We start from the raw sequence: 140,721 nt of genomic DNA on the forward strand, positions 1-140,721 counted from the left end.
CTAATATACAAAACTGGAAACTACCTGAATGTACATCAGTCATTTATGGCTAATTGAGTGTGGTATATTTTTATTATTAAAATAATTTACAAAATATAAGAAGATGAAATTATGGCATTTGGTGGGAAAGGGATGGAACTGTAGACTATTATACTAAGTGAAATAATCCAGACTCAGAAAGCCAAAGTTTGAATGTTTTCTCTTATATGTGGAAGCTAATCCAAAAGAAGGGGGTCGGGGGATGAGAGGGAAACAGCGAGAGAAAGGGGAAAAAGGGATGTTTCCATCAAAATAGAAGAAAGAAGGAGACCACTGAAGGGAAGGGAGAAGGGATGGGATAACTGAAGAATAACAAAATGAGTCTGACCTAAGGTTTCTATGGACCTATGTGAATATACCACACAGTGAATCTTACCATCACATACATCCAAAAGATACTAACAACAATAACAGTAAATAAAACTAAAAGTAAAACAAGATAAACAGCAGAGAGAACAGTAGAGCAGAGAGAAGGGAACAGCATCAAGCAGGTAGGAGAGGGAAAAGGGGAATACTGAGTGTGCTGAATTAGAGCAAATTTTATCTCATGATTTTATAATTATGTCAAAATGAATCCTAATTCGATGTATAACTATAAAGTACTAATTAAAAAAAAAGAAACCAATTGAATGGATCATCACGTAGTGAGTTGAAAAGATGATAAAACTATATTGAAAGAAAAAGCATGATGCTTATGTTACAGGGCTAGGTCTTCCAGGAAACTGAGGCAGTGTGAAGACCATCCTTCTTCAAACTGATGCTTGTGGTGAGGTAAGAATGATTTTAGAGATGTGGCTCAGAATGACAGGCATGAGTTTATTGAAAGAATAGGAGAAGGGAAAGGGGACACTCTCAAGGGAGAGAGTGGGTTCTCTCAAAGAGGAGAGGCACTCCGTGCCTTTCCTGCAATCCAGTTTTATTGGGGATCCAAAAGAAGTTTCCAGAGAGTCCTGCCCAAGTCCACCTCTTCACTTGGGACTGCTGGCAGAATGACATCAGACTTTCAAGTACCTACTGTCATGACAACCCTAGATCACTTTGGCCCATCCTGACCAGTTCTAATTGGATTCTTAATCACAAATTCTTACAGATTTAAAAGAAAATCATACAATAAACTGTTTTTATAGTGTTAATAAATATATAGCAATGAGCTGGGAATGTGCCTTAGTGGGAAAGTATTTGCCTAGCATATAAAAGGCCATAGGTTCAATCCCTAGTACCATAAAAAACAAACAAACAAAAAAGAAAAACCCACATACCAGCATTCTAACTTATTATTTTAAAGAGAGAAAGAGAGAATTTTTTAATATATATTTTTTTTATTTTTCGGTGGACACAACATCTTTATTTTATTTTTATATGGTGCTGAGGATCGAACCCGGTACCTCACACATGCCAGGCAAGCGCGCTACCCCTTGAGCCACATCCCCAGCCCATCATTCTAACTTATAAATGATTCAGCTAGTATTTTACATATTTTTTATTGGTTGTTCAAAACATTACAATGATTTGATTCAAATGGGGTATGAATTCTTATTTTTACCATGTGTACAGATTGCAGGATCACATTGTTTATACATCCACGTTTATACATACTGCCATACTAGTGATAGGAAAGGCAGCAGAATACAACAGTATTGTAAATATTAAACAAATAATGAAGTTTAACATACAGGAATTTAGACTGTTGGAATGCTCAAGAAACGTGAAGCTATACTCAGCAATTTTACAATTAAAGAAATAATTCTCAGCAAATATTGTGTTATCTCCTAAAAATAATCCTAAGAATATTCAGCATTAGAATACCTATATTTTACTGATGATGAAACTTAGGCACAGAGAAATTAAATAACTTTCTCCAAGATTAGGATCCAAAATAGCAAAATATTATAATGATTGAATCACTAGACGGCCTTATATTCATTTAGAAAGAAGCATTAGTCAAGGAACTTGGTAGAGTGTACATACTTTAGTGTTCTTCATGGATTTAGGACACAATCGGTACTTAGCGTCACTTATGTTCCCCAACTGTCCTTTTTCAATTCCCATGCTACAAATTAATCTATAAGATGAGAAGCTTACATCATTTAATTTGTAAGAGTTCTGAGAAGATTCTAGAACAATGAGTTAAAATCTCCAAAGGTTTTCTTTACTTTATTGAAGTTATTTTGTGTATATTGGATTGCAAAATTGAGAGCATATTTCAAGTTCTGAGAAGACAAAGAATCCATTTGAACTCATCTCTTTTCAGTGTCCTGATTTCTGGCATTTCAGTCTATTCCCTAGTTATTCATTTGGTGCTGATATTTCTCAGCTATGAGTTTTTCAGTAGAGGTCAGTTAGAATATTCTGTGAAAACACTCATTAATAAGGTCCTATTCACTTGTGCATGTATATGTTTTTTAAGAGCATTATGACCTTGGTTTATTTTATTTTTCTATGGTGCTGAGGATCGAACCCAGTGCCTCACACATGCTAGACAAGCACACTATTACTAAGTCACAAGTGCAGCCCCTGTGTGTAGATTTTTGAAAACTTACATATAATATTTGAAGACAGAAAGGGAATTTAAAATAAATGATTTTCTAGCAATAAAATTTTGTGAGCATGAGATGTTTTGGAATAGACAGTTTTCTGAGTACTCCATAAAATCTGCCACACAAGCAAACCTTGGTCATACTTTTAGAGGAATCTCATTAAAGCTATTTTTTTTTTAACTCATGGCAGTGTTACAACAGGCATTGCATACCTGTCCAAAAAAAAAAAAAGAAGAATGAAATGAAATGAAAAGGAAAAGAAGAGAGAAGAGGAAGGAGAAAATAAGTCTTATAATACTGAGGAAAAACTTCATAATTTTTATTCAGATTTGATTACATTAAAATAAAGTTATAAGACTTCAATCATGTCTAATTCTTTCTTTGTCTGCTGCACCTCTACTTAATGCCTCTTCCCTTTTTCCCATGGTTGGCAACACACACACACATTTCATTAGTTGAGTTTAAGGCCAAATCTACTTGATTTGGAGTCCACATCCTTCTCATATTAGCTGTGTAGCCTTTGGCAAATTCTTTAACTTCTCTGTGCCTCAGTTCCTGATCATATAAAAAGAAAACAATAGTGGTATCCATGTCAAAGGATGCTTATGAGGATTGAGTAATTTAATACACACAAAGTTCTTAGAAGAGTCTCTGGTATATAAAAGAGCTATATAGTGGTTAGTTATTACTGTTTTACAAAGATTAAACCAGGCATGCTATAGTTTCATGTAGTTCTATAGAACACTTATTTTTAATTACATATTTTTATTATAAAACCAATACATGCTCATTACTGCAAACATCAAAAAAATACATACAAACCAAAGGAATATAAAATTCCCCTGTGTTGTAACCCATAGACAGGTAGTGGCAATACTTTAATCTTATTTTTATATGCACTTATGACATATATTATACACAAACATAAAGTGCTTTTTTCCTGATTATAAATAAGTATAGCTCTATGGAATCTCAGGTCAAGATGCTAGGCTGAGAACACTTATTTTCCAACCTTCCATGTTCTCCTATCTTCAACTGTCTGAAAATAATCCAAAATGTTGGTTTTTAAAATGTTTTAATGATCTAAGAAAACAAGTGGTAAGTCACGAACCCTTACAGATCTAGGATAAGCTTCTAAAGACAAATAAAAGGAGTCAGAAAGAATAGAGAAAAATTAAACTACAACCCTCTAAATAGTACATATAGGAAAACTGTTGAGAAGAGAATATATCCAGAAAAACTAAACCTGAGAAATCAATAAATATACAGAAAAAAAAATGGGCCCCGAGATAGAAGAATCACCTTGAGTTTGGCTTCCGAATAGCAGCTAAGCTTCTCTGGTTTCAGTCCTGGCATTCACACAAGGAGCAACAGGCCCAGGAGGCACTGGACTCTGAGAACCAGGGAGGGGCGTGCATCCTTTGTCCCAGGTGGTCACCAAGGTGAGGGAGGGAGAAACCGAGGTAACTACAGATTTTAAAGCAGGACTACCAAGAAAACCAGTTGTTAAGGAGAGAAACAACTGAGGTCCCCCAATGGCCAACCCAAACAATCCTCCCTTTAGAATCTGGAGGACATAAATTGCTAGCTATCGCAATATCAAGGTCCTCCCTAACAAAGCCTTTATCTTGTGATCTTCAGTCCCCTTACAAGGAGCCAGCAGGCTTCCAGCCCATTACAGGATAGTCTATTTTGGAAACATTTCAGTAAATTGCTGAGGGAACCAACACCACTACCCACCATAACTGAGTTCATCATTTCATAACTGAGGATGAAGGACACAAACTTATGGACAGAGAAGGACCATGAGCATTTAGAAGAGCAGACCCGTAAAACAGGAAGCCTGAAGTGACAAAGAGCCAAACAATAGTTGACATCTTTAGAATAGATGACAGGCCATTTCTTTGAGAACAAGAACAGTCTGCTACGGAAAGGGAACATTCAGAAAGCCAGGAAGTTACTAGAAGATAAAACTGATAAGAAGATCTCAATAATAGAATGGGCTTACTTGACATAATAAATCTTGGCATTGAAAATGTTCCTGGAGTGGTGAATGGGCTAAATTTAAAAATTCATGATTAGACCTATGACATTTCTAAAATTACTAAGAAGTTTTCTGATAGTAAAAAAAAAAATAAAAATAAGAGTCAGATTTATAATTAAGTAGAAGTTAGGCCAGAATGTCTTGTTATAAGGCAAGTTCTTTATGTAATAATGACTTTATATTAAGGACCCCAGGACTAGTTAGAGTATAAATACAAAAAAAAAAAAACAGCAAAATAAAAGGAATCTACATCAGGAAAATAACAAGATCATTTCCTTTTGAAATTCTCTCTCTGAAAGAATCAGAATGGACTGCAACAAAGTGAAAGAAAAAATGTACACACAGAAGAGAAATTGTGAACCAGAAAACAGCAGTTGTATAGAGAAAGCACTAAGTGGTTTTAGTTAAAACGTCCAATAAAACCCACATGAATGATTTTCTTCTTCTTAGACAGATTTGGCAAACATTTGCCACAAATGGAAGATTGATAGCATTTTAAAATAGAGTTTCTTGAAAACAAGGAAACATAGCCCAATAGGTTTATTTTTAAATAGTTTGCAGTTTACTTGATAAAACACATGTGGCCGTAAACAAATGAATGTGTTAAATTCATAAGAAACTTTTAAGACAATACATATGAAAACACCATATTCTTCCATACATTGGAAAGAAATACATGTATGTGATAATATCCAATGGAAGGAAGATGCTCAATAAGATGGAAGAATAAGTTAAGATTCTCCAAAATGCCTACCAAAATTCAGATTACACATCCTTTATCCAAGAAACTATTCTTCTATGTATGTACCTTTAGAAGTGCAAATGTATAAGTAAGGATATTAATTCCCATATTGATATCAATAATCAAATATGGGATGCCACCATAGCATCTTTTAACAAATGAAAATAATGATCTCTTAATAATGTAATATAATAATCTATATTAAGTAATATCTGTGTGCATTAGGATAAAAGTATCTTGAAAGTATCACTGAGCAAAAGCAATTTTTTTTGGCATTGCTAAATTGTGGAGGCTGGTCTGGCTCCTGAGATCCTCTTGTCTCAGCCTCCAAAGTCACTGAAATTACTAATGTGCGTCATCACACCCAGTCTGAGTAAAAAAGCAATTTGGAACCTAATAACTACTTTGATGATGGTATATAAAATAAGAAGCAGCTATAGTTTTAAGTGTATGTACTCTACTAATTACAAGGACTTCAGATCTACCTCTTGAAGCTGGAAACATAAATAGCAGCTGTTTAAGCAAATTGGGGGCTTTTGCTTTGTATGTAGAAAGAAATGTAGAGATAAACCATGCAGTATTAAAACATTGTCAGGAATCCAGCATCCAGACTTTTCTCTCTTGGCCGATTTCAAAGTATGGCCCTTGTCATTATGTTTACAAGACAGGCTGCTGACTCAGTGCCCTCTTCTCTGCACCCAGAAGTCTTGACAGAGCTTTAGCAAGGACAGTAAAAGACAAGAGGTAAAGTGGAGTGTGACCACAGAATGTTCCTACCTTTAAAAGTTTCTCCAAAACTTGACTTCTGCTGATGTTCTTCTGGCCAGATGGACCTTATACCCCTTTCCCCAGGGAAGCAATGAGAGAAGGTAATTATTTCCCTTCTCTAAGGCATTAAATAACAAGTCACTGTTTCCTATAAGAAGAAAAGTAGAAAACTAAGTGTGGAGAGTTCCCTGGGAAAACACTGGGTTATTGATTTTAGACAACTGGAGACAGAGGAGAAGAGTCAAGGCCTGAAGTATTTTGATGTTTTATACTACGTTTCTGTAGTATGAAAGATCACCTCTTCCTTTTCATCCCTCCTACCCTTTTTTCCTTTTAAGACAATCTGTTGAAGATTTATTTCCAAAGGTTTCTCTCTCTCTTAAAGCTAGTCCTGTATCCTTTTAATGTCATCTGAATGTAAGATATCAAAGCAGGACAAGAGAGTTGGAGAGATCACTAAAACTCAGCCACATTCCCATGCTTCTGCTGCTGCTTCCTGATCACCCAGCGTGTTATGACAGCATGGAGCACACTGACTGGGCACAAGAATTGTCTTCAGGCTACTCACCGAAGAGAAAAGGAGGGATTTAAATTCAGGGAAATTTGGAGAGAGATTGAATCTGGGCAGTTTGGGTCTAGTCTCATGTAGAGAACTGAGTCTTCCAGGATAAGGTGGATAAAAGATAGGTGTGAATAATAATCAATTTTTGGCAAAGTTGCACAGATTAGGCAGTTGTTGCATCTTTAACTGATGTATCATTTAACCTTATGTTAATTATGTATTTTTAGGATCTTGTTTCTTCACACAGTAGGTATGTGTGCCAATGTGTCTGGGTCATTGAGAGTTTTTTTTTTTTTTTCCTGGAGATACACAGGAACCTAGACCATTTTCTTCCCTGTAATCACATTTTAAAAATATCCATCAGTGTCACAGACCCGGAAAATAATTTCTTCATATTTACATGCACAAAGTTTTCATGTTTGTGTACAATTCATCTGAATAAAAGAACAAACTTTTTTTCACTTATATACATTAATTGGTACTAATATGCACACAAGAAAATAGCCTTATGCTCTTATCTGTCATTATTGTTTCTATTCTAAATTTTAATAATTAGATTATTATTGTTCTTTGGCATGTAATTTTCCTGTATGGATGCTTGCAAGTGTCTTTATTAAAGAAATTATAACTGCTTTAAAAGCCAAAAGCATAAAATTCTTGATACAAAATAAGAATGTAATTTAATAAAGTATTGAGGAAACATACAATTTTACCAATGTTCAATAGTTTGAAGGGAACATGGAGGAACTATTTATCTTTCTCTGATTATTGTCTCATTCATGATTTTTTAAAGATGCTTAAGAGTTTCATGATTAAGAGAAACATTATCAAACTGTATTCATTTTTTATTTAAACTTAGTGTCTTCAAGATCTTTGGCAAAGATTCAGTTAATGCTTTTTATCTCATAGGTGAGAAAATGATATACTTGGCCAATACTATATCTTTGACATGAGTGCAGCTCTATCAATATTATTATAATTAATGATTACATCATGCTTTAGCATAGTACAGAGATAGTTGTATTAACATGCACCACACACCATTGTGATATCAATACTCATTTTACTGTTCAGATTTTTTTAAAAGCTAATAGCTGTCAAAAATACCCATTATAGGCTAGTCTATAATTTGTAGAAGTCAAGTAATACATTTTTTCTGAAGGTATAATGGATGCTCCATGGAGCAATTATTTTAGAAAGACAACTTCATCTCAGCTGTCTCATGCCAGCAGAACTATTTAAGAGCCCGAGATGCATAATTCAACATGGAAGGGCTGTCAGAGTTGAGAATACCTTTAAATTATAAAAACTTAGCACGACGAGTCAGTTATAATTATAATGGAAATGTAGTTTTCTGTCATTTTATCATGGCAAACATCTCTCAAGAAGCAACTTTGTGTGTTAAAATATTTTGGCAAAGTGACTTTTGATTCCAAAGGGATACAGATTATCTGGTTTTATACCTGAATATTATTCTTACAAATTGAGTTTAACAGCCTGCACTGCTTATAATGGCAAACATAAGAGTGTCATTAAAATCCCATTGGAAAATCTTTCAGGGAGACCACAGGCTATAGTAACTCACTAAGGCAGGTCAGGTTATACATAAAAATATATTATTTTAATAGCAAAATATGACAGGCAGTTCTTCATCTGACATCCAATTATTTTACATGGCAAAAATATGAATATAAAAATGTCTGTCATTTCAGACAATCTTTTTTTTTCTTAGCAAATGTTTACATGATTGAAAATTAAAGTTCTAATAGTTCAAGATTCTCCAGGATACGTGGCCTTTGCCTTTGATGATTTTACCCCCAATTTTGTAGACACCAGGTGGTGGTCTTGCCTGCCTTCTGTTTTTACTTTCACAATGCTTTTATTTTTGTAATAAGATTTAAAAAGTAATAATAAAGTTGTTTTTAAGAAATTTAAGCTACTATGTAAGAGCATGGAATCATATTCTCCTTTAAATTCTAATAGATGGAATATTAAAATGAGCTCAGTTTCCATAGTAGTATTCTACTTAGTATGAATAACGTGGATTACACAGATCACTGAATTTTGTAAATTGACATGAGAACCATTCTCTAGCATAATGAGTATACATTTTAAATTTATTTAAGACTTTTTTATATTTATCATGAAAATAAAATATTTTTTTTCCAAATAATTTGAGTAAACTTTGGACACTTATTTCCAAAAATGAGTCAGCTGAGTCAGAAGTCTTCATTTCCTCAGTACATTTATTGAGTTTTTACTATATATATGTATCACTCTTTCCAATTTGTACTTGAAACCGAAATATGAATAATTTCTCAATATTACTCAAAATATTAAATTTTTCTTAGTAAAATGCTAAGAAAAAACTATAATGAATCCATATATACTGAGCAAAAATTGTAACAACTCAAATACAGATTGTATTTTCAAATCTGTAAATGTTTGTTGAGCAAAAGTATATCTGAGATATTTTTCTAGCCACTGGAGATGTATCAATAAGAAAGGATTAAAATGTTTCTACCATATGATTGTGTTATTTATCTAATGAAAAAGTAGGAAGTTTGGTGAGCTAAACACAAGCTTCAGAGATAATAAATATATTTAACTCAGATTTTTTATCATAAGGCTTTCATATTTTCTTGAAGACATTATTCAATAGAAAAAGAGAGCTTGATTAATACACTTATTTTTAAAGATACAAGAAATGAAAAATCACTACCCTTACCTTAAGAAATTTCTGAATGTAATTAAGAAATTAAAGTGTTTTTGTTGTTGTTGTTTTTTTTTCTTAGTTTATGCTAGATGCTTTGGTTTTTGTTATATCCCTTTGCTTACACAATAATATTAGGGATTTCATTCATTCTGCAGGTTAAAAATTAAGAATTAAATACATAAGTAGCTTTTCTAACAATTTGTAAGTTTTTTCTTTCTTTTTAAAGTAATGAAATGCAAGTATTTCTAATACTCTAACTTCTCTGAATTATTTTTAGAAAATTTTCACAAATTAAACAACCTGAAATTATATTTTCAGACACATTATTTAATTTCTCTCTAGAGAGTATCATGAGTTTTCCAAGAAGATATTTTATAAAATGATTTAAGTTATATTTTTCCTTTTGTTCTGCATTGACTTTCTACTTAAAAAAAAATATATATATATATATATATATATATATACACACACACACACACACACACATATGTACATTCAGAGTTTTTTAAAAACATCTCATCAAGGATTTTGGATAATTATAAAATGCCAAACTAATACCCTGTCCCCTATTTGCCTACTATAAACAGGATTATATAATACTTGCAATCAGTAACTGATTTTTTCTATATCGAGATATAGATATAGCTATAAATGCTTTGCTGTTCATGTCCAAAATGGTACAATGTTATAGACATTGTAACGCACTGATTTCTTTATCATTACCAGAATTAAGTGTACTTTGCTGAGAAATTGAATGTAGTTACAGCATTATTTTTATTGTATCATGGAGGTAATCATTATCTAGAAAATAAGGAATAATGCATTACAGTAATGCACCACACATATGATTACTTTTAGTATAATGCAGTATAATGCTTAAATTAATTCCAAGCTACTTCCTAATTTTATTTCAGTACCACTAGATCTCAAGTCATTGGAAAGGAGAATATAAAATGTAACCAATATTATATTTGATTCATTTTGACTACATCATGAACTGCTATAACACAAGAAGGTTCTGAAAATGTTAATTGCTTCAGAAGAAAATCTAATCATTTCTTTGGTCATCATTCTGAGTAAATGAATGGAATTCAGAGCTGACAGTAATATGCAAAGTTCTGTTTGTTTGGTTTGGGTGAAAGAAAATTTTAAGAAAGGAATGAGTAGAGCAGAAGAAAAGAGATAGTGGGAAACAGATACAAAATAGTAGTGTGATTTCACAGGGTACATAAGAGGCAAGAAGAAAAGAGCTTATGTGTGTGTTCAGCAAATTGGGAAACTAAATAGGCAAAGCTCTCAGTTTAACTTTTAGATTTACCTTTTTTGTATTCTTCTCTAATATAACAGTTCAAATGGGGACTTAAAATTAATGCTATAAATACAGCCTTTTAATACAGTGCTGCAATGTGCAGAATATCACATTAGGTCTTTCTAATGAGTCAACAAAATTTTTAAATTGCCCTCTAATACTCTAAAATTAAGAAATTCAATAATAATTAATAATAAATATATGCATTTTAATAGAGGAAGAGTTAGTTGCACAACTTTTACCGTGCCAAGCTTACTATTTAGCTCCAACTGTGAGGCAGAGTGTTTGTGGTGTGGAATCCTGTCAGTACATTTCTCCAGTTTGAAGACAAGGATGTGGTTTATTCATAATTTCATCAACTAAAGGGACAGTGTGTCAGTATTTTCATCTAGGTATAGAATTTTACCAAATATTGCTAACATAATTTTCTTTCTCTTATTCATCTGTTTCTTTACTTTTGCTGTATATCTCTCTGTTGATCTCTTCCTTCTTTGTTTGACCCTCACAACACTAAAGTAAAACCCAACTATTAATTCAATGGAATTACATACTCATATTCCTAAGTCCAAAACTGTTAAGTATAGAAGTAATGTTTTTATTCTGCTTTACTTGTGAAATTTGCTTGTATATTATTAACTGTGTAGTTAAATTGATCTTAAAATATGTTTGATCCCAGTTTATTTAGCATTAGGAATGTCATAGAGTGTAGATTATAAAATATCAAATGATTAAAAATGTACTTTTGATGAGAGAGTGATATTTACATCACAGAAATTTCAAAGATGTTAAGGTGATTGAAACTATCTGAGTGTGTCACATTTTGGATGACTGTCAACTAACACTGCCCTCAGAAGACCTAATCATTATACTCCACCGCACTTTCTTCTTAAGTAATGTAGTCCTCTAAAACATTTTTTTAATAATTGTAAATGTCCAGAATAATATACATTCAAGCAGAAAACTTAGAAAATACCTAAAGGCTCAAACACCACCAAATCACCTGACACCTTACTTTACCCCCAAAATGATTTATATTGTTCTGTGTGGAGCTTCCCATTCATACATAAGGCATGAGTGTGGGTTTATGCATAGTTTACATCTCTGAGAGTTTTTTAGCTTGGACTTTTCAATGTGTAGAGAAAAATAATGAAAATGCTTTGTTCCTAATCAGTGTTCAAATGAATGGAAAGAGACAAAAATAACATTTATAGTTGAGTGTCAAACAATGAGGGAAATTATTTCCCAAGCCATCTTCATAGTAGAGAGGATGAATAGTTTGAACATAATGTGGTTCAGAAAGGGAAGAGAAGTTTGGGAGAAGAGATGGCAGCAGCAGATTAAAACCTTGGATTCTAAGTTCACTGTTTATTTTGATGGCTGTCTGATTTGGAGACATCTTTTTGTGGGTGAAGTGAATGTAGCAAGTATTCTTTGTTGTACCCAGCTTTCTTTATATCCCCCAAAGTTTCAGGCTCCGTGTGTTGTTTAGATTTTCTCTCTCCCCCGATTCCACTTTCTTTGCTTCCCTCTACCGATGTACACTTCATAAGCTCACATAACTTTTTAATAAGAACTGTTACAAAAATTCACAAGTACCTAAAAAAACACTTGTGGCTTGAGGGCTGGTAAAACAGTTATGTGGGCTGAGCTGAGGGAGCAGACCGATCTACAGGGAACCTAATGCCAGTCTAACGTTCTAAAATCAGTAGTTTTAACCCGAATTTCATTTTATAAGACTATGTTAAAGCCAGACCCTGGAATCTCCTCATAACCAGGCCCAGCCTTTCCCTTTCTTCCCTTTTCACAAAGACTTTATGATCTAAAAAATGTCTTGGTCCAATATTCGTAAATTCTATTAGCAGAGGCATTCTTGCACTTACGTCAAGTTATACTGCATATAAATGGAGGATAAAAAGATTACCAGATTATAAATCAAACAAGAGTTTCTGGCAATATAAATCTCAGCTATGTCAGGCTCTCGTGTTAATGGGATTGCAGAATTCCATTGGCCAGTAAGAATTTAAATTCTGTGTTAGAGACCTCTTTAATTTTTCACAGAACTCCTTTGGTAAAATACTGAAACATAAAGTGGAAGGTTTGCTCACAAATTTGTATTAAGTCTTAATGTTGTTTTCTAACACAGTTCCAGAAAATATCACTGTCATTTGAAAATACATGATAATATCCACATTTCACAATAAAAAGATAGTCTCAAAACTCATGTAGCTCTCTTATCACTTAAACGAATGCAGCTAAATTGTGTTACATACAAACTAGATAGTATATGCAACATTGAGATGAATAGTGTGATGTCGTCAATGGATTAGAATCCAATAAGGCAAAGTCAACCTAACCCATATGTTCAGGCTATTCAATCAATTCACACAATTATGTAAAATTTTTGTGTTTGAGATTATGTATCTTATATATACATAAATGCAGAATTAATGGTTTTTGGAATTAACATGGGTTAAGCAGTTGTGTTTGGATGATAAGGATTTTCTTTATTTCTAAATATGTACCTAATATTGACACACATGGTGGTGTTAAATTGATTTATTAAAATTATATTTAGTACATAGTGGTTATATATTGTGGATTTGGGGATGATAAAAATAATTTTTAATGGAAATTTTGAAAACAATATTTTTCTTTAAAATAATATAGATATTAACTAATATATTGAATATTAATTCATTCATAATATTATATTTCATGAGCAGCAAAAAATTATAAAATGTGTTTATGCTAAAAAGGAAGCACAGATTTCTACTTCAGTAAGAACTGAAGCAATTATTCTTTCCCTGCAACCATTAGTGATCAAAAAACACTACTGCTGAATCTTTTACCACATTCTCTATATAAAGTAGCACGTGACTGGATACTGTCCATCCACACAAGGTCATACTGAGGTAATCTTTCATTTTATTCTCAGATATCCGACCACCACAGACAATACAGCCCAGATCTCTCAGTGCTTAAGAACAATGACCCTGACGTCAAAAATTCATTATAAGAGGAAATGGATCTCAGAAAGCAAACTTTTCTGACTCCTTGGCTCCCAGTATTCCCTTTTATCTTTTAAAACTGTTTTAAAACTACACTTTAAATCAGGGCAGAAAACATTCATTACTTTAGGTAGGATCTATGTTGAGTCTTGGGTGTAAAATGCTTTTAAAGAACTGATTTCCCTCAACTTGGTGTTCTCCTACATTATTGTAGGCCCCAAGAGACCATTCTCCAAAAGTGGAGTCTGGCACCCATATCTTACTAGCAAATATTGAGTATAATATAACATAATCATGAATGGAAACAGTTTCTGTGGTTTATGTATTTACAGTGTATTTAGAAACAGAGACCATATTTTAGCAGACTTTTTTAATGGAACTTTTTGACATGGCCACCAGGAATAATAAGGAGTATGTCAGACATTGAAAATGAGGAAATGTACAGAAAACCAAGGAGAAATAATAGGTAATAGCATCAGGTAGGTGCCAAATTATGGTGGCTGCAATAGCACTGAAGGAGCTATCATGTGGATAGAGCAGAAAGAGACATGAGGAAATTTATGTTTCATGGTGATGTCTCTGGGAATAATGTGTAAAGTAGAATGAGGAACTGAACTCAGAAACAGTCATTGGGCAATTATTACAAGAAATCATAAAAAAGATAATAAGAGCCCGATAGTTAGAATGAGAACTCAGAGGAGTTAGATTCAAAAATCAGTTCTGCAGAGAACATGGGGGTGATGATCTCACCATTACTCTGTCCTGTCATCTGTTGATGTGGGAATGCATACTGCCCAGAGCTTAACTAAAGTCAATATATTAATGGTACAGCTTATTAGATATGTAACCGTGGACAAGTTATTTCATATTTCTCTTTTTTTCCTGTGTTAAAAGCATTCACACCTGATAGTGGTTGCAAATAAAAGTTGTTTTAAAGCTAGTGTGGATATTTTGACTTTATTAAATTTGCAGAAAAAAATCATATTCATACAGCCCATTTAGGTAAATTTGATTATAATCTATAAACTATGGAGGAAGCACACAGCATATGCCATAATGTTATTCAGGCTCCAAGTTGGTGGTTCTCCAGAAACTTGAAAATGGTATTCCTGGGATAAAGGAATTTTGAGGAATCAGGATATTGGAATAGAACACAAAAGTCATTTTTAAAGAAGATTCCAGGTGATTCTAATGCACACCTTAAACTGATTATCACTGCTGGAAGGGTTTCAGTTCAATAAATCTCAAAATTGAACATGCATAAAAATCACATGGGAAACCTGTTGAAATTCACATTGTGATTCAGTAGACCTGGGGTGGAGTCTGAGATTCTACATTTCCCACGAGATTGCAGTGATTGGCTCATAGCGGGTAAGTGGACTGTTTTAGTCAGCTTTTTCACTACTGGCATGAGAAAAACAATTTTAGAGGAAGAAAAGTTTATTTGGTGCTCACGGTTTCAGTGGTCTCAGCCCACAAATAGCTGGCTTCATAGCTCTGGACCCAGGAGAGGCAGAACATCACGGTGCATAGATGTGGCAGAAGAAAACAATCCAGAATGTGGAACAAGGAAGCAGACATAGAGAGACACTTTTCTTTCCAGACACAAAATATAAACCCAAAGCTTTGCCCTCTGGGACCCACCTCCTCCATGCATACCCTACCTGCCTACAGTTACTACCCAGTTAATCCCTAGCAGGGGACTAATGCTCTGATTGAGTAAAGGCTCTCATAACCTAACCATTTTACCTCTGAACTTTCTTGCATTGTCTCACACATGAGATTTTAGAGGACACCTCACATATAAACCATACCATGGAACAAATTTTAAGTAGAATCTATATGATTGAGAGTGAAGTGATTGCTAAAGACTAGGAAATCTGACAGTTGAATGGGCTAGATGTCAATGGTTGGGGATTTCATTTCAGATGAAAAGAAGGGGATGAACAAGGAGTATAAATGGATGATGCATGCAGAACAACAAGATTTAATGCACAATTAGATTTTGAGGGAGCAGTAGAAGATAAAACTGAAGCATGGGGGATATAAGAGACCAGAAATCTTTGGAGAGATTTTACTTCTGATTTAGAAAGAAACTGGTAAGCAGTGTGGATCTGAGGCACACTGAACTATGGGGAAGAGAACTGGATTTTAGAAAGATGCCTCCATGGGAAGTCTAAATACACAGAATCAGAAATGAGAGTTGAAGTAAGGAAGGGGTGAATGGCAGTCTTTCCCTAATAATAAAGGGCCTGTGGCAAGAGAATAAATGGAAGTGTAATTTTTATAAATAGTTGCAATAATTATAATAATAAATAACATTAATTGATTTTATATATGCCAAGTGCTCTGATAAACACTTCTGGCTGATTGTATAATTTCATTCTCATAATGAATCTGTGAGACAGGTAATATTATTCTAGTGCATTGTTTGTGAAACTAAAATAATTGGAAAATTAGTATCCTGCCCAAAGTTACAGAACTGAGTAAATTCAGAGCTGACTGATCCATTATTTCACTCATTGCCAATTTTTCAGAGACATCACACTACCAATTCAACTTTAAAAAAAATTCAAATTACCAGGTTTATAATTTTTTACTGATACACTATTAAAATATGAGTTTTAGTGCAAACTGAGTAAGCTACTACAAATTTGTTCAATCTCAGCTGAAGATACAGAAATACTGTGCATGCATCAGTTTGTGAAATCATACAAGTCTCAATATTTGTAAAGGTTTATATATAATCATTTAGAAACATATCTTCCAAAATAATATTGATTTATTGGTATTAGGATTATACTATCAATTTAAACTGGAGCACATAATTCCACAGAGAATTTGTTCTTACACTTTAATCATAAATGTATAGTAGTATTATAGTATTAATGTATTATTATAATATACAGTAATACATTCATGCTTAAAGTGTAGGAACAAATTCTTACACAAAATTTTTAAAAAGTTCTGATATAAACTGATTAAACTGAGCTGTTACAAGGCCCAGGAATCAAAAATGTTCACAAGAAACTTATGTAAATAAAATATTATCCAAGAAAACCTGTTTGAGAAATACTACCTTAGATCAACAAATTCTACAAATGGTGATCATTTTAAGACACCTTTGGCAACAGTTTTCTGAAAACCATGATCAACCTAATAGCAATGTAGATACCTTTACCCTAAGAACCAAGATGATTTTTCTGTATGTCATGTATATAGTAAAAGATAGCTTAAATAGTCAAACTCTTCTAACTAGGTAAAGTAGCTACATAAATTGTATCCTGCATGCCCCTGAATAATGCTGCCATGAGGATACAGGGAGAGAGTTACCACTGTCATTTTCCTATATAACAACAGCTCTCAGACAGTTTTATTTCTACATGAAGAAGAAAATAGTTTGGGACAGAAATGTTCTCAGATTTCTGCATAACTTGCCTGTCCAAGGCAAATATTTTCTCGAAAAATTTCTTCTGGTCATCCGAGTTCTGCAGTTTCTTCATTAAACTCGAGTCTCTGGGCCACAGATTTCTACTGGGTATGAGAATGAAAGCAATTCACAGAACAATCTCCAAAATAAAATGGTGACACCTTAAGTGTGAAATCAGGATAAAATTTCATTAATTCAAACACAAATAACAGTAGACAGGACAGACTCTTGTCTGAGCATTGAGCAGTTGTGAGTCCATTGTACATTTTGCCAATGATAGAATAACACAATTGTATAAATTCTACTTCATTGTGATGCTTTTTAGGCAGAAATTGAGTAGAATTTCGCTTCTGAGGTTTAGCTATTATACATAACAAAAAATGGGAAGAAAGAGATGAGACTGAAAACTTTTTATTTGTCTGACAGCAATGGTGTTTAAAGCATTTAATGATTAGAAACTTGAAAAAGACAGAGTACAGGAAATTGTCATTGAACTATAAGCTATATCTTTTCCTACAACTCACAAGGCCAAATAATGTCAGATATTAGAAACACAAAAATAAAGGTAAAAGGAAAATCAGTGCCTGAAGATGCTTCTCAAGATGATAAATTTAAGATACCTCTAAAAGTCACATGGTAGGGCTTTAGGAAAATTCCTGACAGCTCAGAGAATACTTGAAAGAGAAACAAAATGAAAAATATCCCCAGGAATCAGAGAAAGATAAATATAAAGTAGTGATTCAAGGACAACAAGAACTTATTGCCTTCTGATTTTCCTCACAATAATACTTTTTTTTTTTTGCTGATTATTATAAGAAATAAATGTCAATGAGACCATCTGGCAGAAGTTGATTCTGCTGGGTTGGTAAAAATTTGAAGGATATTTTTTTACTTGAAAGGTTGGCTGAGAGTTTATAAATATGGTTTCTGGACAGATTGAAAACAAATGAGCTTCAGTGTAAGACATTTCAAGGCATGTTTTATGTTTTCTTGATCTATGAACAATCAGATATTTAATGTTTAACTAGGCATGGGATTATTTATTGGGAAGGAGGGAAAAAAATCAACTCTGTTTTATAAGAAAAAGTGCAATGGGAAAGTCCTTTGAGTACTGTGTTATGTTACAAAGTATTTCCAACAAAAAGGTTTCACTAGGTGCTTACAAATGTGTGCTCTACATCAGGACATACCACTAGAATAATTAGAACACACTGAGAAGACATGACCCTCGACAATTCAGGGGGCTGAAGAGGAGGGAGGCAAGAAGATATTAAATCATGTTTCCTTCTGTCGTTAACAATTATATATTCAGGCTCCAATTCAATGTTTAATATATCATCAGGCGGTGGTGGTGGGGACGCAGGGGCGGTGGCGGAGGACGCTTGGGTGGCGGTGGGGACATGGGGTGGGCTGGCTGGGAAAGAGCCTTTTCCTGTTTTTGGGTTTGTACTCCTGACTTCTGAGCGAATGTGTTAAAGTTTGAGGGTTAAGTTGCTTAGGAAAAAAAGGATGAGACATTAGGAGAGGTGAATTGTCGCCCGCCAGGGACTGTGGGTGGCAGTGAGGGGGAAGCTGGCCCGTGTCATTCTCTTGGGTCTCTTCAGGCCCCCACTGGAGGGTGCAGCTGGTGCAGGGTGGGGGGGCGTCCCTGGCTCGGGTGTCAGCAGAGTCAGTTTCCCTGTCCCTGGACCATTGCCTCGTGGGCCCTGGGGGGTCAGCCCGTCCCTCCCGGGCGCTGACTGTTGTTGTCTCCACAGGCCTTCCTGCACCGCATCCGGCAGAACGCGGCGGACTCCGTGGAGAAGGGGCTCACGGACGAGAACGTCAAGGTGGGACGCAGAGCTGCTCCCCCCCCCCCGTGGAGGGTCTGCTGCTGGCCATTCTGGGAGGGCAGGTCACCTGCTGGCCCTGGCTTGGTGCTCCCCACCCTTCTCCCATGTCCCTGGAGGACTCCCGGGGCTGTGAGCGGCTGGCTCGGTCCTGCTCCAGTGCGGGACCCTCCCTGGCCCCGCGGCCCCCGTCTCCCAGCTGCCTGGGTCTGGCGCCGGCTCCGACCAGCAGAAAGTCCTTTCCCAAGGGCCCTGGGAGCCCGGCTCCTGCAGCTGCCTCCCGCCCGGGCTGGGCAGCGGGGTCAGGGGCCGGGGAGTGGTCAGGCAGCTCTGTCTTGGCAGAGGCTCAGGAGGCCGAGGAGGAGATCAATGGCCTTCTGTGTGGCACCGGGCCTCCCGCGGGCCTGGCTCTGATGTGACCTTGCTCTCTGGGAAGCCGCTACGCAGTCCCTGGAACGGTAAGGCCCTGGTCTGAGGGGACCGTGGGCATCTGAGGTCCCAGCCACGTGGCCAAGGAAGATGCCCGCCCCCTCCAGGTGTCCCTGCTCGACTGGACGGGGACCTCGATGTCTCTGAGATCACATTGTGCCTAGGAGAGCTGAGGCTCACGGTGGCCCGGGGACGGCTGGGGGGAGTGTTGGGGTCCCTCTCCAGGTCCCCTCCTTAACCTGCTCCCTGGGCACACTGCTGAGCACGGCGGGGGTTGGGTCTGTCTGTGGCATGCTGTGGTGACTTCACGTCCCGTCTCCGAGTGTTAAGACCCTGCTCTCCGTGAGGGCGAACCGCCCTGCAGTGAAGGCCCAGGGACGTGTGCCACCGGCCCAGGTGAAGGCAGGAGCATCCTTGTCCCTCTACACAGTCCTCCCTCTCAGAGTGCACACTGGCTCCTGACGCCATCGGTTGGCGTCGCCTGTCCTTTCGGGTCCGGGTCTTGCCTTCACGTCGCCTGGGAGCTGCCCTTGGTCTGTGTGGGGCCCGTGATTTTTCATGGCTCTGTAATACTTCACACAGCCCTCCTCCAGGTTGGGTGTGCGCACTGTTGCAGTTGCTGGCTGTCGTGACTGTGCAGGCGGCTTTCGGGTGGACGTTTCTCATTTCCTTTGGGTTCACACTCCAGCCCTTCCTTACAGTCACCGAGGGCCTTAGGAGTGGGTTCAGCCCGTGAGCGGACGTGCTGGAGGGACCCGGCACTGCGGGCTGGGGCTGCCACAGCCACTTCCCGTGACGGGCGCCCCGGGCACCCCCACCATGGGGGTGGGACTCCTCTGCTCCCTGCAGTATCCTCTGGGTCTCTGAGCCCGGCACACAGTAGGTGCTCAGAAAATGCCGGAGGGAGCAAGACTGCTGCCTGTGCTCATTTCCACGCTGGGGTTTGAGCGGAGGGAGCACCTTGCTTGCTCAGCACTTAGACTGACAAAGACACTTGTGCAATAAACAGAAGGAAAATGGAATTTGTGAAGTTTAGATCAGAAAGATCTTTCCTGGTCCTTTCCGGAGACCTCTACAGTTGCCAGTTTATATCACCACCTAAAAAGTCTCTGTTCCCACCAGCATAGATAGGAGGGGCCATTTTTGGTGCTGTTTTACACAAACAGGACCCTAATGGACCCTGTTCGGCACCTGGATTCCCCTCCCTGCCACACACTTAAAATCTATATGAGGATACGATGGGATTCTGTGTGTATATGTATCCACAGGTTCTTTTTTCAGGTGCATAGTATTCCTGCCTGTGGAATGTATCTTACTATAATGTGATTAACTGGTTCCTACAGGTGGACATTTGTTCCCAATTTTTTTGTTAATGCCAGTGAGGCTGCAGCACAGTCACTTGGCTGAGCCCCCAGACTCCCATCTGGGCACTGTGGACACTGGTGCCTGAACGTCTGTGTTCTGTGCCCCACAGTGGCATGCCTGGTCTGTGACTGCAAACACCAGTAGCACTCTCCTCTTTGTCCCACAGTTTGTGACAGCCCAAAACGTCCCCAGACGTGCCAGATGTCTGTCTCTGGGTGGCAAAAGTCCTCTAGCTGGAAATGACTGAGAGGCTACAGTTTACAGTGTGGAATTACTGTGTCAGGTTGCATTTCACCCTCTGGGTGGAGGTGAGGGAGCAGGTGGCCCCATGTGGGGTGTCTGCATGGCAGGTTCCAGACCCCCAGACCGCGTTTCCTCCCTGTGTTGGTGTGGACACGTGCCGCTCAGTCCTGGGGCTGGCGCGCACTGGCATGTGAGTGTGACGGGCCAGGGTGGCACCCTTGCCCCTGGGGCTTGCTGGCCCATGGCACTGGGGTGCTGGTCCCTCACCCGCAGGCTGGGGGTGAGCTGGCTGACATGACGTGACCGTGACGTGACCGTGATGACCATAACGACCTTAGCTCTGGGCCGGTCTCTGCCCATGCACACAGGCTGCCTGCTCGCGCCCACCTTCTCGGGGCGGCCGGGCAAGCGGGAGAGCTCCCGTCTCCCTGCAGGCTCTGGTGCCCGGAGCGCTGTCTCCTCGGGCGCGTGGCTTTCCCTGGGCCCTGCTGACGCGGGGGCCTCTGCTTGCTCGCAGATCCTCTTCTCCAACATCGAGGACATCCTGGAGGTGCACAAGGACTTCCTGGCCGCCCTGGAGTGCTGCCTGCACCCGGAGCCGCAGTCTCAGCATGAGCTGGGCAACGTGTTCCTCAGATTCGTGAGTACCTGCCCAGTGCGGACCCTGCCCAGCACCCTGGCCGGTGCCCCTGCAGGCCCATCTGGGAGGCGGGCCCTGGTGGGCTGCTCCTCCCAGGCACAGTGGGCAGTGGGTGGCCCCTCTCCACTTCCTGAGGGATGTGGCCTCTTGCTGAGTGGCTGTGCCCTGAGGTCCCATAGCCAGCTGGCTGAGAGCCCCTCTGCCACAGAGTGGCCAACAGAGGCAGCCAGCGGCCGAGAGCACAGATTGGCCCAGACACACTGGGTTTGAACCAGGCTTGGCCACCCACTGGCCAGAAGGGCACCAGGTGCCTAGTGCTGCTTGGGCCGCAGGTCAGAGAGGCTGGGCTGTCCTCCTGGGCACTGTGGGGCTGGGCAGCCGCAGGCTCAGCTCTCCGTACCTCCTGTTCTGTGTGCTGTGGGGCGTGGCGTGCAGGGCTGGGTCACCTTCTGGGGAAAGCATGAGGGTTCGTCCCTCTGGGGCCAGCAGCCGAGGCTCACGTCCCTTCAGTGCTGACCAGCCAGGGACCGCGGTGTCACCGCACCCTGAGGCCTTTGTCTCCCACTGTCCAGCACAGGGAGCGAGGGTCCTGCTGCCCAGGCTGGGGGGGCAGGGAGGAGTCACTTGAGGTGAAGCCCTGGGAGCTGGCCAGCCCTGAGCCCATGTCCCGTGAGTGGCAGCTGGGGGAGGGCATTGGAGGAGGTGGCATTGGGCTTGGCCGTGACATGGTGGCCCGGCTGAGAGCGGAGTAGCTGACTTTAGCAGGAATGGGGGCGGCTCCGCAGGTGCGTGCGGGGCTCGTCTCCTGCCCGGTCTCCTGCCCACACTGAGGGCTCACAGGGACCCTCGGGTCCCTGCTGGGGCGCTCAGCTGTCCTCCCCGTCACTCCCTGGGATTCCTGGGGAGGAGGAAGGGGTGCACGTGGCACCCTGCCCGCCCTGCCCAGACCCCTGTGGAGACGTGTGAGACCGGTGCTGCCAGGGCCTGCTCGCCAGCCGTGGTGGTGTGCGCACCCTCCCGGCACCCAGCACGCAGTGCGCGGGGCTGTGGCGTCCAGCTGAGTCCCGCCGCCTGGCCGCAGCCCGGCCCTGCTGCTCCCTGCTCTGTGGCCCTCGAGACTTCCCCTCTCACTGCCTGTGTCCCCCTCTGTCCCTCGGGACGGTGACACCGCCGTGCAGGTGGTCGAGAGAGGTGGCCCAGGCAGTGTGTCCTCACCCATGTCAGGCTCTGGGCGTCACCGTGTCCCTGTGATCCTGGGCTCTCTGCTCCCTGGAGCCTCTCCTGAGCTTCTCTGGGCTCAGCTGCAGAGTCCCCGGGCCGCGGGCTGCTGGGCCACACCCGGGTGCTCGGGGATTTCACAGGAGTCCCCAACCTCAGTGGCCTGTCCTTCCGCCTGACAAAGCTGCTGTGAGCCCCAGACAGGAGGACAGGTGCCCGGGGCTGGGACAGACACCCTGAGATAGGACGGATGCCCCGGGCTGGGATGGACGCTCAGGGCCAAGACGGGGTCCCTCGGCGCCCCCGGCCTCCTTGCCCCTCTCCTAGATGGAGTCCCCTCACCGCTCAGGGCCCTCCCTGACCGGCCACACTGGCTCCTCCTCGCTGTTCTGGAACACTCCAGCCCCTTCCCACGGGTCTCAGGGTGTGAGTGCCCTCGGGACCCTTCTCTGCCAGCCCTTCCCGCTGCCCTTACGGTGGGACTCCCACCCGAGGAAGCAGGAGCCTCAGGTCCCAGTGACGTGGCCGTGTCTGCCCTCCCCGAGCCCCGGGGTGTTCTTTGGGGATGAGGCAGGTAAGACTTAAAGGGGAGGTGAGCACCGTCCCTGGGAACGGGAAGTGGGTGGCTCTTGCTGTGACACCTGCGGGATCGGAGCCCAGCACCACATCTGCGGGGCCTGCCCACGCCCTCAGCCGGAGGCCTGCGCCCTGCGTCCTCAGGTGGAGGCCCCGGGGACGGTGGGAACCTGCCCGTGCCCACCCAGGGCCTCCTTGACTAATTGGATCCTGGGAGGGAGCCGGCCTTCTCGGCCTGAGTCAGTGTTTTCAGTTCTAAATCATTTTCAATTTAAAACGAGGAGCCCTCGCCCCCTCTTCCCGTGCCGGGGCGGCTGGGTTGAGTCACCGTCTCAGGGTTTTGAAAGCAGCTTGTGGGCTGTTCTGGAAGCTGGAGAGTCACGTGCAGGTGGCCGGGACAGTGGCCCGGGGTGAGGCTGCTCCGGCTCCCACGGCCTCAGCGGATCCGGAGGCCCTGGGACGAGGCCTCAGGTTGTGCCCAGGTGCATCAAGGTTGCGGGCTCCCCACGTGACCGGGCGAGGGACAGGTGTCAGCCTCATGCCCATGGCTGTCTGTGGCCTGGAGGGGACTTGGCTGCCACCACCCCACTCTGGGGGGGGACGTGCCTCTGCCCTCAAGGGTGAGGGCTGCCTGGAACAGCACAGCAGCCTCCACAGGGGGGCTGTGCCCCAGGCCCCCGGCCCCCTCTGCAAGGCCAGCCTCGGGGTGGGGAGGGCACGGCTCGGGGGCTGGAACAGAGCTCCAGACGGGCTGTCCAGAGAAGAGGGGGCCGGCTCCCAGACCCGCCCGGTGCCAGCCCTGGCCAGGGGGTGGGGAGATGCCCTCACCTCCTTACCCGCCAGCCTGGCCACTAACTCCTGAGTCCATCACGGATGAGCACTGAGCAGCCCTTTCTTTGTGCTGGGTGCTGTGCTGAGTAGTTGGTACATTAGCTCATTAAAACTTCCCAACAGCCCTTAAGGGCAGGTGCTGTAACGACCTGTTTCTAGGTGAAGAAACCAAGGCCCAGGGGGAGAGGGCACAGGCCAGGTTCCAGAGCCGCGGAGCCTCAGGGCTGGGTTAGGGCTGAGGCATCCTCGCTCTGCAGTCGGTTTTCCACATCTCCTGAGACGCACAGCAGGCACCTGCCGGCCACGGGGCACCGTGCCCACTCTGGGTGTCTGACCTGGATGAGACGGACTTGTTCTTGGCTGCAGGAGGCTCACGGGCCGAGAGCTGAGGGCACATTACCAGGTCATTCAGGTGGCCATGCAGATGTGGCCAGGAGAGGCTGACCCCACCTTGAATCCGGAGGCTGGGGTCGGGCTTGCTAGACTTTGCAAACACAAACGCAGTTCCCCGAGGCCACGGGGACGTTCAGGGCACCACGGAACACGCCTCCACGCGTCCACGCGTCGGCTGGTCAGTGCGCGGTGCACCTCAGTCAGTGAGCCCCTGCAGTCAGGTGCGGCTGCGCGTCCTGCGCTCTGGCTGGAGGGAGGGCCTTCCTGAGGGGGGCATGTTCCAGACTGAGAGGAGCGAGGGAGGGCAGAGGCCTGAGTGGGGGCGGGGAGGGAGGGCCTGCAGCTGGGAGCCTGAGGGCTGGAGTGGGGTGTCCTGGGGTCAGGTCCCCAGGGCTTTGTGGCCGAGGCAGGGAGCCCGGGTCTTGTCCCCATGGCAGGACTCCACTGGGCGTCTCAAGCTCAGGAGGAAGCGGCCTCCCCCTGGATGGGGTGTGGCAGGCCAAGGAGACCTGCAGAGTGACCCCGCCCCCGTGACCCTGCCCCATGACCCTGCCTCTCCTCCTGTGGGGGTCCACAGCCTGCTCCTCCCTCCTCGAGCCTCAGACTTGAGTGGCTTGGAGCAGATGGTCACCCCCTGAACACTGTGGGCAGCAGCAACCACAGCTGCCATCCTCGTGCCCTCCCTGGGGGACAGCTCCCCTCCCCTGGCTGTCCCCAGCTGGAGGTGGTCCATGTCGCCTTTACACCCCAGACCCACCACCACACCTGGGCACGGAACTGTGTGTCACCTGGAGCCCACTGGGGCCCTGGGAGAGAGCAGAACAGAGTCCCAAGCAGCACTTCCAGATCTGCAGGGGCCCGGGCTCGGGGGCACCTGGTCAGGCTCCGTGGAAGGACACGGGGTGCTGGACCGGCAGGCTTTCAAGGGGCTGTCGTGGTCAGCTGCAGCCAGCTTTCCAGCTGGGGCCTGCCCTGCCCTCTCCGCGGGCTGAGGGATGGTGCCAGGCGCTCGCGGCTCTCGGAGCAGCTGTGGCAGCCGTCACGATCGGGTGCTGCACACGGTTCCTCGGCTCCCTGGGCTCCAGAGTCCACCAGCAACGTTCCAGCCAGCACTGCCCACTGGGGGACATGTGAGAATAAACAGACTTGTCCCTGCTTGCTGGCCTGGCCCCATTGTGGTCAGTGGAGGTAGACGGGCAGACTGTCACTTTACTGAACTTGGATCTCGGGTCTGTGTGTTTCACTTCTCCTCTCTTTGAAAATGTACCCAAATCAGGACTGTCTTCATTTAAACCAAGTACACCAACTCGGATAGCTCTAGACAGGAACTTCTTTTGGCAAACATCAATAGAGTGTTCAAGGAGGTGTTCTCGCTTCAGGCATAGCTGCATCCAGAAGCCCACATGACATTTTCAGGACCTGCTTTCTCTCCATCCATGTGTTGGTTCCGTTCTTGGAGGAGGGCAGTGGTGATGGGCAGGTGCATGCCTCCCGTGGTGTCCAAGGTGGTCCTTGGTGGCTCTGGGCTGCCGCTTGTCACCTTAGTGGCAACAGTTCAGTCAGAGCTTCTCTTTCCAGTAGTTGCACCAGGGGCCCTGGTTCTGGCCAGGGTGTCCACTGGCCCAGCCTAGCCACATGGCCGCTGTTGCCAGGACAGGCAGCTCTGACCGGCTAGGCCTGGTCACATGCTCACCTCTCATGCCTGGAGGAGGTGGGCCAGTCTGGGCAGAAGGTGGAGCTGGTTTGGGAGCCACAGGCCTCTCTCAGTTCCTCCTTCTTTCCTGTTTTCACTCATCAAACACCGTGATGCCTGCTCTCTGCCCGGCTCATGGGTCTCCACTGCTGCTCAGCAGGGGCCACAGCAGGTGTAGGCCTGCCCCTGGGGGGCTCGTGGCCTCCAGGCCTGGGGGAGATGGACGGTGCACGGCTGAGATATCAGCCTGTGGTCCAGGCCCGCAGCCTCCATCTGCCCGCTTCTTCCCCGGCCTCCCCAGGCCTCGCGTCTGCCCAGCCACTTCCTCCGGACTCTGCCTCTCAGAAAGTGCCAAGTTAGCCATCAGAATCTGCCCGCCCACTGCCCTGCCCACTGCCCCGCCCTGCCCCGCATCGGTTCACTGGGAGATGATGAATTTCCTGAAGTAACACTGGTGGCGCTGACACGCAGGATGACGCACCCCAGCCCTTTTTGCTTTTTTTTTTTTTGGTACCAGGGATTGAAATTGGTGGCACTCGGCCACTGAGCCACGTCCCCAGCCCTGTTTTGTGTTTTATTAGAGACAGGGTCTCACTGAGTTGCTCAGGGCCTCGCTAAATTGCTGAGGCTGGCTTTGAACTCGTGATCCTCCTGCCCCAGCCTCCTGAGCTGCTGGGATGACAGGCGCAGGCCACTGCCCCCGGCCCATTTTTTGCTTTTTTGAGTCTTGCTGAGTGGCCAAGGCTGACCTTCAACTCGGGATTCTCCTGCCTTGAGGCTCATTTGAGGCCAATGGAAGGACACAGGGATGGTCAGCTTGGGCACTGCAGGTGCCGGCCCTCTTCCTGCCCGTGTTATTGCAGGGCTTGGGGGCTGTGCAGACTGGGCGAGGCGGTGGAGGCCAGGCGAGGTGGTGGCTCTGTGGCTCGGTGGGTCTCTGTACCGCTGTGAGGGTGTGACAGAGCCTTTGGCCTCAGGTCATCGACAGTCCCTGGGTGTGCGCTGCGTGCCCGTGTCTGTGCCTGTGCATGACGGTGGTGTTGTCTGTGTGGTGTCTCACTGACGACCTGTTTGTCCATTTGTGGCTGTGCTTGTGGAGTGTTCAGGGGGTCACAGGCGCTCCCTGTGGCCGGGGACCCCCTGCTCATTTTACGTGTGTTGTGCAGTCCTGCAGCGGCCGAGGGCCGGGCTCTGCTTTGTCCTCTTATGGGACACCGTGCCATGGAGGGGGAGCTGCTTTTCCTAGGGGGTGTGCGGGGGGTTCACAGTGCCCTGCCACAGTGCCCAGTCTGGGTTTGTGGCCTGCCCACGTCCCCTGGGTGTTGGCCTCGGCTCCCGTCCCTACCTCACGCTGGGGGCTGGAGCTGGAGCTGGCATGGGGGTCAGGGCAGCTGCGTCCTGGTTCTGCTGTGTCCGGAGCTTGGAGACCCCAGGGCCAGAGGCCTGCCCTTGGCTTTCCCGTATGTCCCCGGGTCCACGTGAGGCTATCGTGGAGGGAGGGAGAGCAGCATGGTCGACCTGAGAGCCTGGGGGTGCCCGTGGCCATGTCACCCAGGATGCCTCTGTGCGGGTGCTGTGCGGGGCTCTGCGTGTCGGTTTCGAAGCCCACCCTCCTGCTTGGTGTCCTGGTGCCCGGTCCTCCCCGGGGAGGATGCCTGGGGCCTGTCTGGAACCTGGACGGGCTGTAGACGCCTCCTCCTCCCTGAGCGTCTTGAGGTCTCTCACCCACCCCAGCCCCGGGCTCTGCCTCAGGACATCCTGCTTTGGGGCCTGGCAGGTCCCAGAGCCTTGGGGACTGGAGAGTTCAGTGGAGGGCTTCCTGCTTACAGAGGCCTCTGCCCCTCCCAGTTCTGGAAACCAGACGCAGGGGCACAGACCTGGTGACCAGGGGCCCTCTGTGCTGGACAGAATCCAGGGGGGCCCGGGGGCGTCTGGAGATCACCGAGCTCCCCCAGAGTGATGCCTCCCTGCCCTGGTCAGTGCCCCTTCCTGTTGGGGAGACTGAGGCGCAGGGCCAGGTGGCCTGCCCGAGTTCACCCCCAGGGCCAGGCCCGCGCTCTGTCTGTTCCCGACCCCGGGGCTGAGCCTTCCGGAGGGACTGCTGGGTGCAGGACTGGGGCCGGTGGGAGCCGCATCCCCTGGGGTCCCGCGTGGCTCTCGTCCCCGCAGTGCTGACCTGTAGGCTCCTGGCCAACCCGGGCGCCTCCCTCCTGGCCTGTGCCCTCAGGCCATGTCCTTGCCTTGCAGAAGGACAAGTTCTGCGTCTATGAGGAGTACTGCAGCAACCACGAGAAGGCCCTGCAGCTGCTGGTGGAGCTCAACAAGGCCCCCGCCGCCTGCGCCTTCCTCCTGGTGAGTGTGCCCCGTGCTGTCCCCGGCGCCGTCCCCGGTCCCCGGAGGGGCTCCTGGGTGGGGCGGGCATGGGAGGCTCTTCTCATGGCCAGTGGGAGGCCTTGTCCATCCCAGAGGTTGCATCGAGACCTGGCTCATGCCCAGTGGCCATGAATACTGAGGTGCCGTAAACAGCATGGAAGGGGAGAGCCTGACCACGTTCCAATAAAACTTCATTTGCAAAATCAGGCCGCAGGCGGTCAGCTCTGCCAGTTCCCAATAAAAACGGCGGCAGTCATAGTTAATAATGGTAATGATGTCGTAGAATAATATTACTAGTATCTTTGGTATCATTAGGGTTATTTGCTTATAATTGAAAGAAAATTTAAATAAAATTGGCTAAGCAAAGTGACAAGAAAAATAACGAGTTCACCTGTGCGGTTTTCTAAGAAGGTCAAGACCTGAGGGGCTTCAGGTACAGCTGAGCCCAGGTGCTCAGATCTCATCGCCAGGATGTGCTCAAGACACAAACTCCACTCTTCTCTGCGTTGTCTTCATGGGGACTTCTGTGACCCCACAATACTAAGGGACTTTCTAAAGTTCATACTTGAAAGGTGACTTAGCTCATCAGAGGTCCAGTCCAGGTCTTTCGCCTCTAAGTCCTCTCTCCCTTCAGTGATGCCCTCCTGTGCTGTTTATTTCATTTTATTTTTCAGTTGTCAATGGACCTTTATTTTATTCATATTTTTTGGTGCTGAGAATCGAACCCAGGGCCTCACACCTGCCAGGCAAGCGCTCTGCCCCTGAGCCCCACCCAGCCCCCGAGCTGGTTTTGATCAGCTGCAGCGAGTTCAGACCTGGAGCGTTGTGGGGACTGTGCACCGGGCCCCCAGGGAGCGGGCCGCGTCATCACAGAGTCCCCGGGTGCAGCCTCCCTAGAGCATCTCCAGGATTCTGGTTCAGAACATTCGCCCCTGGGGTGAGAGGTCTGGCCTGGCCTGGGCCCGGACAGTGTCTGGGGGGCAGGGTGGTGGCTGTTTCCTTCTGTCCCAGGCACGTGGCCTGCGCGAGCTGACGTGTCCCCCTCCTGCCCTGTGCCTGCCACAGCCCATGTGTGCACTTGGGTTCATAAAACACTCGGTGCTGACTGCAGAGCTGGGCCCTCCCTGCAGCACAGGACGCAGGGGCCACCTTTCTGCCCCACCTGTCCACTTGGGGCAGCACCGCCTTGCCCCGCCCCACTGCCCAGGCCAGGAGCTCCCGGCTCAGCCTCCTGCCCCCGAGCACTCCCCCGGCCACTTGGGGCCTGCGAGGCAGGAGGGTGCCAGGAGGCCAGGCTGAGGAAGGAGCCCCCCTCGGTCCCTGCTGTCCCTTGGTCCCTGCTCTCTCTCGGTCCCTGGTGGGCCAGATGCTCTTTCCAACGGCAGCTGGGCCAGGCCTGCGGGCAGGGGAGGACGCGTGGTGCCAGCGCCGTGCCATCTGTCTCTTCCTCGCCCGTCTCCAGCTCTTGGCCACCTGCAGAAGAGCTGTCATGTGCCTGTCGTCAGGTGTCAAAGCCTCAGGGACGACAGAATCTGGCTCTCTGCTCAGGATGTGCGGGCACCCACTGAGTGGCAGGCAGGGACGTCAGTGTCCTCTGCATTAGTTTTCTTGTCCATTAACTGGTGACAGTTTGTTCATTCATCAGCTTCTTACTGGGCACCTGTGATATGCCAGGGGTCATTCTAAGTCCTGTGACTGCCACAGTGAACAGGGCCAGGCAAGGGCCACCTACCCGGGGGTGCAGGTGATAGGTCACGGGGTACAAAGTTCTCTGGAGGGCGTGAAGCAGGCGGGGGTGGCGGGGTGTCTTGAGGGAGTTGGGACGTGCTGCTGTCTAGGTCGCTCTTTGGAGAAACTGTCTCAGCTCATGTTTAAGCAGAGATGTGGGTTAAGGAGGCGGGCAGGGTGACCTGGAGGCAGGCATTCCAGGTGGACCAGCTGCAGGTGCCAAGGACCTGAGGTGGGCGTGTGCTCGAGGAACAGCAGCAAGGCCCGGGCAGTGGAGCCAAGAGCAGGAGGAGACAGAGAGGAAAAACCAGCAACGGCAGCCACGTGGTCCTTGGAGAGCCTGAGAGTTTTGAAAACTTCGTCTTCTCTGTGTGTGTGTGTGTGTGCGCGCGCGCGTGTGTGTGTGTGTGTGTGTGTGTGTGTGTGTGTGTGTGTGTAGATGCTGATGGGCCTTTATTTTATTCACTTATCTATATTCTGGGTTAAGAGTCGAACCCAGGGCCTCACATGTTAGACAGTGCCCTGTCCCTAGCCCCAGCCCAGCCCCGAGAAACCTTTTTACTGAGCTGCTTCCAGCACGTGAGTGTCCTTGCAGGGGTGGACACCACACCTGTCTGCCACCACGGGCCACCACGGAGCCCACGGTCGGGACATTCCTTCAGCAGAAGTTCCTCAGGCTCCTCTCAGTCTGCCCTCTGGGCCCCAGGGTGACCTGGCTGTCCCTCTCAGCCAAGGTCGGTTTTTCCCTGAGGACTCTCCCGAATCGGCTTGGGCTCTGGCTGTTTCGTCAACTCCCGCCCGTGAGCTGCGGCCGCGGGATAGCATGGGGCCTTCTCGGGGCTTTTTCTCTGTGCCCTCCTCCTCCCTATAAGGACAGAGTCATGGATTCAGGGTCCCCTCAGTCCCTGTGATAGTAATCACATCTGTCAAGATCCTATTTACCAAATCAGGCCCCATCCTAAGGTTCTGGGGGGACATGGCATTTTGGGGATCACCACTCAAAACCACTGAGGGCTGCTGGAGCCGGAGGCAGTGGCTGAGAACAGGGCCGTGGGGACAGCAGTTGGGTCCCCACAGTGTGAAGGCCTGTGCTGGCTCTGGGGCCTGGAGGAGGTGGCTAGGTGGGCTGCGGGGCGGGGCCGGCCCTGCCCAGGGGGTGCACACTCCACTGTGGGTGGGTCAGGTTCAGGTGCTGTGACAGGCCAGGTGAGGCGGCCATGCCTCTGACCCCAGCAACTTAGGCGGAGGCAGGAGGGAGAGTTTGAGGCCAGCCTCAGCAACTTAGCGAGACCCTGTCTCAAAGTGCAAAAGGGGGCCGGGGGGTAGCCCAGTGACAAAGCGCCCCTGGGTCCAGTGCCAGTGCCAAAAAAAGGAAAAGAAAAGGGCTGTGGCTGTCCTGTGGCTGTCCCGTGGCTGTCCAGGCAGGGCGTCGGGCCGGCGGCCAGAGCCAGAGGTGGAGTGGAAGCCAGTCCGAGTGTGCGGTGTGCAGTGGCATTCGAGGCCGGGTCGGGTGGTGTGTGGAGGGGAGGGAGGGTTCGGGGTGGCCTCGAAGTGGCCCCCTCACCTGGACCTCTCTGGGACCTCAGGGGAGCCAGGTCATTCTGGAGAGTGGGGGTGGCACTGTGTGTGCCAGGCTCCTCTCCCTTTTAAATGAAGGGGGGCGTGCAGCTGTGGCCGGATGGTCCTGTGAGGACGCCTTGGTCCTGGACGGAGACCGGCCTTCTGCAGCCAGCCCTGGTCTGTTGGAAAGAGCCCCTGCCGGGCTCCCTGCCCCCTGCCTGGAACTGACGTCACCAGGGCAGCTGGTGGCCAGCGCTGGCTCAGAGGACAAAGGCCTGAGTGTGGACAGCGTGGGCCTGGCACCTCCCCGCCGCGGCCCGGGTCCCCGTCTGTGCTGGGGCAGACACGGTGGCGGGAGCAGAGCGGCTCAGCCACCAGGGACCTGGGTGGCAGAGCCGCCCCTCCAAGGAGGAGACACCGCGGGTGCTGCAGGGAGGTGGGGCAGCGCGGGTGCCTGGGCCCCGTGTCTGTGCCAGGCTTCCCCAGGATGATGGGGGACCCCATCCCAGGATCTGTCCTCTGCCAGTCTGTGGGGAGGTGTGGAAGACGAGGGCTGAGCCGCTCAGGGAGGAGTGCTGGCAGCCTGTCCACGTGTGTCCACTGTGCATGGCGTGAGCCTTGGGGACCCAAGACCGTCCACTGTAGACATTAATAACTCAGGCTCCCATCACCCAAAAAATGGCCTTAGGTTGGAGCCCCCTCCCCACCAGGAGAGAACAGTCCCTAGAGGGTGATGATGGCCGGGTGGAATGGTGGCCTACAGGGGGACCCAGGAGGAGGGGGTCCTGGCCTGGGAGTCCAGGTGGGGGCTGGGAAGCAGCATCGAGGTTCCAAGCCCAGGGCCCTCGTCGGCTGCCTGCTCGGTGCCACCTCTGTGGCCCGCTGGTTCTGGGGTGACTGATGGGGTGACCTGTATGACAGGCTGAACCTCCCAAACTCCAGAGCTCCGAGCTGCGACATGGGAAGAGCAAGTCTCAGTGTGCAGGGGCTCAGTGGGCAGGGCCGGAGCCCTGGGCTCCCGGGAGGCCCCGCCCTGGCCAGCAGTGCCCACGTCCCTAGCTGTGGGGAGGGGATCCTGGCGCACGCAGCCTCTGCTCTTCCTCTGCTGCCCAGGGTGCGCTTCTGGGGCTCCCCGCGTGGCCCTGTGGGGTGCACTCCTGGGGTCACCACGTGGCCCTGTGGGGTGCGCTTCTGGGGTCACCACGTGGCTGTGTGGGGTGTGCTTCTGGACCGTGTGAATCCCTGGCGGCCCAACGTCCACAGAGAGGCAAGTGTCCCTACCTTCCAGCTGGGGGCCAGCCAGGGCGCCTCTCAGTTCTTGCTCTTTGGAACGAGGCCATTTGGCCGGTCTGGGCCCCTGTCCCCTGTCCGCTGTCCCCTGCTACGTGTGTGGTGAAGTCTCCCTTCACCAGGACTCAGCTGGCTTCTCTGCAGAGGGCCAGTAGTGACGTCTCAGGTCTCCCAATGGTTTGGTCTCTTCTGCAGCCGCTGGCCTCTGCCTCCACGTTTGCAAGCGGCCAGAGGAGGCGTCAGTGGATGTGTCTACGAGACTTCCAGCCAGGGGCAGCAGGACGGGGCCCACGGTCCACCACCCGCATGTGGCCTCACCTCTCCTGGGGTCATGAATTTTCTTTCTCGGCGCTGCTTTGCGATTCCTTGGGGACGTGAGGGCACCCGGTCCTGTGCTGCCCTTGGTGAGTTAACGAGGGTCTCTGTTCCTTTGCAGAGCTGTATGCTGCTGGGAGGCCGGAAGACCACAGACATCCCCCTGGAGGGCTACCTGCTGTCTCCCATCCAGCGGATCTGCAAGTACCCGCTGCTGCTCAAGGTGAGCCGCGCCCTTCCAGCCACGGCTTCCCAGAGGGAGGAGAGGTGGCGCCCAGCCCAGGACTGGGCACAAGGGCCCTTCACCACACTCTGTTCCTGGGAAGCAGGGAATGAGGAGGCACAGGGGCTGGGTTGGCAGCCAACCACCATCCACGGCCTGCATGTCCTGCCCTGCCCAGCAACTGGTCCAGCCTGGGTCTTGCAGGCAGTGACCTGCCGTGGCTCAGAAGCTCCGGTGGCACCTGGGTATTGGTGGCGCGGGGACCAGCACGGCCCGCAGCGCTGCTTCTCCAGACACACTTGGTGGCTATGCTGCGGGGCGCGATGGGCAGCCTGCGGCCCCCAGAGCCAGCCGCTGGGCCTGGGTCGCTGGCCATGAGCGAAGCGTGGCGTCACAGTTTTAAAGGGTCATAAACAGGACAAAGAACAGAAGCCATCTGTGGCCAGCGGAGCCTGAGGGTCGACACCCGGTCCTCACAGAGACACTGGGCTGCCCTTGGGCCAGAGCCGGGCTTCGCAGGCAGAGGCCTCTGGGTGTGGTTCCAGCCCTGCCATGACCCTGTGACCTGGAGAGGCCACACCGTGGCCTGTGCCTCAGTGTCTCGTGGTCACCCAGGGTTCCGTCAACAGGGCTTCCAGGTTGTTGTGATGGTCCAGGTGGGCGCAGCCCGCGAGGTGGACCCTGCGGCGAGCCCCGTTTTGGGGATGAGGTGGGTGGGAGCGAGCCGCTGTCGCGGCCTCATGGCAGGAGCCGGGGAGGCCATGGACGGGCTCCTTTAGACCCCGCCCACCTCAGGCACAGGCCTGTTGGGGCCATTGGTGGCCAGGGTCCTGGGTGTCGGGGTGCAGAGCTCAGTTCCCTATCAGGGCCTGGGGGACAGGTGGCCCTGTGTTTCATGGCTCTGTGGCTCGTCTGCTGCTTTCCTGGCATCAAATCCTGGAACGGATGGCCTGTGGCCACCAGCTGCCACCCAGGGCCACCGAGGGGTGTTCACTGTTTGGTTCCTGCTGGCCCTCCGCCTCCAGCTGTTTATGGGGTGGGGACAGGCGTGCTGGGCATGCCTGTCCAGCAGGGCAGCAGGACAGTCCCCTGTGGCGACACGCCACACCCCCCGCCTCTCAGAACTGCGCAGTGTCCTGGTCCCTGGCACCCACAGCAGGAGGTGTGCGTCAGCAGACTGCCTCTCCTCCCTGTCACACGTCCCATGAGCCTGAGCAGCTGAGCTGGACTGCCTGTCCCCTCCCGGACACCACACCGCAGCTGTCCTGTGGGCCCTGGAGCCTGGGTGGTGTGGACGCAGGGCCGAGGAGCCGGTCGGGAGGGAGAGGAGCGAGGCGGCCTCCTCGGGAGCAGCCCTGCAGTGCCTGAGAACAGCCGGAACCTTCTATGGAGGCCCCTTGGCCAGCCCAGGAGGTGCCAGCATTCCCAGGCCCCGAGGGTTCCCATCAGCGTTTCTAGGAAGTGACTCAGGCCTGGTGACACCTCTGGCGCACAGATGGCCCTGGGTACTGGCCGGCACCAAGCCCCTTGTTCCCCAAAGGCACTGGCTCTTGCTGGGCTCCTGCTGTGCAGGGGTGGTAGGCACAGCCCCGGAGTCACCGTCACAGACAGGACAGGGCGCCCTGCTCGCAGCCTCCAGTGCTGGGCCTGGTGTAGCAGGAGCGAGTGGGTGGCCACGGGCTCAGCCTGTGAGGGGGCGCTGCTGCCTCTGCCCTGCTGTGCCCCCCGTGCCGTGCCCCACCCCCGTGCTGTGCCCCCCGTGCTGTGCCCCTCGCCTCCCCGACCTCTCCTAGGTGGCCTTGTCTTCCCACTCAGGGTGTGTCACTGTCCCCAGAAGGAGCTTAGAACATTCCCATCACCCAGAAAACCCCAGGCCTGTGGGCGGCCGCTCCCCGTTCCCCCTTCTTGGTGGACAGTGACCTCCTCCTGCTCCGCTGTGAAGGGAGCTGCTCTGGGTGCTCTGGGTGGCACCGCACTGTCTGTCCCCCGCGGCTGGCTGCCTCAACCTGTACGGCACGGTCCAGGCCCGTCGTGCCATGACGTGGGCGCACACCCTGTCCACACACGGCTGAGTCGCCGCCAGGGTCCTTGTGCTTCCTGGCTGTAGGAGCGGGGACGTCGCACGCGCGATGTGGGTGCCTCAGTCTCAGTGCTGCTGACTGCAGCCCACGCCTCTGCCCGTGCCCCGTGCCCCGGCTCTTCCTCCTGCCCATCACTTTCTCCCCTTAGGGGATTGACGGCCTCTCCTGCTAAATTTGAGTTTCCTCACTGTCCAACCTGCAAGGCCGGGCTCCTCTTGGTGGCGTCTGCCCCGCCCTCCCTTGCTCTGCTCACCCACACCTGCCTCCTGCAAGTTCTCTGAGCACAGCAGCAGCTGTCTGCCCCAGGCCCTTTGCACTTGCTGTTTCCCAGCTCCCTAGTCTTCCTCAGGCCACTGCTGCTCAGATGTCCCCACCTCAGGGACGCCTTCCTTGTCCACTGAGCTGCAGATGAGTGCTCGGCACCTCGCCTGCTCCACTTGGCTTCTGTCCTGGGACCCTCGGTGCCTGGGTGGGTGTTCTTGTCCCTCTTGGGGTGTCGGTTCCTGAGGGAGGTTGGGCAGCCCCCTCCCCAGTGCCTGGAACAGTGCTTGGCGCCCAGGAGAGGCCCGGCAGCTCACGGAGCGAGTGTGGAAATGCCACCCAGGGTTGCCGGCTGCTTCCACGTCAGGAACTGGACTGCCGTGTGGACGTGCCTGAGGCCAGCCAGCCCGAGTGGCCGCTCGTCAGCAGGGCTGCGCAGGGCACACGGGGGGCGGGGCAGCTTGTGCTGGGCTTGCGCTGGGAGGCTGGTCCCTGCCCAGTCCCTGGTGTGTCCGCATCTCCTGTACCTGGTGCTGAGCTGACGTTGGCTGTCCTCGGTCCCCCCGGCTGCAGGATGTGGCCTAGACCGGGTCGGCACCCTTGGGGTGCAGTGGGAAGGGACGGCCTCAGTTCTCGGTGTGCACACATCACGGTGCTCTGCAGGACTGTGGGGGACACGAGGGACCTTGTGCAGGGGAGGGACAGGCAGAGGGGGGCCAGCCGGGCTGAGCCGCGAGGGAGGATGCGCTTGCTGATCTCTGTCCCCCTGGCCGCTCCTGGGAGAGCTACAGCACCCGGGCCTCTCAGCAGCCAGCCTCCGGGACAATGGCGACGTCCGGTCGTGACGGCCACGTGGACGCCATGGTCTCGTGGGATGGTGGTGCCCTGGGAGCTCACCGGTGTCCTTTAGTGGCTCCTGCCGTCTGTGGAGCAGCTGTTCCGTGCCAGGCGCTGTCCTGGGTCCTGGAAGTGCAGGACAGCCCGAGCCTGCTGTGGGGCCTGACCCTCCGGGGGTGGACAGCAGCGGGCGGAGCCAGGGTGACCTTGGGCGTGCAGTGTGGCCACTGTGCTTGGGCTGCACCCTGCAGGTCAGGGCTCCGAGTGCCCGGGAAGCGTCCTCTGGGCAGAAGGGCCAGCCGAGTGCCGCCCTGGGCAGGATGCGCCTGGGTGTAGGGCAGGGACCTTCCTGGGGGGTGGACAGGGAGGGAGTGGCTCTGTCATGGGCGGTTGCACAGAGCCTGGGGCCACTCTGGGTCTTTGTCCCCCAGGGCGTGGGAATCCTAGGGAGGTGTTGCGACCTGCCTGGGGACCTGAGCTGGCTGCCTGGGGGACTGGAGGGTGGGTGCTGGGGACAGGCTGCGGCACCTGAGGAGGTCACTTCCTGTGCCCTGCCTGTCCCGCCGGGTGTCTCTGAACTGCCTTGTGGAGTGCGTGCTCTGGTCTGGCTCGAGGTCCTCTCTGGACTTTCCCTCTGACACCGACGCTGGGAAGCCCACCGCCTCCTGCAGGCCCGTGTCGTTGTGTCCAGCTGAGGGGGCAGGACTGGAGGTCTCTTCTGCGGCCTTGTGCCCTGGTTCCTGTCCTCCTGACCAGTGCCCGGCCTCCACCCGGCCTCTGGGCTGCCTCTGCGACGTGCTGATGTCCTCAGTGCCTGAGCTGTGGGCGGCCACGGAGAGCAAGTGACTCACTGCCAGGTACTGAGGGTGACGGCCCCGTCCCAGGGTCGTCTGCCTGGTCCCTGCAGCTGCGTGGCTTCTCTGGACTCGGGTTTTCCCGCCGTGACCGTCTGTGCTCTGACCACTGCGAGTCCAGACCTTGCAGGCTCCGACAGTGAGCCCCGGCTGGCGTGCCGTGCGGGGGCTCGTCCCCACCCTCGTGGCCCTGAGGGCCTCTTCCTTGCCCCCCACTTTGGCCCCGTCTGGTCCTGGCTGAGCGACTCGTTCCTGTTTCTCCCACTGAACCGGATCTCAGTCACCCCAGCCACCGTCCCCCGTGCAGTGTCCCCGATTCCTCCTGAGACCTGGCTCCACCGGCGGGGACGGGAGCAGGCCATGACTGTGACGGAGTGTCCCGGGGCTCCCTGGGCAGCTGGAGCAGAGCCCTGAGCGCTGCAGCTGGGGTCCCTGGAGCTTCAGGCCAGGGCCACACCTGCCCCTGCCGGCAGTGACCAGGTGTGGAGGGCGAGGGCCGTGGCCGCCCGAGGGCAGCGTCCCCTTGGCACCACCAGCTGAGGGGCAGGTAGAGGCCGCCCAGGGCCACCAGGGCCTGAGCTCGGTGGAGAGCTGGGGCACCTGGAGCTGCTGCCCGTGGCACGTAACACTGCCCAGCAGGGGCCTGCTCCAGCCCGGGCCTCTCCTGCCTCCTGCTCTCCCAGTGGGAGGAGGTGTCCTTAGGACTCACAGGTGGCTTCTCCTCTGTCCCCCTGGCCACCAGCCCCCAAGGCTGCAGCGTCTTGGACCCGCGGCCCAGGCCACAGGAGTCACATCAGAAACACGTGCGTGTCCCCTGCCCAGGAGCCAGTCAGCTTCGGGGCCGGCCGCTGCGGTTCTGGGTCTTCCTGGCCCCAACGGCTCTTGCTTCTTTTCCGTTTTTCATTTTTCTTAAGCGGTGTGTGGAGGGGTACCAGTGCCTCAGCATCTGTGCCCTGCTGTCCTGGGGATGGCAGGAGGGGACCCAGACTGTGAGTCCTGGAGAGTGTCAGCCTTCCTGAGCTTGGAGGGTGGACCCTGGGCAGAGCAGGGGGTTAGGGACCAGAGGCAGCCGGGCCTCCCGGAGATGGCCTTGGCGTCCCCAGGTGTTACTCCAAATGGTCCAGACCCCGGGTGACACCCCTCTCTGTGGAGGGGACAGTGTGTCTTTCCCACCCGAGTCCCCTTTTGGGCCCCCACCAGCCTCAAGTCACAGGGAATAGTGGCCATTGTCACATCTTCCAGGGACAAACCCAGCTTCGTTTTCATGGGTCTGTCCTGTGCTTCTGCTGACAGCGGCTGAGAACTTAATTGTTTTATGACCTTGAAAAATATAGACTTTGAAAACCAAATGTCAACTTGCTGATTCAAACAGGAGAGGAAATGCTGGGCCCAGTGGTGCAGGCCTGTGATCCCCGAGACTCGGAGGCTGAGGCAGGAGGATGCCAAGTTTGAGGCCAGCCTCAGCAGCTGAGTGAGGCCCTGTCTCAAAGCAAAGGGGACGTGGTTCAGTGATAGAGCCGCCCTGGTTCAGCACTGGGGGCGAAATGGAGGAAAAAATAAAAAAACAGAATGAAGCATACAGAGTGGCAGGGAGGGAAGACCCGGGCAGCCTGCGGCCAGCCAGCTGCTCCCGCGGCTCTTGAGGCTGCCAGGCCAGCTTTCGGCCTCCCTGGGCTGTTTCCTTGGACGGCCTTTTCAGGTGGCCTCCTGAGTCCCCAGGACAAGAGCCGGCTTCGGCCTCACCAGGACCCCGCCTGCAGGAGGCCTGGGCAGGAGCAGCAGGGACACCGCCCCCCAGCCCCTGGCTGGTCACGCTTCCTCTGGGCCCTTTGGTTCCCCTGCCCCTGGGCCTGGCTCAGCAGGTGGCCGAGCTCCCAGGGCCGGCTTGGCTGCCCGTCCGCCAGGACAGTTTGTCCTGGAGCTGGAGCCCCTGTCCCGATGGCCCTGTGGCCTTGACGCGGTGGGAGACATAAGCCCACGAGTTTGAGACCAACCTGGGCAACACAGTGAGCCGCTGTCCCCAAAATCACGTAAATAATCAATAAAAGAACTTGGAAGCCGCTGCCCTTTCGGTCCCCCAGCAGGGTCAGAGGCCTGTTTCCTGCCCTGTCACTGTTCTTCTCCTGGTTGTGTCTGTTCTAGTGGGTGTGAAAGGGGATCTCATGTGGCTTCGTTTTGCATTTCTCCAGGGATGAGTGACCCTGGGCTCCTTTTCATCTGCTCGGTGTCCGTTTGCACGTCTACTGTGGAGAAAAGCTTGTTCAAACCTGTTGCCCGTTTTTAAGTAGCATTATTTGTGTTTTTTTGTTCAATAGCAAATGCTCTTTACATATGCTAGACACCAGTCCGTCTCAGGTTCGTAATGTGCATCATTCTCTTGCCCCCTAGAGGTTGTCTTCCCGCATTCTTGACAATACCCTTGGAAACACTCAAGTCTTTAATTTTGATGAAGTCTAGGGTGACACTTTTTTAGTTGTATTTGACATCCTGTCTGAGGACACTTTGCCTAACCTGAGGTCACAAACATCTACTCCTGCGTTTTCCTAACAGACTCTACTTCCAGCTCCTGTGCTGAGGCTTGGGCTGCGTTTGAGTAGGCTGTTGGGTGACCTGCTGGCCCTGGTGTCTAGTGGTCCTGGCAGTGTTTGTTGGAAGACGGTTCTCTCTAACCGACTCCACACGTAAGGTCTTGTGAGGTCTTGTTCTGGATCCCAGTTCTCCAGGCCTGTCCATCTACGGCACCGTGTGCCTCTTACGAGCTTGAAAAGGGAGGACTGTGGGGGAGGAAGTGGCACGTGCAAAGCCGAGGCACGGATATGCTCCCCTGCGAATGGAGGCCACACAGCCGGCGTCCCCCACAGCTCTGGCCAGCCTCGGGCCTGGCCACATCTTGCTTGGTTTCTCCCCCAGCCCAGTGCTGACCGGGGCAGGAGCAGAGGCGGGGGCAGCCAGACAAAAAGGGGAAGTGGCGTTTTTCTCATTTTTACTAACAGCCAGTGTTGGCCCCTGGAGGGGGCCCGTCGGCGGAGGGTCACTGCAGCGTCCCCTTCTGGGGTCTGGGATGGGTGTGGTGGCAGTGGCTGCCACCGTCCTGCAGCCCACCCCCACTCACCCGGAGCTGGCCGGCCTCTTGGGCCTCAGGTCCAGACGCTCAGAGCTGCTCATCTGCAGACGTGTGACGGGGTGGCTTTGGGGACGTGGACAGGTGACAGGTGATGACCACCAGGTCCTGGCCTTCTGGTGTGCCTGATCGTGGACGTACCTGCAGCGGGCTATGGGCTCCACAGGGCCTTGGGCAGAGGGGCTCCCTCCCAAGCCAACTCTGTCTCTTGCTGGACACCTGCCGTGGCTGCCAACCGTCTCCTGCCCTCTGTGCACTCTGCACCTGTGTTCTCTCAGCCAGCAGAGGGTCCCTGAAGGGGACAGGTGGATGGTGTGGCCTCATTCACACCCCTGTCGCCCTGTCACCTCCCATGCTCCTGGACAGAACTGGGTGCCCCTGGCCTCCGAGGCTCATCCGACTTCATCATCCACCTTCCTCCTTCCCTGCGCTGCGGCCCCGTGGCCTCCGCTTCAAGTCCTCCCCTTCCGAGCGCTTTCCCGCAGAGTCCAGCTCCGCTGCCAGGCCTGTCCTCAGAGGCCCTGCGCCCCGACACATCCCTTCTCTGCGCCCCTGCTCCCCGACACGTCCCTCCTCTGCGCCCCCCCAAGTCCCTCCCCCCATGCACTCCCACACGTCCCTCCCCCTTGTACCCCCGGCACGCTCCTCCCCCCCTCCCCTGTACCCCCGGCACGTCCCTCCCCTTCTCCCCTGCACCCTGCACCCCTGCATGTCCCTCCCCCCCGTACCCCCGGCACATCCCTCCCCCCCCGCGTTCTGCAGCCCCCCCCACTCTCACCAACCACATAAATGATTCATTACTCATGTCAATAGGTGCTAGTCGCCCTCCGTGCTGTGAGGCAGGCGTTGATTTGAGAGGAAGGCATTTCTAGGAAACGTTTAAAAGGTCATAAACAGCACAGGGACTCAAAATGCCGCCAGACTGGTTGGACTCATGATCTGCTGTGTGACCTTGGACAGCTGACCCCACCTGGCGGGGTCGACGTGAGGGTCGGCTGGGGGCAGGAGTTTGTGTGCTCCCCTGTGGGTACCTCTGCCTCCCCTCCCGCGGACACAGCCCTGGGCCTGGGCAGGAGCTCAGTGGACCCCGGGGTCCTGGGCACAGGCGTCTGGGCCTGGGGAAGGGGCCGGTCCTCAGGGAAGCAGGGCTCATTTCTGGGCGGCCCAGGGGCGGCAAGTGGCCGGGGCTTTGCAGTGAGTGTTCTGCAGGAGCCCTGCGGGGTGACAGGGGCTCATGGTGCAGGTCTCCTCACAGACACCAGGAGAGCTGCATGTGTTGAGCACTTGCTGTATGCGTACGGTGCTTTCCGTAGTGTCTGGTTCGCCTCTGCCGATGTCCCAGTCCCAGTCCACACCCCCTGTCTTTCTCCTCGGAGGCCCTGTCCTCTCGCTGGGCCTGCGCTCTGTGGATGCTCGGGGAGGTCACAGCAGGACCTGCCTCGAGCCCCGAGCGAAGCCTTCGCCACCGTCATCACCAGCGTCCTTGTTGCTGGTGTGCGATGGGGAAGCTGAGGCTCAGGAGGGCCGTGGCTGGCCCCAGCTCCCAGGGGCTCCCCCAGGAGCAGGGCAGACCTGACCTGAGAGAGCTGGTCTGCAGGGATGGCGCCTGGCCTTCCAGAGACAGAGGGGGGCGGCGGACAGGCTGGGCACGTGTCTGGGCACTTGCTGAAGGGAACTTCCTGTGCTGGTGCTGTCCAGAGGTGGGCGGGCGGGCTGGCCCGGAGGAGGGTCCTGAAGCTCTTGCCCCGTATCTGAGGCCTGGCACGTCCCTGCCCCTGAGTCCCCCACCATGCCCAGCAGTGCCCGCCTGTGATCAAGGCTGGCCTAGCGTCCCGCGCGTCCCAGCCTGTGCCTGAGGTGGGGGCTGAGCTGACAGAAGGGGCGGGTGGCTGGGGTGAGCCTCACACGCCCATCTTGAGTCCCCTAGGCCAGGGGTGTCTTGCGGTGCTGGGGATGGAACCCAGGGCCTCGTGCATGCTGGGCAAACCCTGTGCCACTGAGCTGCATCCCCAGCCCCAAGACATGTTTTATGCCCATTTCACTAAGAAAACTGGGGCTGGGGCAGGATCCGTGGCCACCTCCGTGACCTGCCCTTCTCCTGTCTCTGCGTCTGTCTTTCCTCCTCCAGAGGCACTGGCTCCTCGCTGTGCTTGTTTTATACCACTCGTGCCCCTGCCCCAGGTCCCTTGCACGTGCTGGTCCCTCTGCCCTGACACTCCTCCCTCATATTATTACAGGTCCCCCTCACTTCAGCCCGTGGCTGCTCGGATGTGAGCTCCTTGAGGGTCTCCCCGACCTCCCTGTTTGAAGTCACCTGCCCCAAACCCTGGTCTGCTTGGTCTTATGTGTGTCCCTGCTTGGAGCTGGTTCTGTCCGTGACTCTGCTCCACTAGGACGTGCTGTCCACCAGGCGAGGAGGTTCATCTCCAGACCCTAGCTCTCTGCCTGCCATCGAGGAGGTGCTTGGGTGGCCTTTATAGGAGTGCACGAGTGACGTTCCCAGCCCAGGTCACACCCGCCCTGCTAGGCCCCCACTGACGTCTCCCTCCTGCCTCTGCCCTGCCCAGGAGCTGGCCAAGAGGACCCCAGGCAAGCACCCCGACCACCCGGCGGTGCAGAGCGCCCTGCAGGCCATGAAGACCATTTGCTCCAACATCAACGAGACCAAGCGGCAGATGAAGAAGCTGGAAGCCCTGGAGCAGCTGCAGTCCCACATCGAGGGCTGGGAGGTGCGTGCGGTGGCGGGGTCCTGCCTGGAGGGGCCGGGTGGGCACAGCTGCAGGGTGAACTGGAGCCCGGGCAGGCTGGGCCCCGTGTTCTGCTTCTCTTATATAATGTTTATAAGAAAACTGCTTAGCTTTTCCCCAATTAAATCCAAGTAATTCAAATCAGAAGTTTCTCTTGAAAAACTGGTGACGCTGGGTGTGTGTCTCATGGCAGCAGCTGCTGAGCCTCTGATCCTTCGCAGCCCCCAGCTCCCCACTTACCTGTGGGCCTGGAGCCAGGGTCCACTGCAGGACAGAGCTCTGGCTGGCCACTTCCTGCTGGCGACTCCAGAGCCTCGTCTTCAGCTGCCGTGTGGCGGTGCTCGGTGGTGCTGTCCCGCGGTTCCCAGGACCTCCACCCGGCCTTCCTCGCGTGATGGGAAGTTCCCGGAGGCTGTGGGGGACTGGGGGTGCTGGTCAGCCCAGTCGAGTGGGGGTCAGGCGCGGGTCAGGCTCTGGGCGAGGCCTTCTGGCTCTGCAGGCCCTGGGGTCCCCGGCCGGTGGCTCTTGCTGTGTGAGGGCCCTAGTGTTCCTTCCTGCGCTGGGGCAGCCGGGCGCTACGGCATGGCGAGGGTCGGCCGTGTTCGGGGCAGCGGGTTCCGCCCTGGCACCTGCATGGCCCTGCCCTCCTGCGGGTCTTCTGCCGGGGAGGGTGGAGGACAGAGCCCCTTTCCCAGACTCCCTTGCAGCTTGGGTTTGGGGTGTGGTTTGGGGTTCGGCTGAGATCTGACCCAGCTGCTTGAGCTCTGGAGGGTGGAGGCCACCGCTGCTCTTTGTGTGACCACGCGGCCAAGGCTGCTGGGGCGGCGCCAGCCGAGGGCCCAGGTCCCAGCTCCTGGAGTCGGGGTGGCAGTGGGCACCCCAGGCCTGGGACAGCTTTGCAGGTGGCCCTGCCGGGGGTCCAGACATGCCTGGGCAGCGTCCCTGTGAGTGCCACACGGACAGGCGGGGCTCTGATTGCTTCACACCCTGCGGGGGGGTGGGGACTGCTGTCCCCCCCACCCTCCAGCCGTGCCCTTGGGACCTGGGTGTCCTGTGGGTCTCCTGCAGGGTGCCTGTGACCAGGGCCGTGTGCCACCCCCCCAAGGGTAGGAGCCCACTGGCCCTGTCCTGGACCCACAGCCTGGACCACGAGCCAGTGGTGTCCCAGGACAGTGGTCTCTGGCACCCCTGTGAGTGGGTTTGCTGCACCTGGCTGGCCCCGGGCACGGGGAGCCTGACCACCCAGTGGGGGGGAGCCTGTGGCTGGCCATGTAGAGCCCGTTCCCCGACTGAGTCTCAGAGTCCCTGATCAGCAGGTCTCCCTGACGCCAGCTCCCGTCGGTTCCTGGTTGAGCGCGTGCCCAGGGAGTCTGAGTGGTCCTCCCTCCCCGGCTCGTCTCCAGGCAGGGACAGTGAGGTCTCTCGTCCCTCCCTTGGTGGAGCCTGCTGGTCTGCCGCAGGACCTTTGCAGCGTATTCCCGAGCCTCGACGTCGGGCCTGCTGTCCACCTGGTGGCAGCTGGAGGACAGGTGCTGGCTCCAGGGAGCTGCAGAGGTTGGTGGGCGAGTCCCTCCAGCCCCACTGCCACCGCCCTCCTGCCCTGGCACCACCACGTGACCATGCCTGGTGCCAGGGAGGCTGCGGTGGGCATCCCCAGGGGGCAGGAGGAGGGCCAGGACCCGGGCCCTCAGCTGGCCTCCTGTGTCCATGGGCCTTTCCAGCTGCCCCCCACACACGCGGCTCTCTGCTCTGGCCGCTCTTCTCGGGGCTCTACAAGCCCCGCGGTCCTGCTTAGGATCCTCCCAGCTACGCCCGCCCGTCCCTCCCTCAGCCTGTCCAAGGCCAGCTCGCTCCCCCCGCCGTCCCCAGCCACGCCACCTGGGCCTCCCGATGTGCAGGAAGCTTCATGCTCCCGTCACTCAGCAGGGAGGGATGGCAGGGTCCAGCGTCCATGCCCGTCCCCACGCACAGCTGTGGCTAGAGTGACTGCCCACACCACGCTGGGCCCGGTGGTGTCCGTGCCGTGTTCATCTGCTCTGCAAGCCCTTACTGAGCACCTACTGTGTACTGGGGAGTTGTGGGTGCTGGGCATACAGTGGCATATGCTTATGCAGGTGGCACTCCTGTGGGGAGACAGGACGAGCTGTCAGTGAGCAGGCGCCCAGCCCAGAGCCCCAGTGGGCCCCCTTGAGCACTGAGCTCCCTCAGTCTCCCAGCCCCTCCCGGCTGTGCTGCTCGCCCGCAGGTGGAAGCTCCCACCACAGTGTGCTGGTGTCCGTCTGCTGTGGGATGCAGTAGGCTCTTTTGGGGCTCAGGGAGGTGGGAAGGGAAGTCTGTGCCCGCTGCTTTCCTGGATTGGCCTGCTCATCCTCTGCCTGCCCTTCCTCTCCCAGGGCTCCAACCTCACGGACATCTGCACCCAGCTCCTCCTGCAGGAGACTTTGTTGAAAATCTCTGCGGGTAACATCCAAGAAAGGGCCTTCTTCCTGTTCGACAACCTCCTGGTCTACTGCAAGCGGAAGTCCAGGTGACTTGCTGGGGAGGCTGGTGCCTTGGCTGCCCCCGTGGGCCAGGAGGCGGGGCAGGGCCAACCTGCTGCTTCCCTGAGGTGATGTCTTGGACTTCTTCCATGACTTGAGGGGTTTGTTCTAAATCCATAGTGAGCGCCACATACGCTATTATAAAATGAATTTAAATAGTGCCTTTATTTAACCTAACGTAGCCACAAATATAATGTGATATTTAGTTGTAACTATATATATATATACACGTACATATACATGTGCACATATATACATATGTATACATAAAACAGTAAGTCGGTTTGAAAACTTGGGGTGCAGGTCACCCTCAGCACCCCTCAGTTTTTATATTTTATTTAGAGACAGCGTCTCGCTGAGTTGCTTGGGGCCTTAAGTTGGAGAGGCTGGCCTTAAACTTGTGATTCTCCTGCCTCAGCCTCCGGAGCCACTGGGATTACAGGTGTGCCCCCTGGGCCTGGTTGAGCCTCTGATTCTGAAGGAGCTCAGAGCACTGTGTCGGAGATCCCCCCCACCCACGTCCCAGACAGGCAGTGTCCCGCGAGTCCCCGCAGGGACCAAAGTCAGCAGGCACCTGGCTGCTTCTCCAGGTTGGAGGGCTGTGCACACCTGCCTGCTGAGAGCCTGGCACCAGGCAGTGAGCCGCCTCTGATTGGGAGTAGAGAGTGGAGCCCGGGGGCCTGGGGATTGGGTAGTGGTGAGGGGAGCCCCAGCCCCCCTGGTGTGGCCACAGGAAGCGCCTGAAGCAGCCGTTTCCCACCCGCTCCATCCAGCCACCCGCAGACCTCCAGCCACCCACCCTCCTCCACCGGCCTGGCACACCTCACCCTGCACCTGCTACCCTCCCTCTACCCACCCGCTCACCCCAGCCCCGAGCATGCACACCACCCCTCACAAACACTGTGCTGTGCGTCCCCTCCCGCTGGGCTCCAGGAAGAGCAGGGTGCTCCGAGGGCGGGGCAGAGGGGACGGCGGCATGTTCAGACCATCCTCAGAAACTCAGCGAGGCCCTGAGCAGCTCGGGAGGGCTGGGCTGGAGCTCAGTGGTCAGTACCCCTGGGTTCAATCCCCAGCACCCAGCACCCCAAAAAAGCAGGAGGCTTTTAAAAGCCCACCCTGCGAGTTGCCCAGGGCGAACTACGGCCCAGAGGGCTCACGGCTCCATGCCAGCTGCCTGCTTAGTGTGTCGCAGTCAGGAGCGTGGAGAGTCCGTCACTGTCCGCCGCTGGCCTCGTTTCACAGGGTTGGTGAGCAACACGTGCACAGTGCAGGTGTACACGGTGTGCATGGCCCGTGGCTGGGGCGTGGAGTGTAAAGTGTGTCCTCTCTTGGGTGTGCACATCCCTGTAGGTGACACTGAGACCTATAGCAGGTTCTCTATAGAGACGGAGACCCCGAGGGCGTCCCATTTGGGTGCGTGTGCACACACCCACCTCACACACCCACCTCACACACACCTGCCACACACACCCACCTCACACACCCGCCACACACACCCACCTCACACACCCACCACACACACACACCTCACACACACCTGCCACACACACCTGTTTACACACACACATCTCACACACCCACCACACACACACACCTCACACACCCACCACACACACACACCTCACACACACCTGTCACACACACCTGTCACACACACCCATCTCACACACCCACCACACACACCCACCTCACACACTCACCACACACACACACCTCACACACACCTGCCACACACACCTGTTTACACACACCCACCACACACACCCACCACACACACCCACCACACACACCCACCACACACACCCACCACACACACCCATCTCACACATACCAGCCATCCTCAGGAACCCCTGAGGGCCAGGCCTGCAGCTCGTGGCCTGAGGACCTAGGGGTTTCCTGCCCTGAGAGCAGCAGGCTCAGACCCAGGAGCCCTGTGTCTGTCTGAGCCTGAGGGCGGGAAGGAAGCACCCCGGAGCCCCAGCCTGGCTCTGAGCCCCCTCCCTCCACACCTGCTCACCAGCCGTCCTTCTCTTCTGGCTCCGACCTTGTCTGATTGGAGTGCTGGGTGGGGGTGTGAGTGGCCAGCGGGTGGTGAGTGCACACTGGAGGCAGAGACAGAAACAGGTCAGGGCTGGGGAGGCTCGTGCAGAGCACCAGGTCTGCCCCACAGGACTTGCTGTCTGCCACCCACATGGTGCCTTCTTGTGTCCTCGGAGGGTGGGCGGCCAAGACAGCTGTCCTACAGTCACTGATCCCAGTCATGAGAACCCGGCCTCCATCCTGAGACCACCCAACGGCCCCACCTCCTAACACCAAGCTTCAGTGGTCAGGGCTCAGCACAGGAGTTTGGAGGGACACCAACTTTGCATCAGGATTGAGCCCCTGAGCAGCGGAATTCACCCGAGTGAATGAATGAGTTGTGGGTGGGCAGACGGACTGCTAGGTAGATGGTGGGTGGGTAAGATGGGTGGGCCAATGGACGGATGGGTGGGTGGATGGACGGACGAACAGGTAGGTAGGTGGGTGGGTGGATGGATGGATGGATGGACTGATAGGTGGTTAGATGAGTGGGAGGGTGGATGGGGGATGGATGGACTGGTAGATGGATGGATGGGTGGGTGGATGAACTGATAGGTGGGTGGATGGGTGGGAGAGTGGATGGGTGGATGGTGGGTGGATGGGGGATGGTTGGTGGGTGGGCGGGCGTGCGGGTAGATGATCACCTACCCCAAGCTCTCCTCCATTCTGGCCTTTTTTCAGGAAGTGCTTGTTGGGAGCCCCGTGGGCCTCTTCCCACTTGCTGGTCAAGGAGATTGGGTTTCTGTCGCTTCTCGCTGGCCTCTCACGTCGTCTCCTATTATCTGGGAAGTGGTCCTTAGAGGTCAGCAAGGCTCTAGGCCTGCTTCTCTGATGAGAAAACTGTGATGGAGAGAGATGGCTGGCTTAAGCCACCGCCCACCGGCTGACCATCCTAGCCTGACCCAGCTCTGTCCTGCGTGTCCTTCTGTGTTGCTGTCTCCCTCAGGGGACGCTGATTTCCCAACTTTTTCAGGGTCACTGGGAGCAAGAAGTCCACCAAGAGGACCAAATCCATGAATGGCTCCCTGTACATCTTCAGGGGCCGAATCAACACCGAGGTCATGGAGGTGGAGAATGTGGAAGACGGGACAGGTAGGCCTGCTGCTCAGCCCGGCCCGTCCCGCCTGCCCAGACGACTCCTTTTACTGTGATGTGTAACCTGCCTACAGACAGTGCCTGGTGGGCAGGTACCCGAGTGAGCCCCCGGGGCCTGAGGCATCCACCTGAGAGAAGGCAGCGCCCTGTCCTTCGTCCTTCCTGTGGGGCTCTGCCGGCCCAGGAGGGGCCTCAGCTGGACTCTGTGATGACCGTTTCTTTGCTGTTAAACATATTTCCCCCACTGTGTCTTCCTTACTGAGCATTTTAAGTAAAATCCCTGTGCTCTCGAGCTCACTAAGTGGATGTGCCTGTTGAAGAGGCTCTGGACACACTCAGTCACGTGCAGTGCCACAGCTGTCTAGCCACAGGTTGTGCCACTGCCTGTGGTGGGTCCCCGCTGCCCCTGCCGCGGCTCTTGGCACACGTTGCCCTCCGTGGCTGGGTGGTGTCCACTGCAGGAGTGTCCTGGTTCACCTCAAGGCCCTGCCCTTGGCCTTGGGGCTGTACTAGTTCCCGAGTGGCACAGGGAAAGGCTGGGAGGCCCCCTGGGCTCCTGACAGGTGTCCCCTGCCACTCCGTCTGCACGCCTACACGAGGCCCCCGTGTCATTGAGGACCTGAGGGGTCTTTGAGGAAGGTCTTCCTTTCCCCCAGAGAGCAGCCAGGAAGGGGTGGTTCCAACAGTGAATGTCCAGCTCTGGGTCCTGCCCCTGCTGCTGGCCCTGCCCCTCCGTGCTGGAGCGAAGGGCGGTCCCCACCTGGCCTTGGTGGGACGTCCAGAGTCACATGACCCACCCCTACCACCTGTCCCTGCCAGCCGACTACCACAGCAACGGCTACACGGTCACCAATGGCTGGAAGATCCACAACACCGCCAAGAACAAGTGGTTTGTGTGCATGGCCAAGACGGCCGAGGAGAAGCAGAAGTTGCTGGACGCCATCATCTGCGAGCAGCGGGAGCAGCGCGAGAGTGAGTGCGGGGCCCTCCTGGCGGCTCTGGGCTCCGGGTGCGCAGGGCTCTGCAGGCCAGGGTGGCCGACGAGGGGCCGAGGGTTCTCTCCAGAAAGCTCCGAGCTCCGAGACGAGGAGCTGGCGGGAGCCACGGGACTGTGCAGGGACTTGGTGCCTGGGGTGGAGGTGATGGGGCTGCCCCGTCCCCCCAGGACGCCCCCTCCCCTGCCGCTCACTGGGCCTGTGCTTCTTGTTGGTGTCCGCTGGCTGAGGGTCTGGGAGAGGCCCTTCGGGGCTTCCCCTTGAGCATGGTCGGGAACCCCCTGGGCACAGGGACTCCGAGGCAGGTCAGGTCACAAAAGGGACCCCAGGGCTGGCAGTGATGGGGTGTGGGGTGCGTGCTCTGAACTGGGGGGCGCTGGGCTGTGGGCAGAGGCCCCCGGGCTGGGAAGGGCCCCCGTGTCCTCATCTGTGGAAGGCAGACGTTCCTGGGCAGGGCTATGACCCTGCTGCGTGAGACCTGGCACTTGAGGACCTGGGGAGTCCGACGCGTGGCCCCAGACCCCCCACTGCCAGGTGTGCAGAGCAGGGGCCGGCCTCTGTCCCCTCCTGTTTCCTGCTGTTGCCGTGGCGTGGTGGACAGCTGTCCCTTGACTCTCTTCCTAGCTGGTCTTCCCCGGGACCCAGGAGCAGCCGGGTCCCTCCACTTGCCCCGGCTCAGAGTCTGACTGGCCCAACCCTGACCCCTGCGTCCCACTCCCCAGTGTTAGTCGATGGGCAAGGAAGGCCATTGGGTCTGCGTTCCGCATGGCGCCAGGTTCAGGCTCCACCGCCCTCCACCTACAGCCAGGCACTGGTCACTGTCACCTCTGGGGAGGGGGCAGCACGGCCACTGCCGTGGGTGCCTCTTCTCCAGGAGACTCCTGCACCGTTGGGAGGTATTTCCAACGTTGAGTTTGCATCAAAACATTAAAGACCCAGTGAACTACGGGGCTTGGCCCTTGTTGGGCAAGGATGTGACCTCTGAAACTGACCAGGGTGGCTATGGCAGGCCTGGGGGGGTGCTGTGGCCGGCACTGGGTGACCATGGTCATGGGTCAGGTGGGGCCCAAGGGGCTCTGGTCATTGGAATTGGGCTGGTGCGCAGGCTGGTGCTGTGGTCAGGAGCCAGGTCTGGAGCCCACTTCCTGGATCAAAATCCTGGTTCCGCCCTTTCTTGTTGGGCCGTCGGACTGAGAACCTGACTTCCTTGGGCCTCAGTGTGACCTGGGGACGATCCTGGATCCTGTCATGGTTCCAGGTTCTTGTGAGGGACCCATTGCGTGTCGTCCCACTGTGAAGGTGTCTGCCGTTATTGCTTGCCCCTGCTGCTGTCCAGACTGGACGGTGTGCAGAGAGGAAGGTCAGTTTGGAGGGTCGGCCAGCTGGCAGCCCAGGTTGGAGTGCAGGGGGCTCCGGGCTCTCTGCCAGCCTCTGCGGTTGGAACCGCACCCGGGGCTGGGGGAACGTGGCTGTGGGGCTGGCTCCCGGGGTGAGGGCCGGACCCTGCCGTGCGAGGCGGTGCCTGTGAGGACTGCATGGCAGTGTCTGGAGCACCGGTGGCCGACAGGAATTGCTCATGGCTGCCTGGGTGGTCGCGGTGGGGTTGGTGGGGCAGTTTTCAGGAGCTGCGGCTGCTCCGCTCTGTCCCCGAGCAGGCCTAAAGCTGGGTATGGAGCGCGACGCCTACGTCATGATCGCGGAGAAGGGGGAGAAGCTGTACCACCTCATGATGAGCAAGAAGGTGAACCTCATCAAGGACCGGCGCCGGAAGCTGAGCACCGTGCCCAAGTGCTTCCTGGGCAAGTGAGTGCGCCCCGGCCGACTCCCACACCCCTCCCCGCGCCCTCCTGGGCAGAGCCACCCAGGACCCCTGTTCCTGTGGAGCCACCTCAGAGTCACGAGGCTGGGGTCCCAGGCGGGTTTTCAACCCACTGTGAGGTCCTTGTCACGCCATGGCTAGCAGCACATGCATGCTGTGGAGTGGCTGCCCGCTGCTGGCGCCTGGGGTGGCCGAGCAGAAGGGGAGGAGGGTGGGAGGCGGGTGGAGCTCAGCCCACTCTTCACTTTTTGAAGCTTCTGGTAGAAGTGGGTGTCGACCTGGGCTGGACAGGAACCTGGACATGGGGAGGGAAGTCTCATAGGAACCCTGCATGTGGGAGGAAGGGGCAAGGCGGTGGGTACCGCAGCCGGGGGAAGAGGAGATGGGAAGTGGGAGAAAGTCGGGCCGAGCCAGCCTGGTTTTAGCTGTGCTAAGGTTAAAATGCCTGCAGACAGTCGGTGTCCACTTGAGCCCAGCCTGGAGGGGTGGGGCCCAGGGCCGAGCTTGGGGTCCAGGTCAGCAGCTAGGGTTCTGCTCTCCCTGGGGTGTCTGTGGAGAGGAGAGTTGGGGCCTGGGAGGCAGCGGAGGGGCCTGGCTGCTCTCCACCAGCTCATCTCTAATCCTGGCTGAAAGGACGCCGGCCCCTTTCTGGGAGGGGCTGCTTCCAGCCTCTGGTCAGAGAACCTTCCTACCTCCTGCCCAGCCCAGAGTGTCAGAGGAGCTCCTCCTGCCCCTTTGAACCAGGGCCAGGTTCACAGCTTGCTTTTTAGCCATGGGGCCCAGGAGGCCACAAGCCCCGAGGGAGACCTTCTAAGAAACCTGCCTCCCGCGCAGCGCCCTCTGCACCTGCCCGGCTGAGGCCTCTTTCCCACGGGGCCAGCTCCCGAGCTCTGCATGAGCTGGTCCCCTCCTGTGGACGGAGTCAGCGGCCACAGAGACGGTTTGTCCAGCCCTGCCTCTGCTGCCCGGCACTGACAGAGGCGGGTCACTGCTGCTGTCCCCACTTTAAGGGCGAGGAGAAGGCCCAGCACGTGGGCTGGTGACTTGGCGTGCTCTGCCCATCTCCTGCTCTGCGTGTTTGCTCATTTTTATCTGTGAATCCAAAACGTGTCTGGTTTGGCTTTTCGGTCTTCAAGGGCTGGGCTCAGGTCTCGTTTCCCTCACTCTCTCGCTGCATGACATTGGACAAGCCTCTTAACCTTGCTGAATTTCAATCTGTGATCCAAGAGAATAAAATGGTCCTCAGGGTTGCTGGAGGAGGCAGGTGACACCTGTGAGGTGGCTATACATAAAAGTGACCTAGGTGCAAAACCTGTGTGTCACTGCGGAGGCCCCCAGGGGGCCCACGCCTTCCGCCACCCTCAGGTTAGTTGAAACCATCAGATTCAACCATCCTTTGCTCCTATTGACCCAACCCCTCCCCTGGGCCAGCTGGGGACAGAACCCTGGGAGTGCCTGCCCTCAGGGAGACACCTGTCTAGAGAGTAGCCAGACGCAGGACGCAGGACGGATGAAGTGAAGGGGTCTTTCTGGACTCTGCCAGGAGCTGCAAGGCAGGGAGGGAGTGGGGCTGGTTCAGGGGGTGCACGGGCCTCTCGGGGTGCTGTTTCAACAAGGTCCGAGTGACCAACACCCGCCAGAAGACCCGGAGCAGCCGAGGGAACAGCAGGTGGGAGTCCTGAGGGCGGAGGGAGGCCAGCAGGGAGGCAGGAGGCCACAGGTGGCCACAGGGTGGGAGACCAGGGTTGCCACGGGAACCAGAGGGGCTGGGTCAGCAGCACCTGGGTCAGGGCTCTAATTTTATTCTAGGTGCTGAGAAGGCACTTCGGAGGCGCAGCAGGGCCTGGGGTGAGGATGCACCTCATCACAGAGGCCAGAGGAGGGCGCTCTTGGGGGCTGCCAGAGCTCAGGGGACCACATGGGACAAGGTGTGGTCAGCAGGGCGGTCAGAGAAGGCTTCCTGGAAGGAGAGAGCCTTGGTTCCACAGTCCGTGGTGGTTAGAGGCAGTTGAGTTACTGACATCTGCTGGAGGTGGACCTCCTTACTGACCTGGAGGGGGCGGCCTCCCTGCCCAGGCCTCCCTGCCTGGGCCTCCTGTGTGCCCAGGTGTGGGGATGAGTTGTGAGGAGGAGGAGGATCCATTTGTCAGGCGTGCTGTGGACACCTCCACCATGGTGAGAGCCCAGGCCTAGCAGGCAGCAGGCAAGACAAAGGGCCCCCTGAGGGGACTTGGCTTGGTGGCCTGGCTCCGCTGGGCCTTGGCCTGGTGTGGGCTAAGTGAGTGTTCAGTGGGTCAGGAGGAGGCCGGGGGCTGACTCGCCCTGATCAGCGGACCCCAGCCCTGATCTGCAGCAGCTCTGGCCACTCCAGGGGGGCTTTTCCCGTCCAGGGACAGCAGCCTGCTCTAGGTCACATCTTTCTGGAACCTGGACCTTGCTGCCCTTCGCGCTACACTGTCTGCCCTCCCAACTGGCTTCTCACACACTGAGTCCTGCCCTGTGCTGGCTCACGGTGTCCCACGGAGTCCCACGCCTTCCCTGGGGCCACGCTCCTGGGCACTGGCTGCTGGCTGGAGGCGGTGGGCGGGAGAGCGCAGGCCCCGCAGGGAGAGCTCGGCTGGTTGTGCAGCTGGGTCCAGGCTGAGGTTCCTTATGACCACAAGGTACCCCCACCAAACCCAGAAGGTTCCTGAGTGAACCCCTTGCCAGGTGGACCCTGTGAGGCCCAGACAGGGATAGAAAGTCACCCAAATTTGTCCAGAACGCCGTGAACCTTCCTGATCCCCAGAAGGTGGCAAGGTCCAGCTTGGGAGCTCATGGGTCCATGTTGTTGTCCTGTGACTGTCTTCTCCCACCCCCGCAGCCACTTCCTGTCCCTCCTTCCTGGCTCAGGGCTGCTGGCCAGTGCTAGAGGTGGCCCCCAGCCGGACAGCTGGTGGGCAGCTGGACGCTGGGTCCCGGCTTCCGAGAGTGGGCACGCAGACATCCGCTCCCTCCTGCAGCTGCTGGCAGCGGGTCTGGGTGCTGGGCTGTGGGACTCTGAGAGTGAGCGCTCTCCTTCCCCGCGCTGGTCTCCTTCCCGCTTCCAGCAGGGCTTTCTGACTGCCTGGCACACCGCTGCCTACACACCGAAGGGCTTCCCCTGCCAAACCCCGGGAGGCTAAAAATAGTTTCCCCGCGGGACAGCAGGCTTCAGTGAGCAGGAGAGCGTGGGGCCCTGGCTGGCTGCCACCTGCTGTCATTGAGCACAAAACAGGTCCCCCTTCCTGCTCTCTCATGAGGGCTAAATTCTGTGCTGAGCCCAGGAAGATCTCCCGGGAGCGGGGCCCTGGCCTGGCTGGCCTCTCCCCACCGGGTGTGCTGGGCTCGAGAGCCGCCCATCTTCTCTGCCCCCCGACACACTGTCTCCCTGGCCTTCCTGCTGTTGCTTGATGGTTGCTTCCTTTATTTGTTTTGTGGATGATTAGTGCGTCCTGTTGTGCGTGAGGCCTCTCCCAGGCTGGGACACAGTAGGTAGCACTCGGTTCACAGGGAGATTACGTTCTGGCTGTAGGAGGTGGCTGAGAAAGGGATAAATCTGCAAATGAGATAAATTCAGACAGTGATAAGCGCTATGGAGGAAGAACAGGGCTACTGAGTGGGTTGTGTTGCCAGACAACGCGCCTCCTTCAAGGAGGTGATGTTTGTGCTGAGACCTGAAGGATGAAAAGAAGGCCACGTGAAGAGCTGGGGAAGGGCATTTCCAGGCAGAGGGAACAGGCAGTGCAAAGGCCCTGGGGCAGGAAGAGTCTGGCACCTTTCAGGAAGGGAAGATCCTCTCACCTTCCTTTCCTTTACCGGCCCATCTACTTGCCTGCCAGTCACCTGTCCATCACTTGTCTGTCTGTCCATTCATTGGTCCACCCATCCGTCCACTGCTCCATCCTTTGAGCCTGAGGCAGACCCAGGGCCTGGCCATGTGTCCCTCTGCCATGGGTAATGGGAGATGCGCAGGCCTCCACTGGTGGCCAGGCTGGGCTCCCCAGCCTCGCTTTCCGTGGGAGGTTCTGACTGGCTTCAGGGTCCCATGGCCGGGCCCGGCCCTGCAGCCCCCAGCCCCAGCCCCAGCCCCCCAGCCCCAGCCCTGCAGCCCCGGCCCCGCAGCTCTGGCCCTCCAGCCCTGGCCCCCAGCCCCGGCCCCCCATCCCGGCCTGCTAGCCCCAGCCCTCCAGCCCCCCAGCCCCCCAGCTCTCCAGCCCCCCAGGCCCCCAGCCCTCCAGCCCCCTAGCCCTGGCCCTCCAGCTCTCCAGCCCCCCAGCCCCGGCCCCCAGCCCTATCTCCTGTTCCCACAGTGAGTTTGTGGCCTGGCTCCTGGAGATCGGCGAGATCAGCAAGACGGAGGAAGGGGTCAACCTGGGCCAGGCTCTGCTGGAGAACGGCATCATCCACCACGGTGCGTGGCCGGCCGCGGTGGGCGGGCGTCAGACCAGGCAGACTGCGCGGCCGCGAGCCGGGCCCTCCTGGGCAGCTGCCCGCTTCCCCGCCCGCCCTGCCCCCGGATGTCCTCACACGGCTGCTTCCCGGCCTTCCCCCGGGACAGGAGCAGACAGGGACACCTGGGAGAGGTAGTGGAAGGGATGTCCCCCCCACCTTTCAGAGGGGAGGGTCACGGCCCAAGCTTCAGTGTTCCACGAGCAGTTACCAAGCGCCAGGCTGGGCATGCTGGCCACACGGGGTGGGCAGGCAGTGCAGCCGCCTGTCCCCGGGGAGCTGGCCTTGCCACTGGGGAAGGATAAAACCCAGAAGTAAAGGTCTGTGTCCAGGAGGTGTGGGTGCCCAAGGAGCGAGAGCAGGGCGGGAGGTGACCTGTCGCGGTGGCTCATCTCCAAGTGGGGTCTGGGGGTCTCTGGGAAGGGGGCCCAGGCCAGTACCCAAAGGTGAGGGGCGTTGTGGTTCCCGGTGGGGGCAGCCCAAGCCAGGGTGGCTGCCTCTGAGCGGGCTGTCGGGGGATGAGGCCCAGGACGTCCTGGCCCACAGGGCGGTGGCTCTCGCATGCGTGGGGGCGAGGCCCTTGCTGAGTCCTGCAGAGAACCTGCGGCTCAGGGCCGCACCTCCCGCTTCCTCTGCTGCTGGGCAGAGGTGCTGGGTCCCAGGTGGGAGCAGGAGCCCAGCGGGGGCAGCTGTGGGGCTGGGGGGCCTGGCCTGAGAGCTTGGGGTTCGGAGGTTGGGCCTAGCAGGATTTGCAGGGATCACAGCATCCAGGGTGACTTGGAGGCTGTGTGGCTGAGACCCCTGGGCCCCCCACAGGCTGAGCCAGACAGGTGGTCTGGGCCCCTCCTCCGTAGGTGCCTGGCCTGCCGGAGGTCTCCGGTGGCCCTGCACTGCAGGGGACCTGCGTTCCTCCTCTGCGAACTGGGGAAGTGGGGCCAGCCAGCCCACTGGGCACGGGTGGGGAGCGGGGGGGGGTGCCCAGCCTTACTGGCCGTCCCTGGTTCCCTCCAGTTTCTGACAAGCACCAGTTCAAGAACGAGCAGGTGATGTACCGTTTCCGCTATGACGATGGCACATACAAGGCCCGGAGCGAGCTGGAGGATATCATGTCCAAGGCAGGTGCTCTCCACCCTGACCCATGACCTGGCATCATGTCCAGGGTTGCCACCCTCCACCCTGAGCTGACACCTGACCCATGACCCTGACCCAGCAGAGGTCATGCACAGCAGGCCTCTCTCTGTCCAGCGGCCTGTCTTCCCCTCCACTTCCCCTGCCAACCCCACCCCGACCCTGATGTCTTGTTGTGTTGTGTTTCTGGCACTGGGTGTTGAATCCCGGGGCCGTAACCATTGACCTCCGAGCCACATCCCAACCCCCTGTGTCTTGAGACAGGGCCTCTCTAAGTTGCTGAGGCCGGCTTTGAACCCAAGCTCTTCGTGCCTCAGCCTCCCAGTCCCCTAGGATCACAGGCGTGCGCCACGGGACAGCCCCTGCTCTGTTCTGAGGGCCATCACTGCACTCTCCAGCAGCCTCGGGGCCCCGAACCGTGTGGCCTGATCCCAACTCCCCTCTCTCTTCTTTCAGGGTGTGAGGCTGTACTGCCGTCTCCACAGCCTCCACACCCCGGTGATCAAGTAAGTCCCCACTTCACTTCTACCTCTTCTCAGATGTGTGGCCTGGGGCTGGCACCTTCGCCTCTCTGAGCCTCACTTTCCTTCTCTATCAAGTGGGCTAATAGCGGTACCTACCCTGGAGGTTTGTCACAGGATGGAGTGGGCGGTTGTTGGGAAGCACTGCGGTGAGGGCAGAGGGTGTCAACCCTAGAACCAGGGACTGGCTGAGTTTGAATGTGCCTGCTAGTTGCCAGCTCTGTGACCTCGGGCAGTCACTCGACACCCCCTGTACCTTGACTTTTTTCTCTGGAGTGGGGATGACAGGATGTGCCCCGGGGCCTTTGCACTTGCTCTTCCCGCTGCATGGGATGCTCTTCACCCTTCAGACGTGGTGTCTCCGCCGTGCTCTGTGCTTGTCACTTCATTTGGGGCCCTGCTGTCCAGTAGAGCTGCCTACACTGGTGGAAGTGCCCTGTGTCCGTTGTCCCATATGGGAGCACTAGTCACATGGCATTTTCAAACATGGAGATTGAGGAACGTGATCTTTAATTTGACTTAATGTTATTTTATAAGTTTTATTTTTTATTTTTGGATTGAATTGAAATTAAAAGGGCTGACGCTGGGCAGCGTAGGCCTGCAGCCGGGGCCATCCTGAGTGAGTGGTGGATCCAGTGCTCGCCTCTGCCTCTGCCTCTGTAAAAGGGGCACAGAGTCACTCACAGCTCTGAGGTGCCGTGGGGCTAAATTCATAGGAGGTGCCTTGAGTGGTGCTGGCTCTGTGGGCGCCATTGCCATCGAGCGATCATTCCCTATGTGAAGCTTCAGTGGTGGATGCAGGGTCCCAGGGCCACCAGACTCTTACCCCGGCTGCACGTTCCTCTGCCCCATCCTTAGCTCTTGCCGGCTCTCCTGGGTCCCTGGTACCCGACCCTGGTCCCCAGTCCTGCCTCCTGGCTCCTCTGCTCTGCTGCTGCCCTGGGCCAGCCTGGGGAAGTGGCCCCGGGGCCTTCACTAGTGCACCGCGGCTGCTGGGCTCCCGGTTCTGAAGCTGGAGCAGTTCTTCAGCCAGACCCTTCCTCGGCCTCTCAGGCAGGCCTCGGAAACCGGGGGCTACCTGGAAGGCTGCGGGATGGTCCAGGCTGCCGCTGCCACAGGGCTCACAGGAGAGACCCGGGGACCTCGCTGGCCACCCTGGCCCCAGAGAGGGGCTTCTGTGTCACCATAGCCGGGATCTTTGAACCTAGGACCGTCACACAGAACAGAGGGAAGGACAGGGAAAGGCTGAGTTTTCTCATGTGAGGGTCCCGGGCTCCTGGGCCTGTGCGCTGAGGCATCTCAGCCAAATGAGTCCTCTTTGAGGATGTTCCGCGGCCCCCGGCTTCCACCACAAGATGCCAGCAGCACCCACCCCAGCTCCTGATAGCCCACGGGTCCCTCGGAGGGCACAGTGCCCCGGCTGAGGTCCTCGGGCGAGAGTGAGAGAGCCCTAGAGCCTAGTGCCTGTGCCCTGGGGGAGGGGAGGCCCGGGGGGACGTCACACTGTGGCTCAGGTGTGGGGTCGGGGCTGGGCCTCTGCCTGGCCCCTGCCCTGCGCCTCGAGATCTCGGCAAGCCCAGGAGGCCCCACTGCGTCCCCTGCTCATCTGTCACCCCCTCCTCCTCGCAGAGACCGTGACTACCACCTGAAGACCTACAAGTCCGTGCTGCCCGGGAGCAAGCTGGTCGACTGGCTGCTGGCCCAGGTGAGGACCCCTGACCTGGGCGGCCAACATCTGGCTTTGCCCGAGGAGGGGGGCTTCCTGGAATGTGGAGCCTTGTGTTGTTTTATTTTTTTAAATATGTGTGTGTGTCTGTGTGTGTCTGTGTGTGTGTATATATATATACACACACATTTAGTTGTAGTTGGACATTTATTTATTTTTGTGTGGTGCTGAGGACTGAACCCAGGGCTTCGCAAATGCTAGACGACTGCTGTACCGCTGAGCCACAACCCCAGCCCCAAATCGGGGGGGTTGCAAGACCCTGGCCTTGGGCTCAGACTTGCTGTCTAGAAGCGCAGGGCCTCTAACCCCCCACTGCACTGCCCCCTGGGGACTCTGTGCAGTCAGCCCAGAGGCATGCCAGGCGGACCCGGTTCACATCCTGGCTCTGCTACTTCCTGGCTGCGTCACCTCGGGCGGGCCGCTGGTTACCGTATCTGTGCCTCAGGTTGCCCACCTGTAAAAAACGCAGCCTGGTGGGAGTCACTGCTTGGCGAGTGTAGCTCTTAGTGCAGTCCTCACCTCCTGCGGAGGACCCGAGGCGGGCCCAAGTTCTGTCAGCGAAGAAGGCTAAAGAAACCACAGGGGGATTCGCGGGCATGGGACAGTGAGACCAAGAGACAGCAGTGGGGACGTCTGCAGAGTTGGCCTCACAGCTGTGCGGCAGGCAGGTGAGCCTCAGGCAGGTGTGCGGCTGCCAGGTGAGCCCACGGGCAGGTGAGCCACAGGCAGGTGAGCCACAGGCAGGTATGCAACAGGCGGGTGAGCCTCAGGCAGGTGTGCAGCAGGCAGGTGTGCGGCAGGCAGGCGAGCCACGGGCAGGTGTGCAGCAGGCGGGTGAGCCTTGGGCAGCTGTGCCTCGGGCAGGTGATCCTCGGGCAGGTGAGCTGCCACGTGGGTGCCTGCTTTGTAGTTCAGGTGCTTTGGCTGCAGCCCAGACAGCCCTGGCTTTGGGGCTCTGAGCTTCCCGGGCCTCACTGCTATGGACTCTGTGGCTTCATGTTTCCCAGACTCCACTTGTGCCAGGGAACAGCCTGCTGGTGTCACAGGGAAAAGTAGATGTTTCCCCAAAGGCTGGGGGTGGGGCAGGTCTGAGGAGTGTTTGGAACCAACAAGACAGGATATGACATCAAAGGCCCATCCACACCTGGAACCTCAGCAGGAGCAACAGAGAACATGTAATAGAGTGGCTCAAGGGGGCTTCCCCTCCCTCTGGACATCTCCTTATTTCTAACTTGTAGGTTATTCTGCTCCTTAGGACAAAATGTCAGTTGAATGCCTACTGAATCAGTTAGAAATGCTTTTGTCTTCTCATAGTAGGAACTGGACTTAATACAGTAAAGACATTTTCTCTTATATAACTAAATGTTCAGAGTTCACGGTCCTAGAACCCAGCAATGCTATTTTCACCCAGAAATGCACCTTTCTGTTTGGTTCTCTTAGCTTCTTGCTAGTTGCCTCACAATCACAAATGGCTGCCACACCTCCAGGTATCTCATTTATAATGAACTATGGCCCAAAGCCAGCAGCAGTTCAGTTTGAAAGTGCTTTTTCAATTTTCACATTAGGGAGAAAACTTCTCACAGTTGTCCCTTGACCCACCGTCTTCTGCTTAGTTCTCATTGGCCAGACGGTCCCCTAATCCGGTTTGTGGGTAAATGGACAGGAATTTCTGAGAGAAGCTGGGATTGCTCAGGATTCCTCCCTTGATGCTCACGAGGAGCTCTGGACTCACTACCCAGGCAGGGAGTCTTTTAGTTCTGAGGGTAAGGGTCAGTTCTGACCTGCTCTCCTCCTAGTTCATTTAACCCTCAGAATGGCCTGGTGAAGGTACAGCCCTGATCCATTTTACTGATGAGGAACTGAGGCTGGGGTTCCCCAACTTGCCTCTGGGCACCAGTCGTAGGACACTGTAGAGGCTGGGGCTGTGGTGCCTCGCGGTCAGCTGTAAAGATGCCCTGTATTGATGGTGGCCCTGGTCATGTGTGCGTGGACCACTCCAGCGTGCAGACCTTGGCGAGGATGGGCAGAAACACGGGTGAGGCACTGCAGCTCAGAGAGGTCAGCTGACCGCCGCGGTCACAGTGGGCAGCACAGAGCTCATGCTCTCCCCTCTCCCTGCTGCCCAGGCTCCTAGATGCCCAGGGGACAGGGTTGGTGGGATGGGGCTGGGGCTGGAGCGAGTGGGACCAGGCCACGGAGCCAGGCTCAGAGGGCATGAGTGTGCCGACGTCCATGTGGCTTGGCAGGACCTTGCCTGCCTGCTCTGCCAACTCCCTTCCCAGGCAGATGGCAGGCGCCGACTGCAGCTGGGCTCAGCATGGGCAGCGAGGGCTAGTGCAGGAGAGGCAGAGGCCAGGAGTGAGGGTGACAGCTGAACAGGGACAGAGTCCTGGGCCGCCGAACACCTTGAACCTCAGTTTCCCCAGCCATGACCTGGTGGTGGGGAGAGCCAGCCTGCCATGCCTCAGTTTCCCCTGTCAGGCAGCTCAGGTGTGGTGGTTGCTTCTGGCTTGACCGCCCAGACTGGCACATGCTCGGCACGAGAGGCCTGCGCGGGCCTTCAGACTCATGCAGAGGGCCTTTCCCACTGCCCCACGGCCTTGCATCACCTCTGCTGCCTTCAACCCAGCGGGACCCCTGGAACCCATTTCATCCCCCAGAGCTCTGGGGTGTGGCGGGATGATCCCCCTGTTTCAGGGGCACAGAACCCTGCAGAGCGGCCTCAAGGTCAGCTTCCCGGCCCTCCACTCCCCTCCCCGCTTCCTTCCATGTTTTATGTCCCATCAGGGCTAGGCTTGGGCTTCCATGTGAGGCCATGTGAGTGCACAGGCCAGTGCCAGGGCCCTGCCCACATGGTGCGAATTCTACTGGGAGACAGACCTTAAACAGAACAGGCCTCAGCACCGGTCACCTGCTCTGAGTCCTTCCCCTAACCACCCTACAGTAGCCCCCAGTGTGCTGGGCAGTGAGAGGGACGAATGGTGTTTCTGGGGAGGACTTGTGGGGGAGGGCTTGGGGACTACTTTTGGGATAGTTAGGGGAGGACTCAGAGCAGGTGACCGAGTGCTGAGGCCTGAAAAGCCCAGGGCGGCACCCTAGGTGGAGGAAAGAGCAGGTGCAAAGGCCCCAGGGGAGTGGCGTGCGCAGCAGGGCAGAAGCCCGAGGGTGAGCCGTGAGTGGGCAGGATGGGGCTGAGGACCCCAGTGAGATACATGGCCTCTGAGCCTGGTTAGCTTGTGCCTCTCCCCACAGGGGACAAAATGCCCCCAGTGGTGATTGCCAACCCAGGATGACAGGTTTGCTCTCAGGTGATGAATCCAGGACCTGTCACTCTAACCTGTGTCTGCCCTGCTGTGGTGAGGGACCTCGCTGGTCACCTGCCCCAGGTCCCTCAGGGTGGGGAGCCCAGGCTGCCCAGAAGTCAGGTGGATGCCAGATGCTGCCCCGCCTGCCTGACTGTTGAGCTGGGCCTGCGCCACCTGGACCCTGGATGTCCCTCCTGCCATCCTGGCAGCTGGGGGTGGCTGCCTGGGCTGCAGCCCCTTGGGGCCCTCCCTCAGCTGGGCCTGAGCTCACTGGCTCTCTAGCACTGTCTGGCTGGGTCAGTAAACCCAAGGCCGAGCTGCCCCCACCTGCTCAGGGCCTGGCCTGTGCCCTCCCTCAGCTGGGCCTGAGCTCACTGGCTCTCTAGCACTGTCTGGCTGGATCAGTAAACCCAAGGCCGAGCTGCCCCCACCTGCTCAGGGCCTGGCCTGTGCTCAGCTGCAGCCACCTCTGATAGAGCAGCGGTATCCCTTGAACCTGGGAAAATGCCCTCCTCACCCCAGGCTGCTGGCAGGGAGGGCCGCAGAACCCTCTGCCGCTCCTTGGCCAGTTGTTGGGGAGGGAGGCGGCTGGAGGGCCTCTTGCCAGTGACCCCCTCCCCAGCTCCTTTCTCAGTCCACAGACTTCAGGACTGCAGCCTTGTCCCCAGGGGGACACAGCAAGGCTCCAGGCCCCTGCCCCCGCCTGGCTGCTCCCCTGGCTGCCCTGCTCCTCCTGGTTTCTCCTTCCCACCTCTGGGCCTTTGTCCTGCTGTCCTCTGCCCAAGTCCCCCGCTGCCCTTCCACTCTCTCTCCGCCACTGTATTGAGATTATCTGGGTTGCAGGCAACAGAAATGATGTTGGATAATTTAGCGGGGGTGGTGGTGGCAGGGGACAGGGCTCCCTGGGAGGAGGTGGGGCAGACCTGGGAGCCAGGCGCCAGGGAAGTCTGAGGAGGGGGAGCCCCGGGGACCACCTCAGGGGCCGCTGCTGGGAAGAAGCACACACCTGCCTCCTGTCCTGCCTCCACGCCTCAGGTGTCCCGCACCTGGGCAGGGAGGTTCCTGTGGCCCCGCAGGATGGTGACTCCTTGTCTGGCCCTGGGGTGGGGGTGTGTCCTGAGCACGGTCCTGCTCAGGACGTCTGCCAGGGAGGGTCGGCTGGGGCAGAACCCTACAGTGCCCTGCGCACTGGCCTGTCATCTCCAGGCTTCCGGGGGGAGACGGGTCGCCCAGGTGGCCCTGAGAGGAACCACATGCCCTGGTTCTGATGGTGTCAGTTGGCAAGTTTTCAGTTGCAGGGACAAAGCCTCAAGTGGAAGGGGACTTAGAGGAGCAGCGTGGATGAGGAGGTGTGGGCGGTGGCTCTGGCGGGATGTGGCTCAGAGTTGCCAGCTCACCTAAGGCCACTGTGCCCCTCTGTTCCATGCCAGGGAGACTGCCAGACACGAGAGGAGGCCGTGGCGCTCGGTGTGGGCCTGTGCAACAACGGCTTCATGCACCACGGTAACCCTTCCCCGGCCTCTGCCCAGCCCTCCCTGCCCGCCTCGCCCGTCACTCAGAGCGCGACTCCTGCTGCCTGCCAGCCCCTTGCGCCATTCCGGGGGCCCATGTCAAGGCGGCCTTCCTGCCTGTGGCTGAGCCCACGTGGCCTTCCAGACTCATGGTTCTGCTCTTCTCCAGCCGGTGCCTGTTGTGTCCCAGGCTCGGTGCTAGATCCTGGGGACAGCAACGAGCAGAACAGGTCCCAGTCGTTTCTGTGTGTGTCCCAATCAGAAAGATCACATCTTCTGGATCGTTCCAGGTGGTGCAAGTGAGGAGGCCTTGGACTCTCACTCTGAGCAAGGCAGGAGTCCCCAGAGGTTCTGAGCAGGAGGGACGTGGTGACTTGGGTTTCTTCTAGACCCTTCTGGCTTCAGTCTGTGGGGCGGGGCAGGGGCCTGGTGGAGGTCCAGGGCAGGGCCACGTGGCCAGGGCCAGGCGGTGGCACAGAGGTGGGAGAGTGTTGGGTCAGGAGACCCTAGGCCTCGGGCCCTCGGCCGGGTCCTCCCCAGCTGCCGCTCTTCTGATGAACTCAGCTTGGAACTTTCTCTTGAAGGGCCAGGTGGCAAGTGCTCTCAGCTCTGCGGGCCACAGGGTCCCTGTCACAGCCACTCTCTGCCCTTGTAACACAGAAGCAGCTACACACAGCACTGAACCAGCTGGGCATGGCCACGTGCCTTCAGACTTTATTTAGGGAACCAGGGGCGGCCACCGTGTTCCAGCCCCAAGGCCTGCCTTCTGGCTGGTGGGCGGGGCGGGACCATCCTCTGGGGGGCTCCCCGCTGGGCCTCAGTTCCCCAGCTTTCCCGGGAGGCCTTGCCATCTGCCATGGTTTATGGGGTCCGGGCTGCTTCCTGCTGTTCGTTTCCCCCGTGAGGCTAGGTCACCCATCTGCCCTGGCTCAGTGTGCCCAGAAGCTGCCCTTGTGCCCCTGGGGCCTCCCAACAGCTCTGCTCGCCCACCAGCCAGCTGGGCCGGACCACTTGTTTGTGGGTGAGGGTAATTAGGGGTCCACCCCCGCTGCTATTCCAGGAAGGCTGCTGGGAGAGGACATTCCTCAGGGGGGTCCCAGCAGTTTGGACGCTCTGGAGGGTGGGAAATTGCAGGGTGCGGCCCTTTTCTCCTGTCCCTGCCACGACCTCAAAAATAGGCTAAAATAGGAAAAAGAGCCCAAGCCCAGGATTGCGGCCTTGGCCAAGTGCAGGGCAGGCACAGAGTGGGGCTGGCGGGACCTCCTGCAGTGGAGCTGAGCTGTCCCAGAGAAATACCCCCAGGCTGGACCCCTCTCATGCCAATACAGGCTGTCTGCTCTTTTCCCTGTGGATGAGGCTGGACGTGCATGTGGTCAGGGTCAGCAAGGGTCCAAGCAGGGGACCTGACTCCAGGTCTGTGTGGCTCATAGAGCCTGGCCAGCGGCCTCCACAGAGAGGTGTAAGTTGGGCCTCACCTGGGGATTCCCTGCCTTTTCGGGACACGCCAGCAGGACACAGCACTGTGTTCTCCTCCCACTCCCGGAATTTTCTAGCTTCGTGTTTACAGTAGAGGCCAAGCCAGCCCGCCCTCCTGGCTCCCCACTCTGGGGGAAGTAGCAATTTGTGTGTCTGTTTTCTCCAAAGAGGTGATATGGTGGCCAGACAGGTAGGGTCCTGGCGAAGTGTCCTGGGGACTAGGAAGAGGAAACACTTCCTTTGTCTTCTGTTCCGCCACCAGATCCCCCGTCTTTAGGGGTGCGTCTAGGCAGCTGGTTCTCCTGGCCGCAGGGACCCGCTAACCTTAGGCAGCTGGCTACCTGAACCTCACAGGCCGGATTCCCCTGGCTTATTTCACCCAGCCCTCGCTGACAGGCCCGGGGGGCAGCACAGGGAAAGGAGGGGCCTGCGTGGGGCCCCAGTGCGGCTGCTGACCCTGACCTGGACGGATTTGTCTATCGGCCTGGGCGTTGGTCTTTCCACCTGTGGAAGGGCTGCAACAGCCTTTCCATCTGCCCAAGGGTAGACGAGCTAAGCACAGCCACAGAGGCCTGGCCCGGAGGTGCCTGGTGACCCTAAGCCATGGCCTCGGGCTGCATCTGGTTTCTTGTGTGCATTTTCCTGGCTCATCCTGGTACAGGGGTCAGCACTTTTTTCTCTAAAGAGTCAGATAGTGGGAATTTAGGCCCTGTGTGCCTTGTGACCTGTCACACCTGTCCAACCTTGGCATTGTGGCTGGAGAGCTGCCAGCTGCAGACAGTGTTGGGGCTCTTTCCAGTAAAACTTTATTTGTAGGAACAGGTAGTGGGCCAGACGTGGGTCCTGGAGCCTCAGTTTGCCGACCCCCTTGATTTGTGTCCGTACCTGCCTTAGCCCCGAGGTAGCGTGCGTGTGCTTGGCCAACTGTGGCTTTACTGTTCACAAGCAGGTCTTCCACCCCCAGGAGTCCTGGTGTGTGGTGTGAGGTAGGGGTCTGGCTTACTCTTTCCCGAGTCAGAGTCCCATCCGCAGAGGGCTCCGCAGTCCTTTACGCCCGTCACACCCTGAGCAGCCAGGGGGTTTGGGACACACCAAACCTGTGTGGGGCTAGCCCAGCCCTTGGCTGCCAGGTGGCAAGTGTGGCTGACGTGTGGCTGTGAATCTGACCGTGGCTTGTGTGTCTGGGTCTGCAGTGCTGGAGAAGAGCGAGTTCAAGGACGAGTCCCAGTACTTCCGCTTCCAGGCTGACGAGGAGATGGAGGGGACCAAGAGCAAGAACAGACAGCTTCGCAATGACTTCAAGCTGGTGGAGAACATCCTGGCCAAGCGGCTGCTGGTAGGAGCAGGCTGGGCCCGGGCACCGTCCTTCCCAGGCCTCCTGTGGGATTGGAGGTGGCCGGAGCCAGGTCACTGCATGGCCCAGGCGCCCTCCTCACACAGGTCCGGGGTGCTGGGCGCCCTCCCTGAGTTCCAGCTCCACTTGTCTTCCCGGCTGCTGCAGCCTGGCGCTGTGCCCGGGGACGGCCTCCCAAAGCCACTTCCCTGCCCCTCAGAGCCTGGGTCTCAGACTGGCGCCTACCTGTGTTCGGTGGCTGTCGATAGCTCTGCAATTCAGGGAGGTCTCACAGCTTTGCAGGAAGTTGACCCGCCTAGCCCCCCAAATCCTGTTTCTCTGTCCACCAGTGAGCACCAGCCCCTCCAGATGCGTGGTCCCAGCGGGTGGTGGACAGGGGCTCAGAGCGGGTCGCTCACCCTGCCCAGGTCAGAGCCGGAGTCGGCCTGGTGTGGAGACACTCAGTGCCTTCTGTGGGTTCCATTTCTCCTTCCTCTCCGGGGCTCCTGTCACACCCAGGGTGGGCTGCAAGTGCTCAGCGTGGCCTAGGGGACTCTGCCTCTCCCCTCCACCTCCGGTGCTGTCCTCGCCCGGCCCCAGCCACCTGAGCCCTTTCCTTCCCCTTCAGTGCCTCAGGGTCGTGGCCCGCTGGCTGCTGCCTGGGGTCCTTCCCCACTCCCATGTCCAGCCCTCAGCTCCAGTGTGGCCCTCAGCCACCCAAGGCAGGCCCCGGCCCTTAGCTGCTGTCCTGTAGTTCAAGCTGCTCACAGCCCTGCACTGCGGTCTGCGGTTGATCCCGGGCTGGCCCTCCCCTGCGGTCAGCTGCAGAGGGGGACTGTCCAGTCCATCTTGCTGGGGAGCGTGTCTGCCATACCCACGGAGCGCTTGGCGTGTCTGACCTGCGCGGCTCCCTGGATGTTATTGCATGGCTGCGCCCATTTCCCTGTGTCCCCAGGAGCCCCAGCACCTGCTTCCAGCAGTAGAGGGCTGCTGCTCCTTGAGCTGCTTTTCCACTCCCACAGTCATGGGGCTGGGTGTCTTGGGTCTGCTTTATTCATTAAGTCATTTATTGAGCACCTATGGTATGCCAGTGGATGGGGAGACAGCGTGTAGAGAGGGGACTGTCCCTGGGTTTGCAGGAGGAAGGGGTGACAGATTGAACACACACCAGGCTCTGGCGGGAGCCAGGTGGTGCCCTCACCTCAGGTGCCTACTGTGTGCAGGTGGGGCTTGTATTTGGCCTGGTCTGGCTGCTGTGCTGCAGGCCCCTCATCTGCACCCCACCCTGGTGGCCCTGGGGCATGAGGAGACAGCAAGATCCCAGTCCTGTGGGCATCAGGGTGGGGTGCCCTGGGCACCTGCCTGACCGGGTCTGCTTCGGGCCCCCAGATCCTGCCCCAGGAGGAGGACTACGGCTTCGACATCGAGGAGAAGAACAAGGCCATGGTGGTGAAGTCGGTCCAGAGGGGCTCGCTGGCCGAGGTGAGGCCCAGGGCTGCTCTGGCAGGGGCTTGTGCAGGTGGGAGGGCAGCTCAGCAGGTCTGGGGACGAGGGCTGGTGTTCTCTCTTGTCCATATGGGGAAACTGGGCCCAGGACCCCTGCAGGTACTAGGGAGCCGGACGCCCTGGCCGCTCGGCGCTGTCCTGGTGCGGCCCACCAGTGCCCCCTGCTGGCGCTGTGTGGAGGCCCAGGACACACTCAAGTTCTGAATCAGTTTTGGAATGAGCTGCGAAGATAAAAAACCTAAATATTGGTGGCTCGAGCAGGAGGAGCTCATTGTCCCCTGGGCATGGTCTGGAGGAGAAGGAATGGGAGGGGATCTGAGCCCCAGACTCGCAGCTTCTCCTGGGTGGGGAGGTGGGGCTGCAGCTGCCAGGCCAGGCAGCCCAGGCTCCCAAAGCCCTTTGTGAGGGGCAGTCACGAGGTGGGCACCCTGTTAGACCCCCCACCTGTGGCCCCTGTAGCTGGGTCCAGACCCAGGCCCTGCGCCCTGCAGGGCTTCCCTGGGGGAGCCGCCTTGGCCCGCTGGGCTGTCCCTGTCCTTGAGGAACACAGGGAGGGCCCTTCACTGTGGATGGCAGTGTTTGCACTCACACGCCTGTCCTCTGCTGCCCCCAGGATGGCCGGCCTGCAGGTGGGCAGGAGGATCTACTCCATCAACGAGGACCTGGTGTTCCTGCGGCCCTTCTCAGAGGTGGAGTCCCTCCTCAACCAGTGCTTCTGCTCCCACCGCCCCCTGCGCCTCCTGGTGGCCACCAAGGCCAAAGAGTGAGTGACCCCGGGCCTGGTGCCCAGCCTGATGGCATGCTGAGGAGGGACCAGTGCTGGGGCTGGTGGGGTGGGAGCTCTGTGGCCTGGGGGGTGGCCGTCACTGAAGCCACCATGGGACACGCTGCCCCTGCTCTTCAGTAGCCTCGGCTGGGCTGGGGGGCGTGGGCCTGGCATGCGGCCCTGTCAGCATGGACGCAGCTCCTGCCCTTCATGGGCCCCTGGTCAAGTGGGGGACAGAGCAGGGGACAGAAGTACACTGGTCGGGGCGTGAGATACGTCCCCAGCTGGGGCAGCGAGTGAGCCATGGAGACGCACAGAGCTGGCCTTAGACTGTGATAAGGTGGGCAGAGAGGTCACCAGGGCTCCTCATGGGGACTTCTGGGGGAGCAGGGCTCCAGGCAGAGGAAGCAGCGGTGCCTGGGCCTGTGGTGGGGCCGTCTCTGGCAGCTGTGAGGCCCAGCAGGGAGGCCGAGGGGTGCGGACGGGTGGGGGAGGCCAGCGGGACAGGGCGGCCAGGCCTGTGGGGCCCTGCGCCACGGTGAGCCCTATGGAGAGCGGCTGGCGGTTCCGACGGGTGCGGGGGCTACAGGGGGAGAGGGAGGGGCGGCGGGACAGATGAGGTACAGGGGAGAGTCGTCCATGGAAAAGTCATGCTGGGTGTCTACGCCTCTCTTTTATTTGAGGCCAGCGCTCTGTTGCCGGGAGGGGGGCGTTCTGATGTGACAGTTTCAGTAAAAGGCCAGCTCGTTCAGGGAGATCTGAGCACGGTTTGGCCCGTGCAGGTGGCGGAGCTGGCCAAAGGGGAGCCAGCCGTCTGCTTGACTTCCGGAAGCACCTGGGGTTTGGAACAGGCTTAGGGGATGGCTTTATCTGGCACACGAGGGGACGTGCCAGAAAAGGAGGGACAAAGGCAGGCCTGGGGACATAGCCTGGGTGGGCGTGTCCAGGACAAAGGACGCCTGCTGCCCACCCTAGCAGGTGTGGCCCCTCTCTGCTGTGGTCGAGAACGGGCCCCAGCGTGTCTGACACTCGGGCTTTCCAACCCCTCTCTAGGGGACTGGTGGGTGTTTTGGGGGGACAACACCAAGGTGTGCTGGGCCACTTCTCACCCTGCCGTCTACGATAATTGAGTCAATGTCCACGGGGGTGCTGGCCTGGCCTCCAGGGCTCCTGGGTGTGGGGGCAGTGCAGGCAGGCCTGTGGAACTTCGGGGCTCTTGGCCACTGAGGATTGGTGGCGTGGACTCTGGGTAACTGGCATGTCCCCTCATGTGGGACTGGGCTGCCTGGTGCTGCTCTTGTTTTGGGCTGAGTTTCCCAGAAGCCTTAGAGGCAGGGGCTCCCCAGGTGGCCCCAGGTTATGGGGAAGGATGCTGCTTTCCTACGGCCTTTCCCTGTCACTGTGCCTGCGGCAGGACCATCAAAGTCCCCGACCACCCAGAGGCCCTGTGCTTCCAGATCCGAGGAGCGGCCCCGCCCTATGTCTTCGCCATGGGGAGAGGTGAGCAGGAGCCTGGCTGACCAGCAGCAGCTCTGGGCTGGGGCTGTCTGTGTCCCCGGAGTTCAGAGTCATGGGGACCCGTGCACCCAGCTCTGCCGACCCGGGTGCCATTGGCATTTTTCTCCCTTCCTGAAGCTAAGACTTGGGAACACTAAGCACACGTGGGCGGACCAGCCTGAGAGACACCAGGGAGCCCTGGGGACCACGGCAAGGTGACGGGCGCTGTTCGTCCCTGAAGTGGCAGCGCTCTCCAGGCTTGGCCTTGCGGGGCAGGGACTGGCCCTGGAGCCAGACTGGGCATGTCAGGAGAAGTCAGGGTCCCACAGAGCCATGCCGCAGCCCCAGGGCCACCAGCTGGAGGCCTCTGCTCTCTGCAGCGCCTTGTCCTGGAGAGGAGACGGGCAGGTCTGCAGGACTGGGCCCAGCATTGTATCTCAGGGCTTCCTTCTAAACTCTAAAGGTCACTTTTGAGGTCAGAGTTATACCTCTAATATCTGTTCACTGAGAAAGTGAACAGAGGGCTCCCGAGAAACGGAGAGCATTTTAGAGTGAGCTTGTGATTTATCTTTGAAGCAGTGATCTGTGACTGTGGGTGACTTGCCTCCTTCTCCAGAGGACATCTGGCAGGACTGGAGATGTTTTCAGTGGTCACAACTGGGGAGGATGTGCCATTAGCCTCTAGGGCAGACCGGAATGCAGCTGTCACCCCGTAGTGCCCAGGGTGGCCCTACAGAGCCGAGCTCCCTGGCCCAGGTGGAGGGAGTGCAGGGGAGAAGCCCTGCCCTGGAGCAGCCACAGCGTGTAGTGATCAGTGTGCCAGCAGCTCTCCGTTACTATAACAAAATACTCAAGACTGTCACCCTACATGGAGGAAAGGTTGGCTGGGCATGGTGGCACATGCCTATAATCCCAGCAACTCAGGAGGCTGGGGCAGGAGGATCCCAAATTTAAGGCTAGCAACTTGGTGAGACCTTGTCTCAAAACAGTCCTGGGGCTACCCCCTTGGCCCGGCTCTTCGTGTTTCCTCCACCTCTGAGAAAGCACCCAGCTGGGTCCAGGCCTTTGGGGACATTCCAGGTCTACACCGTAGCAGTGGGTGAACCAGCCAAGCCCAGCAAGGCTGCCATGTTCCCGAGCCCTTGCCCAGAGCCGGGCTCGGTGCTGGATGCCTCCTGTGCCAATTCCCTGGTCTCTCAGGAACCTTGTGAGTGGCTTGATCCTTGTCCCCTCTTAGCAGTGAGGACCCTGAGCCCAGCAGGTGGAGGAGTCCTGAATGATGGTTCCGTGGACAGCAGGGTGTGCCCTTGTCACCTGCCCACACAGGCAGAATCTCAGTCTTTGTCTGCAAGTCACATTGTCCCCAAGGCCCCAGGGGATGCGGGAGGAAGGTGCACCTGGCAACTGGTAGCGCCAGCTCGAGGCCCGGCTTCTGGCCAGGTGGCCTCGAGGCTGCCGATCCTCCTGAGCCTCTGCTCCCCTGGCCACACGGGCTGACCCTGGTGCAGGACCACGGGTTGTGCAGGGCAATGAGGGAGACGAAGCTCTCGAGTGACCTGAGCCTGGATTCAGACCCGGCTCCTCTGTGTGTGGCCTTGGCTAGCTGTCCCCTCTGAGTCTGTCTCTTCTGTGAAGTGGGGTGCCAGGTCCCACTCTGTGCACTCGGGGGCCACTGCTGGCTCCAGGGGGAGGTGTGGCCAGGTGCCTCCGGTGGCCTGCCTTGCCTGCTGCACCCCGCCGCCCTGGCCCTGCCTCAAGCGCTCCTCCCCCAGGCTCCGAGGCCATGGCTGCTGGACTGTGTGCCGGCCAGTGTGTCCTGAAGGTCAATGGCAACAACGTGGCCAGCGAGGGTGCCCAAGAGGTCCTGGAGCACTTCCAGGCGTTCCGGAGTCGTGGAGAGGAGGCGCTGGTGAGCGGCCGGGGCTGGTGCCCCCCCTGGGGAGACGTGCGGGCAGCACAGGGGGCTCTGCCCAGGGCACCAGAGGACTGGCCCCACCCCCCACCTGGGTCCCCAGCTCTGGGATACAGACAGGGGCTCTAGGCAGGGTGGCATCGTCCACCCCCTCTGCTGTCTGTCTGGGTGTCCACGGCCAGACTGTGACTTGGCCTGGGGACTCGGGTGCTGGCACTTTTCAAGGCTCCCTCCCCTGGCAGTGGTGGGGCGGGCTCCATCCAGGCTGAGGGCAGGGCGTTCCCGGGGGCCTTGGGAGCTCCAGGGACATCTGGAAGCTCCTTTAGGGTAGTGTCCCTAACTGGCCCAGAGCTGAGCCGGTGGCCCCTTGGCCCCGTCCCCTCCTCCCTGGCCGTCCCTCTCACAGCGGCTCCTCCCAGGGCCTCTACCACTGGATCTACCACACCCATGAGGACGCCCAGGAGGCGCGAGCCAGCCAGGAGAGCCCCAGAGAGGACCTGGGGGCCCTGGAGGACGACCAGCCAGACTCTGGTAGGGGGAGGCAGGGTCGCGACAGGGACAGGGCGGAGTCCTGTTCTGTGCCAGTGTCCTGCCCACCTGTGGGACTGGGTGTGGGGGGCAGGTGGGCAGGCTCTTCCAGGGCGGGGTGGACGGCAGCAGGCAGCAGAGGCAGCCAGCGCCGTGGAACGGGCTCCGGCCGCCCTCGAGTTGAGGCTCCCGTTGCATGCCGGTGCCAGGGCTTGGCTGCGTGGCGCGGTGCCCTCCTCAGTGTCGCCTGCCCCCTGGCTTCCAGCCTGGCCCCTGCTGTCCCTGGGCCCACAGCTGAGTCTGCGCGAGGACAGGCCGGTGGTCAGCCTGACGGTGGACAACGTGAGCCTGGAGCACGGCGTGGTGTACGAGTACGTGAGCACGGCCGGCATCAAGTGCCACGTGCTGGAGAGGATCGTGGAGCCCCGCGGCTGCTTCGGCCTCGCCGCCAAGGTGCTGGGCAGGGGCCCTTCTGGAGCCCGAGGTCCAGTCCCTGTCCCTGCACCTGGCGGCCATGGGCCGAGGAGGCGACTTGTCCCTTAGCCTGAGTCTGCAGCATGGCCGCCGCGGACCTGACCTGGGGTGCTGGTAGAGCCTGGACCCTCCCGGCTCAGTGGGTGCTCAGCGGCCACTGCTGCTTCTGCAGGTCCTGGAGGCCTTCGCTGCAGAGGACAGCGCCTTTGTGCAGAACTGCGGACGGCTCATGGCCAGGAGCAGCGCCATCGTGACCATGCCCCACTTCGAGTTCCGCAACATCTGTGACACCAAGCTGGAGAGCATCGGCCGGAGGATCGCCTGCTACCAGAAGGTAGCTGCGCCCCAGAGGTCTCCACCGCCGGCTGCCAGGCATGGGACCTCACCTGGGGTATTTTTTTTGTCAGTGTCAAACTCCAGTCCAACTTTGCTTAAACAGGAAATTTTATGGGTTTCTGTCACTGAAGAGTACATAGGTGAACTTCAGGCATGGTTGTATCCAGGCTCTCAATCGGATATGACACTATTGCAGGAGTACGGCCACTCTCCGTCCCTCGGTTTTGTTCCCCACGTGGCTTCACACTCGGGCCGTGAGGTGGTGGCCCTCATAGCTCTGGCCTTAGCGCTATCAGAGGGAGCTCTTGCTGGCCCTGTCCTAGTCCCTGTTGGGGGGAAGGTAGCCCTGCCTGAACCTCAGAACTGAGCCAGGAGAGACGGTTCCTTGAGGCCAGCTCAGGTGCAGCAGCTGACGTGGAGAAGTGGGTGCAACTAAGTCCTGAGGCCCCCACGCCCCGGCCTCTGCCTGGCCCAGGAGGGACAGTGTGGGGGCAGTGCTTCCCATTCGGAGGCCCTGCTTCCTAGGGGTGGCCCAGAATCCCCGGTCCCCACTCACGGTCCGTGCCCCCTCTGTTCTCAGTTTGCAGCTCAGCTGAGGAGCCGGGTCAGCCCCGCCTTCAAGCAGGCAGCCCTAGAGCCCCACCCCCTGTGCGGCCTGGACTTCTGCCCCACCAACTGCCACGTCAACCTCATGGAGGTGTCCTACCCCAAGACCACCCCCTCGGTGGGCAGGTCCTTCAGCATTCGCTTCGGACACAAGCCCTCCCTCATCGGCCTTGACCCTGAGCAAGGTACCTGCTCGTCTCTGTTAGAGGCGGTGCTTAGACTCACACTCTGGTACCTCAACAGAACCGTGTCTGGGGGCCAACAGTCCAGGCTAGAATGGTGGCTCCGTGGTCATTAGGAGTCCAGGCCCTTCTATCTTTCTGCATCACCATCTCTAGAAGGGGTCTCTAACTTTCAGGGTGCCTCATGGTGGAGTATGGCTGCTGGTATGCCAGCCACCATGTCTGCATTTCCAGACAGGAAAAGCCAACCGTGGTTAAAGGTGTATTAGCATCAAACTGAAACTGTCTTCTTGAGGTAACTTAGTGGATCAAGATTCTGAAAAGGGCAGTCGGACGCTGTGGTGTGCACCTGAAACTGAGGCAAAGGATCACAGAGTTTGAGTACAGCATTGGAACTTAGTGAGACCCTGTCCCGAAATTTAAAAAAAAAAAAAAATTAAAAAGGCTGAGGTAGAACTCAGTGGTAGAGCATTTGCCTGGCCTGCACGAGGCACTCAGTTCCATCCCTGGTACCGCCAAAAGAAGGAAAAGAAAAAGAAAGTTCTGGCAGGGAAGTTCCCTCTCCCGGAGTTCTGGGAGTGGGTCTGCTTTCGCTGACTTCCCGCCTGCCCTCCTCCCCCGCAGGCCATCTGAACCCCATGTCCTACACCCAGCACTGCATCACCACCATGGCTGCCCCGTCCTGGAAGTGCCTGCCTGCTGTGGACAGGGACCCCAACGGCCAGGCTCTCAACGACAGCCTCGGGCCCCCCAGCAGGGCCCTGGGCCAGGAGGACCGGGGCCTGAGCTTCCTGCTGAAGCAGGAGGACCGTGAGGTGCAGGACGCCTACCTGCAGCTCTTCACCAAGCTGGATGTGGCCCTCAAGGAGATGAAGCAGTACGTCACCCAGATCAACAGGTGAGCCGAGGCAGGGCCCGCGGGGCGGCAGGGCCCTTGGCCTCACTCCACAGCAGGGGAGTGAACTTGTTGAGGCGAGCGGTCCTATACACAATGGCCTGCGCTCATCAAATGCTAGGGGCACTCCTACCCCCAAGGTGACAACCCAGAGTGTCTACAGACATTGCCAGATGCCCCTGGGGGCCATAGTACCCTTCCAGCAGAGCAGTGAGTGCTGCAGCCTCCTCAGGGAGGCCGAGGCACTTGGTGAAAGCCTTGGGATCTTTGTTCTTTTAACATCCCAGGAAGATAGAGAGCTGGACCTGAGGTCCCCCTTGCTGTGACACAGCAGGGCACATGCAGCACCCCCTGTGCCAAGGGTGGGCACTGAGTGTCTGCAGGGCAGCAGGGTGGGGCAGAGCAGGGTTGATGGCACCTCTGGGATGGGCAGGCCAGAGGTGGGCCATTCTGCATGACAGTGACCCCTTTCTTCAGCAAACATGTGGGGGAGGAGACAGGACGTAGCCATTAGGACCCTGGAGACCAGCCACCAGAAGCAGCCTCTGGATGGGGCTGGGGCCCTCCTGGATGTCGCCCTCTAGGAGATGAAGTAGTACATCACCTGCCTGGAGGGGACGATTTTGAGAGTGTCAGGAACACTTGAGCAGGGACCAGGTACTAAGGGGTCTAAGGAACTGCTGATTCCGTTCTGCAGAGTGAGAGGCACATGGTCACCTTAAGACAGGGCGTCTTCCTGGAGCCTGTTGGCATTTTGGGTGGGTCATTCTGTGTTGTGGGCCGCCCTGGGCACTGTGGGTGGGTGGCAGCGTCACCAACCTCTATCCCCCAGAGGCCCTAGCACCCCTTGCCCCTGTGGTGACAACCCAGACCATCTCAAGACGGCGTCCAGTATCCCCTGCAAGGCACATTGCCCCTGGGGGAGATCGGAGGCTGAAGAGCCCTGTGCTAGAGTCACAACGGGGATGGACAGGGTGACTTGCTCTCGAGGCTCTCTTAATCCTCAGGGCTGGGAGGGGGGGCTGCAGGGACAGGTGGACCCCCTCGTGCTGCGCCCCTGCTGCAGGCTCCTGAGGTCCTGTCGCGCTCTCTGCCTCATGGGTGGGGACTTCTCTGTGGAGGCCGCGGCTGTAGGCTCAGGAGCCCGAGGCCTGGGCTTTACTCCTGGCCTGTTGGCCGTGTGACCTCAGGCTGCCTCTCTGACCCTCGGTTTCCTCACCTGCAGAGCGGGGCCAGTTGTGACCCTGATCTCCTGAGAGGCGGGATGGTGGCTAGCCTGGGCTTGTGGGTCGCCTGTGAGGCCCAGCACTGTGTCTAACATGTGGCGTGTCAGTCCCACCTCCCAGCCTTGAGACGCCTGTGACACCATCCTGCTGCGCAGGTCGAGTCTCATGAACAGTTTGCCTCGGGCCTCTCAGACAGGAGGTGGTGGCGTTAGGGTTTGAAGGGGCTGCAGCCTGGGCAGGAACTGCCTTTTGAATGACTTTTCCTTGTGCGCGTGTTTACCTGCCATCTGTCCCGGGTGCTCTTGTCCGTGGTGGCAGAGCCCAGGGGTGTCCGAGGCCCTGCGGCCTGCCGTCTGGAAGCCATGCCCTCTGGGCCATGTGCAGAGCCCCAGCCCGTGCGCAGAGCCAGGCCAGGAGCCGCCAGAAGGCGTGAACCTGCGCTCTCACCCCGGCAGGGCTGCGGGCGGCTGCGCAGTTGTGGTTGCCTTTCCAAGGGGTGACACAAAACCCTGGACAGCTACCTGTGCAGGATCAAAGGTCACAGCTGGTGAAGCTGGGGCCTGGGCCTTTACCTGGAGCCCTTGCCCTGCAGGCTGCTGTCCACCATCACGGAGCCCACCCCTGGCGGGGCCTGTGACCCGCCCCTGGCTGAGGAGGCCTCCTCCTCCTCACTGGTCAGCGAGGAGAGCGAGATGGACAGGACCGACCATGGGAGCATCAAGAAAGTGTGCTTCAAAGTTTCCGAGGAAGACCAGGAGGACTCGGGCCACGATATCATGAGCTACCGTGACTCCTATAGGTGGGCATGGTATGGGTGGCCCGGGGCTTGGTGGGACGGCCAGCAAGACAGTGAGCCTCTGACCATATGGAAGTTGGGACCATGGACGTTTTGTGGAATGCGGTGGTCTGGCCCTGAGACCTGCCCAAGGTGCATCCCAGAGAGCCCACCCAGGTCCCCGCCCAGGCTGGCGCTTCCATCTGGCCTGGTAGACGCCACCCTTTCAGCCATACGTGTCCCAGTGCAGAGGAGAGGGCTGATCTGCCCACACGGTGTGCTTCAAACTTGGTTTAAGACCTGTGGTTTCTGCCAGGCATAGGGATGCACGCCTGTAATGCCAGAGCTAGGGAGGCCGAAGCAGGAGGATCCCAAGTTCAAGGCCATCCTGGCCAGCTTAGTGAGGCTCTGTCTCAAAATAAGTAGATGATAGGTAGGTAGGTAGGTAGGTAGAGCTGGGGGTGCACCTTAATGGTAGAGCACCCCGAGGTTCAGTCCCCAGCACTACAAAAATAAACGCTATTTATTTTTACTTGATCTGAGGAATAAGTCTGTTTCTTTTTCTTCTGAGGGGCCGTGAGCTGTCTTGCCACTGGTTAGATTAATTGTAACGACATCAGTGAGGCCTTAATTAGCGGTTAAGTAGATTAGAACTCAGTTCCCTGTGCTAACTCTGCCTGGCTGCTGGTAATTCCTTATCTCAGCCTAATGAGCCCCGGACCCCCTGAGAAGGGCCTTGTCACCTTCAGCTGCAGCCAGAAGGAGTCCTAGGCAGCCAGACCCCTCTGGTGGGCAAAGCCCAGGGCTGCAGGGATGCGGCCAGCGAATGCTCCTCTTGTCCCCACGGGACCTGCCTAGTCCTTGTGCCCAGTTTCCTGGAGTCTGTAACCGGGTCGTTCTCGCTGCGTGTGTGCCTGTCCTCGGAGCTCCGAGGCCAAGGTCCCTCGCGTCTCTGGGTTTTCCTTCTGAAGTTCCTGTTCCTCTGGTTTTTCATTGAATTGTCAAAGAGCGTGGGGTGGAATTTTGGAACAGTTGCTCCTGATTCCTTGAGTTCCTTTTGGTCAGGTGAGTGGTGGGTTGTGCCCAGAGTCAGGGTTGTCCCTAAGAAGAGCCAGGCACTCGGGAGCACTGGGGACCTTGGACAGTGGTGACAGCTGAGTGGAAGCAACTCTCCGCTCTGTTTCTGTGCTGGGCCATGAAGCGCTTCCCCCCGGCGGACCTGAAAGACCCCGGGCTGGTTGTCCCCTGGGCTGGGGCTTGACCGTGCTCTGGAGCGGGTCTGGGTGCGGGGCCAGGGGTGCGAGCGAGGGTGACTCGGCCGTCTCGCCCCAACGCAGCGAGTGCAACAGCAACCGGGACTCGGTCCTGTCCTACACCAGCGTGAGAAGCAACAGCTCGTACCTGGGCAGCGACGAGATGGGGTCCGGTGAGTGGGCCGCCCAGCGGGGCCGGTTGGTTAGCGGGTGTCCTCCTGCTCTGTTCCGTTGTTTGGAGTTCGTTGCTTTGAATCGCATGGAGCCTCCTTCTGTCTGCTGGTTTGGCAGGTACTTAGTCAAGCACCTCTCACGCACCAGGTGCTGGAACTTAGCAAAGCTAAGATCGCCACACAGAGCAGATAGAGACCTCGGTGCGGTCGTGCACCATGGCCTATGGTTGCATGGGATGTGTGGGTGGTGGGTGCTCCGAGGTCCCACAGATCCCTGGAACCAAGGGGGCCCATAGGGATGACCATGCACCAACCCAAAGTCCAGATAGCACAGGAAGGTTTAAAGAAGCCAGTGAACTCGAATCCAAACCCGTCGTGCTCCCAAGTGTACCCACCGATGGTACTTGGATGCCGTCGGCAAGGGCACATGTATGCAGAGGGACATGCGGTGGCTGGCGGGCGGCTGGACGGACAGGTGGATGATCAGAGGAGGTCGTGCTGTGTCTGCAGCGCTTCCTGAAGCCTGACGTTGCTGTGTGTTAATTTCAGTCTCATTCTCTCAGACTTAGAAAGTACACTTTGTGCATAAATAGGTCACACGTCCACATGGGCCATTATTGGAAAGACAAGAGACAGGCTGAGGTGGCGGATCCCTCCCACCCTCAGCCACGGCCTCCTGCTGCCCAGGCCGCCCCCCTGCACCCCGTTACTGCTGTGTCCTGCCAGAGGACGTCTCTGCATAAAAACTTGCCCCCATCATGTGGCAGAAGAAAAGAAGGCCCAGGCAGGCGGACTGTGTGGCTGGGCTCTAATGTCTCATGATAGAAGATCAGGCCATTGAAATATGTCCCCAGAGGGGTTCAGTGGAGCTGATTTCACTGGAACAGGGGCTGTGACTCTGTGGGGCTGGGATCCAGGTCTTTGTCCTCAGTGCCCTCATTTGTGGAGTGGGAATGACAACAGCTTGCCATCTGGGGGGTGTTTGTGCTTCTTGCCCATTTTTTAGATGAAGAAACAGAAGCTCAGAGAGGTCCAGGGATTTGCCCAGTGACTCAGCTGGGGCCTGAGTCTGGCAGGCTACATGTCCCCTGTGGGTCTAGGGCTCTATAGCCGTGTGGCCTCCTTGAGAAGAGGTTGGGGAGGAGCGGGGTGGGGCAGCAATGACTGACAGCCACGCTCTGTCTTCTGCCGGGGGACGAGCTGCCCTGTGACATGCGCATCCCATCGGACAAGCAGGACAAGCTCCATGGCTGCCTGGAGCACCTCTTCAACCAGGTCGGCCTCGTCCCAGCCTGGTGTGGCCCTGGGTCCTCGAAGCCCCCTGACCGCCACGCTCACTGGGGGCTTCTTGTCTCCAGGTGGACGCCATCAACACGCTGCTCAAGGGGCCGGTGATGGGCAGGGCCTTCGAGGAGACCAGGCATTTCCCCATGGAGCACAGTCTCCAAGGTGAGGGGTGCCCGGTGGGAGCAGGCTGGATGCTGGGCACACACCCCTGCTGCATGGCTCTGGCTGGTCCTGGCTGGCAGACTCCTGCCTGAGGGCCACATCAGCCCACAGCCTGCTTTCGCTCAGAATCTGTCTCCACTGTCATCCTTATATTTTAAAGTTTCGTAAAAGCCAAACAACAAGGTCTGTGTGGTAGAAGCTGTAGGAGCTGCAAAGCCTGACCTGGCTCTCTACAGGGACAATTGGTGTCCTGGGGTTGGTCCCTGGGTCCCCTGGGCCTGCCCATTTGTGACACGAGGGACAGCCTGGAGTGCACTTCCTGTCTGTCATACCCACGGAGATCTGCTCCCCTCATCACACTTTCCAGCCTTGTGACTTTGCTGCGGAGTTTATTATTGATGTGACTTTTGTTTTGTTAATGGCATCTCCTGCAGAGTATGGTGGTGCAGGCCTGTGGTCCTAGTGACTCAGGAGGCTGAGGCAGGAGGACCTCAAGCTTGAGATCAGCCTTGGTAATTTAGCAAAACCCTGTCTCAAAGAAAAAAAAAAGGACTGGGGATGTAGCTCAGTGGTAAAGGGCTGGTGGTTCAATTCCCCAGTACCTAAGTGAATGAACAAATAGGTTTTGAAAAGGTATCTTCCTTTTGGAGATTGAATTTTAAAAGGATCTTATTAAAATGCCCCCATAGGAAGAGCCAGTGTAGTAGGCCATATATTGATGATAAGCCACAGTGATCAACTTAATGGGAAAGCCACAGTGTCATCCCACTGCCGTCAGGTGGGCACTGCTCCCTGCCCGGGGCCTCTGCTGCTCTTCAGGAGAGGGCTGTGTGAAAGAAGAGTTAAGGCCTCACCAGCACCAAACCGAGGCTTTCCTCTGCAATGATTGAGATGAAAAGAATTGGCATTTCTTATGTCCTCCTGCCTTTCATCCCACTAACCCCCCCACCATCTGTCCGTCCCCAGCTGCCAGTCCATCTGTGCAGCTATGCAGCAGGTAAATAGTTCCCTAGAGCCAGCTTGTGCCAGGCCTTGTGCTGGGTGCTGGTGACCCTGAGCCCGATGGGACACTGCTGACCTCGCGGGCTCCCAGCTGTGTGCAGGAGACGGGGATGTGGACAGCCTCTGCCTCCAGGGGAGCATCGGGTCTGCTCAGCTGTCCCTCCCGCTGTGTCAATCCCCTGTCCAGGGGTGAACCTCAAGGAGAAACAGCAGAGAGGGCCCCAAGCCACAAAGACCTCAGAGACCCAGGAAGAGGCCAAGGGAACAGGGGCCTGCGTCTGCCTGGCCTTTGGCTTATTAGGGCCACATTCAGGTCCCAGTTCTCCCACTACCCAGTGTGACTTTAGGCAAGTGACTTGCCTGGGCTTCCCCCTCTGTTTAGGGAAGGGTTAGAACGAGGTCACAACTCATGTGCCTGCTTAGTTGGTTGTGGCATGAAGACCTGTGCCTGAGAAGAAGGCTTCTGTGGCTACCGGGTCCAGATCTGGGAGCAAAGAGTGCTGTGATTGATTGGTGCTGTCTCCACTGGATTGTCTGTGGCTGTGGATCCTGGCCCCCGACTGGCAGGAAGGGTGCTGAGATGGATCCGTGGTGTCTGCGATGGGAGTGGCATGTGAAGTGGAAGCACACTGACCATGCATTTGTCCTCCAAGGCCTGGATTACATCCTAGAGCCTGTTGCTCCCCGGATCTAGGTTATAAACTTTGGAATCTGGTGACAGGGCATGGGCTTTTGTGCCACTGTTCTCCAAAGCCACCTCCGTCCCTTCCCGGCCCTCATGCTGCTTTCCTGCCCCAGAGTTCAAACAGAAAGAAGAGTGTATGGTCCGTGGCCGGAGCTTGATCCAGATCAGCATCCAGGAGGACCCCTGGAACCTGCCCAGCTCCATCAAGACCCTGGTGGACAACATCCAGAGATACATGGAAGGTCTGCGGGCAGGGAGGGTCATGGGGGGCCTGTGGCCTTTGGCTGGGTCTGGAGAGCAGCAGGGTCCTGTTGGGGCCCACCTCTGTGCCCCTTCCCCTGTGTGCTCAGGGAAGGGGAGAAGAGTGGCTGCACGCTGTCAGCTGAGTGGCCTCCCCGGGCCGGCTCTCCTGTCGCCTGCCAGCCCCCCTTAGCCGCCTCCTCCTCTCCCTCCCCCTTCAGATGGGAAGAACCAGCTGCTCCTGGCCTTGCTGAAGTGCACAGGTGAGGGCTTTGCGGGGCAGCCGTGAGTTCATGGGCCCAGGGGTACGCGGCGAGGCCTGCCTGGCTGTAGGCGTCCATGAGGACAGCCTGGGGGGCCTCTTCTGTGGCCAGGGTGATTTTTTCTTGGCCCATCAGGATCTGCACTGGGGAAGGCGACCCTTTGGCCTCCTGCCCCTCTAAGACTTGCACCTTGTGTCCAAGGGACAAGTCTCAGTCCCTGGAGCTGGGAGCCCTGTCTTGGGCCACCTGCTTCCTGGGTGATTATGACGAGGACACAGGATAGAGGGCGGAGGGCGAGGGAGGCTGCTTGTCAGTAGGCTCCAGACCCAGCAGACGGTGGAGGCCAGAGCTGCAGGTGGGGTGGGCCATGTTTGTCCACCTTTGTCCCTCCCTTCTTCTCAGAAATTTGTAGTCAAGGGAGGATCCATGTCAAAACAGGCAGCTGCACGCAGCTGGCCAGATGTTGAGGGTAATTCCTCTCAGCAGCTGAGACCTGCAGCCTCTTTGCCTCAGGTGGGGTGGGGTGGTGGAGGGGCGGGGCAGCAGGAGAACCCGGTTCTCAAAAGCGCCGGTGGAGCTTGGTGGCACAGCCGCACCACTGGCACACAGCCGGCCAGGCTGAGAAGTACTGCATCCCAGAGAGATGGCCAGGGACGGGCCTGGATAGTGGCCAGGAACCCACAGGCCCACCTGCTTGGTCGGGGGAGCAGCAGCTTTTGGGTGAGGTGGCTTGCTCACGGAGTGGGGAGTTCTGTGGACCTGGCTTTTGGCCCCAAGAAAACTTTTGGCCAGTTCGCCCCATGCAGGGTCTGTGGGGGGCTCGGGGCCAGGGGTGGTGCAGCCTGCTGCCAGCACCTGCCCAGAGGCCTGTCTGTCCATCACAGACACCGAGCTGCAGCTGCGCAGGGACGCCATCTTCTGCCAGGCCCTGGTGGCCGCCGTGGGCACCTTCTCCGAGCAGCTGCTGGCGGCCCTCAGCTACCGCTACAACAACAACGGCGAGTACGAGGAGAGCAGCCGGGACGCCAGCCGCAAGTGGCTGGAGCAGGTGGCCGCCACCGGGGTCCTGCTGCACTGTCAGTCCCTGCTGGCGCCAGCCACAGTGGTGAGTGGGCAGAGGAGGACGGGAGGCCCCCCAGCCTGTGTCCCCTGCAGTTGGCTCCCAGGGCCCCGCTGTTCACACAGCAGGTGTTTATTGAGCACCTACCATGTACTGCTGTTAGGAACTGGGGCCTTACATCCTGGTGGGAGGGAGACACACATAGGTAAAAGACATGGCGTAGACCATGGTGCTCAAGCTAGGCGGTTTTGCCCCAGGGGACACTGGCAACATCTGGAGACATTTTTAGTTATAGCAGTTGAAATATCCAGGAGTAGTGTCTCTGGCACTTGGTGTGTGGAGGCCAGAGATGCTCCTCAGTGTCCTACAACAGTCCCAGGACAAATACCTGCAGTGCTGGGTGGCTCTGGTGGCCAAGGCCCAGCTGCTGGCTGGTGGGAAGTGTGGCCTCGGAGCGCCCTCTGCTGGGCAGAAGTCTGCTCTCACCGGACTCAGAAAGGCAGCCTGGGCACCAGCCCTCATGTCTTGGAGCCACATGCTAGTCCCTGTCCGTTTGGTCTCTGACGTCGCGAGGCACCAGACTGCTGGGGTCCACAGCTCACCTTCCAGCCGGGGAGGCAGATGAGAAGACACAACGGAAGGCTGGGGGGAGAGGCAGGGAGTGGAGGCCATGGCGTTCTTGGGGATCTGTGGTCAGAGCTGGCCGTGTTGAAGCGGTGACTTTGAGCCAGTAGACAGGAACAGCCTGGGGCAGAGGGAGCAGCTGTGGCCCCAGGAGCAGGGAGGCAGTGGGAGGTGAGGTGCGTGGGCTGGGTCTGCAGGGCTGGGCCTCGCTCTGGGCAGGAGGCTCGCGGGTTGGAGGCAGGTGAGAGACAGGATGTGGGTTCAAGTTAGACAAAGGTAACAGCACGGGGAGAGGGGGGTTGTTTGGGGGAGGGTAAGGGGGAACTGTGGGGTCCTCCTGGGACGTGGACCCCCCTGGAGTGGTGGCTGGGAAGTTGGGGGGCTCTGGAGCGTGTTTTGATGGTGGGTCCCAGGGCTTGGTCATGGCTGTGTATGGGGCAAGGGGAGAGAGAATCGGGTGGGTTGGGCCTGCTGGAGGGGCAGGAGGTGGTGGGTTAGCTTTGGAATGGTTGTTCATGACCGTTGGTGCAGGGAAGGGCCACTCAGCAAGTCAGAGCCAGATGGGTTCTGACCCTGGGGGAGCAGGACAAGCTGTAGGCAGAGCACACGCAGGACCGGTGGGAGGAGCCTGCTGTGTAGCACGTGGCCTAGATTCGGACCCCAGCTTGTCCAGGGAAAGCTTGGGGTGGGTGGCACCCGAGGTCCCTCATGTGTCTTCTTGCAGAAGGAGGAACGCACCATGCTGGAGGACATCTGGGTGACCCTGTCGGAGCTGGACAACGTCAGCTTCTCCTTCAAGCAGCTGGATGAGAACTACGTGGCCAGTGAGTGACTCCCCACCACTGTGGGTGTCAGGACGCTGAGGCGGCAGGAGCGTGTGGGGCCACCTGGCCTCCCGTGCGAGCAGGCCAGCTGCCCGAGCCTCACTGCCCAGCTGGAGTCTGAGAGCTGAATTGCAGCACACGTGGAAAAGGGGTTCTTCCACATCAGCCAGCTGCCCCACCACCCGTGAAAGACCCACGAGCGATTCTCATTCAGATCCCACCCTCAGATCCCATTCAGATCGCCCCTCTTTGTGGGGAAGAATTAAGATTCTTAGGGACTAAGGCCGTGATTACCTGAGGTTCCTTGGTCCTGTCTTCCTCCCTCTGCCCTGCCCACCTGCCCACCCACTCGCACCACCCACCCCAGACATGTCTGCAGCAGGGAGCACTCGGTACTTGCCAGCCAGAGACAGGCTCTGGGCCACGGTGCTGGGCAGCATGACCACAGCTTCTGCCCTCCCCATGGTGGTCTCACCCTGGGTCACCTGGGGACATCAGAGATGCCGATCCCAGTCGCTGGCTGCTGTGGGTCAGTTGGGGCCTGGGTAGGGGTCCCGGAGGAGCGCAGGTGACCTCCTGCTGAGGCCGAGAACCCTGTGGGTGCTTCCTGCGCGGCTCTGCTGGGCCCTGGGGACCCCGCCCAGACCTCCACCTCGGGAACTCAGGGGTGGAACAGGGCGCCCATGTGCCACGTGCTCTCCCCAGGACTCCAGAGCTCATGGGCCCTTTCACTTCACTTCATAAAAAGCCCCCTGAGACGGCTTTTTCCCAAGTGCCACACCCTTGAAATGGCTGTGTGTCTGGGCTGCGTGTCTGGGCTCTCGGGGACATCCATCCTCCCCTTCAGGGACCAGCTCTGACCTCCTTGGGGCAGTACCGTCCCTGCTGAGGACGCAGACTGCTGCCCAGGGGCCAGTTTGAGTTGGCTGTGGTGCTGCCTGTCGTGGGCCGAGCTGGGGTCCGGGAGAAGCCCTGGTCCACCAGTGACACCTGCAGGCGCAGCCGGGGTCCCCAGGGCCGCACTCTGCCCCCCTGCCCGCAGCTCTTCCTCATGGGGGTGAATGAGATGCAGGTCCTGTTGGAGGGCAGCTTTTGCCAGGTGGGGCCCTGAGTGACCAGCAAAGGGTGACAGGAGCACCCTAGGGCTCTGAAGACACCCGGCTGGTTCCCCTGCCGGGCAGTCAGTGTCGGGGCCAAGAATAAAGCAGTGGCAACCAGCAGCTGTCGAGGGTGTCCAAGAGGCAGGTCACAGGCGGCTCCGCGGGGTGGGGCTCTCTGAAGCGCCCTGCGGGTTGGGAGTCTGAGGCGCTCTCTAGGCTGGGGAACGGGGGTCACAGGATGCGACTCTGGCGTGAGTGGACATGGAAGTCCCAGGGTGCCACCTGAGGCTGGGAAGAAGGGGGTCTGGGGTTATCCCCCTGGAGTGGGCCGACAGGGAGGCACTGGGATGTCACTCTGGCACCTGGGGAAGGGAGATGTGAAGCTCCTGTAGCAGGGGGCGGGGCCCTGCGGTGAGCCTGTCTGGCCTTGTCCTCCGCAGACACCAACGTCTCTTACCACATCGAGGGCGGCCGGCAGGCCCTGAGGGTGGTCTTCTACCTCGACAGCTACCACTTCTCCAAGCTGCCCTCCCGCCTGGAGAGCGGGGCCAGCCTCCGCCTGCACACCGTGCTTTTCACGAAAGGTGAGCTGCGGCTATGGGGGACCGCAGGGGCCGAGCCAAGGCCACCAAGCACTGGGGACCCAGCCCCTCCCTCCCTCCTCTCCCTTCAGCTCTGGAGAACGTGGAGGGGCCGTCTCCTGCGGGCAGCCAGGCAGCAGAGGACCTGCAGCAGGAAGTCAATGCCCAGTCCCTGGAGAAGGTCCAGCAGTACTACCGCAAGCTCAGGTGTGTGCCTGGGGCTGTGCTGGGGCCAGGGTTCAGAGAGCTGCCACAGGGCGTGGACACAGCAGTGCCGGGCAGACCCTCTGCGGGAGGAGTGGGCCAGACGCCCCTTTCTGGGGCACCTGCTCTGTGTGGGGCCTTTGCATGAGAGTCCAATGGCGGTGCGCACAGTAGTTCATGCTAACTCATTTTCCAGATGAGGAAACTGGGACCCAGGGGCATACACAGTGTGCCCAAGGTCACACAGCCAACAGTCTGGCTTCAAAGCAGGTCCTTTCTGCTGAGCAGAGTTGCCTGTCCACTCTGCGTGGGGACCGGAGCTGAGATGGGTGCTGAGATTCAAGGGCCTTGAGAGGGGCGTGGCCCCTGGGCCTCTGTCCTGGTCACACCTGCAGGGAGAAGTGGAGGGAACAGATTTTGCTGGGAGCAAGCACGTGTCCAGGGGAGCAGCTCCCACGTCCTTAGCAGCCTCAACCGTGGCCCTCCGATTCCTGCCTTGGTGACAAAGGGTTTCTGAGAATTAGGAGATGGCAGGTCCAGTGTCAGGGCCTCCTCCCCTGGGGCCTGGTTGGCCACTTGCTGTCGTCCACCTGCTCCACAAGCGCGTCTTTCACCTGTGGCTTCTACTCCCTTCCACGGCCCAGTGGAGACCGCCTGGTTCCCAAGGCTTAGGTGCCTGTGGGTTGGCCCTTGAGAGGAACCTCTGTGGCCCAGTGAGTGGCGCCCAGGGCCAGGCGGGGACGGGCTCAGGGAGGAGGAGCAGGTCTGGGCGGCAGCAGGGAGGGCGGGGGCTGTTGAGGACAGCACTTGGGGGGCTGTCAGGGAGCCCTGAGGGTGACCTCCTCCTGGGAGACCACAGCCCTGCAGCTGTGGCTGGGGGTGGCCCCTCTCAGCCTCTCTCTCCCTCAGGGCGTTTTACCTGGAGCGGTCTAACCTGCCCACGGACGCCAGCACCACCAACGCCAGCACCACCGCCGTGAAGATAGACCAGGTGCGTCCCCCCTGCAGCGGGGCCTGAGGGACCACTTGGCCCACCTGGGAGTCCCCAGGTGGTTTCTGCTCACTGGTGGCCTGCTCCTCTCTGCTCTTGTGGTAACTGCGGGTCTCTCTGGGGCTGGCGCCCTTGGAGAGGTGGACCCACGCCGGGTGGGCCTGGGTCCTCTTTTTCCTTCACATTGATGTGGGCACTTAGAAATCAAGAGATCTCCTCAGAACAACGGAGGCTTCCAGCTGTTTTGAGAAGTGGACAGGTGTGAGGCCTCCTGGGGGCTCCTCCCCACAGGCTGGCCTGTGCGGGGCGGGGCTAGCCAGGGCCACCAGCCTGTCGGCCCCTGCTGACAGTGTCTGTGGCCGGCCTTCCCGGCTTGTGCAGGCCTCACCCCGGCGTGGCGTTCTGGCCTTGGGGCTGGAAGCTGCCCTGGGAGATGCTGGGCACCGCGCTGTGGGATGTGTGGCCGGCAGGATCTCGCCATGGCACAGGAAGACTGAGCCACCTTTACCTCCACGCGGTGGCTGGGGGTCTGGGACAGCAGGGAGGGCTCCTCCTCAGGAGGGGTCTGGAGGGCACGAGCGAGGCACTGTTTGTGCTCAGAGACGTCCTGGGCCTGAAGAGGCCGGGCCAGGGGTGAGACCTGAAGTACAGGGCGAACACCGAATGCCAACTGCAGGGTAGCGGGGAGCCACAGATTGCTCTTGAGCAGAGGTCATGGAAACCTTGGAGAAGGTGCTGGGGGGACAGGTGCAGGGACCTCTGGATGAGGAGGAGATGGGGAGGCAGGCCAGAGGCCCTCGGCTGTGCCCCGAGCGTCCCCATTGTATCTGTCCCACGCCTTGCAGCTGATCCGCCCCATCAACGCCCTGGACGAGCTCTGCCGCCTCATGAAGTCCTTGGTGCACCCCAAACCTGGGGCCGGCGGGAGCTTCGGTGCCAGCCTCATCCCCGTCTCCTCGGAGCTCTGCTACCGCCTGGGGGCCTGTCAGATGGCCCTGTGTGGCACCGGCATGCAGAGGTAGGCCAGAGACGGCTGGGCCTCGGGGTCAGGGCGGCTGGGCCCGAGGCCTGGTCCTCCACTGCTTGCCGGCCTGGGGCAGGGCCTCGGGGATCTGGCCGCAGGTTGCTGTGAGATGTGGCAGCAGTGGAGGGTGGCAGGGCTGCGGGTGTCCTGGAGCCGGGCTTGGGAGCAGGAGGCGGGTGCCAGGCTCCTGAGCCTGCCATCCGCGAGGGAACGGTGTCGCACACCTCCTCGGGATGCGCTGGTCTCTTGGCCTTGCTGGACACTTCTGCCTTCTGTCCCCACCCTTGTGTTGGCCCCAGGGAGGAAGACCGCCCCTCTCCAGTGGGCCCTTCCAGGCCCCCTCGTCCCCCCACTCAGGTGCCTCCCGCTCACCAGGGCCTCTGTTTGCTGCCCGCCCCCCCCCAGGCAGGGTCCCGTGAAGTCAGGGGCCGTGTCACTCTCTGCCGTAGCCCACCACCTAGCCCCGTGTCCGGCACTGATAGGCACTGATGGACAGGCATCCAGTTGTGTCCCATCAAGGGAGGAGGGCACCCTGCGAGCTGGGCACTGCCAGGTGTCTGCGCCCACGGGCTCATTTCCTCCCGGCTGAGCCGGTGTGGAAGGGCTCATTCAGGGGCTCTCAGCCAGGGGCAGTTCTGCTCCCCAGGGGACATTGGCAGTGTCTGGGACTGGCATCTAGTGGTGGGGCCAGGTGCTCTCCGTGTCCTGCAGTGCGTGGGACAGCCCTCTTTCTGGTCCCCACGTCAATGACACATTCGTCTTGATTCTCAGGAAACTGGGGTGTGCAGAGATGGACTGTCTGTCCCGGGTCCCGGAGTGAAGGGCGCAGGGTGGGGTTCCAGCCGCAGGCCCGGTGCCGAGCCACTTCTGACCTGATAGGGTCTGAGCCACGTGGCTGTGCTGGGGGCCACTGAGCAGAGGCCAGGCCGGAGGAGTCCCCTCGGTCAGCCCTCAGCTCACTGAGAGCCCCCAGGCCCTGCCTGGCAGCAGTGACCTGCCGAGGGGTGGCAGCTGCCAGGAGGAGGAGGGCAGGTGGGGGAGGTCAGCCCGGAGAGGACGCAGGGCGGAGGTGGGCCGCGCAGCCACACGGGGTGACGGCACTGGAGGTGGGGCCTGGCGGTGGGAGCCGCTGCCCACGCCCTCTCCCACCCGCAGGAGCACCCTGAGCGTGTCCCTGGAGCAGGCGGCTATCCTGGCGCGGAGCCACGGGCTGCTGCCCAAGTGCATCATGCAGGCGACGGACCTCATGCGGAAGCAGGTGGGCCTCGGCGGTGCTCCGGGCTGGGGCCCAGGGGAGCTGCCTGCTCCCTGTGTGTGGGAGGCCACCTGGGCCTGCGCGCCCTCAGCCCAGACCTAGCCCACCTGGGAGCCCCCCACCCGCAGCCAGGTGCCCCTGCCTGTCCCCACTCCTCCAGGCCCCAGACTGACACTCTTACCTTCCAGGGCCCCAGAGTAGAGATTCTGGCCCAAAACCTGCGAGTCAAGGATCAGATGCCCCAGGGCGCTTCGCGGTGAGTGGCCCCTGCCCCGTCTCCTCCAGGGGGCCTTCAGCCTGGCAGACCCCTGGGCTCTGCCAGGGCCCCATCTGGCTTTTGAGGACCCTGCTTTGGGAGAGACGAGTCTGGCTCAGTCTGTAACCTCACGAGGATCTGCTTCTCCTGGAGCCCTGGAAAGGGTCCCTAAAGGTCCCAAGTGAGCGGCGGGTGGCTGCTGGGGGGACCTGGTCAGTCTGCCCTCCCGTCCTCCACCCCACCATCTCTCGGTGGCACTGAGCCCTGTGCAGCCCCTGGGACCTGGGCTCACTGGGCCAGACCCTGTCCCCCGCCCACCCTGCCCAGTTCCTTCTCCGCGTCTGCTCACGGTGTTCAATAGCTTCCCATCTGGAAACAGCTTGGATATTGCTGAAGTCGTTCAGTGTCCCCGCACGCCCTGGGGCCACTCCCCCAGTGACCGCTGTCTTCTGTGGCCCCAGCATGTGGCCGGGCCAGGCCGCTGCCCTTGGTGGTGCTCCAGGGTCCCACACGGCTCGTCACCCTCAGCTCTTTTCCTGATACTCTTTGGGCGGTTCCCCGCCCCAGGTTCCCGGTCCATCTTCCCATGGGGACCCATTTGACCCAAATAGCTATGCTGAGAGCAAGGTCCTGCTGTGGTCCCCAGCTGGCAGGTGGGGGTGCTGAGGCCCAGGGAAGTTAAGCATCTCATCCAAGGTTACTCAGCTAGGAGATGGCAGAGCCACCAAACCCAGGCCCAGCCCTGTCCCCGGAGCCTCTGGGGCCTGGCTTTCCCGTACTGCGGTGGCCTGCTGCCCGTTGCTCCCGCTCTGCGGTCAGGACTCCTCGTGGCCCATCTGACCTCCTGTCCTGTTGGAGAGCCAGCAGCCGCACCCCCCTCAGGTGCAGGCTCGGCTCGGAGCCCTCTCTGCACCCTGCTGCATCTGGGTCCCGGGGTCTGCGGAGGGAGGAGCTCCGGTAGAGACCGGGTCTTGCTAGTGGCCGCAGGTGCAGAAGGGCACCCCACGCCCCACACACCCGTGTCTGAACACACAGGTCTGCTCACAAAGACACGCCTGTGTCTGTAAACACCTGCTGGCCTCTGGGGGACAGATGTGGCCCCGGAGGGGACCGGGCAGCTGGGGAAGGTGTGGCATGTCCACGTGTTCACGCTCTGTCTCTTGATTCCTGCCAAGTGGTGTCCTCTGGGTGTGCATCACCTATAAGGTCAACAAAGTGGCGGGGGAGTGCTGAAGGGCCTCTGGGGTCCCACTCATCCTCTCTCTCCTGCCCCTACCAGCCTCTACCGCCTCTGCCAGCCTCCAGTGGACGGAGACCTCTGAACACCACGGGTCACCTCTCAGCTGCGCCCACGGAGCCGCAGAGTGAGGGGGCCCAGAAGGCCATGCCACAGGCAGCAAAGATGTCCCGAGGCTCCTGCCCAGCTGTCCCTGGCCAGCTCCCTGCACTGCTGCGAGGACAGGGCCTACTCGGCCATGACTGCCCACCACCCTGGGCCGCACATTCTCCACCCTGGGCACCGGGCTCCAGGGCTTGTGGAGCTCACGGTGCAGCCAAGCTCCGGACTCCATCCCAGTCCTAGGGACAGTGTCAAGGTGCTGGCCCGGGAGGCCTGCGGACAGCTCCCTCGGGATGGCGCCACTGCACTTTGAACCCGGGCTCCCTCAAGGCCACATCCCAGGGCCCGCGCCGTCTCCGCCCGAGCTTCCTGCACACCCCAACCTTACTAACCGGCTCGGTGGACTCAGGGCACCCAGCCTCAGCCAGGAAGGAGAGAGGGACAGGTGCAGCTCCTGCCACCGGAGGACACGCAAGAGCCACACCAGCTAATGACGTCACTCACCGCCATCGGAACTGGAGCCGCCAGCCCTGGGCCGAGACGCACTCGGACTTATTTATATGGCGTGACGTCTCTGGTGTTTTATTTTATTTTTTGTTGTCGTTGCCGTCTTTGAGATTTTTTCTAAGGTTGTATAATTATATATTTGACATTTTAAGTTTCAAAGAAGGGCATATTGTCTAACAGGGACCAATGTGAGGTAGTATTGCAGTTTTACCCAGTTCTACTAAAAAAGAAAAACTAAATTATTGAAAATTTTAAGAACACTGTCCTCTGTTTTAGAGTTGGGGTGGCAGGGTGTCCCGGTCTCCACAGGTGCCTGCTGCCCACCCTGCTTCTCCAGCATTGACTCGGGGTTAGAACTTTCTAGATGGTGGCTGCAAAGGCTTGAGAGGTGGCAGAGCTGCGGAGGGAGGCGGGGAGCCGGGGGCCACTGAGGGGCCTCCTGCACGGGACACTGCGTGGCACCTCGGGTGGACTTTATTTTCTTGATGTTAACTTCTCAGAGCAGGGCATCTGGGACTCTGAAGCCACCTGCCCTTGTGGGCAGAGGGACCCACAGAGGACCCTCAGCAGGCTGTCCCTGGCGTCGGCATCTGCGGGAAGCACGGGGAGGGGGGGTGTCTTGTCACTCTCGCCACCCTGGCTGGCTGGGAGAGTGGGTGTGGGCTGCTACTGGGCACCCTGGTCCCTGCCGTCCCCAGAGGCCACCCCCTCTTGTCACCGTGCACAGGCCCACCAGAGGTGGCTTTGTTGCCACATCTTGCTGCAGGTTAAAGCCCAGGGCGCGCCTCAGCCCTGTTAAGGGAGCTAAGGGTCCCTGGGGCGGCCATTGCGCACTGGTTTTCTTGAATGTCCGGGCTCCTCTCCTCACAGTCGCGATGGGCTTTTAGTACCATTAAAACCAGTTGATGACACAAAGGAGGCGGCTGCGGCCTGCCTGGTCTGTGTCACCTGGCCTGGGGTGGCTCTGACCTCTGACGGCCACACAGGATGGTTGGGAGCTCTGTGCCGGGTCCTCCAGCCAGTGGCCCCCCGGGTCTGGTGCCTCCACCCGGTGCCTCAGGTTTCTCCTGGTCATAGGGACAGAGTGGCTTCCTTGCCGGGCACGGCGGGGATGGTCTGAGATGCCACGGGGCTTGTGACTCGCTGGTAGCGGTGCATGATGGGTCTTGGGTGGGTTTTCCCTGTGTTTAGGACCGGACCTGGGGTTTCCGTGACGTAGAAGATGGTGACTGCCATCTCCCCGGCAGCTGGCTGCCCCCTGCTGGTGCCTTAGGTGCCAGAGTCTTAGGAAGGTCTGAGGGACAGCACCCGGTCGTCCTGCGCCCCAACCTGCAGGGCCACTGGATCCGAGCAGGAGTGGAGCTGAAGCTCAGCGCGGGCGGGGTGGGCTCCCGCCGGGGTCCAGGCTGACCCTCCGGGCCCATTCCCGAGGGCCCCATCGGGCCCCTTCCAGGGTATCCTTGTGTCTTTCAACTGAGGTTCCAAAAGACTCGATGCTGTGACAGCATTTGGGACTTTGGGATCTGGGGTGTTGTGATGGCTCGATTCTTTAGAATTATCTGAGCCAGTTTCTGGACCCAGAGAAACTCAGGGACGACTGTCACCCCCAGCTGGAGTCGGGGTCAGCGGGGAGGACTCAGCGCCTTCCTTCGGGCAGACGCTGCCACAGGAAGGACGGGTTTCAGCCTGGACACTGCCTGGGGCCTGCAGAGAAGGGCTGGATGGGCAGCCTGGGGCCGGCTGGGGCTTGGCGGGGTTAGGGGGATGGGCCCCACTTCCCTCTTAGACATGCCCTTCCAGTGCTCAGCAGGACAGAGGGCTTCCAGGGCCAGGGGCCTTCTTACAGGAGACTAGAGGACCCCCGGCGGGCCCTGGCAGGACCTGGAGTAGGAGTGTCCCCGCCCGCTGCCTGGCACCCAGATGTGGTGTGGACCTTTATTTATCAGCTGGTGGATTTCACTCCTGAACCCTGATGTGTTTTCTTGGCAGTAGGTGCCCTGGTCACCTGGTCCACCTTCCTGCCAGGCCACATGCAGTGGGTGAGGAACAGCTGCTGCCTGTAGCAGGGTCCCAGTGCTTCAGGTCCCCCAGTCCCTGGGGCCTGGCTCCCATTGACAGGACCTCTGGCGCTTCACCTTCGAGGTCCTAGGCTTTGGAGTTGCCTGTCCCTGCCAGCCAGGGCAGGAGCTGGTGGCCAGGAGTCACCGCTCGTCAACAGTGAACCAGGGCAGGTGCAGCCCAGGGAGAGGCCTCTCGGGTCCTGTGCTCCTGCGTCCCTGGCATCCAGGCCCCCGAGGCCTGAACCTGCAGGCTGCTGTCTGAACTGTCAAGTGCAGGTGATGTGGACAGGGTCCCTCAGGAAGCCAGAGTGGACGGATGTGTTGGCCACTGCATGATTTTATGTAATCATAACTGTTTATGGGGTTGGCAGCCAGGAAGAGCACCCCGGGAGCCAGCCCACCCATCCTGTGTGTGTGGCCAAGCACCAGCCCAGAGCCAGCCACCAGGGATCATGCTGAAGGAGAGGAAGGCCCAGCCGTCAGTGCTGGGAGCAGCCAGAGCGTGTACCGCTGACCATGGCTCTGGCCTGGCTGTGGCCAGGAGGTCCTGTCTGATACCTTTGAGGTCAGAACCCTGGCCTGGCTCCCGGACCCGACAGCCTGCCGTGCTCACTGAGTGGCCATCTCCAGGCGGTCACCGTGCTCAGAGCCTTCCCCCTCCACCTCCCTCTGCAGTGCTGGGTGTCCCATGGGCTAGGCCCTCAGCGGCTTCCCGGAGGCGTGTGGCGCCCAGCCTGTCCAGCAGAGGGTGCCAGGGACCATGTTGTGCCCGGAGTTGAGGTTCCTGAGCTCCTGGCCTGGCACCAGGTTTCAGGCCTGAGGCTGGCTCCTGGGTGCACATTGGGGACAGGGCCAGCCAGCAGGCAGCGCGGGGGCCATTTGGACAACGGGCACTGGCCCTCCTGGGGGCTCAGGTGACCGTCTGCCTCGGCTTCTGTTTGCTTCGCCTTTGCTGTTTCTTTTCTCAGCTTTGCTGTGTCCCTGACCTGCGGGGATCGTGACTTTTGTTCTGTCCCTCTCTCTCTCGGTGACCCTCTTCCTCTCTGTGTCTTCCCCCTGCCGAGTGGATCTGAGACGGGGCGAATGGCCCTGTGACTGAGAAGAGCGGTCCTCCGAAGGCTGTGGCCCCGCACCCACGATTGCCAAGGCGCCCCAAGTCCCTCTCAGGGGACCATGGCTACGTGGAAGCTGTGGCCACCAGGTGGCGCTGTGGGGCAGGCCGTCCTGGCTCCTGGGGACTGTGGTGAGGCAGAGGACTGAGCTGCAGGAGGCCCCTGCACCCTGGTCCCCTGTCCTCGTCCCCTCGACTGTCCGAGGCTGCCGCAGGACAGCAGGGTGTTGGAGGAAGGGCCCCGCAGGCTGTGGGTCCCCCCACCTGTGAAGAGAGGCTGCGATCCAAGAGGAATTCTCCTCTGGCCACCTGACCCCTCCCCGACTCCTCTGAAGGAGCGGTGGGGACATTTGGGATCACTCCCGTGTGCTGAGTGCTGTGTGTCTGTCCGACTCTGCTGGGCAGGCGCCACCTCATCAGCCTCTTGCCACCCCTCTGAGGGGCCCCCTCTAGGATGAGCAGGAAATGGGTTCAGAGGGTTTAGTGACTTACCTGAGGTCACACAGCCGGCAAGTGGAGCCCCTGTGTGGCTCCGGGTCTGAGGGAGCAGCTTCACGTTTGGCAAATCAGAAGCAGGGTGGCCACAGGGTTTCCATGGACCAGGAGCACCCCAGGAAAGAGCCGACTGTGTCCTGGAACCTGCAGGAAGGGGGAGGGGGAAGGGTTGGACAGTCGCTGTCCCAGAGAGAGGGGGGAAGGTGGTCAGCCGGGAAGCAGACGGAGCCTCACTGCCTCGTGTCACAGCACGGCCTCAGGGCCTTCCACGTGCTGTTCCCGTGGCTTGAAACACTCTTCCCAGGGCCTCTGGCTTCACTCCCTCATGTTTTTCAGGTGGGCTTAAAGTCGCCCTGTCCGTCCATTCCTGATACCCTCTCCCCTCACCGTGTTTTGTTCTTCGTAGCATTTCCTGCTGTCTGATAGAGCATGCGCACGCGCGCGCGCGCGCACACACACACACACACACACACACACACACCCTGTCTCTTGGTATCGTGTGCCTCCTGAGGTTTCTGTCAGGAAGAGACCATTCACCATGAAGTGACACAGCCAATGGGGGCCCTTACCAGAGCCTGTGCCGTGCAGTTTGGACTTTCAGCCTGTAAAACTCTGAGCTGAATTAACCTCTTTTCTTCAAAAGTATCCTGCCTCGGGTATTTTGTTACGGTAAGGAAAAGCTGACTGATGCCCCCTGTCAGGAGTGTGTCCTCACCCCACGTTCTGGCCATCAAGGTTTTGCAGAAATCTAAACGTGATTCTAGGTCTGGCCCTTCCCTTACCCTCCCTGGCTTCATTCAACAACTATTTATCAAGGGCTCACTATGCACCAGCTTCTGTTCTAGGCCTAAAGCCACACTCTTGAGGCCCCTGGAGTTCATATTCTGCTACAAGAAGACAGATTTTATTTGTATCAACATGTGGAATGGCAGCTGGCATAAATACAGCAAGTTAAATACAGTAGGTGAGAGCCCAGGGACAGATGTGTGAGCCACTCTGATTGGTGATCGTGGAAGGCCTTTCTGGGGCAGACCCTAGAATGGGGACCAAAGGAGAAGAGATCCATGGAGAGATCTGGTTCCAGGTAGAAGCACCAGTGCAAAGGCCCTGAGGTTGGAGGTGTGAGGAGGCCACGGCAGCTGGAGCAGTGGAGGGGAGAAGGAGGTGACCTTGGAGGGGCAGGGACCACAGCACGCAGGTGACCTGTGCACTTGGGATTTTATGCCTAGAAACCATTGGTAGGTTCTAAGCAAAGCCAGGCAACTTCCTCCTCTGTGCGACCCAGCAGTTCTGCCCCACCCCCGGGCCTGCCATGTGGGGGCTTTTAGAAACGTGCAGAAAGCACCCCCCCGGAGCCAAAGTGGCGCTGCGACCCTTTAGTTCTGGGACCTGTTGGGCTTCTTCTGTGGTGTTTTATGAAACGTGTGGCCTTACGATGACACAGGTGAGGTTTCTGTTCTCTGCAGCAGCGCTGGTGACTCCAGAGCAGGGCTTCGGAGAGCTCGAGGGACCAGCAGGTGACCCAGGAGGCCCTGCAGCCTCCAGGACTGGAGTGGGGGGGAGGGGACTTCTGTAGTCCTGGGTCACCACTGCGTGGCACCCACAGGCCACCAGGGACCTGGGTCTCGTCCCAGAGGAAACCAAACAGCAGTCACACTGCTTGAGCCTGATGTGTTTGGTGACAGCTTCCCCACAGCTCGCTGGGCCTTGTCCCCACGCAGGGACTGCAGAGCCAGGCCAGGAGCTCATGGACCTTGGACCCGGGGCTGCTGGGGCTGTGGTGTCCCCTCCTCACTCCCCGGGCCTGCCCCCTGCTCCTGAACCCCCAGACCTGCCTGGGCCGCAGGTGCAGCCCAGGAGGTGACCCGGGGGATGGGCTGGCTTCAGGGTGGTGCACAGGGACCTGCGGGCAGGGGGCCTGTGTGGCCTCAGGCCCTGCTCTTGCTCTCGAAATGCTGGTAACTTCTGAACGTGGGGCCTGCGTTTTTATTCTACTCTGGGCCCCACACACTCTAGAGGTGGACTCACGCGGGAGAGGCCATCTCAGGACCACGTCCCTGTGCCTGTGGTTGGTGGAGGGTGACCCACTTTTTGATTGACTGTGAGGTATTTTTACATGTCACACATCCACGGAGTGCAGCTTCCCATTCTCGTGGCCGTGCGTGGGTTGAGTTACACGGGTCACGTGTTCATGTGTGATGCTAAGTCTCTGGGGAGTGCTGAGGAGTGGCATGCTGGGTCAATGGTGGCTCCGTCCCAGTTTTCTGAGGAATCTCCACTGCTTTCCAGGGCGGTTGACCAGTTTGCAGTCCCAGCAGCCGTGTGCGAGTGTGCCTTTCCCCACATCCTCGCCAGCGCTCATTGGTACTTGTCTTCCTGATGGCTGCCGTTCTGACTGCAGTGAGACGGGGTCTCCGTGGCACCGTGACCTGCATTTCTCTCATTGCCAGAGCATTTTCTCACATGTCTGTTGATCAGTCGTATTTCTTCTTCTGTGAAGTGTCTGTGGCTCCTTTGCCCACTCGTGGATTGGGTCTTTCTCCTTTCTGGTGTGGAGTGTTCTGAGGTCTTTGTGTTCCTGGGCAGTCCTGCTCTACCCGAGGTGCAGCTGGTCAAGATCCTCTCTGGTTCTGGAGGCTCGCTCTCCCCACGTTCTCGATTCTTCCCTTCACTGTGAAGAAGCTTGTGAGTTTGGCGAAATCCCATTTATTCTTTGCTGATTTTCCTTCGTGTGCTTTGGGGGTCTGATTGGGGAAGTTGGTTCCCGAGCCACATGATGGAGATTTAGGGCCACTCTTCCTTCCAGGAGGCCCAGGGTCCTTGTTGACCCCCTTCTCACCAATCAGATACAGGAGTCCGGTGCTAGGGATTCTGGGAAAATCTTCTCTGTCTCATCAGGAGGGATCTTGCTGGGTGCTCCCTCCTCAGGCCTCGTTCCCTCCTTCTGGCCACCTCCCCCTACTGCCAGCACCATGGTTTGACCGGAATGTTCCAGTCTCCTGGGCCCCCCAGCTCTCACCCTCACCCCCAGGGGCAGCCAGAGACGCTGTGAGGATGGCGGTCAGGCCAGGTCCTGCCTCTGCTCAGAACCCCAGGGACTTCCGCCCCCTCCACTGAAGCTGAAGACCCCGGCCCTCCCCTGCAGGACCCTGCCTCCCACCCACTCACCCTCCCGTGCTCCGGCTGGGTCTGTGCTGGTGGCAGGCGCAGAGCCTCTGGGCCACAAGGGCATGAGGGGAATCCAGCCTCCGCCTCCCAGGGATCAGGTGGCCCCTGTCCCAGTGCCATGTGGGGACGGGGTGTGGTGTTAACTGAACACCTACTAAGTGCTGGGCACGCTGTTCAAGGCTCTGACCAGTGCTGGGCTCCTGTACCTGCTCAGGGGACGCTGCCATGGTCATTCTGTCCTACAGGTTCTCTGGGACTCCAGGGGACTCTGCCTCATTTGGAGGGGACTGGAAAGTCTGTTGTGACAGGGAGGCCCACCCTGACAGGCTGGGGCCCTGGGGACAAATGGCATCCATTTACTTTACCAGGAGCATTTATCTGCGTTTCCACCTCAAAGCTCCAGGGAGAGGGGTGAGGAGGCTGCTCCCCAATAACCTGATTTCATGGAGGAGCTAATTAGGCGGAATCAGGGGGGTGGACCCCAGAGAGGCCACTGCAGACAGGGGCAAGAGAGGAAGGACGGGGCCTGGGGCAGGCGGGAGGTTCTGGGTGCAGAGCTCTGCCAGGGCCACCCACAGCCTCCAGCAGCAGCAGGCCCTGCAGGACCCAAGTCCTGGGGGGTCTGACACCCACAGTCCCCCGGTGGCACCCTCAGGTCTGGGGGTGGCAGAGGCAGGACATGCAGCCCTGGGCCCCTGCACCCCACAGACCTGCCCTGGTCCCCAGCATTGTCACCACAGGGTTCCAGGTGACCTCAGCACCGTGAAGAGTCAGAGGATCCTGGTTCACTGTCCAGCTCTGCCGCTGGCTGGCTGCGTGGCCTCGGGTGTGTCCAGGGCTGCTCTGAGCCTCAGCCTCCTCAGCTGGACAGTGGGAATCACTGACAGTGCTTGGCCCCAGGGTCACCACGAGGCCCGGGGACGTGACTGTGTTCCAGTGCTTAGTGCCCAGCAAGTGCCCGCCGCCGGTGAAGCATCATTTCCTTCTTTGCTAAATGGAAACACTAGTTACCACGTTGACCTCATCCCCGCGCCCGCCGCCTTAGGATGGACGCTGGGGCACATCAGTGCTGGCCTTGTCTCTCTGGGGATCTGGGTCAGTTCACGCCCTGCCAGGCAGCCGGGTCACACTGGGGCCACAGCAGTCCCCACACCTAGGGGCTTCTCTCCGTGGGGACTCAAGCTCTGCTCAGTGTGTCCTCACGGAGGACCCAGGGGAGTGGCCGCCCCATCATGCGCCACCCTGCCTTGCAGAGAGCACAGAGCTTGGGGAGGGCCCTGGCAGGGTGGCCAGGTGCCCAGGCCCGGGTGACTCACAGCCTCCCTGTGCTCAGCACCCAGGCCTGGAGAGCCACGTGGCCCCGTCTGGCCACCAGGGGACAGGAGGGGGACAGGAGGGGCACTGGCGATGCCTGTCAGGGGAGGGCGGTCGGCATTGGCTGAGCACCACCGGGGCCTCCAGAGCTGCTTGAGTCTTGGGTTTGGTCGTCGCTGCAGGAGCAGAAGCAGCGGGCAGGGGACGCTCCTGCTGGTCAGCGCACTCGTGGCCAGGTGCTGGCCTCCGCTCCGCTCCCCTTTTTCCTGGCTCAGGTCAAACTACAGACCCCTCCGTGGAGCACGGCCGCCCTGTGGCCACTCACTCTGGTCTTCTCCCCTGGACCAGCCTTCGCCATCACAGCCCAGCCGTGGGAGAGAGGCAGGCGGATGGTCTGATGGGCAGGAACCCTGCCTCTGTCCCTGTCAACCATCTTGATGACAGCAGTTGACAAGGGGCAGCCCCCCAGGGGTGCGGGGTGTGTCCTCTGTGTGTCGGATGGATTGTGGGGGGTGGGATTCGTGTGTGTGTCCTCGTGTGCACGTGTGTGACTTTCACAAGTCTCCCTGGCCCAGCCCACTCTCTGTTAGAGTCCCCTGTCCCTGCCCCTGTAGGTGCTGGACAGTCATCTGGGGCAGGCTGTCCTGTTTCCCACCCAAGTTCCAGTGTCCTCTGGGCACTCACTGGAGTACCAGCTATTTGACCATCTTAGCCGAGAACTTTAGATGGAAACAAGATTCTTCCAAGATTTCAATGTGTGCTCATGCCCATGTGTGGCGGGCATTTCCCTTGTCCTCTGTGGCTGGCCGCTAGGGACCCTCCTCCCCCTCCAGCGGGTGCCCTCACTGTGCTGCTTCTAGGTCTGCTTATTTGCATATTGAAATATGATTTATTAAATTGCAAATTATTGTCCTTTTATTTCTTTTTTACAATCCACTTGGGGCCTCGTAATGCGATTTTAAGTAGGTGTGGGATATTATGGGTCAGTTATTTATGACTCTCACTTCAGGGCAGGAAAGAGATCATTAAGCACATTCTTCTTGGGAAGATCACGGGGTCTGATACGGTGGAGAACTATGGCTTGGATCCTTCAGGATTGGTGTCGGGGACAGGGGCGCCCGGCCTCTGAAACGCCCGGCTGTCTGACTTGGCTGCAGGGGGGCTGTGTGGGGCTCAGGCTGAGAGTGGCTATGGGGTTGGTGCCACCCGTGTCCAGCTTCCACGGTTATCTGTGTGGCCACTGAGCTGCGTGGATGTCTGGGGAGGAGCTGCCTCCTCGTGGAGGGTGGAGGCCCCGGGGGCCCTGCGAGGCGCTAACACAGCCCCTTTAAAACTGCAAACAACTCCTGCTCACACTTCTGGTCACGTGGAGAATGGAAACTGAGGAACCACCGCTGGCCAGGCTGGGCGCTGGGGCGACCTGTCCCCTGGTTAAGTCAGCCTGCTCTCTCCCGGCTTCTCCCCACTTTGATCCGTTGCATAAAATTCATTTTTTTTTTTTTTGCATTGTTGTGTTTATTTGTGGCCAAATCCAGCCTGAGACAGTGCTAGGTTTGCACCTGGCCCGAGTCAGGACGGAGGACCCAGCGTGCTTCAGTCCTACTGCTGTCCGTCACTAGGACTGCCTTGGTTTCTGACCGGGAGAGAACTTACCTGTGGGAATGGAAGATCAGTTTATCACTTTGAGAAATGGAAGGAGGGTGCTGTGTGACCAAAGCCCAGGCGAGGCGGATGGCTCCAGCAGAGCCTCCGGAGGCAGCCCCACCCCAGTCCTTGCTCCCACACTTGCTGAGCCGTCTGCTTGAGGTCATCTGCGCCCAGCCGTGCAGAGCCAGTGGCGTCAGACCTGTTTGGCCTGTGAGGTCACTTTTTTTTTTTAAGAGAGAGTGAGAGAGAGAGAGAGAGAGAGAGAGAGAGAGAATTTTTTAATCTTTTATTTTTTAGTTTTCAGCGGGCACAACATCTTTGTTTATATGTGGTGCTGAGGATCGAACCCAGGCCGCACGCATACCAGGCGAGCGCGCTACCACTTGAGCCACATCCCCAGCCCTGTGAGGTCACTTTTGATGACCTGGACAGTTGGGGATTCTGCTTAAATTCCCTGAGAGAAAGGGCTACATTTCAATACTGGCTTTATTTAAAATAAAAAAATATATATAGAATTTCAGCCATAGACCATCTTCCTTGGCTACCAAACGGGAGCCACTGGCCGCAGGTTCTGGGGAACAGGCCCAGAGCCCCAGCCGGTGGGGAAGCCTGTGCCCTGGGGCCGAGAGCGCAGACTCAAGCAAACAGAGTGGTGAGATTTGGGGTCACGTGGTCAGCCCAGGACTGGGGGATGTTTTCTAGGTTGGTGTCCCCGCTTGGGCTCAAAGGTGGCGCTCAGCTAGTGTCAAGGGGATGACATGAGGCAAAGCGCACGCTGCCGAGGCTTGGGGGGGGTTGACTCACACGACCCTCCAAACCCACCACGCGCCCCAAAGGCCTGGTGGACACTCGGTTCACCATCACTGATGCCCGAGGGAGCACGTGAGGCCTTGGACAGCTCTGTGGGCATCCCAGTGGGCCAGGGACGATGGTGGAGATGGCCAGGGAGACACCAGGTGGGAGACACCAGTGGGGGTGGGGACAGGTGACAGCAGGCACCGCCTACAGACAAGGCGGCACACTCACCCTGCTCCCCAGGAGGACAGAAGTCGTCACGAGGATGATGGAGCCAGCAGAACCCAAGGTCAGACCTCAGGGGGCCTTTTGCAATGGAGTGGTCATCAAGGTGACCTTAGAAAAAAAGTGAGCAGAGTCTGTCCAAAGGCAACTGGATCCACCTATTAGAAAACCTCCAGATCCAGTGGCCAGGGCCACCACAGTGAAGAGCCATAGCCCGTGCCCAGTCTCTCTACCGAGGTCGGGCGACAGACGCAATGTTGACCCACGTTCAAGTCACAGTGGGCCAGTAGGTCTGGGGTCCCACCCACCAGTTTCTTGGCAACAGGAAGAATCTCGGGGTAAAATCCAAGTGGAGTCCCCAGCCAGGAGAGCAGCTTGGAGGGAGTGTGGGACTCCCAGCCTCGGAGACTCGAGGGGTGCAGGAGGGGTGTCTCATCCCCACTAACTTGGGGTGCAGAGTGACCTTACATATAACCAGGTGATGACGTCAATTGTGGCCGCTGTCCCAGACGCGCTATTTGTGGTTGAGCACCCCAACCCCACCTGGCGCCTCCCACGCAGCGTCAGACCTGGGGACATGTCGTTTTCCTGGAGTAATTTATGAGGACCAGAGCGCAGCTCTGCCTTCCTGTCCCAGCCACAGCACACAGTCCCTGTCCTGCCTCCAGTCACCCAAGGCTCCCCACAAGGCACCGTGCACTCTCCCTTCCTCTGTCTCGGGGAGCTCTGTGGCCCAGGTGCCTGCAGCCACGGACATTTGCTTTGGGTCCATCCAGATGAGTCTACCCATGGCCTCTCTGGATGGCTCTAGCCCCCTGAGCTGCTTCAGACGTCCCACTCTCATCCCCTTCCCACGAATGAGCAGAAAGTCTGCGGCTCTAGCCTGCGGGACGCTGCACATACTGAGCCCGCCATTTTAATCCATATGAGCAGCTCTCCCTCATCAGGTCAGTCCTCGGGCACTTACCTCGACACCACAGAGGTTTATTTGCCTAATTGTGATCTCTGTCTCGAGAAGAGCAGGCCACCTGGTCACACTGAGAGCTGGTAACTGCCAGGGTGGCTGGCAGCCAGGGGTCGGCAGGGGGCACAGGAGAGCAGCCGTTAGCTGCCAGGACCTTGGGCTCCAGCTGCAGGAAGAGTCCCCTCGTCCTGGTACCGTGGGCTCCAGCTGCTCAGGAGCAGCAAGGAGAGCTGCCACCACTAGAGAGGGAGAGCGGCTGATGCTAAGGGAGCTGCACTTTGCTGATTTAACTTCTGTCCAAATGGACAGAAGAACAGCCAGCTGGCTGTCACATGCTGACCCAGCCTGGGCCACCGTACAGTCTTCAGAAAGTCTTGATGCCTCCTCATGGTATGAAACATCAAGATGCTGATGACCCTTGGCTGTTGGGACTGGACGGGCTGAAAGAAGCCCGTAGGTTGAGTTTCTTATTTAGGGAGAAAAATGGGAGCCCTACCCCTGGTTCCCGTTTCTGGATGAGCTCGGGTCCAGCCGGGAGAGGAGGCCAATCATTCTAACAGCAGAGCCAGCCTCGCCATGGCTCCATGTGGTCATCAGTGGAGGGTGGAAAATGGAAAGGCAGAGACGGCCTGAGGCTGGGGTGAGAGCTGCTGAGCCATTTATGGAAACTGCTTTCTCTCAGCGCCACCGTCTTGCCCACATGTCCAGACCCCGCGTATGGCTGCTGTCACACAAGGCTGGGAGCGATGGGTTGCCCCAGAGACCTGGGACCAGGAAGCCTAAAATATTTATTATGTGGGCCTTTGGGCAAAAGTTTACTGACCTAAAGGGAGTCACAGGCAGCAACTGGACTTGCAGACCCGAGGCGGTGGGCTGAGGGTCATCTCCACTGGAGAGTGGAAGCCGCGGGTGTGTTTGAGGGCACTGCGGTGACACTGACAGGACAACACAGAAAACAGGAGGAAGTGAAACCAGATGGAAGCAACAGGATGTCCTTTCTCCCTCCTGCAGCCTCCCCTGCTCCCTGCTCAGCTTCCTGGGATGCGTCTTTAGGTCAGCTCATGGAGGGCCAGCCCCTCCTACAGGTCGCCCAGCGCTCGTGCCATCAGACATCACCTTCCTCTTCAGCTTAATAATTGCACCAAAAGACATCAGCTCGGCAATACGTGTGTGACCAGTGGTTCCATTCCCCCCCCCCCAAGAAGCGAATTTATGGGAGATCCACTCTGGGGGTGTGTGTCATCATTTCCCAATAGTTACTAGTACCCAGGTTCCTTCACCCCCCAGTCAATCTCACTTATCCGGGTGGCAGATCCAGCAGTGCATTTCCTGGCACCGAGGGCTGTGGAGCCTCGGCTCTTCACAGGCTTTAGGAAACTTGGGAGATTAAGGTTTTGCATAATGCAAATCAGGAGGGGAAGATGTTTGCCTGCCTCTGCTGCCCAGGTAATTAGAGCACCAAGTCCAAAAGAAATTCATTTTCCGGGGGAGAGAGAAAGGTCTGCTTGGTATGCAAACAAGCACGGTCATCGGCAACACAAGAGCCAGCACCAGCGACTGTTTGATTTGCAGCTTTAAAGAATTTAAGGATGAATAAAACACTGAAATAATTTTTAAAGAGCTGTCATCAAATGGCCCACAGTCTAAGCACTGGGTGGGAGGGCATAGAGATGGCACATGCCAGGTGCTGTGGGCCCCGGGCCTGTGAGGTGCTCTGGGCTCCTGTGAGACCTGCACTTTGCCTCTCCCAAACCATCGGTCCCAACCTAGTTCCCTCTTCCAGGAAGTCCTCTGGGCTTACTCCTGCTGCCTTCTCCCTTGTCTCCCTCCAACTCATTCATTCAGAAAGTTTCTCTGACCCCCCCCCCCGCTGGGTGCACCGGCCAGGCTGGCAGGGGGTGGAGCGGCAGCAACACGGGGAGCAGGCCATCCCCGCCCTCTTGGGGCTGAGGTTCTAGTGGGGATGAGAAGCCGTTAGTGTCTCAGAAGATGCTGTGGGAAGAGCCACCAGGGGTGGTGTGGAGGGCAGGGAAGGCTGGGGGGGGGGGCTTTGGTTGTAGCAAGGTGGTCCAGGGGGTCTGAGCGGTGGAGGCACAGGTGACCTGACACGAGGAACAGCTGCTGCAGCTCGAGTGTCCCCAGGTGTCCCAGGAACAAGGCCAAGGTGGCTGGAGCTGGTGATGGGGGAGCAAGGGGAGGAGCCCATGCAGGGCCAAGGTCAAGGACGGCCCCTGTCTGTCCCCACACACCTCCAGCTCAGTCATTCTAACAAAGCCCTGCCCACCTGCTGGGGGCCAGGCCTGTTGTGGAGGCCCTGGGTGCAGCAGGGGACTCCGCGGGCAGGGCCCCTGCTCCCAGCCTGCGCTCTGCTGGGAAAGTGGAGAAGAAAGACATCAACAAGGACGGGATTCCCCAGAGTGACGGGGCGGGGAGAGGCCATGTTGGAGGAGTGGCCGGGACATCCGGTCACCGACAGGAGACCCAGGCTCCTGAGGGCCGCAGCCTGGCTCCTGCTCTTTGCTCTCCCCCTGCAGAGTCGGGACCTCGGCAGGAGAATCGGCTTCCTCCTCCTCCTCCTCAGGGGCCAGGAGCAGGTCAGGGCTTCCCCAAGGGGACCATGACCAGTCCTGGCCCTGGCCCTGTGCTGGCCACAGAGAAGGAGCCGCTGGGTTCTGGCACAGGAGACCCTGGCTGGAGGGACCCTCCCACCCTGCAGCTGTCCCTTGGGGAGAGGGCTCCTGGGGGCGCAGGCCACGTCCTCTCTGGGCCCCGAGTGCTGGTGGGGGCTCTGTCAGAAGACAGGCTGGAAGCCCTCCCTGGGGGTGGACAAGCCTGGTTCAGGCGGGGAGGTGGGCACAGGACCTGCTGGAACCCAGATCCCAGTGCTTCCACCCGGCAGGACCCCGGCCACTACGCCCAGCAGTGACCCTCCTGAGCCAGGCTGGCCAGGGCCTCCCCATGAGGTTTGCCCCAATTCTCTAGCCACTGTTGAGGGGCTGCCCTGTGGCCACCGTCCCCCTGAGGCTCCGCAGCACCTGTTGAGTGAGCGAGTAAATGGACGGGCAGAGCCGGGAACGGGGACCCACTGCTGTTCCCAGAGCCAGGCTGCGGGGGCCGGAGGGGCCCACAGGGTGCTCTGGGGCTGCTCCCTGGGGCCACTTCTTGGTCCAGCCACCTGCTTCTCTACTATGGGCAGCGGGGTCCCTTGGAAGCAGAGGGCCTGCCTGTCTGAACATCCGAGGCTGCTAGACAGCCAGGTGCCAGCTGTCCCCACTGTGGCCTTGGGATGCTGGGAGGGAACAGACAGGAGGAGGCAGGTGGGGCCGGAGGCCAGGGAGTGAGAGGCCAGCAGAGGCTGCTTGTCCAGGGCTGTGCCACCTGGCAGGGTCGTGGCCTTGGGAACGTGGTGCTTGGGGAGGCCGGCTTGGTGGACATCTGTCTGCTGTCTCCCCCATTTTCATGTGAAAGGGGGGGACGCGCCTTGGGCTGCCATCTGTCCTGGGAGCCCCATTGTGCTGAGACCACTGCAGGGCAGAGGGGCCAACTGTGGGCAGAGGTCGTGGGGAAGGACACGGCCAACAGAAGGAAGCTTTCAGGGCTGGTGGCGCAGAGGGCGGGCTTCGCCGGTGGGGCTGGGGGGGCAGCAGCCACCATCTGTGCCCACCCTCCAGTGACGTTCTGGACCAAGAACAGCTCAGGGCCCCTCCTCTCCCAGGGCCAGGCCGTGTATGCAGCAGGCGCTTACCTCTCAGCGTGGCAGCCCCAGGCCAGGATCCCAGCCCCTCCTCTGGCTCCAGGTCTGTGCCCACCAGGCCATCCTGCCCGTGCACTTGGGGTCAGGTGCTGGGCATGGCCTCCAGGCTGCACTGGTCCGTGGCCAGCAGGCTATGCCCTGGGAGCTCCCTCTGGGCCTGGACAGCAGCCGGACTCGGCCAGGAGGAGGTGCAGGGAGGGGCTTGAAGGATGATGGGCAGAGGGGCCAGAGATGCAGCATCCCTGGGGCGAGGAGCGCGTGTTGGTGCCCCTCTGGCAGCCTCTGCCCTGGGCTCTCTGCTCTGCGGGTGCCAGAGGCCCCTGGCTGAGACCTCCCTGCAGCCCCGTCCCAGCAGATGGCCGCTCCTGTCCAAGGCTGACCTTGGTGGGAGCCCTTGACCTGGTCTCAGTGGACACCCACCCAGCTGCCCTGTCTCAGCAGGCTCAGGATGGAGTGGAGGGGCTGCGGGGGGGCACGAGCTGCCCCTTGGCACAGAACCCCAGAAGCACTGGCAGGGTCTGTTGGTGGCAGGGTGGGGGTCACCTGGGCACAATCCTGGCTGCACGTGTGACAGAGAAGGGCACCATTCATCTGCCGTGCTGGGACCAGGTGGGACCCTCCAGGCCCAGGTGCCCCCTCCACACCCGCCCGCGCTCACCCAGGGGCAGCAGGTACTTTGCTTGTAATTAAAACGTCACTTCATTGTCCACAGAGGAGCACCCCAGGCTCACCCTGGGCGAGTCCTGCTGGGCTCTGCAGGTCTCCCACCTGTGCCCAGGCCGAGGGCGAGGAGGCCCCACAGCAAAACCACCCTGTCCCCAGCGTGTGGGCGGGGGACACAGCCCAGGACACCAGACCCACGGCCCCAGGGCCTGGCCAGAGGGAGGTGCCCGCCAGGTGCTGCGGGTGGGGCTGGCTCAGCGGGCAGCCCTGTGCCCTGGGCCAGCCTCTGGGCCCTCGGAGCTCGCTGGGGTGGATTGTGACAACTGCACCTCTTGCAGGGCTGAGGGGGCCTTGCCACCCTGCTGCAGGTCATGACCTAGATGTCACTTTAGGGTGTGGCTGTCCCTGGCCACCCCACCTGAAGTCCCCTCCCGCTGGCCCCTCAGTCCTGTCCCTGGCCACCCCACCTGAAGTCCCCTCCCACTGGCCCCTCAGTCCTGTCCCTGGCCTTTATCACCATCAGCAAAGCAGGTGTCCTTGTCTGGACGCTGTGAAGCCAGGTCCTGGGGTCCTCCACTCTTGGCCTAACGATGCTCACCCCAATGTGCCACTTGGTTCTCGGGAACCAGGAATGGGCTCTCAGCCGGGGCGCAGGGATCAGCTGGACAGACACCTGCCCGAGTGGTCAGCCTCCTATTGGCTGGGCCAGCCCAGCCCCTGACTTGTCATTTGTTTACAAATTCATCATCTTTTTTTTTTTTTTTTTTTTTTTTTTTTTTGTCTAAAAGCTACAAAGAGATTCGAGTCTGGCCTCTTCCTCAGGTTCTCACTCGGGTGAGGGCCCTGTAAGCAGGTGAAGAGCTGTCTGCTCTGTCCTGGTCCTCTGTCTTTAGGCAGAGGGGAGAGGGCAACGCCTCACTCCTACTACCTTTCCCTACTGTGCAGCCGTTGCTGGAACACAGTAGGTGCTCGGCAAGGTGAAATGGTAAAGAGATGAATGAATGAATAAGAAGTGTGGGCGGGCGGCGCTGGGGACAGGGTGGTTTCAGGCATCAGGTGGTGACGCGCCGGGCTCCCACGTCCTCTGCTCAGCTCCCACGCAGCCCCTTCCCGGGCACTCGGTGGACACAGCAGGAGAAGGTTGTGCACCCCACCTCCTGGAGCTTGTTCTCCGTGACAGGATCCAGACGGCCTGGGACTCAGCAGCAGGCGGAGGGGCCGTGCCCTGTGTGACCAGCAGCAGGGATCCTGGATGGGTGTTAAGGGGTCCCTTAACAAGGGGACTGTGCCCCGGAGGCCACTGAGAAGACAAGCTGGCCCTTGGCAGAGAGCTCCGCCGCCCAGTCCCCATCAGTGAGATGTGGCTGCAGGACAGGAAGCTAGCTGGGGGACGGGTCCCCGAGCCCCAGAACCTCCTGTAGTGAAGGCTGCCAGGGGAGGAGCCAGGCTGGGCTGGGCTGGCCGCAGAGCCAAACCAGGTCCCGACTCTCCCGGGGTCTTCTTCCTGCTCCTGCAGAGGCCTCTGGGATGCTGTCCACACCCGGCCCTAGAGGACTGGTTCCCAGGACTGGTGACAGGACAGGGCTGTGAGGGGCAGGGACGCTGGGACCTGCTTCCTGGATATGTCCACAGGCACCTGCCCAGAGCAGGCGTTCGCAGCTGCTGGGCGGCCTGCGGATGTCCAGCTGCAGCTCCTGGGACTGGCTGGTTGCTGGCATTGGTAGGGGCCCGGCTGTGGCTCAGGAAGTGGCCCTCAGTAAGTGTGTATAACTGGGAAGGAGCTGGCCTGGCGAGGCCTGTCCCGGGCAGCAGGGACCTGACAGGGGAAGGGGGCCAGGGCCTCCAGGATTCTCCCTGCTCTGTCTCCCCTTCCTCCCTGTCCCTCCCCGTCCTCCTTTCTGACCAGATATGACCCTCTGGAGCCCTGGAGTCGGGGACCATGGGGTCTGGCAGACACACGCCCGGGCAGGGGGGTCCCCAGCAGCTTCCCTGGGTTTCTCCAGCTCCATCCTGGGGGCAGGACGTGGCCCCCAGACCCTTCCCCTGGCCTGTGCCACACAGAGGCAGTGGATCTTCACCCCAGGGCTGGGGCTGGACTGAATGCAGGGGACGCAAGGGGGACACAGATCCTGTCCCCACCTTTGAGGACATCACAGTCCCCAAACTATGAGCATAAGTCAGACTGTGGAGTGAGTCCAGTGATCACAGTGGACCTCACCCTGTCCTCATTCATGATTCATGTTCAGTGGAGAGAGGGCTCAAGGCTCTGTGTCCACATCTGGGCCGATGGCCCATTTTAAATCGATGTTTGCACAAGGTGTGAGATTCAGGTTGAGCCTTTTGCTATCAGGACAGTTCCAATACCATTTATTGAGTAGACTATTTTCAATCAACTTATTTGCACCTTGTGTTAAAAATCCTTTGGCAAAATTTAGGTGGGTCTGTTTCTAACTCTCGGTTTCCGTCACTGTTTTCCTTTGGTATGGCACTGTTGATTGTATAGATTTATATTTAGACTTAAAATGGGATAATTATCTTTCCATCTTATTGGTGTGTTTCAAAATTGTTTTAAATGTTCTAGCTCCTTTGATTTTCCCGGCACATCCTCAAATTAGTTGGTTTATATGTATAAACAATCCTGCTGGCTTCATCTGGCACTAAATTTGTAGATCAGCGAGGGGAGAATTCCCATCTGTGCTATTTTGGTCTTCCAATCCATGAAACTGGTATATCTTTCCATTAATTTAGCTTTTTCTTTTATTTCTTTAATCAGTATTTTGATGTTGAAAGCATACAAATCCTGCCCAGGCTTGTTAGATTAGTATTTAAGTAATTCATTCAGGAAGTTTTTATAAATGGTATTAAATTTTTTCTAGTAGTACATTATTATTATTCAGAAAATGATTGATCTTTCTGTGTCGACCTTGCCAATATGTGTGCCCTTTATTTATTTTCTTACTTCAGATGGTTCTTTTAAAAAATTGTTTTTTTTCCAATATTAAAAATAAGCAGCAGCAGCAGACAGTTATTTCACATAAACACCTGACCTTCACCAGCACAGAGCAGGAAGCCCTCAAGGCCTGGCGCCCTCACACCAGAGCTGAAGAGCAGCCAAGCACACTGACCCCTCTCATAGCCCCCAGGGCTCAGTCACCTGCAGAGGCCTCTGGCCACCCCTCAGGCACCCACAACCCTAACCCTGTCCTGGAAGACAGCAGAGAGCACCGGCCTTTGTTCCACTTCCCTGGTGCAGGAAACAGGGGTGGTTCCCAGAGAATCCCATTGGCCAGGCTGAGGTCACATGACGCTCCAGCAGAGGATAAGGTTCAGCAATGGAATGAGGGTGGGAGGGGTTTCCACTGCCAGCAGATGACCACACACACCTGGTCTTCCTGCAAATGCCCATGCACAGCTGGTCTTTCTGCAGATGCCCACGCACACCTGGTCATCCTGCAGATGCCCACGCATACCTGGTGTTCTCATTCAGATGCCCACGCACACCTGGTCTTGTTCAGATGCCATTGCACACCTGGTGTTCTTGTTCAGATGCCCACGCACACCTGGTCTTCCTGCAGATGCCCACGCACACCTGGTCTTCCTGCAGATGCCCACGCACACCTGGTGTTCTCATTCAGATGCCCATGCACACGTGGTCTCATTCAAATGCCCACGCAAACCTGGTGTTCTCATTCAGACGCCCACGCACACCTGGTGTTCCCATTCAGATGCCCACGTACAGCTGGTCTTCCTGCAGATGCCCACACACACCTGGTCTTCCTGCAGATGCCCACGCACACCTGGTGTTCTTGTTCAGATGCTCACGCACACTTGGTGTTCTCATTCAGATCCCAAGCACACCTGGTGTTCTCATTCAGATGCCCACACACACCTGGTGTTCTCATTCATATGCCCACGCAAACCTGGTGTTCTCATTCATACACCCACGCACACCTGGTGTTCTCATTCAGATGCCCATGCTCACCTGGTGTTCCCATTCAGATGCCCACGCACAGCTGGTCTTCCTGCAGATACCCATGCACACCAGGTGTTCTCATTCAGATGCCCATGCACACCTGGTATTCTCATTCAGATGCCCACGCAAACCTGGTCTTCCTGCAGATGCCCATGCACACCTGGTGTTCTCATTCAGATGCCCACACACACCTCATTTTCCTGCAGATTCCCAGGCACACCTGGTGTTCCCATTCAAATACCGAAACACACCTGGTGTTCTTATTCAGATGCTCATGCACACCTGGTGTTCTCATTCAGATGCCCACGCACACCTGGTGTTCTAATTAAGATGCCCACGCACACCTGGTCTCCTGCAGATTCCCATGCACACCTGGTGTTCTCATTCAGGTGCCCACACACACCTGGTGTTCTCATTCAGATGCCCACGCACACCTGGTGTTCTCATTCAGATACCCAGGCAGACCTGGTTTTTTAATTCACATGCCCACAAACACCTGGTGTTCTCATTCAGATGCGCACGTACTCCTGGTGTTCTCATTCTGATGCCCACAGACACCTGGTGTTCTCGTTCAGATGTCCATGCACACCTGGTGTTCTCATTCAGATGCCCATGCACACCTGGTTTTCTCGTTCAGATGTCCATGCACACCTGGTGTTCTCATTCAGATGCCCATGCACACCTGGTCTACTGGCCAATGCCCACGCATACCTGGTGTTCTCATTCTGATGCCGACACACACCTGGTGTTCTCATTCAAATGCCCACCCACACCTGGTGTTCTCATTCAGATGCCCACCCACACCTGGTGTTCTCATTCAGATGCCCATGCACACCTGGTATTCTCATTCAGAAGCCCACACACTTGGTGTTGTCATTCAGATGCCCACCGAAACCTGGTATACCTGCAGATTTCCACGCACACCTGGTGTTCTCATTCAGATGCCCACACACCCCTGATCTTCTCATTCAGATGCCCACAACCACCTGGTGTTCTCATTCAGATGCCCATGAAAACCTGGTGTTCTCATTCAGATGCCCATGCACACCCGGTATTCTCATTCAGATGCCCACACACACCTGGTGTTCTCATTCAGATGCCCACCAAAACCTGGTATTCCTGCAGATTCCCACGCACACCTGGTGTTCTCAATCAGATGCCCACACACACCTGGTCTTCTCATTCAGATGCCCACGAAAACCTGGTGTTCTCATTCAGATGCCCACGAAAACCTGGTCTTCCTGTAGATGCCCTTGCACACCGGTTGTTCTCATTTAGATGCCCAGACACACCTGGTTTTCTCATCAGATGCCCACACACACCTGGTGCTCTCATTCAGATTCCCACGAAATCCTGGTCTTCCTGCAGATTTCCACGCACACCTGGTGTTCTCAATCAGATGCCCACACACACCTGGTCTTCTCATTCAGATGCCCACGAAAACCTGGTGTTCTCATTCAGATGCCCACGAAAACCTGGTCTTCCTGTAGATGCCCTTGCACACCGGTTGCTCTCATTTAGATGCCCAGACACACCTGGTTTTCTCATCAGATGCCCACACACACCTGGTGCTCTCATTCAGATTCCCACGAAATCCTGGTCTTCCTGCAGATTCCCACGCACACCTGGTGTTCTCATCAGATGCCCACGAAAACCTGGTGCTCTCATTCAGATTCCCACGAAATCCTGGTCTTCCTGCAGATTTCCACGCACACCTGGTGTTCTCAATCAGATGCCCACACACACCTGGTCTTCTCATTCAGATGCCCACGAAAACCTGGTGTTCTCATTCAGATGCCCACGAAAACCTGGTCTTCCTGTAGATGCCCTTGCACACCGGTTGTTCTCATTTAGATGCCCAGACACACCTGGTTTTCTCATCAGATGCCCACACACACCTGGTGCTCTCATTCAGATTCCCACGAAATCCTGGTCTTCCTGCAGATTCCCACGCACACCTGGTGTTCTCATCAGATGCCCACGAAAACCTGGTGTTCTCATTCAGATGCCCACACATACCTGGTATTCTCATTCAGATGCACACGCACACCTGTTCTTGTTCAGATGCCCATGCAAACCTGGTGTTCTCATTCAGATGCCCACACACACCTGGTGTTCTCTTTCAGATGCCCACAGACACCTGGTGTTCTCATTCAGATGCCCACGAAAACCTGTTCTTGTTCAGATGGCCATTCAAACCTGGTGTTCCATTGAGATGACTACGCACATCTGGTGTTCTCATTCAGATGCCCATGCACCCCTGGTGTTGTCATTCAGATGCCCACACACACCTTGTGTTCTCATTCAGATGCCCACGAAATCCTGGTCCTCCTGCAGATGCCCATGCACACCTGGTGTTCTCATTCAGATGCCCACGCACACCTGGTGTTCTCATTCAGATGCCCATGCACACCTGGTGTTCTCGTTCAGATGGCCACGCACACCTAGTGTTCTCATTCAGATGCCCACACACACCTGGTGTTGTCATTCAGATGCCAACACACACCTGGTCTTCCTGCAGATGCCCACGCACACCTGGTGTTCTCATTCATATGCCCACACATACCTGGTGTTCTCATTCAGATGCCCACGCAGACCTGGTGTTCTCATTCAGATGCCCATGCACACGTGGTCTTCCTGTAGATGCCCATGCACACCTGGTGTTCTTGTTCAGATGCCCACGCGCACCTGGTCTTCCTGCACATGCCCACACACACCTGGTCTTCCTGCAGATCCCCATGCACACCTGAAATTCTTGTTCAGATGCCCACGCACACCTGGTCTTCCCGCAGATGCCCACGCACACCTGGTGTTCTCATTCAGATGCCCTCGCACACATGGTGTTCTCATTCAAATGCCCATGCACACCTCGTTTTCTCGTTCAGATGCCCATGCACACCTGGTGTTCTCATTCAGATGCCCATGCACACCTGTTGTTCTCATTCAGATGCCCACGCACACCTGGTATTCCTGCAGATGCCCATGCACACCTGCTGTTCTCATTCAGATTCCCATGCACACCTGTTCTTCCTGCAGATGCCCACGCACACCTGGTGTTCTCATTCAGATGCCCACGCACACCTGGTGATCTCATTCAGATGGCCACGCACACCTGGTCTTGTTCAGATGCCCATGCACACCTGGTGTTCTTGTTCAGATGCCCACGCACACCTGGTGTTCTCATTCAGATGCCCACACACACCTGGTGTTCTCATTCAGACGCCCACGCACACCTGGTGTTCTCGTTCCCATGTCCACACACACCTGGTTTTCTCCTTCAGATGCCCACGCACACCTGGTGTTTTCATGCAGATCCCCATGCACACTGGTGTTCTCATTCAGATGCCCATGCATACCGGGTCTTCCTGCAGATGCCCATGCACACCTTGTATTCTCATTCAGATGCCCTCGCACACCTGGTGTTCTCATTCAGATCCCCACGCACACCTGGTGTTTTCATTCAGATGCCCACGCACACCTTGTATTCTCATTCAGATGCCCTCACACACCTGGTGTTCTCATTCAGATGCCCACGCACACCTGGTGTTCTCATTCAGATGCCCACGCACACCTGGTCTTCCTGCAGATTCCCATGCACACCTGGTATTCTCATTCAGATGCCCACGCACACCTGGTATTCTCATTCAGATGCCCACGCACACCTGGTGTTCTCTTTCAGATGCCCACAAACACCTGGTGTTCTCTTTCAGGTGTCCACGCACACCTGGTGTTCTCATTCAGATGCCCATGCACACCTGGTGTTCTCATTCAGATGCCCACAAACACCTGGTGTTCTCATTCAGATGCCCACACACACCTGGTGTTCTCATTCAGATGCCCACGCACACCTGGTGTTCTCTTTCAGATGCCCACGCACACCTGGTGTTCTCTTTCAGATGCCCACGCACACCTGTTGTTCTCATTCAGATGCCCACGCACACCTGGTGTTCTCATTCAGATGCCCACGCACACCTGGTGTTCTCATTCAGATGCCCACGCACACCTGGTGTTCTCATTCAGATGCCCACGCACACCTGGTGTTCTCTTTCAGATGCCCACGCACACCTGGTATTCTCATTCAGATGCCCACGCACACCTGGTGTTCTCATTCAGATGCCCACGCACACCTGGTGTTCTCATTCAGATGCCCACGCACACCTGGTGTTCTCATTCAGATGCTCACGCACACCTGGTCTCCCTTCAGATGCCCACACACACCTGGTGTTTTCATTCAGGTGCCCACAGACACCTGGTGTTCTCATTCAGATGCCCACGCACACCTGGTCTCCCTTCAGATGCCCACGCACACCTGGTGTTCTCTTTCAGATGCCCACGCACACCTGGTGTTCTCATTCAGATCCCCACGCACACCTGGTGTTCTCACGCTTGCTTTGTGTGGAAACCGCTGGGAGGACCCACTGCCTGTCCCTCCCTGGTGCACTGATCTCACCCGCGTATCCAGTGCCCACCATGCAACCAGAGCCAGCTCCTTCCTGGTCCCTCCTCTGCTGGAGGCCGGGGCAGGAGGCTCATCTCTGCTCCAGGAGCCTGCCGCAGATCCCTGGGAGAAGCCACCATCGGAACCTAAGTGACTCAGAGCCTGGCGTAGCACCCAGCATCCTGGGAGGGAAGGAGAGTTCCCCAGGGCCCACTGTCCCAGAAGGTGACGTTCCATAGTCTCCTGCGGGAAGCGCCACCCAGCTCCTCGGCCTCCCCAGGGCCCTCAGCATACTGCTTAGGTTGCCCACAGCTCAAGGCTCTCCTGGGGGCTTTTCTCACCAAGGACTTAGCATCAGACGGAACACAGGTGGGGTCATGTCATGTCTACAAGACCATAAAGCAAAGATGTGGCTTTAAACCTCAGCAAATATTTAAAAGTAATGAAATGACATCCTGAGCCTTCTAAAGACGGCCACAAATCTACCGCCCACGTTGATTATTGCGGGTTCCCCACTGTAATAAAATGCACCATTGTATGTCATCAATACACACTCCAGGCCCGTCAATCTGATTTAACACTAACACCTTTGCTGCAGCAGAGCCAGGCATTCATGAACACCAGCTCTGCTCGTCTTCTGAGAATTTACGCTGTCCCCTCTGGAATCATCTGGGTGGCCCGGGAGTGTGGTAAGAAGCTGATGTGCTGGGGGGGATCATGGCTCAGCAGGCGGGGTGCGAGGGTCCTGTTGGCCCTGGACCAGCCTGCAGCTCCCCGTGCTCCCCTCCTGCTGACAAGCTCAGTGCCTGTCCCCTGGGGCTGGGAGGTGACTGATACGGCAGACTGCTGTGTGCTGGGTTCTCATGTTTAATTTTACCATTCGATGGTGAAATCATTTGTCCACGAGGAAATGTAGAGATTGTCATTTGTTTTTAATATTTGTATTAAAGAGAATTTTTAAAAAAATCTCTGGATATAAGGATATAAACCCAATTCAAACTTACATATGCCAAATGGGAAGTTATGGGTCCACAAGTGGGAAGTTCAGGGGTTGCAGGAGGGGCTGGATCCAGGAGCTCTACTGTCACTATAAAGTGTTTGCCTGAGTCTCTCCTCCTCAGTTTTCTGTGCTGGCTCATTCCCTGGAAGGCTCCTCCTCACTGTGGTGGGGACCTCCCCCGTGAGCTCCAGCCTGCTGTCCCCCCACTCAGCCCGCCCTATGGCCAGGGCTCCAGCCTTGTCCCAGAGGGGCCCTCCCTGGGCTGCAGGGGAAGCCTCTCGGCTGGCTGCTCTGAGTGACTGGAGCAGGTCCCCGCACAGCTGCCGTGGGAACAGTTATCCCCACCCAGCCACACAGTCCCAGTGTGGGGACGTGGGGACGTGGGGACGTGGGGACGAGGGGAGGAGCTCTCCACTGGGGTTCTCTGTTTACGGGAGCAGAGGGAAGCTGCTGGCTGAGGCGGAGGGGTTTCTGGTGACAGAGGGAGGTGCAGGCGACCAGGACAGTGGGACGGAAGGACCGACTGCATGGCCCGGTGGAGGGAGCCCAGGCAAGATGAGCCCTGACGGGGGCCTTGGAGCTGCCCAGAGGCCTCTGTCCCTGCAGGCTCCCCAGCACTCAGAACCCGTCCTCGCTGTGGTCCCTCAGGTCTCACATCCGGGGACCCGTCCCCCCCTCCCCCTGCTCCTCCCCTCCAACGCCCTGTGGCACATGGCAAGTGACCCTCATCTTGGACCCAGGACCTCTCTCTGGGTTTTTGGCCTACTTTTCTCAACTCCGGGATCCGGATCCCATTTATTGGGCACCTCCTGCTGCCGGCCGCCTTGCTAAGCCCAGGACGGTCCCTCCTGCGTCTTCCCCGTGACACTTGCCGTCCTTGGACAGTTTTCTGTTGTTCCCTTTCCCTGGTTGGCTAAACCTCTGCACCAGGTTCTCCAGGAGGCTGAGGGGTCTCCTGCCCTGTGCCCAGGGCTGAGGACGTGCCTGGCACAGGAGACCGCTCCACGGATGTTTGTGAGTTGAATAGACATGAGGAGGGACGTGAATGTGGGGGCAGGAGTGGGTCAGGGAGCGGAGGGAGGAGTTTCAGAGACTGGCCTGGGCCAGACCGCAGGGCCTTGGAGGCCTTGGGGGTTGGTCTCATTCTGGGAACAGTGGGAGTCATTTAGAGCAGGAGGGTAGCGTGGTTTGACTGGCGCTCCTACAGCTCAATCTGACTGTGATATGCATTGAGGAAATGTGGTGGGGGCTGCAGGGGCCAGGTGAAGGCCAGGTGTCCTGCAGCGGGCTGTGGGACACAGTGGAGGGACGTGGAGGTGGTGGACCAGGGCACACTCTGGTGACTTGCTTGCTGTGGGGAGTCGTTCTGACCCTGGGTGCGCTTCCCTCAAGCCTATGGGAAGGAGGGGACCAGGGCCGCTCCTGACCGTCCCCCAGGTCTCGCTTCTCCAGGAGGCCCAGGCGGCCTCCAGCCCGGGCTCCCCCTGCCGAGAGTGTCCCCAGGTCCTCGGCTGCTCTGCAGAGCCCCTCTGCTAATTGATATAAACCTTCCCCTCCCGCTGCCTCGCTGCCTCGGGCGTTAACTGGGCTGGAGGAGGAAGGAGGGCCTCAGCCGCCTTTCAACATGACAAATAGGAAAGGGGACAGCCACTTGGCAGAGGACCGAGAGCGGAGGCAGCACCCTGGGGAGGGCGGAGGCTGCCCGGGGAGGCCCACACTCCTGGGGACACCGGTGTTTAACAGTGACCGTGGTTTTCAAGGCAGGGTGTGATTTAACTACCAGGTGCCCCGGGGATCCCTGTCCTCAGGGACACAGAGCTTCGTCCACAGGTACAGACGAGAGCTCAGTGAATTCATTGTCCGAACACTGGCCACGACCCCAGCGCTGTGGCCTGAGAGTAGGGCAGGAAGGCAGGGTGAGCGGCATGGGGCGGTGGGGGCTGGGAAGGCCTCACTGACCGGAGATGCCCAGGTGAAATGGAAGGTGGGGCGGGCGGATTCCTGAAGAAGAAGAAAGAGGTGCAAAGGCCCCGAGGTGACCGTTTTCTCAGCACGGGGTGGGGGAGGGGGCGGGACGGGTGGGTTAGCGCCTGTGGGTCACTGTGAGGACTAGCTTTTCTTCTGAGCCAGCTGGGAGCTCTTGCAGGCTTTGAGCCAACCAGTCTAAGAGGCGGCACCCCCTGAAGGTGGTGACCGGGACACACGCCTGCCCTGCCCTCACCATGCTCCCAGGCAGGTCCTGGGGGGAGGGGACTGACACTGGACAAAGGACATGTGTTCTGTTTTGCAGGCCTGGCACATGCTCTGAATCCCCCTCTCCCCTGCAGCCCACCCCACATCACAGCCTCTCCAGAAAGCGGCCGACGGTGGGCTTGGCCACCGGGGCAGGACCGTGGACCCCTGGAGGGGGAGAGGGGCCGTGAGCAGGGAGCTGGGCTCCCCACGGGCCCCTGGGTCCAGAGCCATCTGGGGACAGGACAGAGGGCTGAGGCAGCCCTGCATCTCCTGGAGAAGCCCCTCCCAGTCTCAGAGGACACAGCCAAGGGCACCCTGGGCTCCCTCAGCCCCGATGCTGTGGTTCCGAGTGGCAGAGACTCAGGTCACACAACCTAAGTGAAAGGGGAACGTTTGCCATCTCGTGTGGTGACCGGCCAGGTGCGCTGGGCTTGTGACCCAGATGGACCCCGGACGGAGTCGCACACTGCGTCTCCGCCAGGGGTTCTCTCCTCTGCGGGTCTCACCCTCCATGGGCTGCCTCCGCGGGGCAGCTGCGATGACCACAGGGGCCACCCGCTGAGCCTCAGCTCCCCGCCCTGAGGGCCTTGGCAGATGCGTGGAGAGAGCTTCCTGCAGAGCCAGGGGTGAGCCACGGTGGACGGCCGCCCACCTGTGAGTGCCACGCCCACCTCTGCCCATGTGTCCACCTATGCGCAGGCTCCTGCAGGGCCGCCGCCAGCCCCGCTCCCTTGGAGGTGAGCAGACGCTCATGGTCCACGCTGATCGCGTAGGGCCAGGCCAGCAGCGGACAAGCCCGGGCTCCTTCCCTGCCTGTCCGCTGCTCAGGGTTCAGCGTCCCGTCTGTCCAGGGCAGGGGCTCACCTTTGCCCACGGGGTCTGCCGGGCAGGGACAGAAGGCCCAGCTCAGACACACTCAGGGGATCTGTCTCGGTGCCCTGCCCGGGTCTGGACTCTGGTTTGATCTCCAGGTGTCTCCACTTCTCCGGGGGCAGCAGGGAAGGCCAGCAGCAGCTCTAGATCACCGTCCTCCTCGCCCACCACCCGGCTGACCATGGCCACCTCTTCCCCGACATAGATGAGAGGTCCCGGGTCCAGCGAGGTGCCGAGTGACCGGGTCACAGGCACAGCCCTGGACCACCCGGGGGAGGATGCTCTGATTGGCCAGATCTTGATTCTGGGAGCCGCTCGCTGGTGGGCAAGCAGTTGCCTGGCAACCAACTCCCTCTCCACCCAGTCACCTGGCGGCAATGGCCCTCACAGCCCTGAATGTGGGTGTGAGGGCTCCCCAGCGGGGCTCAGCCGCGGCTGCTCCTTGGACAAGAGGGGAGAGGGGTTGTCAGAGCAGAGGCCCCGAGGTTCCACCCACCAAGGCTCAAGGCCACCAGGAGGTTTTGCACACGGGGGAGGCTCAGATGCCAGCCCTGCTGTGGGCTCCGGGGCTGCGGTTCACTCCGTGAGACCCGGTTTCCTTGTCTGTAAAGGGATGTTGGTGCCTCCTGGGGCAATAGATGGCCTGGAAGGGACCTGGCCCGCCCCTGGGGCTCAGGACAGCCCTGGCGGCCACCTGACCTGCCAGAGTCTTCCCCCCAGCTCAGGGAGGAGTCTTGGGGCTGCTGGGCCCAGAGCGACAGCTGAGCCGGGTATTTTCATGGGGCAGAAATCCAGGGGGTGCACACTGGCATCCTGGCCCCAGTTCCAGAGGCGGCTGGTGGTGGAGGCTCCTGTGGGCCTCCACCCGTTTCCCTGGCCCTGCTCCTGCCCAAGTGAGCCGGTCCCAGGGCGCTGGCAGCCTGCTACTCAGACCCAGCTGTGGCAGTTCTTAAATGACAGCAGCATCTGTGTGTGGCAGCAGGGCATGTTGAAGCTCCCCTGGGGACAGGAACCGGCTTCATCAGAACAGCCAAGCGGAGAGGATCTATAAACAGCATCTTTTACACAAAAACATGATCTAATGCAGACGCACAGCTCAGGAGGGAGGTGAGAGCCAGGGGACCCGCCAACAGGGCACAGAAGCCGGCTTCAAATGCTTCAGGTGAAGCCCAATCTGCTTCCCCCCACAGCAGCCTGAGGAGGAGCGGGGAAAACAGACCCGGTGCCTTTCCATGACTCAGCGTCCCGCAGGGGGTTGGCACCGTCACCCTGAGACCTCTCCCTGTGACTCTGACGGGCTGGGAGGACGGCCCCCGCCACACCCTGGACTCACCTCCTATAGACGCCGGCCTGCCGGGTGCTCCTGACCGGGTCTTCCCCGCCGGGGCACCAGGCTGTGCTGGTTAGGGATTGCTTTCTTTCCCTTTTCTGTGGCAGGATTGAACCCAGGGTGTGGGTGTTTTACCCCTGAGCCACATCCCCAGCCCCCTTTTTAATTTTTTTTTAAATTTTGAGTTAGGGTTTCCCGAAGTTGATTAGGGCCTCCCTAAGTTGCTGAGGCTGGCCTTGAACTTGTGATCCTCATGCTTCAGCCTCCCGAGACGCTGGGATTATAGGCGTATGCTGCCACGCCCGGCCTAATGGTCTGCTTTCCATGGACTCATTCTTTTAAATTTAAGCGTGACCTGTGCAGTTTGGTGTGAAATCATGGAACTTATGTCCTTTTTTCCTATTTTAATGTACATAAACAGAAATGCGTGAGAGGAGAAAGGCTGTCCCAGGTGATGCAGGCGGAGGCAGCAGTGGTTGGAGACCTAGAGGCCACCAGGGCCCTGGGATTCACCAGAGCCGGGTGCTAAGTGATGGCCCAGTGACTGCCCAGGACGGGGGACATCTGAGCCCTGAGGCTCCTCAGGCAGCACCTTCTACTCCTCTGGTCCAGTGACTGGCTCAGGGACAGACCCACGACCCAGGTCTGGCCAGTGAGAGGGATGCAGACTCAGAGAAGGATAAGGCTGGACCAGTCTGAGGCTGAGCTGAGGCTACCGCACATGTGGTGGTCAGTGATTGTTCCTGGGTAGATGTATAACTAGGACCGGAAGCAGAATACAGAATGTCAGGTTAAATTTGAATTTCAGATACACAATGAATATTTTTTAGTATAGTTGTGTTCCAATTTAAATTTAGGATGGTCTGCATGCTTCTTTGCTAATATAGCAGCCTATATATTTATCTCCCAGTGTGAGCAGAAACAAACAAACAAATAAAAACCACAGAAGGGATAGCTACTGTAGGGAGAAGGGAGCCATGTGGCTGGGTTCCACGAAGCACTTTGATCTCGGCTATTCCTGCCTGCCTGTGTGAGGATGTGATGTCTGGAGCTGTGCAGCCATCTTGAGGCCATCAGACATGAAGTCTGGGTACATGATGAGGTGGTGGAGCAGAAGGATGGAAGGATTCTGGCTCTTGAATCATGTCCTTGTGCGGCCATAGCAGCCTGGTGAGCACCCTCACCTGGACATCTTGCAAGACGAGGTCATTAGATGCCTCTGTTACTGAAGCCAGTGTTTCTTAGCCTCGGCTGCTGTCAGAAGCCCCTGGGGAGAGTTACACCCAAGCCCAGGCCACACCCCAAGCCCCAAACCAGTTAAATTGGACTTTCTGAGGTGGGTCTTGGCTGGCCTGGGGACGGCAGTGTTCCGCTCTTTGTGGCTCCGAGTGTCGTCCCTGGACCGGACACGTAGCTTCACCTGAGACCATGGCGGCTTGGCCGGTTGTGTTTCCTCCATGGACAGGGATTGCACTGGGCTGAGGTGCTGGTGCCTGACATGCTGGTTTTCCTTCCTTTCTGCTGTGCCAACCCAAACGTGGCGCTATCTGCACTTTGCCCCCTCCTTCCTGGGGCGGGGGCAGGCCTCTACGCTGTGACCCTCGGGGTCAGAGTTTCTGAAGCCATTGTCCCCTCTTCCCATAATTCCCAGCAAGCTCCATGTGGCTCCGTGGCCAGGCCCCACTTTTGGTCAGCGTCCTTCCAGGCAGGTGGGGACTGCTGGCCCCACTTGGGGACTCAGTGTCTGCTGGGGACCTGCAGGGCCTCAGGGCTCCGATGTCCCCCAGCCCGGGCAGTGGCCCAGCCATGGTCCACTCGGGCCTGGGTGGCCTCTGCAGAATCCTCAGGACTTGGTGGCCTCCAAGTCTCCAGCCCCTGACCCCATCTGCGCAGCCTGGGACCATGCCCCAATGACGTCTCTCCCAGAGGTGGTCCTGGCTGGACAAGTGGCCTTTCACGCTCCTAATGCTGCACCCCTCCCTGTTGGCTTTACTGTGATGGGGACCTTCCTCTGGACACTACACACCTCGCCATTCCTCCCGCATCTTGCTTGGGGGCATCTGGGGAGAGTCCTGACTAGGCTCAATGACAGAGGGGCCACTGCTGCCCGTCTCTGCCCTGAGGCTGAGCAGCTCGGTGAGCACCTTCCTGGCTGGGGGGCCGGAGCTTGGAGCAGATGGGGTTTAATGAGGGTCCTAAAATTCTTGGTTTTCATGCCTCTCTGCAAATCAACAGGTAAAGGAGACACGTTTCAGTGGGAAAGTGACTGGGCCCTGGGGTCTGGGGGCTTGGGAGCCAGGGATGCCAACCTGGGGTGCAGATGGCCCCAACAGCCCAGGAAATCGGGTCAAACTGCTTCCCCCAGAACAGAAGAGGCGGCAGGCGACCTCACGGGCTTGGGGCAAACTCCCCAGCTCCTGCGCGGGAACAGTTGTGCAGCATCGTCCCCAAGATGCGCTCCTGGGCTCCATCCAGCCTGCATTTTATTTAGGCCCAGGTGTCCGGTTGGTGGAAGGCGACTCCACGAGGGAAAGCCTTCTGCATCCTGAGACGTTAGGGTGTGAGGAGCAGCCCCCGTTAGGGCAGAAGACGGTCACTGTGTTTCCTGTCGTCTCCGGGCCACGCGCCACACGGCCGTGGTTTACTCCGACAGCACAGCTCAGCCTGGCGGCTTGGCTCACGTTTTCTCCCTTAATCACAAATAACCGAGTGAGAGTGGGGTGTATACCAAAGCTGGGTGTCTGGCAGCGCATGCTCAGGAGCAGGGGACCGTGATGGCCAGGGGTCCCCGTTGTCTCCTGGGGAACAAGGAGGTTCCATCAGCATCCTGTCCCATGAGGGCGAGGGGCTGCCTCCAGTGAGAACAGGTGCCAGGGCAGTTGATCCAGTCGCGTGGCCACCCACCCATCACCCTTGTTAGGATACGAGGGAGACGAGCTGTGCGTCTGGCCCAGGGAGGACAACAGGGTGCCGTGCTGGTATCCACGCAGCTGAATACCAAATGAGGCCCAGCCATGGCTCCCGGGGACGAGGCAGAGCATGTGGGTCCTCAGTAGATGACAGTGATCTCCAGAGGAAAGGCAGGACCATCCCACCGTAAGTGCAGGTCAATTCAGGGCCCTGGGTCCATGCACCTGCTCCGACAGTCCCTTCATACTCACCCAGGAGCTGATTAACGGGGGTTTAATAAAAGCAGAGCACAGCAGTCTGGGGTCCACGGTGCTAACTGGCCTCTGTTCCCACTGGCTGGTCACTCCTTAGCTGACCTCCTGGGACCTCAGCTTTGTCATCTGAAGAATGGGGACAGGGCTGGGTGTAGCTCAGAGGTAGAGCAGTTGTCTCACATGCCATGGGTGAGGCCCTGGGCGGCTGTTGTCATTGGGTTAGGTGACATAATGAAGGTGGCATGCACACATGGTACCTGGCTTCTGGAAGGGGCGGTGACTGAGCCTTGAATCAGCATTGGATGGAGCGGCCACAGGCCCAAGAGACGCTCTTCCATTGCCTGCAAATCCTGACTGGGAAAACCCGGGCCTGGGTTCTTACGGATCTAATTTCCCCCTTCAGCCCTCGAAGAGGCCCCCGAGGATAACACATCGTGAGTGGCCGGCCAGCAGCCGCATCCGCTCAGGGTCTCTTTGCCTTGGGCAGGGACCACACCTCTGGGGGCCATTACCAGACACTATTGGGGACGGATGGCCTCAGCCTCAGTGAAGACAGCAGCCAAGACCCCAAGCTCCTGCTGCACTCGGGTGACCCGCAGGCTGAGTCCTGATCCTGCGCCAGTTCTTCCTGTCACTGAAGAGCAGGAAGCCAGGTGTCCCTTGCAGGACGAAGCCACCTGGGCTGCTTTGAGGGGAACTGCCATCACTGAACCCAGAAAGGGAGAGTCTGGCCCTGAGCTTTGGGGGCAAGAGCTGGGAGAGGGTGTGTGGACCAGGTGACCAGAGTGGGCAGCCTGGTGGGAGGCCCTGTGTTCGCTCATTCCACGTGCTTTGACGCCAGGTATCAGGCCATGGAGAGCCGTGGGGGACCAATTGACCCTGTTCTGGGGCTGCTGGTAGAACACAGGACACCCAGTTAAGTCCGAGTTTCTCCAGCAGTGGGTAGGACTTCAGTCCCAATATGAGCATGACGATGGACTTCCAGAGCCTAAGGCTGCCCAGCAGTGGCATCCTGACCCCCGAGGAAGCGTCATCCTCCGATCACATCCCAGAGTCCCTTCACCACATGGGGCAGCACGCGGACACATACTGTGGCGTCCAGAGGGTCGCTATTCAGCCACCCCTGTGCCGTGGCGCTAGCCCACGAGCGTGCACCTGCCAGGCCTGCTCTGCCCCGGGCCTCGGCTCCCCGTCTGTGACTCTGGGTCCTCTTCTCCTCTGGGTGCCTTTGGGGGTGGGTGGCCTCTGCTGCTCATGCCCAGACCCCTGAGCCCCGGCTCCCCGGCCAGGGATGGTCACAGGCAGCTCCGACTGGCACCCTCTCAGGGCCAGCCCATTTCTGCTCCTTCGCTCTGTCTTTCCACAGGCGCCCAGGGGTGCTGCGCTGGGCTCCCACCTCCCGCCTGTCACCCACGCCTGTGACTTCAGTCCCTCTTCACCAGCGCTTCCTTGTCTGAGCAGCTACCATGTTGGAACGGTGACCCCATCGCTCCCTGTTGCCCTCCCCAGCCCTGGACTGTGTTCTGTGACTGTGAATCATCCTGTTCTGGACATGTCCTCCGGGTGGGCCACACGATGTGAGATGGCTCCACGGGGCCCAGCACACGGTGCTCAGGCTGTGCCTGACCCCGATGACTCCATCTTCAGGGTGACCGCATCTTGGCTGGCCATGAGCTACTCCATCCTGAGCACAGGCACCAAGGTGGAGTGACCCCACATCTTGTTTGTCCAAGTGACCGACCACTATCTGCCCAGCAACCATTGATGTCTATTTGTCGAATTAATTCAGGAGCACCTGGACCCTCGGGATATCAAGTCCTATCAGAAACACAGGGCTCTTCCTGAGCAGGACAGGCAGCCCTCATGGTCAGCAAGCAGATGAGTCACTGAAAACCTGGTTGGTGGCCCAAGTCCATTTAAGGCCCATTACAGAGATTTATCTTGGCAGTTCTGTCCAGATGTGTTTGCCGGATGGTTCTCCATGTTACAGGGTAACGTAAACAGGGTGTGGCCTGCTGGAAGGACGGAACTGAGTCCTCAAATGTAACTGACTGCAAATTAAAAGTTGAGGCTTTAATGAGCGTGTGGTTTATTATAATAAAACATCTTCCTCCATCTCTACGGCCATCCAGAGGTTACTGTGCATCTGAAAGGGCACTTGGCAGAATAGCCGTGTATTTCTTTAAAACCGAAAAACCTCACCCACCCAGCTCTGAGATCAGACCGACGTGGAGACACTGGGCTTCTGACCACTCCTTCATTTGTGCCATGAAGCCTGCCAAGCTCCCACTCAGTGCAGGACCCGGGCTAAGCAGAAGGGTGATGACCAGCCCTTGTCGGTGGGCTGGTGTCTGAGGCTGGAGACTCGCACACCAACTGCACCCAGGCTGTAGTGAGAAAGGTCCTGGGGCTCGCTGACCAGGGCCATGACTGGTCACTGGGTCAGGGAGGGCCATGGGACGGTGGCGCGTCAGCGAGCTTGCTCTTGGATGCAAGTGACTGAAGCCCCCAAATGATCCTGAGCAACGTGGTCAGGAGATCTGCCATCTCCCCGACCACAGCCAGCTCTGGGTGGGGGTCGGGTGGGGTGCAGCTCTGCTGGGTCCCCAGGGATCCAGGGCATCTGTGGCTCACTCTGTGGACTTGGTTCCAATGCTGCCTCACCACCTAGTCAGCAGAGCGCTGCCAGCAGTGCCTGGAGCCACATGTCACCAGGTTCAGGTCCACGGGATAAAGACTGGAGAGATCTTCTCAACCAGGACCGTGAATCCTTTCCTTCAGTTGATTTAACCCATTCTAAGGGACTGTCCCATCCCTGGACAGTGGGGGTGTGCCCTAGGCAAGTCGCCCAGACTGGACAGTCACCCTGGCTTTGAGGACGTTAGGGATGGGCTTGCTTCCCTTGGGCCTGAGGGGTGCTGGGGACGAAGGAGAGCCTTGGCAACACAAAGGGAAGAAGAACCGGAAGAAGATTCTGGGCAGTCAGCCTCGCAGAGCTCCGGGAGGCCCGAGGGACCCGTGTGGATGGTCCTGAGATGAATGATGTAACTGACCAGAGTTGATGGTTTTCTTTCCTGGGTGGCGGGGGGGGGGGTCCTTTCTACCCAGCAGCCACTTCATGGGCTCGGAGTGTGCGGAAGCTCTGCTACCTGAATCCACTTCACCACCAGGTTGACGACAGGCTTCGTTTCCTCCTCCCGTTCACACAAGCTCACAGCCTGGGGCCACCAGCTTCTCCCTGGAATGTTCCCAGTGAGTTTCTTGTTAATCCAAATCCGCGGGATTTGCTTCCAAACATGCCGTCCCCGTCACACTTATGACTGTCTCCTGCAGCTTAAATGCACGTTCCAAACCCACAGCCAGGGGTGCGGGAGGCCTGGGTTTAAGGAAAACAAAGTCGAGTTGTTAGGAACATTTTATAAAGGAAAGTCCTTTAAGGACGAGTTTGGAGACTGTGGTCTGCCAGCTGTGAACCTCCCCGGGGCGGCAGGCAGGGTGTGGAGGAGGCGCCCACCGTCCCCAGCTCACTGCAGCCCTGTTCACAGTCACCAGGGCATGGAGTGGGCCCTGGTGTCCACCAGGGGATGAAGGAATAAAGAAAAAATGACAGACACACAGAGCAATGCCATTTACCTTTAAAATAAGGACACTCTGCCACTTATAGCAGCTGGAAGGACCTAGATGCTATGCAGGTGACATGGGCGTCTTTTCCACTTGGCAAGAGCCCAAGTGGTCAGTGGTCAGTGGTCAGGCTGGGGGCAGGTGCCAGCGGGTGGCCTGGAACCCAGCTCTGCTGTCCTGCAGCCCAGGCCCCAGGGAGCCGCGACCCTGTCCATCTGACTCTGCCCACCTGGGCCCCGTGGAGCCCCCCGGCCCTTCTGACTGTGCCCAGGCCAGGACCCCGGAGTTGGCACATCGGAGTGCTCAGCACTGCAGTCCCCAGCACATGGCGAGTGTCGGGGTCACAGATGCGTCGGGTCCAGAGGTGGCCCTGCGTCAGGGCCTGGGCCTTAGCAGGTGGGGTTTCTGTTGGGGCGTCGGGAGGCTCGGCCTGGGATCGGCAGCTTCGCTTCTAATGGCTCTGAGAGACGGCGGACTCACCGGTCACCCCTGATCCAGGAGAGGAAGGGCCGTGGGGAAGAACAGTGACCGGGGACCCCTCTGAGATGTGCCCAGCCCTGCCAGCGGCTGTCAGACCGCCAGATACAGCCGGGCAGCGGAGGCCCCTGCTCCAGGCTCGGGCGGCTGGCTGTCCTCCTGCTCTGGCTGCTGGGTTTTCAACGATCATGGCGCAAGGCCTTCGGTCCACAGGCTCCCTCACACGGCCACCGGCCACTCAGGTCTTTCTGCAGTGTCCTCTGCGCGGGCATCCCCTCAGAAGCCCAGGCAGGAAGACACTGCTGTTCTTGCCCAGCACTGGCCCATGTGACCCTCGCTCCTCTAAACCTTCCCCCTGGTCTTCTGGCCGACCGCCTCCGTCTGTGCTTATCTGTTACATTTGGGATGGCGGGGCCTTGGGCGCTTTGAAGCTAGGCCTGCTGTGCCCGCCCCGGTGCTGGCCACAAGATTCACCCCATGCCCACACGTGTCCCTGAGGACCTGCTGGCTGCTGAGGATGTGGTGGTGACCAGCACTGCCTGAGTCCCTGGCCTCCTGGACTCACATTCCCGTCGGGGGGACAGAGAGTAAATGTCCAGACGTGACCCTGAGCCGGGTCAGCGTGTTGAGTCCAGGAAGGAAAGGGCAGGAGCATGACAGGTGGGAGGACCTTGGAAGAGGTGCCCTGGACCCTCCGTGTCAGTCAGCTCTTTCACCCTGTGACCCAAAGACCCACAAGAACCGCAGAGAGGAAGGAAGCCATCTGGGGCTGTGGCTCCCGAGGTCTGGGGCCCTGGGCGGCGGACATCATGGCTCTGGGCCTGAGTGAGGCAGGACACCAGACCCAGGGCGGGACAGTCAGGAGGCAGAGCTCTCGCACAGGGACAAAACGCAAGCCCCACAGACCTCCTCCAGGGACCTCCTCCAGGGACCCTCCTCCAGGGACCCTCCTCCAGGGACCCTCCTCCAGGGACCCTCCTCCAGGGACCGTCACCACCCAGTTAATCTGTTCAAGTGGATTGACACTGATTGGGTCAAGGCTCCCATCAGGTCACCTGCCTTGCGTTGGCTCACACATGAGCTTTTGGGGACACCTCACATCCAGACCCTGACACAGCCCTTGTCTGGGGAGGAGCCAGCCATGGGAAGCCTGCAGGGCTGGGCAGTGGGGGCCAGGGGCCAGGTGACCCGGGGTCTGAGAGGCGGCTCGTCCTGAGGTATTGGTGCTGCGAGAGGGCCCTGAGGTGGCCCGCGGAGGGGAGCTGGGCTCTGACTTGGGCATCGGTGGCCTGCTGGGGGGCTGCTCATGAGCAGGAGGGGGTGAGGCAGGCTTGCCGTACCCCAGGGACCCCAGGGGCCACCTCATCTGGGTCCCCGCAGCACGGAACATGCCCACAAGTCACGTGAGGTGGGTTTCTTACTTACAGAGGCCAGGGAGTAACAGGAGCCGGGCTCCGCTGGGAGCGGGTCCTCAAGGTCCAGGAGACCTGCCCAGGACAGGCGGAACCTCCACGGTGTGCACCGGGGACCCTGAGAGGCAGCCCACCCTGTGGTGTGCACATCGGGGCGACTGACTCCCTGGGAAGACCTGTCCTGGGTGGTTCCTCCCTGTCCTCTAAGGGATGAGGCTGGGCTGCTTTGGGCAGTTCCTCCCTGTCTCTGGAGCTGGCCTTCCTACTCCGTCCTACAGTTATTCTTCAGAACTAGAAGCAAGAAAGTGGAGGAGAACCAGGTGGGTCAGTGCAAGGCCCTGAGGGCTGTCCAGGAGAGGGGAGGCAGAGAGAGGGCGAGAGAGGCATGGCTGCTGGGGTCAGCGGAGGCTGACAAGAGATGGCTCTGTAGAATGCCATCCATCCAAGACACGGTGGCTTCGCATCTGCCTTGGCTCAGTGATGTCCAGGATACCCAGGGCTGTGGACCATGGTGGGCATGAGGGGTAACCTCGGAGCCTCCTTCTCAGCCTGGTACCTGCAGAGAAAAGTCTTGATTCAAGGGACAGAACTAATCCCAGCAAGAAGCCGAGAGGTCCCAGAATAAAGGTCCTCAGAGTGTGACCAGGTGTAATAAAATAATCAAAATAAACCCATCAATGATACAAAATCTGTAATCCACATAAACCCATGTAAATGGATGTGGTGACGGCCCTGACACTTCAAGTCTTGTGTCCTGTGGGCAGACGCTGTGCTCAGCTCTTTGCTGATATTTTGGGCCTTAATCAGCAACGATCCCAGGCAACGGGGACTCTCACTATGGTGACTGTCACTGTCTTCACAGATGGGGGCAGGGAGGTGAACAACTGGCCTGAGCTGAGGTCTGGAGTCTGAACCCAGAGAATCCCCAGGGGCCGTGCTCTGGGGCAGCTCAGGGTTCTGGTCTCGCTGGCTACATCCGTGGGAGTGTCCTGGGAGAATGTTCTCGCAGCATGACCTCAAGTGGAATTTCTTGCTCCGACATCTGGCTCTGAAATGACCCAATGCAGACTGCTCCCTGGATCTGCTCTTCCCGACGCCGTCCTCCCTCTGTGACCCCAGGCTCCACCCCTACCCCGTCCTGCCCCCTAGTGACCAGCAGGTGCACACAGGCACAGGGCCCAGTGGCTGTGCCCTTGTCCGTGGCATCTCCCTGGGTGTTGGAGGGACAGGCACGTGGGGTCCCCGAGCCCTGGGTCCTCTCAGGCTGCAGCTGACATGGCTTCTCTGGGGGACGGAGCAGGTTCCTCGTGAGCCCTCGCCTGTTCCCCAGCTGCCCCCGGGGCTGAGGGACGGTGGACTCTGGCCTCCCAGGAAGGGGTGTCCTGACCTTTGCACAGGCTCCTGGGGTGTCACAGGGACAGGTGGGAGGGACCTTGCTGTAGAGGTCAGAGTGGGGACAGCACAGGCCTGGGAGGTGACAGCCCAGGGAGGCCCCGATGACACCGCCTAGCCCTGCTGTCCTCCCTGTGCCCTCCTGAGGAGCTGGACGTGGAAATGGTGTTTCCCAGAGTCTCCTGCAGTCGGGCTCTGGGTGCGGATCCGGCTCTGCCCACGGAGCCTCTCACCTGTTCTGGTCTTGAAGGGAGGGTGCTGTCCCCCCAGCTGGCCTCTCTATGCCCTGGAGAGGGTGTGTCGGGGCTGAGCGGTGGCTGGAGCCCTCGAGGGGACCCACAGGTCAACTGGGCAGAAGACGCTGCCAGGTGGGGGCCCACGCCTCCTGGACCCAGGAAGGAGGATCTGGAGACACAGGGACAGGAGGGCCTGGGTGCCATCTTGTCACTGTGTCCATCTGCTCTGGGGACAGGAGGGCCCTGGGCCCCATCTTGTCACTGTGTCCATCTGCTCTGGGGACAGGAGGGCCCTGGGCCCCATCTTGTCACTGTGTCCATCTGCTCTGGGGACAGGAGGGCCTGGGCCTGATCTTGTCACTGTGTCCATCTGCTCTGGGGTCAGACCCCCTCAGGACACCAGCTCTGGGAGGGAGGGGCCCCAGTGTCCGGTGTCCCTGTGCCCAGGCAGCTCCTGGCTCCATGTGTCCTTGTGAAGTGTTAAACTGACCAAGGGACTACCTGTCCCTCTCCACCCAGTGCAGGGCAGCCTGGCCCCAGTGGGACCCATGAATGTTCACAGGAGGAAGGAAGGAGGGACCCAGCCCCCCCACCTGCCCCCTTCCTCCGCTGTCTCAAGACCCCCTCCCCGCCCCCCTCTTTCTGGCCTCCGGGTGGGTCTGGCCCAGTGTCCCCAGGCCCTGCTTCCACAGCCTCCCTCCTGGAAGCTGCAGGGAGCTGCCCAGGGCAGGAAGTCTTCTGGAAGCTTCTGCCGCTGGGGCGCTGTGTCCCCTGCTCCTCACTCTCACGTCCAGCCTCGGGGTCTCCACTCGGCCCCAGTCGCTGCTCTTCTGGCTTCTCAGGTGTCTGTCCCCACGTGTGGCGTGGGCTCCTTGATTTCACCTTCCCCAATTCCGTGTTCCGGGGCAGCTGTGAGGGACAGAGGTTACTGGTGACTTTGGAGCAGCCCAGGGTGATGTCACAGATGCCCTGGTGCCTGGGCCGTCTCTGCCAACACCAGCACCAGCACACATTGCTTAGCAACCTCACCCCTCCCCTGCTCCCTCCGACCTCAGCCCCACCCCCCTGAGCAGCAGTGGCTTTGTGGTCCTCGTTCAGTTTGGGCCCACACAGTCCAAACCCAGGTGGCTTCTTAGGATGGTGTTCCCAGCTGTGATTGCTCCTGTCCTCCGGGCAGCTCTCACCTCAGCTGCAAGGTGGGCTTCCCGCCCCTACCCTGGTGCTCACCCCAGAGGCCACCACTGCGGCTGCGCTGGGCTGGGGCCTGCGGCTCTCGGGCAGCAGGGCATCGCAGGGACCTGAGAGGGAGGCCCGCTTTCCCTCGAGGCAGCTGAGTGGGCAGAAGGTGGTCAGTGTGGGTGATGGGATCTCTGGGGCCTGTGCACCTGGGGTCCAATCAGAGCTCACTGTTAGCCCCATTAAGTCACTCACTGGTCCCTGCCTTCTCTCCCATGTCCCCCCTCCCTCTAGATGAGCCTTCACTCCAGGGTGGGTGGATATTTTCTCAGAAGTTCCAGTGGCTTCTCCACGCTGTCACAGCAAGAGGGCGGCCACGGCCAGACCACATGTGAACTCTCCGGGTGGAGGTCCGAGCCCCCGAGGAAGGTGCTGGGCGAACTCGGGCAGTTGCCTGCGGGCTGCAGTTGGCTGAGCCCTGATTCACTCAATGGTCTTCTTTAAATCAGCCTGTTTTTGCTGTAGCTAAGCAGCATTTATTTAAAGAGGAACACTGTCCCCAGAGCGAGCCCGAAGCCGGAAGCTCTTGCAGAGCAGGACGCGCCGGGCAGAAGGAAGAGGCTGCGTGGGCACCAAGCTCGCCTGTTGTCTTTGTTCAAGGGATGAGAAGCTGGGCTCAGACGGGTGCTGAAGGCACGCGGCACCACGCCAGAGTGTTGTCTTTGAATTAGTTGAAAGAACTGAGAAAGAGTCAGCAGAGGATGGGACGGTGGCTGAGCAGTGGAAAATGTACTCTCCAAGGATCCTCCTAGCTTATCACAATGACAACATCCTTAGTAAAACTAAGATTGTACCACGTGAATGACCAAGGATAACCCAGCCACTAAGGTTCGATCCTCAGCACCACATAAAAACAAAATAAAGATGTTTTGTCCACTGAAAACTGAAAAATAGATATTAAAAAATTCTCTCTCTCCTCTATCTTTAATAATAATATTAATATTTATTATTATTATTATTATCATTATTATTATTATTATAGGGGAAGAAAGGTTTATCTGAAGGCTCATGGTTTGAGAGGTCTCAGTCCATGGATGGCAGACTCCATTCCTCAGGGCTCAAGTGAGGCAGGACATCAGGGAGCAAGAGTGTGGCGGAGGGAAGCAGCGTGGTGATCAGGAAGCAGAGAGAGAGAGACTTCACTGACCAGATACAAATATATGCCCCACAGCCACATCCCAATTCCCACCACTTCAGTTACCACTCAGTTCATCTCTATCAGGGGATTAATTTACCAATTGGGTTAAGACTCTCACAACCCAATCATCTCCTCTGAACCTTCTTGTATTGGCTCACATGTGAGTTTTGGAAGACACCTCACATTCAAACCATAACATTTAAATAAGTAAGATTTATTCCAGAAATATAAAAAACTATTTTACATGCTTAGTAACTCATTGTAAAGATACATGAAAAAACTATATAATGATACCAACAGATTCAAGAACAGTATTTGAGTAACAGCTAGCTATTTGTGACAAAAACCAAAAACAGGACTAAAAAGAAGTTACTGAAAGGTAATGAAGATAATTTATCAAATGCATCTATAGATAGTTGCACGCCTGTAATCCCAGTGACTAGGGAGGCTGAGGTAGGAGGATTGCAAGTTCAAGTCCAGCCTTGGTAATTTAATGAGGCCCTAAGCAACTTAGTGATACCATATTTAAAAAAAAAGTAAAAAAGAGACTGGGAATGTGTCTCAGTTGTTAAGGTTTCCTGGGTTCAATCTCCAGTATAAAAACCCCACAAAACTATATATTGTGAAACAGTCCACACTAAAATGTGAAACATGACTGTTTCAATCTTCAATCGCCACTATTTTTTGCACCATTATTATTAACATTATTTTGGAGGAACTAATTTGCATCAAGAGAATCAAAAGTATTCTTATTTGTAGGTGATAGGATTGAAGGTTTGGAAAACCCAACAGTCTAAATTAAAAAACAAAAAACTATTGAATTAAGTTTGTAGATCGAAACATGAGAGCAACATGTCGCCTTAGGTCTGGCTCTGACTGATTCCCTGTGATCCCCTGGGCTGCGCCTGCTCCCTCCTCTGCAGTGGTCACATGCTGTTGCCTGCCCAAGCCTCACACTCACCCAGGGTTCCTGCCTGAGGAAGAAGAAAGATGAAACTTCCAGAACTGTGCCGCAAGACCAAGACAGAACCCTCCCCAGAGCCCCAGCACGATCGTCCTCGCCTCTCCTCAACCAGAACTGAGTGACAAGCCCACTCTGAAACACCCTCCAGGGGAGAGTCATCATCACCCTGGAGCTAGGATGAAGAGTGTGGAAGAGAAGTCTGTGTCCTCCACAGACTGGAATCATTTTAGTAAGAAGGAAGTAGAAAGGGATCATGGCTATTCCATACAAGTTCCACACGCAGAGATCCCAAAGATCTAAATAGCTAAGTGTAAAAGAAACTCACAAAAATATTAAGAAAAAATAGGCAAAAAGCCAATTTTGGGGTGAAGAAGCCCTTCTTGAATGGACCACAAATCTCCCAGGCCATAACAGCAAATAGTGGCAGATTTCACTAGAGAAATGGGCATTGCTGTATTCCCAAAGATATCAGAACAAGCACATTGTTATGGTCGGGTATGAAGCATCCCCCAGACTCCTATGTGAATGCAGGGATGCTCAGAGGTGAAGTGACCAGAGCATGAGAGCTATCGCCTCATCCTTCCTCCTAGTCTGAATGGATTGGCTGGATGTCACTGTAGGCAGGGGGTGGCTGGAGGAGGTGGGTCACTTCAGGGAGGCCCTGGAAGGGTTCATCTTCCCTGAGTCCCTTCCCCTCTTGCTCCTTCTGCTTTCTGACCACCATGAACAGAGCAGTATTCCTCCACCTTGCCCTTCAGCCACGAGGCCCTACCTCACCCTAGACCCAGGGCAATGGAGTCGGCCCACTATGGATAGAATCTCTGAAACTTGAGCCAAAGTGAATTTTTCTTCTTCTAAGTTGTCCTTGTCAGGAATTTTGGTCACAGTGATGAAGGGTTAACTACCGTGCAAACAATCAGGAAGCATTGGTGATCCATGTGGACAAAGGTGCCATATCTCAGACACCAAGAACTTCCACAGAAAAGGAGGAAGTAGAGACCCAATTGAAAGAAATATCAGACTATGGACCGGGGCTGCATGTTATTGATCATGTTATTGATCCTTCATACTGCATGTTTTCTATGATATGATTTCATGATCTCCTCTTTTTATTTCCTTCTTCCCACTTGATTTTTTTTAGAGAGAGAGAGAGAGAGAGAGAGAGAGAGAGAGAGAGAGAGAGAGAAAGAGAGAGAATTTTAATATTTATTTTTTAGTTCTTGGCGGACACAACATCTTTGTTGGTATGTGGTGCTGAGGATCGAACCCAGGCCGCACGCATGCCAGGCGAGCGCGCTACCGCTTGAGCCACATCCCCAGCCCCCCACTTGATCTTTTTTAAGTAATTGTTTTGATGTTATTATTCTGATTTCTTTAGATGGATGCTTACACCATTGATGCATAGTTATTTATGTTCTCTTAATATATTTAAGATTTTAAATTTGCCTCCAAACTCCTCTTTAGCGGCATCTTGTGTTAGTATTTTTATTAAGTTTAAAATACATTTTGATGTCTATCTTGATAACTCTTCGATCCTTGAGTTTTGTAGAAATTTAGTCCTCACCTTCCAAATGGATGTTAATTTTCTATGTTTCAGTTCATTATTCATTTTTAGGTTATGTGGTGTTTGAACAGCTCCATGCAATGAGAAGGGGCCAGAGTGAGGCAGCTGGTGTCTGTTGGAGGTGACACTGTGGCAGCAGCTAGGGATCCCCATGAATAAAGGGCAAAGGTCCTGGGAGTCAGGAGAGGCTGAGTGGCCCGATAAGGCACATGCATCCTGTTCAATGGAACACCCTCATCAGCTTGGGGAAGTGGCCATCCATATCTAAAATACTTTTAATGCTGTTTCCCTTCCAGGCTGTTATCTCTGCACAGAAGACCACGTGGTCACATCCTTTACCTTTTCCTCTGTGTTTCCCATCTATTTGTCTCTCTGTGTCACGCTTAGAATCTCTTCTTCCAATCTGTATCCCGTTCACATATTCTTTCCTTAGCTACATCTACTCTGTGGTGTAGTGCCCATTCACGAAGCTTTCATAGCAATAATTATATTTTTAGACTTTTAGAATGTCCATTGTTTCATTTTTTCAAAGTTTTCAGTTTTATGTCAAACTATTCAATCACGCTCTCAATCTGCTTAAACCTACTTTAATCAAGGCAGTTGATTCAAAGTCTGTGACTCAAATTAAATTTTTCATCCTATTGAGAAATTATTGATTTTATTGGGTATGAGTGGCATAATAGTGTTAAGTTCTCAGAAATATATACTGAAGTCCTAAGAGGTTGAAGCCAGATTTAAAGTTAGGTAGTCAGTGTAGTTAGGTAAATCGGGTCTAATACCAAGTAAAATCTAAAATGGAGGCCATGCTGAGAATGACTCAGGGAAAACACAGGACAACTCATGGAATGTTAATGAAGTCCCGAAAAGGCCCTAGGCCAAAGTCCACCTCAAAGAAACAGCCCCCAACAGATTTGGAGATAGCCCATCCCAGAGAAGTGATAAGCCCATCCCAAAAGTCCTTCCTGCCCCTTTGGCCCACCTGTGTCCTAACCCTTCCCACCTACATTCCATCACCAAAACTACAAAAAGGGGAAACAACCACACTTCCAAGGATTCCACCTCTTGGGTCCCCTTCTTCCTCTGGGAGAAGTCTTTTCTGCTGCCCTTTAATAAACTTCTAATTTCTACTCTGACCTTGCCTCGGCGTGCTTCTTTGGTGTTATTCTTCAACATCGGGGAAGCAAGGACTCGTCACCAGTCAACAGCGGTATCAAGGTGAAATATTATCTTTGTGGTTTGTTGTAAAATCCCCCCCCCCAACTGTGTGTGTGTGTGCATATACAAGCTTGAATGTGAAATTGTTTAGACTGTATAATTTTTTTAAAATATTTTTTTAGTTGTAGATGGACACACAATATCTTTATTTTTATGTGGTGCTGAGGATTGAACCCAGTGCCTCACACATGCCAGGCAAGCACTTTACCACGGAGCTACAGTCCTGGCCCTAGACTGTATAATTTGTATGTTGGGGCTCATTTACTGTTTTTAAAATCTATGCTTAAAAATTCCAAAATTAAGTGTTTTTTTTTTTTTTTTTAATTTAAGAGTCTGGTTTTGATAACTCTATTTTAGGAGTCGATGCTTAGGATTAGCTTTTATTGTATTTATTTTATTTTATACATCTAAGGATTACAACTTGATGGTTTGATATTGCTTGTATTTGCTGTTGCCGCTCATGGTTTACATTCCTGTGCTTTTCTTTGATGATTATATAGTTCTTTCTGTTTGAGGGCTGAGCATTGTGCATGAGAAGTGGTAGAAGTAATTTGAGACCTAGTCTAGTATTATCTTTCTCCTCATGGGCAGCTGGGACCTGGGCCACCCAGGTTTACCATCACCCCATTTTACAATGACTTGAAGCTAGGATTCAGTTCTCATAAGGGGCAACTGTCAGATGGGTTACCTCACTCCCAGGATGCAGCCCTGCATGGCCCTGGCCCAGCATGGGGTGCTTTATGAGACTCTCTGCCCTTTGGTGGGTCTTGGACTCCAAATTTCACCTGTCCTAGCATGGGAAGACCCCCAGGAGCTCTCTGGACTCTTCTTTGGTGCTGCTAACTGTTAGTTAAGTGGGCTGACCCAGCCCATGCACAGTTGCTACATGCCATCTCTCTTCCCTCTATTCTTTGTTTTCATGGGCCTGGTTACCCTCTCTCCTGCCTGGATGGAGGTTTCTTAT

The 140,721-nt window shown here is 56.9% G+C and overlaps 1 protein-coding gene across 1 annotated transcript; it reads left to right on the forward strand.

Annotated features, from left to right (window-relative positions):
• Positions 1-10,192: 10,192 nt before the first annotated feature.
• LOC308631613 (phosphatidylinositol 3,4,5-trisphosphate-dependent Rac exchanger 1 protein-like) lies at positions 10,193-93,105 on the forward strand (the record flags this gene model as incomplete). Its single annotated transcript, XM_081262997.1, has 40 exons — positions 10,193-10,198; positions 18,913-18,984; positions 21,539-21,661; positions 28,620-28,724; positions 33,760-33,861; positions 43,583-43,744; positions 46,156-46,289; positions 49,355-49,473; positions 50,296-50,448; positions 52,127-52,274; positions 56,622-56,722; positions 57,772-57,875; positions 58,345-58,394; positions 60,039-60,114; positions 64,871-64,943; positions 67,621-67,763; positions 69,150-69,242; positions 69,881-70,029; positions 71,447-71,532; positions 73,302-73,438; positions 73,861-73,972; positions 74,235-74,422; positions 74,616-74,777; positions 75,360-75,570; positions 76,192-76,465; positions 78,281-78,487; positions 79,801-79,889; positions 81,061-81,164; positions 81,248-81,338; positions 83,139-83,267; positions 83,487-83,528; positions 84,413-84,633; positions 85,937-86,036; positions 87,577-87,720; positions 87,810-87,924; positions 88,831-88,912; positions 89,758-89,930; positions 91,092-91,194; positions 91,380-91,447; positions 92,727-93,105. 40 exons carry the CDS (start codon positions 10,193-10,195, stop codon positions 92,767-92,769), a joined length of 4,794 nt encoding a protein of 1,597 aa, XP_081119123.1. The 3' UTR covers positions 92,770-93,105.
• Between the last annotated feature and the right edge of the window lie 47,616 nt (positions 93,106-140,721).

The sequence above is a fragment of the Spermophilus citellus genome (genome assembly GCF_964194105.1).
Source record: "Spermophilus citellus genome assembly, chromosome: 12".
In the NCBI taxonomy this organism is placed as follows: Eukaryota; Metazoa; Chordata; class Mammalia; order Rodentia; family Sciuridae; genus Spermophilus; species Spermophilus citellus.